The sequence below is a fragment of the Sinohyriopsis cumingii genome, chromosome 1 (assembly GCF_028554795.1).
Source record: "Sinohyriopsis cumingii isolate HCF-2022 chromosome 1, ASM2855479v2, whole genome shotgun sequence".
Classification (NCBI taxonomy): Eukaryota; Metazoa; Mollusca; class Bivalvia; order Unionida; family Unionidae; genus Sinohyriopsis; species Sinohyriopsis cumingii.
The window spans coordinates 62,030,752-62,174,930 of NC_142961.1; the positions used below are offsets into that span (position 1 = coordinate 62,030,752).

At 38.7% G+C, this 144,179-nt stretch overlaps 1 protein-coding gene across 10 annotated transcripts; it reads left to right on the plus strand.

Annotated features, from left to right (window-relative positions):
- The first annotated feature begins 9,967 nt into the window (after positions 1-9,967).
- On the plus strand, positions 9,968-106,597 carry LOC149806974 (uncharacterized). 10 transcript variants are annotated; one of them, XM_089960274.1, is made up of 9 exons: positions 12,042-12,381; positions 13,660-13,872; positions 64,735-64,826; positions 65,470-65,787; positions 66,141-66,277; positions 91,331-91,451; positions 92,838-92,969; positions 97,341-97,415; positions 99,514-106,597. In XM_089960274.1, exons 3-9 carry the CDS (start codon positions 64,739-64,741, stop codon positions 102,378-102,380), a joined length of 3,738 nt encoding a protein of 1,245 aa, XP_089816400.1. In that variant the 5' UTR covers positions 12,042-12,381; positions 13,660-13,872; positions 64,735-64,738; the 3' UTR covers positions 102,381-106,597. The 10 variants fall into 10 exon arrangements, with proteins under 10 accessions (XP_089816408.1, XP_089816400.1, XP_089816421.1 ...); XM_089960295.1 differs by having other exon boundaries at positions 65,485-65,787; XM_089960292.1 differs by having other exon boundaries at positions 12,043-12,381; positions 97,344-97,415.
- Positions 106,598-144,179: the final 37,582 nt, after the last annotated feature.

Here is a 144,179-nt window from a genome sequence, read left to right on the forward strand (position 1 = left end):
CTCAACTCCACAGGCAAAGCACGAATGTTCTCTTGTAAAGTATCCATAAACAGGTTATGGTAAGTTACTTCAATGTCTCGGTCCCACTAAGGGTAAGTACTGACAATTTGGTGACCATCGAACATTTTCTACGTAGGCCGAATCTTGAGGTTCCCAGTGGTGAAGTGACACACCGCAACTGAAGCACTTGACTTTATCCCCTTCTCCCAAGTAGAACAATCCGGCTCTGGCTAATTCTTCGGGGGTTGCTCCTCCCAGATACTTAGGCCATTTTCCTTTGAACGATTGAAGACGATTTTCAAAGTCGCAGTATTCCGACAAACGCACAGGAAACGAATATTTGTCTTTCACAGGTTCGTTTCGATGAGGGTTGGGTGACATGGACAGGAGTTTGCTCAGGGCTGGATGACATCCGTAGGGGAGTAGACGTGAAGGTGAACATCCACCTTTAAAATGAAATCCAGTAAAGTGTCCAAGAGGACGAGCGGCATCACTTTCGCATCCCTCAGGTTTGAAACGCACAGCATCACTTTCCATGATAGGGGTAGTGAGAACAAAGTTCCCATGATGCTTTACGGCATCGCTAAGGTCACAGCGTCCAGCATCGTTCCCATCGCAAGGTTCACAATCGCATTCCACTTCAGAAGTCCCACACTTGAAGTGTACCTGTCTGAACTTGTTTTGTGTTTCTCTGAAAGTATTCATCATGTTCGCTTGGTCTTGGTAGTCACAATGAACTATCGATCTTGACCATAGCCCCTTTTTATACTAGTCGCAATGCATTCTCAAGCTTGCACATCGTTCCTTTTTTCTGTCTTGTTTTGGAAGGTACCGTTTCTAAGGTACCGTCATCATTGTACCGTAATGTCATGGGTGGAAAGGCTATAGAATGGTAAGGGCAGTGCGGAGACCATCGAGTATGTTTCAGAATAGCTGAATCTTTATAGATACATAGATCCATTCGTAACTTCAGTCCGCAAGCGAAACACTGTACTTCGTATCCCAATCCTGACTCAGGTCCCAAGTAGACAAATCCTGTTCTAGCTAACACATGCGAAGAAGGTAATCCTTTCCTATCCGTATGCCATGCTTGAAACGTGTCCAATCGACGGGCACAATCACAATAGTCAGGCAAGAAAACTGGAAAATGGTAGGGTTTGAACTTGGAGTTCTCATCGGGTTTCTCACTCGATTCTTGCTGTGGCGAAGTCATCCTTCTGGTGGGTGGCTATCCTCTTACAACCAATGTTTTATACCAACATGTCCATACGGCAAAGTAAAGTGGTTGGGCAGTCGCACTCGCTTCTGGTACACCATTTGATAGGCTTTTTCCAAGGGTCAACTGCCGATGTGGTGAGTGGGTAAAAGTACAATCTTGTTGGGTTTATAGGTGGTCACTTTAAAGTGTTCATCTTCTCTAGACTGCAAAGCTTCTTTCAATACGCCTAAGTTCACCACACGACTGGTACGATAATTCAGAGTCAATCCTTTCACTTTACACTGTGTGTGCACTTCTCCTTGTTTGTCCCGGTATTCGTAACCGTAATTTTTAGGACCACCACTGGTGAAACATAGAATCTTGTCGTCGGGGTGCTCGTCTGTCCAGGCTCCTAAACTGTCTCCTTCGATGTCAGGGTGCTGTTGACTCGCGTGATCGATGTAAATGCAACTGTCCGTGTCAAAGTACAGGACACGTTCCCCTAACAGTTCTAAAGCTTCGTACAATTTTAAGCGAGCATGAGCTGTCACGTAAGCCGCAATGATGACATTTCAAAAGGGGTCGTCTTGTACAAAGTCCAGATCTTCTTCGTAATTGACTAAGATCAAATCATCGCGAACGACATCCACGTGTTTCATGAATTTGGTTTTGTCGTGAATCATGTGGAAGTAGAGGAAAGGTTCTGTCAAATATTCCGTCTTGGGTAAACACGGTCGTTGTGCCATTTTACCCAACAAGCAATTTAACATCACTTTGGCAAACGATCGCCTGCCTTCGTTTTTCTCGATGTGATCTAAAGTAATGCCTTCTTGTTCATAGTATTTCTCTTTGAATGTCTTTTGGTCTTCGGGAGTGTGACACCAGGACGGATGGCCGCTGGCTTCTTGCTTCAGTTTCAAAAAGGCATCCACGTAGTCTGCGAAAATACCTTTATGCGTGGGTCACCCTTGTGGTATTGTTGTGTCTTGGGAAAGTGGTAAATTTCGTACACTTCTAACAGTTGGTATCCCATGTCCAGAGCTTTGAACAACTCTACGCTGACCCAGGTTCCAGTCAAGGTGCGTTCTTCCTGGGTGTGCTGACAAGGCTGGTCTTGGTTGCACGTTTCGGCACAAGTACGGCACAAAGGAAACATCAGTTTGCCTTGACAATGGTGAGGTAACACGGGATGGTACAAGTCGGTGGAGGCAAAGCTTTGCACTTGATCAAGCCTTCGTATTGTCGAATGTTTTTCAGGTCGATGTGTTCCGTGAACAATTGTGGGTGCCCTGCAGGAAAGCGACAATATTTGCATACGTAGGGATACAGCAAACACACGTCCAAGTATTTGATTTCTTCTCCTTTCTCTTCGTCGGCTTGGTATAGCAAACAGGTGGCATTGGTCCTTCCTCCGTGCAAACTATCCCTCGGGATGAGGGGGTCCATGAACTGGTAACATTCCACGAGGCGTTTAAATTCGGGATCAGTTTTCAAACGGTGATCGTATTCGTGTTCCCACATTTCCACCACTTGGTATCCTTCCTGTTCTAACTTTAGGCGTCGCTGACAAGTGGCCTGGTACAAGTCTTCCATGGTTCGTTGTAAAAACTGATTTTTAGTGCCACGGTCAGGGTAACAGACGGGACATCCGTGAAATAAGGAGCCGTTAAACTCGTACACGATTTTGGGGTTTTCTAAGTCCCAGTCATCGACCGAATACGTTCCGATGGTCTTTTCGCCCCCTCCGTTGCGGGCATGTTGAATCCACTTGTCTTCCTTGTCGCACAAGTAATGTAACCAGCGTAGGGCTTTGACCGAGTATTGACGTTTGACGTAGTTGGTCGTTTGAGGACTGATGACAGCCACGGTGTTGTCAGGCATGAATCGTTGGCGGTACACTAAGGAACACGCTTTGGCAATGGTGCAAGCTTCTTTCAAAGGATCGACCCCTCCGTGTTCCATGAACAGTTCTCGAAATTTTCCACAGCATCGCCGTAAAATATTCACGTCGGAACGACAATACTTTAACATTTCTTCCTGAAAGTCGAAAGGGTCGGAGGCATGAGCCTGGTACCAAGCGTAGAAAGCGTCTCTTGTTCGGTACGCATGTTGTCGGGGTCGTAATAGTGAGCCTCAGGCAAATGGGGTAGAACGGCATGTTGATTGGCTTACGTATGGAAAAAGTGTGGAAAGTACCCTTTAGCCATTTCTGCCATTCCGAACGTTTTAGGCATTCGGCTGAAAGGCATGGCCAAGTAACTCATCGAATCTTTAAACTGTACTTGTCCCACTTGCATGAAAATGATTTTGGCTCCGTTCAAAGGCACTTTAGGACGCTCGGTACCATGTTCCGTATAGTATCTCAAAAGAAACTGTCCATCGTATCCGGAGAAATTGTGAGCCATCACCGTGGCATGACGATGACAATCTCCGTAACGTTCGATGTCCTCTTGGCTCCACGTCTTGTCGATGGGGTCTAAGACCCATCGGGCGAAAGGGGCTAGCGTGTTCGATCCCCGAAAGATTTTTTCACCTCCTCCAGGAATCTTGCTGCAGTGAGGGCAATGACTCACGATAGGTTCTTGAATGCATTTTTCGCACGCTAGATGAGCCACGCAGAAATTAGGAATGTGAATGCCGGTCTCTTGCATGTATTCGAAATCGAGAAAGATGAAATTGTCTTTCTTCTTGTGTCCATCTTTCTCTGGTGGGGTTGGTATTTTTGCACGTAGCATTGATGTTCCAAGTCCAAGATGTGGTGACAAATGTGACATTTTTTCTTTCCTGAACATACGTGTGCCTTGGTATTGTTGGTACGTATGCCTTGTCCACACGCGGGGCACAATCTCAGCAGTTGACAAACGCATTTCTTCTGTGAACCTTGCGCCTTCAAATGTTGTTGGTAACAGGCAGGGCTGACAAACGTGCGCTGAGAAGTTGAACAATGCACTGGTTCCTTCCCTTCACTCAGACAGGGTGGAGAGGCCAAAGATCCTGAGCTTTTCGAGCCACAATGCTTGTGTTGCTCTCGATTGTTATAGCCATAGTCATATTTCTCACAGTAATAACCGTATCCCAGGAATCCGGTAGTACTAGTAATGGTATCGAAATGGTCATCGTGATGAAAGACATGAATGTATTTTCCATCCTTAAAGTCTTTCCCTCGAAACAACAGAGGCCCATGCATTTCTTGAGGGTGCACTTTCAAGGTGTAGCGTGGAGCTAAAATATCTTGCAATGTTTGCATCTCAGGAATGCCACAGGGTGTGTCTGTGGACAGGCGGGCTTGTTGTAACAGGAGTTCTGCTTCACTTCGTTGTTTGGCTAGGTCGGATCGTTGAATAGTTTTCCAGGTTCTTTTCCATTGTACCGTGTCGTTCTTGTTGGCATAGGTTTCGTCCCACCACGATGGCACGGGGTAAACACATCTGGTCTTGAGGGTTGTGAATTCGGACGAGACTTGTTTTGGTGCTGCGAAGCTCGTCCACCAATAACATCTTTTTGTGTCCAGTCCCTTGAGGAGGAGAGACGTGGGTCATGTCCAGTGTGGCTTTTCCATCGGTGATGTCAAACTGGTCATTGGATTGTTGTACGTGTTGAATCTTGTCCATGACTTTGGAAGCAGTCAATTCTGCAGGGCTGCTAAACTCGATCCAAACAGGGGATTTCAAACCGTCGTGTTGTATGGAAAGTCTCAAGCGATCGTCTTCTTTGGGTTGACATTGTAGCTTGAGTGTGGTGAGCAAAGAATCCCACACCCCGGTGATGAACCCTTCTGCTTTCTCTAACGGTACTTCAACCTTGAAATCTTTAAACTTCACCGTGTATTTGTAAGCCGTGGTTCTAAATTTTCTAGAGGAGGGCTTTTCCGTCTCTCGAATGTCATAGTACTTTTCAGGGTTGACTAAGGGTGGTGAACTTTGTTTAGAGGAAGACTCTCTGGGCTTGAATTCTGGTTCAGTCATGTCCTCTTCAAAATCACTGGCATGAATTTGTGCCAAGATTTCAGCTCTGGTACGAGGCGATAGATCACGTTTCTGCTCTTACTTTCTTCTTCTTTCTTCTCAAATGAATTGGATTGTTTCATCTTGATAGCAAAACGTCAAATGACTAATGTTTAAACACCATGGACTAATTTATAGTTATGGCAGACCAGCGTATATAAAAGGGTGTGTGTCTTGTCCTTTCACTATTCATTTCACTCTCAAACCGAGCACAACGATGGAAGAGACTACACAGATCGAACTTTGCGAGAGGTCATTGGAAAATTCTCTTCAGACCAGCCGACGGATTACTCTCCTTCCTTGCGAGATAAAAGTCAAGATACTTGCTATATCTGTCAGAAGAAAGGGCATTGGTCTTCAGAGTGTCCAGACTGTCAAAAAAGAAAAAAGGGGCTAGAAAAGACAAAAGTCAAGATACCTGTTATTATTGTCAAGAAAAAAGACATTGGTCTCCAGATTACCCAAAAAAAGAAACAAGAGGAGTCAGAAGAAAAGAGGGATTCTTCAGAAGAAGAGAGGGATTCATCAGAGGAAGAAAGCAGGCAGGTAAAGAAAAAGAAACAGGAGACGAAAAGAAGAAGGGAAGAAAGTGAGGAGGAAGAGGAGGAAAAGAATGTGACGGTAAAGAAATTAAAAAACAGAGAATAAACAAAGAGACAGAAGAAGTCTATGAACTTTTTAAAGTGCTTTGTTGTGAATTGTGAGTTGGGTTGTAAATATTTATCAAAGAATAAATTAGGTATAAAAAGGTAAGTGTCTTTGGGTTTTGATTTTAAAATAAGAACGTACACTCACGCACTCATACAGAGACACGTACTATAGGGGTAAAATGTTTTTTTTTTGTGTTATTGGCAGTTGAAAGTCTATCTCTTTTCCAGAAATGTGGGTGGCCCTGAAAAGGGCATTTTTTTGGTGTAGGGGTGAGTTTAAGCAATCAACTTTAAGTGCCTTAAGCCTTTGCCACGGCCAAGGCCTACTTCTGGACTGCGTACTGTTGATGATGATGATGATGATTTGGTTGAAATCACTAAGGGTGGCACGATAGGCTTAGTCACAGGGTTGGAGTGTTTAGCTCGGGAAGATCGTATTCTCTTCGGTCGTAATAAAGAAGTCTGATACATTTGTTTCAGACTTCTTAACTCCGCTAAAATGTCTAACAGTACCGTGACCGTTTGAATTTCACACCCTTGTTTCTTTGCTGCTTCTTCTTCTTCTTGTTTTTTTCTTAGCTCTTCTTCTTGCTGCTGTTGCTGTAGGAGAAAAGCTTGTTCCGCTTCCTTTTGTTGTTGTATAAATTTCTCCAATTCTTCTTTCTGTCTCTGTCTAAAATTCTCCACGTGCGGTAATGAAGAAGGAGACGAAAGTTCCGGAACAAATTCTTGCGAGGTAAGAAAATCCACAAAATCCCAATTCACCTCGTCTGAAAGTAAGTCCGGGTTCCCTTGGGTGTTCTCCACTGCTAATGCACCCCAATTGATCGTTTTCTGAGTTTCCGTCATGTTGAATAACTGTCGCATAGATTGACTGCACACAGGCGCTAGCGAATCTATATAGACCACGTGACGTCACAGACTGCTCTCTTCAGATTGGATGCGGGCTGACTGAATTTTGTAACGCGTGTTTGGATTGGTCAACAAACTCAATCCGTTTCAATCCTACCTCTACCTATAAATAAGCGCAGTTCACTGCATTGATTCACCTGTTCTCGGCGCCTCAACATGTGGACCGACGTACACTCTTCCACCCTTGTGTCAACGATGATGTTCCGGGCGGACATACCCATGTATGTCCTATCCAACTGGACAGATGTCCATAGGACAGACACCAGTCTGTGGATACGTAGGATCTACGTAGAAAGACAAGGATGCCTCAATAGAGTACTGATTTACGGTCCTACAGTGAGACGCAGCCTAAGGACAAGAAGAAGACCAATGCGGTGCCCCTTATGTTAATGGATACATTAACATAAACCCAAAGGCCCTTTTCAGGGCCACTCCAATCTCCCGAAAAGAGATAGACTATCAACTGCCTACCCCATTTTTTATTTTCTTTTTATTTATTTATTTTTTTTTTATTTTTTTTGTTTTAAAAAAAATAGAGGCTCATCAGGTCGGAACCCTATTAAAATAGGGTCCTGACCCTGTTCCATTTTCCCTTGTCGCTCAACAGTCCCAAAATATATTCCCCATGTTAAATTCCCCTTGTCGCTCAACAGTCCCACGATTTATTCCCCATGTTAAATTCCCATTGTCGCCAGGGTACAAACTTTTTTCTCTAATGTTAAATTTTCCATTGTCGCCAGGGTACAACCCCCCTATTTTAACATTAAAGTCCCATTGTCGCTAGGGTATCCCCATTCAGGACTGAAGAGAAATTGAAGCTCAAAGTAAACAGTACTAGATGGGCCTTGCATCAAGGCTATCAGATCAGGAATGGAATACATATTCTTGAGATAGATAAAGACTAACAACCCAACATCAAAACAATCTCTTACATGTAAGGTTTCCTCACAAAAACGTAGTACAAAGACTGCATTTACCACCGAAAATGTAGATTATGTGGTACCACTGGACATACCCCGAGAAACTGTTAGAGATAGAAAAAGAAGACGAGATTACGCAACCCGGTGAAGTGCATAGAGTTGAGCTGAACATTTTCCAAAATCTAATCCCCAAGACGACCAAAACTGTTGAGTTGTAAAACAGAAAAGGATTACTAATGCACCAAGGGAGCGAAATAAACTGGTGACACAGGAAATAGAAGAAAGGACACAAAATAAAAATACAACATTACCGCTGCACCCAACCACTAAAGAAAATGAATATCCACAAGAAGGTGAAGAGTTCGAAAAAAAGAACGAAGAGGGAAACGAAGAAACAGAGGCATCAGAATCGTGAAGTATAAAACCGAAACCGACGCCGCATAAAACTAAACAGAAAATATTGAATAAGTAGAAGCAAGATCAACCAAAGAAACAGAAACTTTAACATCAACGATAACATTAATGTCAGAATTCAACAAAGAGATCTGTAAAACAACGGAGAAAAGAAAAAACTATAATCAAAGAACAACAAAAAGAGAAGATTAAAGATTACAAAACGGTATCTGTCGGCTCAAAATGTAAAAAAGTTTGACTGAAAGCACGATTGTCACAGAATAATGCAAGAAATAACTTGTTTTCGCCTTAGAACGATTTGATTATTTTCGCCGTACATGCGTACATCGTTACTTAGGGTGGATAATTGTTTTTCTAGGTAAGCGATTTAACTAGCATGTCTCTCGTCGTAGATCACTTGTGGAGAGAGACACAAAAAGCACGGTATGCACGGGTATTTTACCCTTACTAATACTCTCTCTCCTGTAGATTTAAGGCAAGTTTGATTTCTAACTGACACACTGGTCTTTTGGATCTTTTCAAGGTGTGAACGTTCTCCATTTTCGTTCTACAGCCATAGGGGTTAGTGTTACATATGTATTTTATTTGATATGTGAAGCATATTCATTTTTTAAAGTCGTATCGTGAAATGATGCCTTTACTACTACGCGGATTTTAAACGTTGTGAACTTTCGAATTGTTACAAATTGCTATTAGGGGTTTAATTTAATAGCATGTATCTATATGTTTTAATTCCTTACCTGTTATTATGACCAGTTTGGGTGGGCGTGGCCAATACAAGTTGGCCAGCCCAATTCAGGAGAACTATGTGCTGTCTGTGGTACGTCTTTGTGTATGTCTGTGCGCATGGTGGATCCACGAAGGGCAGGCGTGGCCAATACAAGTGGGCCAACCCAATTCAGGAGAACTGTGTGCGGTCTGTACGTATGTGTGTGCAGCTATATCTGGCTGGCCGTCTGTGTCTATATGGACATGAAAGATGATGTAACCATCAAGGCCATACACAGACGAAACCGCTGATTTATATATATTAATCATTTTTTGTTTTCGTATTTGTGAATGTTTGGATAGAGTAATTGTATGAGACGTGTGTTTAGAGCGTGAAAGAATCATTGCATTTGTAGAATGTATATATTTTTATTAATTAATTTAATACATTTCCATCTTTCATCACATTTTGTTGTGTTGTCTTTTGATCCAAGCATCCATTCAGGTCCATCCTGTTACAACGATATATAAAATAGAAATGAAAAGAGAACAAAAATCCACAACAGAATTATTAAACAGTGTGATATTTTTTGTCTTAGTGCATACGGACTGGATAGTGCTGTACGCTACAGAAACTCGGTGGAGACGAAAGTTATGGACTAGTTCGATTATAAATTATTGTTTTATACACTCACTTCAACTACTTATTTGAAGGAAAACGGACATTACTAATAACATAATTTGTAGCAATTTCTTCACAATCGGAGTACCATCCACTAGTCCTTAAATTTGAGTGAGACAAGGTAAGACGTTTAATGAGATCTCTTTCACAAATACCCCGTCTGTAGTTTTATGTATTAGATTACAAATATGAACCGCGCACCAGCTTTAGACCATTACATAAAGATTTTTGTGTATAGCCTCGTCCTCTTGTTGTTTTGTAACGTTACTCCACTTTTGTAGATATAGTTTTTTACGGTTGCTATATTGCACTGTAGCATCGAGTTCTTAACTAGGCCGCCCCCCTTTCAATTAAGAATTTTGTTTGTGTTAATTGTTGATTTTTAAAAAATCTAAGTAGGTCACCTCTTTCGTTTCGCCTGTTTGTTTGTAGATTCATGTTTGAGTATTACAAATTTAGCAACAGCCTCTTTACCTTCTAGTGGATCCCTGACACTATTGTTTTCACGCATTGAAGAGCTCCAAAGGTCACATGTCATTCAGAGTTAACAGTGGCCAATTAAAAGGAGCTTCTACAGTTACGTGTGTAATTAATACAGATACTCAGCATTATTTATAAAACGTAATGTTTGTAGATTAAACCGAATTTATGTGCATAAACAAGATTTTTTTTTAAAGACAGATATAAATAGACACCCTACTCTTCTTTTTCTTCTTCTTAGTATTCAATTATATAAAGTATAAGTTGGTCTGCTGTACCTGGTAAAGATTGCACTGTTGACGTGGCATATTTACATGCCTCGCACCATCAGTTACATTTCCAACTTGATATGTCATTTAGGTATATGTTCCTCAGTTGTGAATGGAATGTATTCATGACTTACCTCTTGAACATGATATACATCACACTGCAAAATATGTGTGCATTATTGACTGGGTTTGAAAAAGTACAGAACGTTGGAAAGCTCTGCCATCGTAGATATGTCATCCATAACTTTTAACAAAGATGTAAGTCATTTTACATCCTTTATTTGGAAGTTTGCGTTTAATTTAATATAATAAAGTATAATTTCAGAATCGTTGTATATATGCAAATGTTTTATCACTACCAGAGCCAACGGGGGCGGGGGGGGGGGGAGGGGGCCAACTGGGGATATATTCCCGCGGCCCTGGCCGGAATGGAGGCCCGGGCAGGACAACATTTTTTAATTTTATAAAAGAAAAATTTTCTTTGAACAAGAACTAGGATATGCCTGGCTGTTTCTTACCCCAGGGCCCGTGATATCTCGCTACGGCCTTGGTGACTCACGCCAATACGATTCGGTCTTTTTAACGTATCCATTGCACTTTACCAACAACGTGGTAAGTAATCAATTATTACCTTAAAATAAATGACCTACTGAACAGGTTTGCACAGGAAAATGTCTGATTTATAACCGATCTGATAAGTAACAGAAGAAAATCTAAATTATGACTTACTGCAATTCTACTTTGTTCGTCTTAGCTGCCATCAGCTACAATTAGTAACCAGTCACCTTACTGATACAACATAGATAACATTTCGTTCGTTGGAATTGCGTCTTCAGAATGACCGTGCCGGCAACAAATATTATTATTATGCTTCTTCTTCTTCTTCTTCTTGGGACCCCGAGTGGCCGAGTGGTCTAAAGCGCTCTCCGTTACGGATCACTGCCATCTCACCTCTGTCTCCGTGGGTTCGATCCAAGGTTCGGCTAACGTTGGTACATGGGAAAGCCGCAGGTAGCTTCTCGTGGGTCGGTGGTTCTTCCCTGGGTTTTCCAGGGTTCTTCCTCCACCAGTTATACTGGCCGCCATGTATAGCCTATCTTGTGCTGAAAAATGGCGTTAAACCCTAGAACAACAACAACAGCAGCATCTTCTTCTTCTTCTTCTTTTATTATTATTATTATTATTATTATTATTATTATTATTATTATTATTATTATTATGTTAAACGTAATATGCAATTTTATTTCAAAGAGTTTTCTTAAAATTGTGTACCGTTTGTCACTGAGTGTAACTGGAATGCGGTACTGTACGGTTGACACGGAGTATCGAATTTGAACAAGTCATTAAGTTTTCTGGCTTACAATTTGTAGGCTTCACGTGGAAAACTAATCATAAAAATATAATATATGAATTCTACTTTTCTTGTTTGGGTTTTGGCACGTTTTGGCATTCACGATGACGCCTGCTCACTGACTCCATAAATGTATACTAGAGGATCAACAGTCTTGACACATACGTGTTTTGAGTGATGGCGAGAGAAAAAGAGGGAGTGGGTAGGGAGAGAGGTGAATAGAAGAACAAGAAGAAGAAAAATGAAATAAGCCTAAAGATGCAGTTACAGGTTTGAGTATCATAAATAAAAGCAGATCTTCCTCCTGAATCGGAAAAGAAAGTAGTTCCTAAAAGGGATATCGCCATTTAAAGCATAACGAACACAATACATTACTTGTGTTATAAAATAACAAATCGTTCAGAGCTTCAGACCTGCATTCAGTGAATGTTACAGATACGTCAAAGAGAGATGTTTGTTTCAACGGTTTACTTTTCAGGCAGAGATTCCAAGATCCATTAGTGAGAGACCACCGACACAAGTTTCCATATAATAATGACAAAAAACAGGCTGATTTACACAAAGAAAAGAAACAATATACAAAGCATAGTATTTTTTAAGCGATAGATTTCAGAGCAAGAATATTACTCCAGCTGTAAACAGATTTGTGCCACGTGTTATGCATCATGTACTATTTTAACAAAACCCATTGTGTTGGCTACAATGACACAGTGCGCACGAGATCCAGTTCCGAGTAACAGCTTTAAACAAGATTGTATTATTTACATCATATTGCCTTCAGCTTTGTGACAAGGTACCTCTCCTCGTTTTTCTCTCTTCTACCTCTCTTTCAGACACACACATAGCTAAAGCACACATACACATGCCAGCCAGTTAATTTGAGATCATTGTTTTGACCGCAAGAGGAAATGTATTAAAAAGTAGACGCGAAATTTTGGAGTAAAGACATTTTAAATACATCCAAATCAGTGAATACACAGCCTTTATATGTACCACTGACGGTCAGTTAATATTAGTTTGATCGAACTTTCAGAGAATTATTAATCAATCTTGTCTCTGGCGACGTGTGTACCATGACTCAATATCACATGTTATACGTAATTTACCTGTCATGGCGGACGAATGTTGCTCTTATAGCTAGACTAGATGTGTTCACGTTATGTAATGAATGTAATAGCTGGTTATAAAATTTATATTATTTGTATCCAATATGCGTGAAAGCTTCGATATATACCGAAAATGCGTATCTGATAAAGATATAACATTATGTTGAAGATCACATGGGCTGGTATCGTTACTTACAATTTACATATCAGTCATGCATGTACTAAAAAAGATGCCAGGGAGGATAATTCTCTCACTTCTCACAAGTGCGACGCGCTGAATGGAGTACTGTCTTCTCTTTGGCTAACCGAAACGATGCATGATGGCAGTGCAGTAAGTTATCTTCGGTTGGCCAATTAAAGGGCAGAATTCCTTTCAGCGCGATACCCTTGCTTATATAGTGGGAGAGATCATATCCATGTCGGACGGTAGCGTGGTAAAATAGTTTTGCATTCCTTAAATGTATGAATATAAGCTAAACTTTGGATAGGCATACAAACTCAATGCCTTTTTAAAACATCAGTAGCAGAAGGGGTGAATAGACCTTTTGCTGAAACGTCATTTTTGGAAAATGAAACCTCATACGAAAAGAATAAAAAATATAAGGTCAATAACGTCAAACCGAAGCCTCTAAATTACCGAGAGTTTCTCTAATTGGGTTAGTTTTGTTTGTTACTTTATCGTTGTGGTTCGTATTTTTTTTTTCTAAATTTGTATGTGCATTCGTTTACACGCCGGACGTTTCAGTGAAGTCGCACCTCCTTTGTTGCTATCAATGTGTGAGTAATTAAATCATTATTATATCAAAAATGGAATCTTACACTAACTGATTAGCTAGAGAAAGATTAGAAGCAATCAGAAGATATCTTCCTGTTCGTTATGCTCTTAAACAAAACTGCAGGAACAGCAAGCAGCACAAGTTGAAAATGCAGAAGATAAAGAACATTTTTTAAAACTTATTACAAAGGTTACTGAAAGAGATGCAGCAGCTACTGAAAGGCTTCTTCCAACGTTAAAACAAACTGCTGAGCAAACTGAAAAGATAGCAAAAAGAACTAAACAGACAAAAAGATTTTAAGAGATCTTCCAGCTATAGATGCCGCTCAACCTCCACCTGCTCAACTTGAAGAACTTAAAGGCGCTCTTGGTCAAAAACCAAACCTAAGAACACAAGAAAAAGGTAAGTTGAAATGCTTGATAAATTTAGTGAAGTTACTATTAAGACAATAGATAAAAGGCAAACAACAGCAGATTTAGCTGCATTTGCTGCTGAGAGTTATAAGTACAGAGAAAGATATTTAAAACCTGAATATGCTAATAAGCCGGTTTTAAGAGACACTTGGTACAATTGGATATTTCAAATAAAAATAGGGGGTAAGAAGCAAGCTAGGACAGGTGATTTTGATTATATTGCATACAATAGTGAAATAAATAATCATTTAGTGATAGGGAAAGAACTAAGAAAACATCCTAAAAAATCTAAACCTGAAGTTGCTCTTCAAGATAAATTGACGAAAAAAGGTTTTAAGGCTATCGAGAAGGCAAAATCAGAAGAAGAAGTTTATGATATTGCTGCAAATTATAAAAATACGGGTAAATATGTAAGAACGAAATCTGCTGATTCTTGGACAATAAATGATTTGAGTTAGAGATGTATATCTGATATATACCAAACAAGATTCTATCAAAGCTGATGATCCTGATTTTCAAAAATTTAAAGAACAAGTAAGAAAAAGAGAACAAATTGTAACTGAAGCTCAACCACGATCACCTCGTCGACAACTTCCTCAATCACAAATTATAACTGAAGTTGAACCTCAGCCACAAATTACTTCTCAACAACCACAATCTGCTCCTCCTCAAGTTATAAAACAACAACTTGAGGATGCTTTTGTATCGTTTATTATAAATAGATTTAAACCTGCTGGTTTAAAAGGTATCAGGAATGATAATTATTTTGGGTTAGGACATGTTGCAGGTAATTATGATGCAAGAGATAAATATTTAAAACCTGAATATGTTGCATCTACACCAGAAATAAAATTGGGTTAAAGATGCGTTTTCATTGGATTTGGTCGTAAAGTTTATGAAGAGAAAGGTAAACTTCAGGATTTTATGAAACTTGTAAAAGGAATAAAAGAAATTGATGAAGAATTTAAGCCAAAACCAAAAGAACTTCCTGAACCGAAAACCATAAATGCTCTAGGAAATTGGCCTGAGAGTGTTCTTGCCGATGTTGATCACTTAGAAATTCTGATCGGAGGAAAAACGCGCAGGAAACAATTTTCCAGAAATTATTAATGAAATATCTGATATTTGTCGAAGATGTTTACAGACGGTGTTACGAACCGTAATGTTTATCACTCTCTCATTAATGAAGTTGCTAATGATTATTACAGGGACTGAAAACAATTAATTAATCACCATTTAATTTAAAAAATGATTATTTAAAAAATGATTATCCACAATGCTCAACGTGGACCTGTGCTAATTAGGGTAGTAAACTCACGATTGCGAACATACAAAGCGATTTAAGGAGATGGACTCGGTGGATTCGGTGATGTTGTTCAAGGTTTATTTAAGAGAATAGCTCCAAAAGCAATACCGATTGCAAAACAATTAGGAATGAAAGGTATTGTCGCTATTCGCGATAAAGGTATTGGTACTGTTGGTAATGTTGCCGGTAAAACATTTTTAGCAATCAAAGAAAGATTATCTCGATTAGTACGAAGGAAACCACAACTTGTAAAATTTCCCAGCACTGAAGTTATACCTGCAAATATCAGTAAAAAAATTGATCAAGTTGCAAATAAAAAAATAGCAGATCGGTAATATGCCCCAGTAAGGAAAAGAAAACAAAATATAACGGCAAGTTTAATAGCAGGAAGTGGTGTTCGTGTTAGACGATAATAATTATAATAAAATGTTCATACGTATATCCGATGTAGCGTATGATATCGACACACCAATTCTTAAAGATGAATCTATACGCGATTATCAGCATTATTCTTATGACGCACGACAACCAGATCAACGTAGTCGAATCGAATTACAAGTTCAAGATACAAACATATATTGTTTACCTGCTGTAGCGTGTATTGAAGTAGAAGGTAGAATTTTGCAACATGATGGTACAGTAGTTGCAATTGGTGATATAGCTTGTTTTATTAACAATGGTATTATGGCGTCGTTCGACAGCGCTGCGTACATGATTGACGGAAGAAATATTGAAAAAATTCAGAAAGACGTTGATGATGCGGCAACAATGCTTGGTCTTGCAAGATATTCAGATGATTATACAAGATCAGACGGCCCATCAATGATGTTTGCTAAAGATACATCTAATCAGCCTGAACACATAAACGTAAGAATGAATGCAGCTGGAAATGAAGTTGTATCGATGAACGAAAATTTCAACGTAGTCTTTGCCACACGTTGATCAATGCTAAATGATGAAAATGCTATTTCATGCGCAATTCCACTATCTCATATCTTCATATTTTGTAGAAATGTTAGAAAAGTTATTTTTGGAGCTAAACATACAGTTGTACTTGTAAGAAAAAACACTGACAATGATGCAACCTGGCGTCCTCCTGGTGTTGCTATTTGTATGGTAAAACTAACAAAACTTGCATTGTGGATGCCAGTAATGACTCCAACTATTGCTAAAGAAGAAAAGTTAATTAGTTTAATGAATTCAGGTGGAAAAGCATTGCTATCATGGTTAACAATGATCACAGATAGCACTCAAAGTAATGTTGCTGGGTTATTTAAATGGCATATTGCATCGCAACACGGAGTTTCTGCACCGAGCCATATATTTATCGTTTTACCAAAATGCTAATCAACTAGATTCACAATAACGTAGCCATATGATATTTGATACACTCGTAGTTAGTGAAGTTTCTTTACGGATAAATGGACATCAAGAACCATCTGAAGATACATTGTTAAATTTTGACCGAAATCGTGTAGCACGTACATATCCTCGTTTAATGGCATTTATGGGACGTGATCAAAATATAGATACTGGTTTGCAAATATCACAGCGGGATTTTACAACACTGTATCCAATCTATTATTTTTCATTGGATCATATAGATTTATTCAAACAATCTGTTGTTGATATTCACTTTCGAGGTCGTGTAAACCCCTTTTTAGAGCAATTTGAGTTATACTCAGCGATAAAGCAATACTACTTGAAGGTACTGGTGGACGAATGAGATTTAGTGACACACCAATAGAAAACATGTAATTAAATCGCTCACGATATTTATGTCCTATCATCAAGTTAGTGTCAGACTCCTGGCAGATTAAAAAGCTTTAATCAAGTTCAGCAAAGAACTGTGAAATAAAACTATCACTAAAAATGATCGTATCACAGATGGTAAAAATAAACTATCATTGTGAGAACGTCAACTCAGGCATTTCAAGAGCGCCAAACAATCAAAAACTGGCGTTAAACTCAATCTTTCTGCTGGTGCGGTTAAAGACTCAATTAAAACAGGCGGTATATTTCCACTTCTTGCAGCTATACTACCGTTAATAGCCGCTGCAGCCCCAGCTGTTGCAAAAGCAGCTGCACTTGGTGCAGTTGAACTGCTGTTGGGATGGCATTAAAGAAAGCCTATGAACCTCTCTGGAGTTGACCGAGAAGAAGTTATTTTCCAAGATAAATACGGTGTTTTAAAGACGAGTAATATTATGATTTTAAAAAAGGGAAGGAGCGTAAGATTACCAGGAACTTCTTATCAATACGGAAAAGGTCTTAGACTTCCAGGAGCACTTCTTTAATCTTTCCAATGTCCAATTTTGATTTACTTGATGCTGCTAAAAATTAAATATTAAAAATGTAAGAGGTGTTTTTATGCGTTATCAATTACCAAAACAATCAAACAATATTGAAACAGGCATTTTTAATCTTGATAATTGTTCTGGTTCTGGTACTCAGTGGGTGGCATACGCAATTGATCCATGTGGAATTATTTACTTTGATTCGTATGGACTGGCTCCACCAAAAAAACCATTTAAATTACGTAAACACAATAAAGACACCAGGCTGGTATTCAACATTACCAGCACAAACAATAACCGATCCGCCAATATGTGGGCGTGAAGTAATTGCTGTACTCGACGCTCTATCTTCATCAACATTACCAGCTCTTAAAGTCGTACACGAGTATACAAGTAGCCTCTAATCGTTTTAAACAGTTCTTAAAGTATAATGATATATATTTACGGAAAATCTTCTTCTATCAAAGACAAGAAGAAAAAAAAAGATGATATTGAGTTGTCGAATCACGCGACTAAAGATGAACTTGCCGATATTATGAACCTCTCTGAAGTTGACCGAGATGAAGTTATTATTTTTCAGGATAAATGCGGTGTTTTAAAGACGAGTAATATTAAATGGAATGATATAATTCGTAATGTTCTCGGTGCTACTACGGATAACATTCCAGTATTTACTGACGGCAGTAGAATCAGACTCGAATACATCAATCGCAACTATTAGAAATGAAATTACAAAAAGTGTTGGTAATCGTTTGCGATCTACAGTGATATTAATAATAATAATAATAATAATAATAATAATGAAGACTTTGTATAGTGCCTAATCTTTAGAAGCTGTAAGCACTTTACAACATTAGTCAACACCTATAAGATAAAATACATATATAATGATATGATTACAAAAACAAACATCATGAAATTAGAGAACATAAAAAACATGCTGAAAATATTTAAGGTAGGAAACATTATTAGGTCTTTAATTTTGCTCTTGCATATAATAACAGGTGAACTCAGCATGAATGTAATTATTAATACAAAACTTGACCAGTCAGGGAAAATAGGGTCAGTGGAACCTTAATTCATGTCAAATTAATAATTTCATATCTAGCCGTACCAGATGTAAGAGCTGAACGTTACATGAAACATATTCTGGGGACCTTTGAAAATTTATCAGTGGTATCATAATTTTAAACTTCCTATGATGAATTTACTAAATCCTTCCCCAGGGTTTATTTTTCATCAGATTGAATCAACTTATTATGTCTCTGAAAAAAAATCAGAAGACATATATTTAAAGCTGATAACATATGGGAGAAATATAGTACCAACCAGTGTTTATACTTTTTTGTAATAATACTAATACTAATTATAGCATTGATTTGTAACAGAGGCCACAGGCCCGTGATACATATCCACATTCCGTGCAGTACAAAAGGTGTTTTAGTTTGCAAAATAAGAACGTCATATCTGTTGGAAGTGTTTTTTATGCAAATAATCATTATTATTATTTTATAACTGGGTGAATTACAAAGATATATGTGTGTTTAGTCGTGATGGAATATGGGCTTGTGCGTGCAGGCAAGGCAATGGGTGTCGCTTACCCGCGTATCCGGGTTCGACTCTCCATAGATTATGAATTAAAATTTCTTTAAGCTATACTGCAGTATCATTTGAATTATACATTAATTCTGAGTAGTATTATTGAGCATTCTCTTGTAGAATCCAGGGATAACACTTTACGTTCTGTTTGGTGTATATTTGTAATTCTAAGGGATAGTACTTTCCGTTCTGATTGGTGTATGTTTATAATTATATAAAGCCACGACTCGCAAAAGTTTGACATTTACCAACTCGTTTCATAAGTTCAATATTAAATCATTGCCCATTTGCGATCCTATGTTACTACTACTACTATACTACTACTACTACTAATCATAATAATAATAACAGCTACCATTTTATTAAATTTAAGGTAACCTCTCTTTTTAGCATCATAAATACTTACTCGCGGAAAATCCGAATATTCGTAATCATACAAGATTTTTAATCTCAACTTTGCGTTTAATGTTGTCTTATTTTCCGAATTTTTCTAAACATATTGCGATATATGTTCAAAAGGTTAGTTACAAACTGATGAAATTAGGTGTTGTGGGTTTGTGTTGTTCTTGAAATTGATATGAGGCCAGTACACCTCCTATAGTTACCCAGCAGGATGGTGTCGCTCACCAGTTTCGTAGTTTGCAAAGAATTTCCCCGGGTTTCCTCACTGGTTATATTAGATTTTTAATAAAGAACCTTGTATATCTTAGAAACTGGTCAAAGGACTTTTAATTTCCTTTCTTTTGGTGTGTGATTGATGGGTGTAATATGGGTTATAGAGGATACATTTTGTCCTTACTTCAACTGTGCACCTCTCACAAAACTGCAAGATCCGCTTGGTCATTTTCACTTCCTGGACTTCAGAGGTAAATTGTAAAGAATAGAGACAATAACTTTTTTTTTCATTTTGTATTTGGTAATTCATTTATTAGACTTACAAAAGCTGATATTGTCTAGTCCGGTATGTTCAGATTCCCTTGACTTTACTGTATCACCTTTGGCACAAGTCAACATGAGTTAACCTTCATTGTTCATTACGTCAGATTCAGCTTTATTACATATACTTCTCAAACTTCCTGACCCTGACACAGGGGTTGTAATAAAAAAAATTCTCATGGACTGCAAAGGTATCTAAATATCTCCACCAAATAAATGTTATATATTACTTTGCCAGGGGTGTACAGGAAGACAGTCATGAAGCCAATATACCCTGTGTCAAGGACAATGGGTATACCCTAGGATATGTTTCGAGCCAGTCTTAATATTCTGTAAATCCTGACAAATTAACATGTAATGAATTTATGGTCTCATATACCTTTTCAAGCACAAAAATAACCCTTCTGGCCACAATATCATTAATGTGCATTTTAAATATCGTATGTGCCCTTGTTAGCTATGCAGACAATTCTGTAAAAAATATTTTTGAAAACAAAAATACCACCAGCTGTAGCGGTTACATCTATTTACTTTGCATTGACCAATCAGCACACTTTATTTAAACTGATGCTTACATATGGTTGCATACTGATCTACCATTAATGAATACTACAGTAACTCTTTTATCTATATATATAATACAATTATTTGTTTAATGTTCATAATAAATTAGATATCTGTATTTGTTACTTCTAAATAGAAGCTTGTTTCACTCTGCTGTCTATTGCAAATTGTCATATGGCAACTTACGTACACCCTACTTGTAAGTCTCATACTCAGAGAGATGCTACCAGGATTTTACTAAAGGGAGAAGCTCTTTCCGTGTCACAAACATGAGGTGAGAGTGAAAAAAAAAAAGGGGGGGGGGTAATTGCCAAATTGCCAATGTTCAGTATTTACCTAACACTTCAATATCCGTCTCTCTTTCTTCCTACTACACTCTGTTAAAGCTCTACTGAGATCAAACTCTTCAAAAGATGTTGCCTTTATTTGAACAAGCAAGTTGATTGTTTCTGAGCTTTATCTGTTCCTTATCTGTCCATAAAAAATGTTCTGTTCTTAGAACACACTTTTACAGTCTGTTGCCTGAAGGGACATATGCGTAGGAAACTTAGCCCCTTGGAACAAGTTTAGCAACTGTTCCTTATTGTTTTGTTCAATCATCCACACCACAATGGTAATTTGGAAACTCCTCAGTTTAACAAAGCCCCGTATCTTGGTCATGATACAATATCAGAGCTATGTAACATAGTGACACCCTAGACTGTCACGTTGTGTGATAAAATTTGATAAACATTCCTGCCACATGTTTAAACGTGTCTTCTGATAAAATTCGTAATTCAAAGCACTTTGCGTAATGTAAATACATGTTATATAATATTACGACTTGAGACCGATTCTGAAAAAAAAGAAAGTGCCTGTTCGTAACTTAGCCATTACGTCACAGTCAAGTTCGCGGTTAATTAAAAAAACAGCCTTGCCGCAGTGGCAAGAAACTCTGTTTTGCAATCATCCACAGACTTAGACTAAGAGACCGGAAAATCCGACATTATGACATGTCGGTGCTTCTCCCTAGGCAGTTTTCAAAGAGACCACCGGTATCCAAGGGGGTCCCGAGCGGCCGAGTGGTCTAAAGCGCTCTCCGTTACGGATCACTGCCATCTCACCTCTATATGCGTGGGTTCGATTCTAGGATTCGGCCAATGTGGGTATGTGAGAAAGCTTGCCAGTAGCTTCTCGTGGGTCGGTGGTTCTTCCCGGGGTTTTCCTGGGTTCTTCCTCCACCATTAATACTGACCGCCATGCATAGCCTATCATGTACTGAAAAATGGCGTTAAACCCCACAACAACAACAACAACCGGTATCCAATCAGACCTAAGATAGTGAAATTTTGGGCGGGTTTCTCAAGCAGCCAGACATTATCCTGTTTTCATTCGTTTAGGAAAAATCAGTACAGGTTTTGACCTGACTAAAGAAACATCACGGTACTCAGAAAACAATTTGTGCACTCGTTAAAAAGAAAAGGAAAAGGAGTTCTAGGAAATTTGGACAAGATTTGGAACAAAGGCTTCTGAGGTAAATTATCTTCGCTAGAATATGTCTCACTTTGCTAACTTGGTGTTGTAAGATTAATACGTTATTATGTGCATTTAATTTAGTAGAAATTTAATCGTCTGTGTATAGATGAATTATCACCATGTCGTAAAGTAGCGTGTAGCGAATTATTAATGTTCAAGATTAATGTATGTAGTTGTTAGGACAGATTCGAAGTGGATGGTGTAACTTGCTACGATGTTGCATCATGGTGAATAACTTAATTTAATAGTGAGTTGTGTTAGAACTTGTACCTGATTGTACTTGTATATATAGTTGTGAATTGTGCAGAGTTACGCGGTGTTGACCTTGTGCACGCATAATTAGTTTTTTTTTTATTATATATTTGTATGTGTCTGTCGTAATATTTATGGTAGGAAATGTGTAGGAATATTGTTGATATTGGTAGCTTACGATATCGAGAATTAGGAATGTGTGTGTATCCATCAAAAGTCGTGATATTATTGTTGTTGTTATATCCTTTAAGATAGAACAAGCCTGTGTGGAATATTTAGATGTGAGTTTATGAGTTGACTTAATGATTTAATTGCCATTATGCTGATGAAAGGTCTACGAGAGGGTGCTCATTCTCGTGTGACTGAGCAAGAAGACAAAATGAATCTATTGTTTCATATACCTTTTTAAGCATTACAAGAGCCCTTTGGGCAAATTTCATTTGCTTTCATTTTAAATCTCTTTGGCCAAAAAAAAAAAAACAACAACAAAATATGTAGTTCAGTTGGTTGACCATTCCAGTTTCTCCGTTGTTATCCTTACAGAGTTTATTCGGTTTTATCAGCTCTGACTCAAACGCGTTTCTGATGGCCACTACGAATTTATTCTTGAGAAGAACACTCCACGCTATCTTGATGTACACGTCTATGTTGTTTAGCAAATATTTATATCGTCATTGTCCTTTGGAAACTTACTAATGTCCAAATGATCAGCAGCGCCAATATCATCCACCCTGTTGGTGATGACTCTTCAAGGTGCAAATCTTTTCTTGCTGGCGCGTGTAATTCAGCTGCTAGATTGTTGTTATCATTTTTACCATGGTATTTAAGCGTTTAAGAATCATTCAGTTGACAACCAACGGATGTTGTCTTTTGGTCCTCTGTGTACATTTATATGGACTAAAAAACCATTCTAGAGTTTTCCTTTATGAACCTAACGGAGGGCTACAAAGTCATTCTGGAGTTTTCTCTTTTTTTTTTGAACCTGGCGGGGCGAGTACTAAGTTATTCTAGAATGGTGAAAATTAAGTGATAATAAATCGACATCGCCTGGTCATTAGTTGAACTTTAGACCAGTTTGGAATAATCAGTTTGGATCTAAATTATATTACTCCTAATGCACACACACACACACACACACACACACACACACACACTATAGGACTGGGATCTCGTTTGTTTCAAAAATTATAACCAGAGATAATTTCTTTGTGGCTTGCGGAAAGACCCAGGGGAAGTGTCAGATGTCGACGGACCCATGTGTTTTTCTCTGAGACATCGTGTGACTGGTTAGAATTATATATTAATGCATACGTCGAATGAAAGTTTTGAAACGCGTCGAATCATTTGCGAGCCTCGAAAAGAGTCTAATAAATGTGTCACATGAAAAATGTAGCATTGTTTGACAAAATGTGTCACTATACAAGAACATAAACACATATTTACATGAAAGTATTATTTAAATGTGATGGGTAACATAATTGGAGAAATAATATTAAAGAAGGTGACAATGGATGCTGCAATAAGCGTAATACTCTTCCTTGTATTTCATGCCGAAAATCTCACTTTGGTATCCCTCAATAGAGCTTATCAAATGTTTTGAGTGGTAACCATGCCAGCGGAATTGGTACTAACGCAGATTTGTGCTAATGAGGCGGGAATCGTCCAGTTAGTGAAACTTTTGTCTGTTAGGATTTGAATTAGCCATTTTCATACATGTGAATCACAACCAAATCTAGCTTGAAAACAAATCATATCTTCAAGGTATCATTCTGAGTTCGTATCATGTTTATATTGACATTAATAGCCTGCGTTGCCAATTTCTTCACCAAACTGACTGAAGTTATTGATACATCTTAAAATTCCATGCTAATAGCTTGGCTGGAAATTCATTTATTTGTCAGCATATGTTACTGAAAACTATCATAAGACTAATTCATGCATGTCAAATGGATTGTTCAGATTTTAGTACGAAATACAGACATTTGAGCTTTAACGTTAGTAGAAAATAAATGCTTTTAGGAAATTGTACAAAGATGTGATTTTAAACGTACTTTTTGCATCACACACATATACGCACATGCACAGAGTAATATAGATTTGGAAGTCATTAGGAATTCTCGGTCAGTAAGCCTTTTCCGTACATGACATAAAGCTATAATTTGTGACGTCATGAGTTTTTATTATAGCTGTTACAAATATCAAAGTATAATATGGGACATATCAACGTAATTATAACAGCTTCCGATTTCACTTGAGTTTTTCCATTTAATCAAATCAAGCCTCTGCTGTGGGCTAAAATCTCTTAACCCAAAGTAGCAAAGGCACAGACTGAAAATCTTTGACCAGTATCTGGCCTATAACTATTCAATAGCTTTACTGTATGTTGGAGGAGCTGGGCAGGTTTTAAATAAGCCAGAATATGGCTAAGGATTCATGTTGCCATGCAGTTGTCATGTGTTATGATATATTATTTTTTCAAAGGGTAAACTAGAATCATATGGAGTCAGCTACTTTAGAAAAATAAAGTATCGCTTAAATGTGCATCTTCTTAGCGTAAATAAATGTTCGTGTCGAACAAACGTTTAATCCTAGTAAGTCAGATTTCCGATTCTTGCAAAGCGACTTTCAGAATCAACAATGAGTAACACAAATCACAGATATGGCCAACCTTGATGTTTTTAAAATAAATGTAAAATAGAAATCCGAATGCATGGTTTGCGTCTATGGAGATATTAAGATACTCAGATGGTTAGAAAGGTTATTGCTTAACTCGAGAAAGTGTAACATATCCTCCGAATTTAGAATATAATTAACTCGAATAGTTAGTCGAAGAACGATGTATAGGATATCTGTTTTTGTGGTTCAGTAGATATAAAATAATATTTCACAAGTGAAGTAGAGACATTGCATTGACATGAGTGGTAAAGGCACACGTGAAAAAACAGAATGTTTCAACTTCATGAGTGAAATATTTCCGTACTCTACTCAATAAGCGTATATTGTCTTTTATTATTCATTTTATTTCAGTCAAAATGTTTTATTGCGTGGATATATTTCTCCACTGTGTAAAATGCGAATAACAGCTGCATTACTACTACATCGATACAAAAACTTCCATAACTTTACATTAATTATAAGACGGCGACAACTTCGATTATACATGTAATGCTTCAAAATGTGTATTTTGTCACAATAATCAATGCTTTCATACGACGATCACAAGATATTTGTATTTATTAACACATTTTTTGCGCGGATTGGTACGCTTAACATTGCTGCGTTCTGAAGAAACATGGCAGACATCAGAGCCTAAGGGGGCAGGGTCCAGTTTTTATGTACAAATTTAATGCCGCAATCAGCGACCTAGTATAAAAAATCATAAAAAATCAAATACACAAGTGAGGTCAAAAAGGTCCATATTTTTAGATACCTATATTAAAACAAAGCATAAGAATAGTATTCACTTGACCAGAGAAGTCAATGGCAGTTCATAGCAGAAGAGGTTTATGCACCCCAACCCCTATTTTATACCTGCATTTTTCACATCCAAATGCCATTTTTGACAGCATGTAGTGCTCACAGTGCAAACGCAAGCCCTTTCCCTGGATGAAAATTTTGAAAAACATTGTCTACTAAATAGTTTGATGCAATTCAGAATAGTTGTCATCCAAGTCGTTTTTGAGATACTCGGCTTGCCTTGAACCCACGTGTCTACTGCTATGGGAGGCTAGCTCTTCTTCCTAGCCAACTATTGGTATTTCACTATCAGCATACTGCAGAGCAACTATGGAAGGTGTACATGCCTGACATCAATTTCAAGAACAACACAAGCCCAAAACACCTAGTTCACAAATATATCCATATCTATAAAAAGTAAACAATAATAGCTGAAAAAGTCACACCATAGCCTTAAGTTAAGAAATTTGCCAGGGGCGAATTTACGAAACTGGACCCTGCCACCTAATGCCATTAAGCAACACATTTTATTGATTGTGAATTTACTTGTAAGAATTCAGACGCGAATCGTCGTGAGTTTGCATGCTTACATTCTATTTCTGCAACGAATGCACACAGATATTGATTGATATTTAATTTCAGTTTGCAATCTATAATGCTTAACATCGGACTTCTCCATCGGATTTCTCCATCGCTTTCAGACTTAGTTATTACTGTGATCACTGTTAAATTAGCTACTTGAAAGTTATATTCTATATACAATTAAAAGCTTTTCTTAAGAATGTATACCGTTTGTCTCTGAGCGTATTTGGCATGCAGTACTGTAAGGGTGACACGGAGTATAGAATAGCATCAAGTCATTAAATTGGCTGACAAACAATATCACATGCTTATATATATATATATATATATATATATATATATATATATATATATATATATATATATATATATATATATATATATATATATATCGCGTGATTAGTTTCGAGTAGCAATGGCCGGGCCAGGCGTTAAACAATGGTGAGTTGTTTACACTAAATTGCCCTCAGAACTTTGAATCATCTGTATATCAACAGCTTTGTGACAGGAAAACTCTCATCGCTCTTCTCTCTTTTTGTTTTCTCTCTCTTTCAAACACGCACATACAAAAGCACAAATGCACATACAAATCAGTTACCTGAAGTTTAAAATCATTGTTTTGACGGCAAGAGGAAATGTTTTAAAAGGTTGAGAGTAAGGACTTTTTATGTAAGTCCAAATCTCTTATAAATTCATTGACTCCCCAGACTATATGTACCACTGGCTTGTTAACCAATCATGTTCCTTGCGACGTGTATAACATGACCAAATATCACATCTTATGATTAGCATATTTGTCGTGGAGGACAATTGTCGCCCTAACATCCAGACAGCCAGATTTTACTACGTATAGCCTGTATGAAATAAACAGATTAGAAAACTTCTATTATTTTTTATCCAGTAAGCGTGAACGCTTTCAATATTTACTGTAATTGCGTCACTGTTAACGATGTGGCATGTTTTATATAAGGTTTTGCAGTACATTTACATTTGACCTTAGTAGTAATACGTGGGAAATGAGGGTCAAACGGGCAAATAACATTAGTCAACAATTTTATGTAGCATTTGGCACTTGGGGGTCAAACGGGAATTTCTTTGTTACAGTGGGTCATAGGTTTAACATAAGAATGATAATATGGGATCAAAAGTGTTTATATGGTAATAAATATAACTGGGGTTTGGGGAGTATAAGAGAAATTAACATGCAAATAACACATGGGAGTCCTATGAAAAATAAACATGCGAATAACAGTATGGGCTCAATTGTGTTTATGAAATAAAATAAAGAAAAATAAGGTGAATAGGATAAACAAAGACACACATAAAACAAAACGCGCGCACACACACACACACACAGACACACACACATTTTTGACAATAGTGAAACAATAGCTTTCTAGTCATGTGATTGGCCCGGAAAAGGGCAGTTGGTGTTTGTTAGTGAAAAGGAGTTAACATACGGTGCATCTCGTCGATCTTCGTCTTTTTCTCAAACTTCGTTTCACCAAGGGCACGCACAGAAAGATATCTTCAGACAGCCTTGCCTGTCCACTTCTCCTCCAAAGTAATGTGTCCGTCATCTTGGTGATATCAAGCGCTGATTTCACATACATCAGATAGTTCGGGTTGAACAGCATCCCCGATATGAGCGTGGATACCAGTAGTATATAGAAATGGGGGTTCTGACTCACTGGTCAATTGATCCCCCATGGGTCTATATACTACTGGTGTATGGGATTTCTGGCTCACTTTACCATGGTTAATTCATGCGCGGAAAAATGGGTGTGTTTTGGACATGTACGGTGACTCACTGCGTTGTTGTTGTTGTTGAGTTTAATTATAGTAGCGCTCGCACAATTGTGCATGTGCCACTTTTTTCTGACTGCACCGCAGCCTGCTAGTTGTTCCTGGGGAAGGGGATGGTGCCACCTCCCCCAGGCTTTTATGGATTCAAGGAACCCTGATAGTTTGGCCTCAATCTGTGGGTCCATAAAGGTCCCTACAGTTGAATGGTTGGCTGTCATTAGTGGGAAGGAGAGCTCGGGAACGGTCCTGCTTGCTTTACATCGCTGGTTTCTTGTTGCATTTGCCTTTTTTTTTTTTTTTTTTTTAATTTTTTTTCGAGATTTTGTTTTTCGAGATTTTCTTTTTTTTTTTTTTTGTTCCTCTTCAAAATGTTCTAAAAGGAGGGGGAATGTTCTATGCTGTTTATAGAGGTTCTTAGTAGATATCATGTATGAAGAGAGATTTTCAAGATTATTATGGTATTACTAGTCGAGGTGTTTAGGGTGTGTTTCCTACGTTATGTTATTTATAAGTTTTTAGATATTACCTCTTTAAGTTATTTATTAATTGATGTTTTTAGAGATTGAATGTTATTTATACTTTATTTAGCAAGAGACCGGAGTCCTAGCCGATTACACGGTTCGTTAAGGACATCTAGGACAGGAATCCTAGCTGATTACTCGGTTCGTTAAGGACATATAGGGCATCCGATTTTGCGGTTTCGTTAGTTTTTTATAGGTGCTTCGTAAGTGAATTATTTATTAATACTTTTATAAAACTGCGTGATGATTCCCATGTATGGGATTTACTTTTGCGTGTGATAATGTCCGTGTGCAAGTGTGAATACCATCGGTGGAATAACGCTTATCGTAAAAGGGACAGAGTTCATTTGTGTTGATGAACATGGTAGATATGTTATATCGTTGGGATCAGAAACTTCTCATGGAGTAGTAGCGTAAATGTCCTTGTAGTGACTGTCTGCAGTGATGTGACCGAAGAGAGGTGTTTTTGACACGTTTTCCTTTTTTCCTGATGGTATCATCATCGAATGTGTGGCAATACATTTTGGATCTATGTCCTATGAATTCTGCGATGAGTATCCCACAAGTTTCGTCTTTGAAATTTCCAAGTTCCTTGTTATTATTTTTGCAGTGGATTGGGCTTGTTTTAGGATAAAGAGGACTCGGTGCTGATACAGATCAGCGTAGACCTCGTCGGTGTGAATTTTATAGATGAGTGAATCGGTATCGGTCATGAGCAGTGTGGCGTTATCTCAGTATTGGCGTTTGATGAAGTCATAATGAAATCCGAGTATGCGCATCTTGGAGAGATCGATAACGGCTGCGTCAACGTGGATGGTTTGTCCAGCTTGAGATGTATTTTTTTTATTCGATCGCGCCGAGCTCTTCGTCAAAAATTTTCACGCTGATGAAGGCATCGTTGGCCAAGAGCTTATCTCGTCGTCGTAGGTTATTGACTAGTTGCTATCGCGTGACTAAGACACGTTTGCACGCTGCTCCCTGCGTTTAGGTCAGAGTCAGTTTCAGCGTCACAGGAACTATATTTCTAATCATCGTCTCGCGGGATTCATGGCGCGATTCATGATTGTGCACGATCTCGTTCGTGACGAAGACTTCGTCAGCCCCGGTAGTATAGCTGCTGTAGCCAGACATTTTCTACATATAAACCAGTACATATTTTTGTCTTAGTATTTTTAAATCGGCTCAGCAACGTCAACTCGTACTGGTTTCCCACCATGTCCACGATGAGGTTGTCCAAAATATAAACTTTGATAGTCGACTGCAAAATATTTTCCACAGCTCATCCAGTGATTGCCGTTAAAGCATCTCCGACTGTCCTCAAGGGGGCTGAGGTTGGAGCTACCGGAGCAATTTCTTCTGCTAGGACGGCAGTGGGACAAAACACAGCCATATAAATCATGCCGCCTCACTGGCCACTCCACCAGCGATGACTCTGTTGTCAGCATCATAGGAATTTCCAACGTAGCTTTCCGAACTTTCCAAACAAGCCAAGCATGCTCTTAAGAACACGACTGTTGTCACCAGCGCACGATCAGCAAGAATATTACAGGAAGAGGAGAAAAAGGTCGATGCACCAATCTCTCTTGATGCCATCACGTCCAGTTATGGATTGAAAAGAATTCAGCAAAAAATAGGATACCTTTTAATAATCACGGTGTAATTTTATAATGGTGATATCTTATAACAAACTCAGAACATAGCATGACGTAATCATGTATTCGAGGTTTACTCACAATTTCATTCATCAGAACGATGCCACTCCGATCGACGACTCGACGATCGGGTACGTAGAATAACGGGACACGAACATCACCAACCTCAATGCGACCACCCATCGAAAAATCGAGCCTCGCGACGAATATGTGTACTTGCTTCCCCATAAGGGATTTCTGGACGTCCTCGTGAAAATATAACCTGCGGGGGGAGGAGACATATTACGCTGAAAATAACGGGTGGTTGTTATTTAAGTAGGCACAAAAGTAGCAGAACAATCGAACCCTCAATGGGTGCTTCCTCAGGCTAGCACGATCCTGAGTCTGATCATGTTCAGCGATGACTTCATAAGATCGTGTGCCACCAACATGTGGTGGTTCAAGGATACCATGTCTGAAGCCGCTGTGAATACTAAATTTTCTACCGCTGAGGACTTGCTTAATGTGGTTTCTCTGGTCAATGCGGATTCTGTCACCCAAAGCAATTTCAGAGCAAATTTAAAGTTTGCACGTAATGCAGTCTACAATGTGGGATTTTCAGCTCCACGTGCTTCCACCGTCTACAGCCACGATGTCTGGACGATGCTTTCTCTCAGCAGTATCTTCGGTGTATGCAGGAATATCCAAATGGTGTTCAGAGGTGTGAAACACACTCTGGTGCTGGAACAAGATTCCGCCGAAATATACATGCGTAGATCCCTAGCTACAGGCAATGGACAATGGACAATTCACCATGACGTGGTTGTCGATGTGGATGCCCATGATCACTCACTCGACGGCGCACATGTTCGAACTGGAATTGGCGTTGAACAAATTCAGCAAAATAAATTTACTTTGAGCAACACCCCATTTAAATTCAGCAGTTTGCAGTTTAGCATCTGACTACGTCGCTGAGTGTCGTCAGCAACCAAGGCAGTGAATATTCTGGACATGTTTGTGTGGCGTTTCAGCTGGCAGATCAACTCAAAGATCAGAGAAGAGACAAGCACACGTGTTAAACAACTTAATCTTTCTCGTATTCACGTCAGAGTTAACTCAGGGCAATATTCAGAGCGAGAAGTCGAATGCAACTTCGCAGTATTCACCAAAAATTATTCTCGCGTGTACATGACGTTGATGGTAGCCATGAACAAGTACCATGCCGTTGACACGACCACGCACATCCCGATGGATGATTTTGCCAACTTGTATCCCATCTTCCACTTCGATGTTTCCAAAAATTCTGAGCGACTCAAAGATTCCCCTGCCGACATCGAATTGCGATGGACCATTACCAATCCAGGCGGTAATTACGTCTGTTATGATCTGGTGATATCAGACCGATTCGTGACGCTGAATGTACTCAATGGAAAAAAATTATGTGATTCTCTAACTAACACAAAGTTGTTGAAAGATGTATTATCCTTGTATAGATGCGATCGTCACATCGTGAAGACCATGGAGCCAAAGCTGTTTGCATCGGTTCTTGCTCGGTAGTGATTTTCTGCGGAAACAGGGGCCATCACTCGAGCCACATATAAAGCGGTGATGAAAAATGGTGTTGACCTTAGCAGAAACTTCCGCGGCGTGAATCTCCGCCAGAAACATGACATCGTGACATTGTCAATTGGTATCGAAATAAACCCGTCAAAAGGAAGCCAAACAAATAATAATATCTAAAAAAGCATAATATAGATTTAAAGCTGTCACCGCAGCAGATCAAAAATATTGATGTGGCGGCAATACACAGAAGAACCATATCGAACAGGATTAAAACGTAAGCGCTCACATGACCTGACACGCTCGTGTTGACTCATCACAAAGCCACATCAGTAGCTAAACTTGCCTCACCACGAAAAGGAATTGTTCTTTTCATGACAACGTCATATATGTCCAATCAAGAAGGATTTATCGCACCCTTATTTGCATGGATCACTGGAACGTTACTTCTAGGACTTCTCGGCATCGGAATAGGATTCCAATTTCCTGGAATCACACGCGTAAAAGATTTTCCAGGAAAAAGATTTCAACGCGAAAAAAAACAAAAGGAAAAAGACTCTTCTGCCGGCCAACATCGATCTTGAAAAGAATTAGTACCAAACGTTGAAAATTTCAGAGGTGTATGTTTTATGCATCAGCTTCCTGAACAAATCACGCCCCACTAGAACCGTATGATTAGCCTGCAAATTTATTACAATGGACATGGAACTCACTGGGCCCCTGTTGTCAAAGATCCACGGTGCAGCGACGTTGAGAATGGAGGGTATCGACCTCGTCGAGGTGGTCACGAAGAATCATTGCCTCATGATCAAATCAAGGTGTGCCGTGTCTGGTTACAAATCACATATCGTCACAAGCAAAGCTACCCAAATAGGAATGCCTCAGCAATAAGAGACTACTATGCTGCCGACTACATAGTTTCGGGAAACAGCGTTTCCTGCGACTTAGTGTTATGTATAAAAATGTATGATTGTAGGCACTGACATTGACACGAGCTAAGAAGACATTTGCGTGGAAAGAAATCTGTGCGTGGGAGACTGTACATGCTGCGGAGTGAATCAGATTCTCGGTGGCGCCGTGGATGTCCATGCGCTGATCGGAAACCTTCCACCACCTTGTGGAGGATGGACGTTGCAAGGACATTAAAACACTGGACCGTGGAATCATTTAGAACAACTAGATACAAACTATCAGCCGTTTCCCGGTCAAAAGCTCTACAACGGCGTGGATGCCATCGCGATGCAACATATGTTACATAGATCATCCCATGACAAAGCGATATGCTATTGATTCATGCTGTGGGACTTAAAAACATTCAAGCCTAAAAATCACAGACAGCGTGTAGACCGAGATCTTCTACGCAGCATCATCTGAGCAATGCGTAAGTTAGGTATAGGCGTGCCAGATAAAAATGTAATAGTCAGCAGAAGATATTTCGGAACTGGAAGTTTGCGCAGAACTGCATAAACCAGCACTCAAGGACTTCAACCACGCAGAGTCATCTCGGTAGCGGCAGACAATATATGGTCGGCAGATCTCTTCACATGAGAGATCACATAATAATAAATAATCATTTCAAATATCTCATGAAGGTCATCGATGTGCTTGGCAAATACGCATGGGTAGTTCCTCTGAAAAACAAAAATGGAAATTCTATAGTTGAAGAGTTTGATAGCATTGTAGGTATACGAATGCTCAGTAAATTATGAGCAGATCATGGTAGTGACTTTTGTAATAAAACCGTCTCAGATTGGCTTCAAAAATAATATTATCTTGTTCAGAACACTCAATTAAATCAAAGCGATACTTAGATTTGTTTGCAAACTTCATCGACCAGTACAATCATACATTGCATCGATGCATCACCTACGGAAGCCTCTTCGGCTGACAAAAGCAACAGGTCACAGACTTCTTATTGTTTTATCCAAATTCAAAGAAGGGGACCACGACAGAAGCATATCGAAATTCAAAGCAGGATACCAGAAAACAAAAACTACCTTCAAAAAGGGATACATTCCTAACTGGACCGAAGAAGCCTTCGTTGTCGATACCCTTACAAATCATTACGGTCACGAATACGGTTAAAGATTCCTTACGAGAGCCCATACAGGGTTCTTTTTACGAGCAAGAATTACAAAATAAAAACAAAATAAAACCTCTTTGAAAACGTCATCTCCACCAAAGGAAAACAAATCGATTGTCAGATGGTTTGGTTATCTTGAACAATTTAACTCGTCACTGAAACAAACATTTTCTACGACAGCGCATGAAAAATAATCTTATCGTACTCCTCACCCAATGTTTTCCGATAGACTGTCTTACATCATTTCACCGCATGGTCGTGAAGACCCATCTTCGCAAATATACGCTTGAACACATACTAAAATTTGATAACTTTCGCTCCTCCTACCAAATGAACCCGAGTCACCTACCTTATACAGCAAATAATGAAACTGATGTCGCCGTAGCTCTGACAAATGGAAACGCTTCAGGTTATTTTTAATATAATACTGCTGATTGAAACCGTTGCACCGGACACTGATGACTAAACTGCGTTTCACCCTCTTTCCAGTCTCACACTTGTCTTCGCTTTCCTCACAATAAATCATCACAGGCACATATCTCAGTTCCTTATTTTCGAACGCTATTAACTCTTTGGAAGGCCTTAATCACTCTCTGGACTCCTCCTCACTTAATTCCAGAAATGGATATTTGGTAACCTCACTCAATCCCAATCGATCTACACTCCATAGACAACACGGAAGAGATATCTTTGCTGTATTACAAGCACACCTCTAATGCAATATTAAAGTGAACCATAAACCCCTAATATATGGATACAGAACTCTCTTTATCACGCAGTGAGCCACCATACATGATATAAGAACACATTTGTTCTGCGCTGAATTCACTACACACCCCCTAAGAAAAAAGTATGCCAAAAAACCCTTTAGTATATAGAGCTATGGTGGTTCTCTCGATCACTCTTAATCACCCAGTGATAAAAGTGAGCCAGAACCCTATTTCTATATACTATTGATGCTTCATGCTTGCTAACATAGGTGAGAGCTTTCCACAAGTCGCTGATATTTATTTTCTAAGGTCGGATCGAAACGGATTGAAATGTTTCGGCAATCCAAACCTAAATAACTAAATTCACTCAGAATGCAGTCTCTGCTCCAATCGGTAGAAAGCGACGCGTGACGTCACGGGCAGTAAATAGGTTCGTCAGCGATCAAGGAAGACTATGCATTGTGGTGGGCCTGCGCTGGATACGAAGAGTGATTGTTTGACAGTTACTAAACTCCCGGTTATGCTTTCAAAAGAAGTTTTATAAAAATCAAGACAAAGACACACTTGCTTTTATATTCTCGGTTTGAAGTCACAACGAAAAATTTTCAACATACCACAAAAACCTAATTTCCTTCTTTCATTGTCTGTTTCTCGTTTTGTATATCTTAAGTAGTTAAGGCAATTCTGAGGCAAATATACCGATTCTACTCTTTGTCTTAATTTCTTGCATTTCTTTACTGACACGGGTTCTTCATCGTCTTTACTTTCTTCGTGTCTTCTTTTCTTGAATATCTGAACACGAAACGGTTCATCGTCATTTTCGGAAGACCTCCCCATTTCCTCTTCTTGTTTGTATTGTTTTGCTATCTTTTCGTTAGGGCACTCAGAAAACAAATGTCATTTCTCCGGACAATTATAACTGGTATCTTCATCCTTGTCTAGTGCTACTTCTGACCTTACATTGTCGATCTGGGCAATATGGAACTGAATGGCTTTTCTCCGGATAGATATGGCAAGTATCTTGAGTTTTATAATAATAGGAGGAGTAGTCCGAAGTGTTCTCTTTGTGTTGACTCAAAACTTTCGCAAGAACGGTAAGCTTTGTTGGATCAACTATCTTGACCGACTGAGAACTGAATGACTACCCTGAGCAGCAGGGAGGGCGAACAGACCAAGGACATTTTCCGAAATAAAGGCTTCTACGAAAACTTTGTTCGAAGAAGGGCTGAAATCCATAAATAAAGGCTTCTACGAGCTATTAATCTTTTGCTTCTACGATATGAAACCAACTATGGGTAGGGCCCTCCCTGCTGCTATAGTATTTTTATTTTTTTGTTAAAAGATTTTGTAATCAAACATAAACAGAAGAATTTTATTTTCTGCTAAAATATTCTATCAAGACCAACTCGATATCTTGTTCGAGGATCACATAAATTTACTGTCACGAATACATAAGGAACAGATTGAGCGCGGCTGAAAAAGTTTTTAAATTTATTTATATCCATGTCGCCGCTGCACCAAGTTTGATGGATATTTCTCAGCGTGTGTGTCAACGCCGCTAAAAACGACCAGAATATTACAATTGTCTCTAATTACTTTTGGTATCTGAGCATACCGTTGAGTTACATAAATAACGTCGGTATTTTTGTGTCGTCCTCGGGAAAATATTCTGGCTGGATTCGCTTGTTTGTCCAACATTATATCGTCATAGACAACTAAATTATTAATTGATCCGTCTAAGGAATCAACTGAAGGAGCTTCTTCGATGTCTTTTATAAAATCGATGACATCATTACCATTATTTATCAACGATGCGTTCACATTAAACTCTTTTAATATTTGATAACATCGCTGATTATCAACGGACGGTGCAACCAAATACAACTTATCCCATTTTAACCATCTCATTATCAAATTCAACAACAACTGAGTTTTACCTGACCCTGATGGGCCTATTATTATCATTCTAATTGAATTTGGTAACGCAGCGTGATGTTTAACCGGGATTGATTTTTTTGTGGATGAAAAATCAATTACATTCATGATATAACTTATAATATGGATTTATATTGTGTGAAATGTAAAACACGTACACCAACAAAAGATCTGACTACGGTTGTCACACGCAACAATAGATCAGCCGTTAAAGGTACATGTGTAAAATGTGGTACAAAAAAACTTAAATTTGTCTCATCAGGCCAAAAACCAGTAAAAGTAAAAACAACTAAAAAAAAAAAAAAGAAAAACCTACGGAGGTGACATTGCAGCAAAGTTAGCGTCGGTGCCAGGATGTTTTTGGTCTAAATATCGCGGAGAAAAACATCTACCAGGATATAATTATTGTGGACCAGGAACTCGACTCGATATCAGATTAAATAATCAAGATCAACCAAATCCTGGTGAGGATCCAATAAATGCAATTGATCGAGCTTGTCTCGCTCACGATATATCTTATCGAAGTAAAGATCTGCAACAGCGGCATCTCGCTGATGTAAAATTAATTCATACTCTAAATTCTATAAAAGATAAATCTATCAAAGAAAAATTAGCTAGTTGGATAATTAATACTGCGAAGAAAGGCAAATTAGTTTTAGGTGCTGGTAATTAATATTATGGAGGCTATTTATTACTCTCCGGTTGGATTTTGGCGAGGTAAACCTGCTATCAAAAAACTCGCTAAAGCCGTTCGAGTAAAACCGTCAACGGCTGCTGCGTGGTTATCCAAACAAGCTATTTGGCAAATTTATTTACCACCGCCTTAGCGAATTGAATACGCGCATTTTGATGTCAGTGTTCCTAATGAAGTTCATCAGGCTGATATAATATTTTTACCACATGATACCGTCGTCGGTATCACTTACAAATACGTGCTAACATTAGTTGACGTCGCTAGTAGATACAAAGAAGCAGAGCCGCTAATAACTAAAACAGCCACTGAGGTTGCAAACGCATTTGAAAAAATTATCAACGAGGACCATTAACGTGGCCGAGTTTACTTCAAGTTGATCCTGGCAGAGAATTTCTCGGTGCGGTGACTTTTTTAATGAAACAAAAGAATGTTAAAATAAGACGTGGAAAGGTTAATATTCATAATGATCAAGCAATTGTTGAGCGATTTAATCGAACACTCGCAGAGCGACTATTTGGTTGTCAATACGCGATGGAATTTATTCAAAACAAGCGATCTCATGATTGGGTTACCAGATTACCAAGCATTGTTGCAGCAATAAATAACGAGCCAACGCGAGCAATATCGATGAAACCATCAATTGCGATCACAAAAAAGTATACCAATAGCGAGAAGAGATTTTTCAACTCGGCCGGTTCTGGGTGATGGTATTGTACGATATTTATATAAACCAGGTGAAGCTGAGGGCGGCAGAAAAAGAGCAACAGATCCTATTTGGAGCACAACAACACATAAAATATTAACCGTAACAAGATCATCAGGCAGACCAGTGATTTATACACTTGATTCACTCGCCCCTCAACGTGGATTTACTCGTGAGCAATTACAATTAATTCGACCTGATACTCAACTACCACCTCAATCACTTAGATAATCAACTCCACGTCGATTACATTCTAAACAAGCTAGAGTAACATTTTCTCGTGTGTGACCATGTTGGTTATTTTTTCTGTCGACGGTAAATTGTCTTGAATCATTTTTCTGATATCTCTGATATCTCCATGCCATTATACAATTACAACCGGAACAGTGGTTATTTTGTTTCTCTTTCAGCGATAAAATAAAATCTACATCCAAATCGATTTTGTAATCATTTTTTTTATCAAATTGTTTGTAATTGAATAATTTTTTTTCTTATCACGTAATCGTCGGTTTTATCTTTAATAATTAATCTATCTAAAACTATGCGCGCTAGTTGAGATATTTTTCTTACTCTTGATACAGCTAAATAAACTAAATTAGACCACTCGATGTAATCATCAACAATCCAAACCCGAGTATCAGTTATAGTTAATCCTTGCGAAGAGTGAATTGTCATAGCGTATCCTAGCGTCCACGGAGATTTTTTGCGTTTAGTGCGTCTTCAACGAAATTAATGTCAACGGTGATAATATCATTTAATGCTAGATTTTGTTTTTCTTTTCCCGGCACATCGACGTCAATATTTTGCAGTCGAGTATCAGCTGGTCTATGACATAACGGCACAGGCGTCAATGGGAATTTTTTAAAATGTAATTTAAATAATTTTTGTTGAAGCGCATCGCGAACTATTTTTCTGCTAGGAACTATTAAATCACTTGGCGTCCACGTCGATAAAAAATCTGTCATTGATGTTTCCGGAATTATTTCACGCATCACACTACACTGAATTTAATTAGATTGTAATCGAATTAGTTTTTTAAATTCACTCAACCGTCCGTCAAGTGATCTGTAATCGGTATTAACTTCTTCATAATAATCAACGAAATTCTTCAACCACTTATGAGGACTTTCTCCGTCAATAGGATCTGGTTGGCCGTGATCACCACACATAATTATCGCAGTATTTTTCACTGATAACCAATCTAGGAACGTTTTCAACGTTTCAACAAAGACAGTACAAATCTCATCCCAGATAATAACTTTATTTATATATTTTTCTCCCATAAGCGAAGAATTCCATGCTCCACCGTTATATTTGAAAAACCTGTGATACGTACATGAATTAATTCCACGCTGCTTCATTTCTTGTGCTAATCTGTGTGTTGGCGTTAGTACAACGACGTCAGAGTTTTTAAATAATTCTATAATTCACGTCGTTTTTCCTGATCCACCTGGTCCGTTCACGTAAACTGTTTTATGTCTCGCGACGGGATCATACACAGACGGCGCAGTTGAGATTTCTAACACGCTATCGGAGTAGTATTTATCTTCAACTGGTACATCGGCGTTTTCACAGTAATCGAGAATACTCTCATCTTTTACTCTCCATTTACCCCATGAGCCTTCGCCGGTTAATTTTTCTAACGTCGATAAGTGTTTTCTATTAATATAAAACGAATCAGTTGCTATTCTAACTGCGTCGTTGGGAAATCTGTTTATCATCGATAATAAATTTATGCTCGCGTACGCTAACATTGATGATCTCAAGTGAGTACACTGCGGTGACTCTCCTTCGAGATAACTAACTATGGTACCTAATTTTGTTCCGTCTGATAAATAAATATTTTCTCGATTACAAAATATACCTTTCTCGGTTGTTTCAGCTATTATGAAATCTAATTCGGCTTCGTCCATGATTAATCTACAATGATGTCGTTGATGATCATATGCGCCACCTTGAGTAAATTTACCAATTATTTTTCTTCCTAAATCTTTTGCGTCATCATGTTCCGTTGGTAACCAAACCGCGGTTTGTTTTTTATATGATATAATTGCTTCGCTGACCGTCAACGACGTCAACATCGCTGAATCTAGCATATATCGTAATAACACTATTGGAGCCCATCGTTGTTCTGAAAAATGTCGTCCAAACCAAACATAACAGATTTTATGTAATCCATCAGCGAGTTTAAACGAAATAACACGAGCGAATCCAGTCAAAATAAACTCTGGCAACGGACCATTAATTGCTACGCGAGTCATCTCGTCGGTGGGGTGACCAAATTGTGTAAAATATTTAGCGCACTCGCCCATCCCTAAAAAGCTTCCTGGATAACATGCAATCATGTCAAATGATATCATATTAGCGCAATTATAATTTGTATTCCATAATCCTCCGTGGCCGTATTCGATACAACTTTGTTGTATATCTTTAAGAAATTCTCGTCGAGTTGGTTTCCATGAATTTTTTTCTCTAGCAGCGTGGGCAGCAACCGATGAAACAGTAAAACAGTTAACAAGTAAATCTTTATTTACCGAATATTTTTCTGCTATCTCTGTCATCGTATCATGTAATGATTCACTTCGGTACATGTCGCCGTTTTGTCTTACAAATTGATCGTATTCATCATCGCTAGAAAATAACCAAACCGACACAGGATCGGTTTTACTTATTTTATGAATAAAATCAAACATTTCTCTAGAACTTACTGCGGTAGAATTCTGTACTGGATAGAATTTAATATTGCGATCTCGTGGGAAAATGGTTACCGAGCTGGTCCACGCATGAGAATTATGATCAATTATTTCAATGGGTGCTCCTTTGGATTTGTACGCAGATGAATATAAAATTTCTGCCGATAGCGTTTTCACTGTTATGGGAAAATTTAATTTCGCTGATAACGTAGCGACATCACTTATTGAAGCACCATCAGCAACTGATTCAGCCTAGGTATTTATTTTTTCTCGTCGTAGATCGGTTAAACCGTTTACACGTTTTGCATTTGTAAAGTGCTCCATCACTCGCTCGGCTACACAATTTATTTTCACCGACATTTTCATTTTAGTTAGATTGTCAACGGTGGGTTTATTTAGTCGATAAATACCATAAACAACTGCTGTAACCGGATATGCTCGCGTGTAATATGGTTTATCTATAACAGTCAATAGGCCGGGTTTAGATTTTCCACTCACAGTGACAGATTTTTTCCCTCCAATTACTGGATCACGTTTATAACGAGTAATCCATATATCATTTTCATTATAAACAATAAATTTTATTCTGAATATAAATTTATTATCACAGGCGAGTTAATTATTTTTTTAGCTCGTGTATCATTCATGGTATTATCTATACCGATTGTTTTCCATGTCGACCATACATGAGCTGCTCCATCGTCGTAAAACTCTTTTTTAGCACGATTTACTTCAGGTAGATCATATCCTGCATCATCAAGATCAAATAAACTCATATTATATTTTAGACAAATATCTAAATAAATAATGAATCATTGCAAATGGCTGATGGTTGGCTCATTTATTTGTTGCAATAAATTATGTCGAGGTGAATTTTGTGGGATATATCTAGCTTATATCAGACGAGCTGGTGTTGGACCAACTAGATGTATCAGATGCAACGTAGGATTAGAGGAAAAACTAGAATATGTGCACGTTGCGGTGGAAGACGATATCGAGAACTAAAGCGACATTGCGATAAAAAATCTCCTGATAGTGATATCGCTATCAGACGCGAAGAGGATTATTTAAATAGATTTTCAGACAAACTTTGATTGAGACAAATAAATAATTGTATATGGATACAATCTTCAAGAAGCATCCAATCTTTGATTATGAATCATCTTGCGACGGTACAGTTAGAAATTGTAAATAAAAAAATAAAGGTGGTAGCGTTAGTAATGTTGGTTATCTTCATTTTAAAGCCGGAAATCATCCAAGAAAAGATTATCTTAATCATAGATTTGTGTACGAGTGTTTTCAAGGACTAATAAAAAACGGCCTTGTAATTGATCACTTTGATGGAAATAAATTAAATAATTCCATAGATAATCTAAGGATGGTTATTCAGAGCGAAAATTGTAAATCAGGAAAAAATACTGGTGGACGTAAAGTTTCTAAAGCAGTTACATCAATTAATACAGAAACCGGTGAAGAATTATATTTTCAGTCAATGTATTCTGCTAGTATATATTTTAATATTAATCAGGCTTCGGTACGACATGTTGCAGAGAGGATATACAAATCGGCGTTTTACTATAAATTTGGTAGTGGATCAAATTTAGTTATTATCCTTTGATATTAGATAAATAATCAACCGTGAGAAAAAAAATACTTTTATTAGAAATGAAATTTAATATATAGTATCTCATCTTCGGTGTTCTCAATAATAAAATTAGGGTTATTCTCGAGACATACAAAATCAATTAGATATTTGCCTAAATATATAGCTCCTCTGTCGTAATTTTTTCGCTCATTTATTCACGTAATTGTTTTTCACTCTTCAAAATAATCTTATGTAGAAATAAATTAATATATATAATGAACGAAGAAAACATCAACGACATAATTAAATCAATTAAAGTATTAAAAATCAAAGAGATACCAGTATCAGATGAATTAGACGCCGACAAAATTATTACTGATTTTGAAACACTAGCACAAAACAAACAAGAAGGCCGATATACTCTATCGTCCGAGTACAGATTTATAATGAAAATTCAGTCTGCGATGTATCGGTCACTAGCTGACATCGATGAAACTCAACTATCTGTTTTTACTCCGTTGGCGCGCTATTGAAAAGATTCGATCAGCGCTGTCTGACGAGTACGAGTCTAAAAAAATAATTAATACTCGTGCGAGACAACTGAGAAAACTGATAGATGGTGAAAATCAGTAAAAAAAATATCCAAAATTAAAAAATATTTTTTTTGGTCATTTTTGCCTGGTTTTTATTTATTTTTTTGTGTTATTTTTTTACGTGTACAGCTAAGATCATATCAATAAATTTATACTTAGGGTCTCGCTGCGTAGATCAAGCAAATTTCCAGATTGATCAGTCAGTGAAAAATTTACTCGCGATAATAAACTATTATGACACCGAAGATAAATCGGATTGATTGGTTCTTGCATGATTAAAAATCCTGGAGGCTCTTTTGGTGAAAACGAATAAAGAACAAATCCCTGCCTGGCTTGATCCGACACTGATGCGTCCGCGTTGTAACTGATTTCAACGATGTCACAATTGAGATTAACTGCGACGACGCTAGTTATATTTACTATTCCGGGTGAAATGTGTCTGTCTGTGCCATCTGTAGCGTTATTGCGCTTAAGAATAGATGCCGGTGGTAATTTTTTTTCTCCACGCTGCGTGTAATTCAGAAAATAACTCATCAACGGTGTCAGTGAGAGATTTTTTTAATTTATCTTCGTTATATCCGGGTAATTTAAAATTTGTTTAGTCAGCTTCTGTTATCGAATACGCGGTTAAAAATGTTGCTTATCATGTGATATACTTATTGCACGAATTAAAAAGAAATTAATATCTTCTACAGTCGATATAATATACTGCACTCTTTTTATTTGATCGATAATTTTATCACATGAACTTGATGTGTCAAAAATACACTCCTGAAAATAATTTCGCGGCAGTTGTAATTGTTCTTTATTTTTTTGTTCAAGTTCATTAAACCAATCGATAACAGTATTTAATCCAAAACCATACGTATTAGAAATCATCCATAACATATCATCTTTTTCTCTAATCATAAAAAATCCTGTTTTTCATGTTAATTTACTTATAAGTGAATCATAATTCTCCATACCAGGAAAACAAACCGCTTTGTCTGTAATAAAATCAGATTTTTTAGGTTCCGGTGGTGCTGGCAGCGCTACCGGTGCAATCTCAGGCCAACCTAATACGGTTCTTATTGAACTCGCATAAATATCTACGGCGTAATTAGAACTGACCTCGATGACCGAAGTTAATGTTGGCTCGTGTACAGATATCTTTATTCCAGGATCTTCTCCTGTTATATTTTTTATTCTATGTGTTAACTCGTTATTAATTTGTTCAATCTGTTATGTACCAGTTGGCAATCCGACTACGGTCCAATCAGGCATTCCATCAGCTTTATTTTTATTAGCAAAAACAAAAGAATCATTTGATAATAATCCTCCAAATGATTTAGATCTAATGTTGGGCCAGCTGTAGTAGACTCGTAATTGTGCCAGCGCGATTTCGCTGATAGAAATAGCGGTTGGAAATTTAATACTAAAATCTGGCTTAGTTGAGCTTGCCGAGATCATCGTTGTTTTTCTCGGTATCGTGTTCGCCGCGATCTGCTGCAGCAAGTCTGTCATTATTTATATGGTTGGCTCTAACCGTTTGACTATAAATATTTATCATCGTTGCAAACTCAGCACCAGATATAATACCATCATTAAGGCTCTCTGACAGCAATGAAGATAATTTCGAATACGCCGTCGTTGCTGTGTTTAATTTAGCCGTGTACTCGGTTAATTTTGCACTAGTACACGAAGATATTTTTTTTGGTGATAATATTGAATACACCAGCTAACGTGGTTGTTACAGAAACAACAATAGTAACAGTTACCGGTGCCGTCATTGTTATCGCGGATAATATTATTCCTGCACCAGCAACAGCCGCTGAAACCGAATAAACAACAACGTCGATGATAACCAATCGGCGCTGATATTTTTTTATTTTTATATTGTACGTGTCGATGATGGTCTTCAACGACGTCTGCCATGCGCGCGCTTGATTATATCTGTATTTGGATGCACTCATTATATTTTTTGTATCCGATTAAATAATTGAATATGTTTCGGTGATAAATTCCATGTACCACCATACTGCCATTGGATCGGTTGGTATTTTTTTCTCAGGTGGTTCTAGTTCAAATATTTCTTCGACGTTTTTGCTCATTAAAAGATTTAAAAAACCAAGATGCCATCTTGCATCGCTAGAGTGTCTCCAATCATATTGTTTTGGGTAATATTCTAAATCTCACCTGGGAAAAAATATATACTCGATACACGCCAGTAACCGTTGCTGTGTATTGAAAAGAATTAGTTGTTGGCGTCCACGCAAATGATCCTGATGATGTGATAAATGTTATATTATCTACGTCCATGTTTGCTGGAATTTTAATAATTTTTTCAAATCTATCAATGATGTTTTGAAATTTATCAATTTTTGCAATAATTTGTTTATTAGGTTCATTAATTTGTTTGACAGTAGTTTTCAAAATATTAAATTCATTTAAGTGAATAGTGATCTCATCATTGATTCTTCTAATATTATCCTGAAGAACGTCGTGCTCAGTCCGTTTGATTGTATCAACTATTTTAATATTACTCGTTTTTAATTTTCCATGTTGATCCTGAAAGACAGCAACCTCGTCAGGATCTACTCCTGCTATCGATAACAGATTATTAAGGTCATCTCGCGTCACGTACCTAGATAGATCGATAACAGCTGTAAATTTTTCCAGCATACGCGATAATAGAGATCTACCATAAATGTCAACCATTATAATAATGATTGATTTAATTTATCTGACGTGTACTCGTGGACGGTTTTATGATAGGGTTCAGATTTAGATATCGCTGCGAGAATATTAATTGCTTCACGGCCACATATCGGAGGATCATTTAATGTCTGCGTCGGTAACGTAGAATACCATGTTGGAGTATTTAACTGTGCAACATAATTTAAAAATTCACGTGGTGGCGCCGGCCCGTATGAGTCAGCGTAAATAATTTCTCGTGGATTTATAGCGTAAGCAACCCAGTGTGTACCTGATCCTGCACTGGCGTCGAGATTTATAATTCCGGTTTCGTATCGGTTTAGACGCGCCGGTAATCGATCTCGCATAAATACTCCTCTGAAAAATTTTATTTTTAATTTTTTAGCGGCGTCGATTAAATCAAAATTCGACATCGGTGAAATACTTTGTGTTTCTAAATTTTTCCGTACCATGGTGGTGTTCCTGGCAATCTTAGGCCGCGTCCTTTTTTTTGTTATATTTTCCACCCAACATTTTTTTCACAGCCATGCCAGATGTCGTCCCAATAGCACCTAACGCAGCCGCTTTTGCTATAGCGGGTGCGGATGCAGCTAATAACGCTGGTAACGCAGCTTGCAGCGGAAAGAATCCACCTATTTTAATCATATCCTTGACGGCGTTCGCAGAGAGATCAATTTGGACTCCAATGTTGGATGATTTAGCTTTATTAAAATGTTTTTGTTGTGTTTTAGTTATTGATAATTTATTTGGTCCACCTTGAATCTGATTATTTTTAGTATTAATTTTACTCCGCAGACTTTTGCGGTACTCGACTGAAGTTTTTTTGTCTGACTCAGAGTCAGAGTCACGCTAACATGTTCATATGGCATTTTATAAATAACACGATTGATTTAAATTATATTTTTTCTACGGGAGCGTCGACGATTCTCATGCGACCACTAACGCCCTCAAGAAGCATGGTTCTATCGCTTAATATAACAGAAACCGCTCTAAACTGATCAGCAGCATTTGTTTTAGCTATCCTGGTTTTAAAATGTATATCGACAACAGATTGTTTTATTAAATCAAGATGTTCCAGTGAAAAGTAATAAATCGGATAGAAATTTTTAAAATCTAATTGTGATATCTGTAATCCGGTATCAATATTTTGATCTCGTCCCATATAACTTAATAATCGATGATATCCACGTGCTTTTGAGTTATTAGTAAAATCCAGCAAGATCTTTTCGATTGGTTCTCGATGTCCATTTATTCGCAGCGATACTTCACTGGCATTAAAATTATCAAAGATCATATGACTTCGAGTTTGATCACTTAATCGAGCAGTCAGCTGAAGAGCTATAAAGATATGTCTGGGTGCAGAAACACCTTGCTGCGATGCTATATGCCAAGTAAAATTACCATTGATATTGCTGGGAATACTATCTGTGACCGTTGTTAACCAAGATATCACCGATTTACCACCTTGATCCATAAAAGAAAGTAGTTTTTGTTCGTCAGCAAGTGATGGAGTCTTCGATGACATCCATAAAGTAAGCTTAGTTAATACAACTTTGCCATTGTCTCCAACACTAGCACCAGCTTCTCTCCAGACGGCGTCGTTGCTATTTTCTTTTCGATAAAAGACAACAGTGTGTTTAGCTCCAAAAATAACTTTTCTAAAATCTCGGCAGAATCCAAATATATGTGATAATGGAATCGCGCATGAAAATCTTCTGTTACCTGATAACACATTTTTACGCGCAGTAAATCCAAAATTAAAATTAGGATTAGAACCCATGACCACTGGTCCCATATCAGCATTTTGAGTAGCATCACTAGTCTTTTTTGGTGTTCTCATATCATACTGCATATTATCAGCGCTATCAGAATTATCTTTGGCAAACATCATACTAGGTCCGGCTGATCTATTATAATCATCTGAATATCTTGCTAGGCCAATAATTGTTGTGGCTACATCGACGTTATCGTTAATTTCCTCAATTTCTTTTCCATCAATCATGTAAGAGGCGCTCCCTTTTCCTTTATCTAATTCTGGTTCAACAGAGCCTAGTTTTACTGTTCCCGGATCTAATTCTGGTTCTTTTTGGGTTTTATCATCTGTTTTTTCAATTTCTTCTAATAATATTTGCTGATCTGCTTTTGTTTTACCAATTTTTTTCTTCTTTTTCTGTTTTTTTTTTCTTTTTCTTTTTCCTTTATTTCTCTTTCTTTTTCTGCTTGTTGTCTCTCAAACTCTTCTGTCAATAATACTCCTTGATTAAATTCACGATAAATGGGATCATATTTATCTATACGTGTAATATTTCGTTTTGCTTTATATAATAATTTTTTCCATTCATCACGAGTTTTAATTTTTTGAATTTTTTGAAAATGCTCAGGTTTTAAAAATGTATTTCTTTCTTTAAACCTAGAACGAGCAAAGACACCAAATTCTCTTAAATCTTGAGTATCTTTAAGAGGAAATTTATTTATTACTTGTTCACCTTCATCAGTAAATTTTTCCCATAGAGAAATTGTTTTGGGTTGATCCTCAGGTTCAAGTTCATCATCATCAAGTATTTCTTCAAATTCAGTCTCAGCTGCGAGTTTAGGTTTATATTTAATTTTAGATTTAGGTTTAGGTCTAAATCTAGGTCTAGGTGCAGGAACAGGTGCAGGAACAGGTTGAGGTCGAGTTTGTTCTTCAATTGTTTTCAACACTGGAAGAATACCATGTTTTCTTTCTTCAGGATCTATAATATCTCCTAAAAGAACTTTTCAGTGGTCTCAGTTACTGGTTTAAATCGGCCAAATTAACAATTGAAAGACCAGATGTGTTTAGCTCTGAACCATCGTTGTAAGTCGAACGTATACCAACAAGAACTAAATCGCGGAATGGAACAAAGCCTCGCGCTGACCGAAGCAACGAAGAAATGCTGAACTCATTATAGCAGGCAGGCATATCTAAAGGAACCTCTTGTGGCTTTCCTAAAATGCACAAACTTCAAGACGCTTCTGTAACAAGCTACACGTTGAAATGTATACTCTCAAGTGATTCGCGGACCTCTGGTGTTTCAAAGGTCCAATTTCTCAGGCGGAAAGTACATTCACGTCAATCATCATATATTATATTTCTATGCCATTACCAGTATCACGGGATTTTGTGGATACTCTTATTATTGTAAGACATTTGAACAAAGGAGTTGCCGATCGGGAGCTACATGTTCATTACGGAGAGAGAAGCAGTGTTTGTTTAATTTCTAAATCGTGTATCTCCGAACAAAAAACGTTCATTGCTGCGCTTGCCATAGATACTTTGGAAGTCATGCGTGCTATGGAACAACTTAGAATTATGGAAGGTGTACATTAGAAAAGTGCTTGTCAATTATTCAGATTGTTGTCTACCTGTAGATATATCACGCGCACCCCACAATGAGAAGGATCGCCTATGTCACGGAAAGACATGCTTCTGTGTTTGAGACTAAATCGTACACTTTGAAAACATGAGAAGCAGGAGAAATACTTGAAGACCAATAAGAAAACGAAACAAATCAATTGTATCTTTTTCATTTAAATTTTGTGTGCAAGAGACCGGCATTCATATCCCGACAAGTTTGGAATTGTTATCATTAAAGTCTTCGTGACATCTGATGCTTGCTTCAAAGTTTACAAAGCCTTACACCTTTTATGAGATCGTGTACTTTGACACGGACAGTTGCATCTACATTCATCACCCGGATGAGTCTCAACCAAAACCATAAAGGGATCGTTTTGGGGCATGAATGCTCGAGCACCCCGAAGGAAATATTTTAAATTTTGGTTGCGGTGGTCCCAATAATTACGGCTACAGATACCAAGACCAACGAGGTAAAAGGCATACAATATTGCAAAATCAAAAACTTGACAGTGACTTATTGAGCAAATCACCTGGTATACTTTGTCGTGCTGAAATGAGCTCTACAGTCTGGAGAGGATGAACATTTTAACGTGACCACATTGGAGTCTCACAAAATGGTACGGTTACCAACTCAACAAATCGTCGTCTGTCGCTATTTCAAAAAAATAATCGATCAAATAATGTATCTACGAGTGCGGCTTCAAAACTACAGCACTCTACCATGAGGAGATGCTAAGCTGGAAGAGATGCACCACGACCATTAGCTGGTTTTCATGGTAAACATGACGATGTGCGTGTTCCACACTAATTATCTTATCCATGTCTGTGCAAACCACTCCAGGTATCACCACGACTTCATTATTTGAACCATTGAATGAAGAATACACATTGCCTGTGGCTTTGCCTGACTGATGTGACTTTGAAAGTCGATTCCAAACATTCGAAGGAAATCTGCCTAAATATTTGAATAGACATACAACCAAACAATTAGCCAGTGCTGGATTTGTCAACTTGAGTGAATGAGATAAAGTTAAGTATTTCAGTTACGGTGTGTCACATAGCAAATGGGACTATAAAGACTCCGTTTACCTGGAACATACAAGATGGTTTCTGCACTGACATTTCATTCGTTTGGTGGGACACAAGAAGTAAACTCATCGTCATGGATGGTCTACGAGTACATATTCGTGGAGCTGAGAAAACACATTTGCAGAGCGTTTGTCAAGATACAAATGAAACGCAAAGAATAGATGCATCAATTACAAAATATAATTTTAACCACTGGTATCCGAGTGATATAAATGCATTCATTATTTTGACAATGTTCAAACGGTCAGACACTGATCAAGCACGCACGCGAGGATAAGAAGACTTCGGAACACAAGGCTTCTATTTACAAGGCGAAAGTTGTAAACCGAATTCCAGAGGACACACCAAATTACGACGATTGCAAAAGAGTTTGAAAGAAATATTATCGCTTCAAGAAGAGATGTTTTCACGGCGTACAGCGTGTCTACTAGTAACTGACCTGGTTTACTACGATTCACATGATCTCGCCAAAATTTCACGTCTAGAACAAGAATTACAAGTGTTGATACATCACACCAATTTTTCAGGAACGGAAAAATCTCAGCGTTACGGCCAGATCTTGCAACATCTTCAACTCTTTCACCATAAATCTTTAGACGAAACAGCTAAACCAACTCTGAAGATTTCAAGGCGAATATTAACAGCCATCAACCACCCCAAGTGACCAAGATAGACGCCACGGCATGGATGCAAGAGGAGGAAGAGGACACACGAGATGTCTTTCAAGCTGGGTCCGCGTCCATACCTAGTAAGATTTCAACATTATTGTTAACTCCTTCTCCCACTCCCCGAAGAGAAGATATCAAATCCATAGAGAGCAAAGTGAAGTCAGAAGTAAAAACAAAATGCAATAGAAAAGTGGCCCTTGTATCACGACCACTACTATCGGTTCCTATTCCCGGTGCAAATCGGACACAACTATCAGTTTTCGAACTCCACGAATCCAAGATTTGCTACATTCCTGCCCATGTTGCGGGTTAAAGAGGAACTCCAAAAGTTGTATCGTGCTGCCAAAAGCAAACTTTAAAGTGTACGTTTATCTCAGTTGCACAAGCGCATTCGACGAACATTTTTCAGAAGTCAAACCAAAGTTAAAGGTATTGAAATAGTTCCTCTGAACACTTCGCCATTCATGTCGTCCAACCTATCGTTGTTATGACCCGTATAACATAAATTGTAAGCCAATTTAGAAGATATCTCTGGCTTCGCCATGTATCATGGTACTGGTAATATTTTGCTTTGTGTCATCGAAGTTTCTTGTCTAAATTCACCTGGTCGTGACTTTGATTACCAAGACAAGCAATGAGTTAGTACGAACGTTAAAACTGGTGTTGAAACAAAGCTGTTGTCACCATCTCCGTTGGGAAACAAAGGCACCAAATTTAAGAAGCAAGTTTTCCAACAAGATTTGAAGCAAGAGGGATCTATCTTTCTCACCAACGAGAAAACGGACAACCAAAGCCAGTGTCATATAACGTTTTAAACACACTTTAAAAGAACACATGTGGAAATATTTTGAAAATCAACAAACGCTCATGTACATCGACATGTTATCGCATTAGAACAAAGCTTACAATCAATCTCACCATCGGACCATTAGTTGCCCCCCCCCCCACGAAGATGTCACCCCAAAAACGATGTGACATGTTTGTCACGTTCTGCCCCCAATAAATTTGGATTGTTAACGACAGGAGATTGGGTTTGCATTGGAAAAACAAAATGTGCCTTCGACAATGGCTATTGACTTAACTGGACAACCGAAATGTTTTGTTTCACTGCACGAGTTCGTGGTCGGCATGCTCTTGTTTATAGGTTGGACGACATGAATGGCGATGTGTTCAGAGGAATACTTACCTGCCTAAGATGCACCGAGTGACCAAAACAAGACGACTTGTACGATATCTAAAGCTTCATTGATCAAAGAACACGTAAAGTGCGCAAACGCCGAGTTTATGAGGTGAAATTGCGATGGAAAGGATATCCCCCCATTTTGGATTCTTGGAATGCCGCGTCGTAAGTCATCAACTATCAAAAGAAGTGACTATTATGCCGTCCAACACATTAGGATCGTTTCTTCTCAGAATTCCTCTCCTCAATATCTACAAAAGCAACCCATGTGGATGTGGTCGAGAGAATGTGTTCCTTAAACGCAAATCGTCTTTTTCTGCCAAATCTTTGTGATGTATTGTGTCATCTAAGCCTTCATCGCCGATCTGAGTTTTCGACAAGGAGGCCAGCAAATATGGAACATTTTATTCAGCAGTTGCATCGGTTCCCTTCTTCCCAATTCTGCTCTGAAATATCCAACGGGCCGAAACAACCATAGCCTTGCGGCCAACTCCAGTCACCCCAAAATACAGCAGAAATAGCCCTCTTTTGGAAACTCATTTGACATCGAATGACTATTTGGAACGCAGAGCCATATACTAATAAATTACGGATTATATTTAACATTACCCAGTGAAAATTCTTTGGATGTGTTTCCCAACAACACCTTATGTTATTTCAGGGCAAACTTTCCCGGGTCATAACATTGGATCACGAAGTGCATTGGGAAGTCGCTTTGGACGAAATCATTCATCCCACGCCAAATATCAACGAAAATCAAAATATACTCGTGGCTGAGATCCTGAAAAATCATGTGCAAGGATCGGTTGACAAAATTATTCCTCTAGTGTTCGAGTTAAGAAACAAATATCGTAAACCGATCATCAACTGACGAGCTATACCTGCATAATTCCTGTGGAGTATCATTTTAATGCACAACATCTGGTGGAAGCGATCGCCTCTTTGTTCGACAAACAGTTTGATACAGCCCTGGAGAAAACGAACTAAACTGCCAAGATCGAGTACCATACAATCTCTCATTGTCAGACCATTACGTTTTGTCCTGAGGTATATTCTATTGTGGATGGAATCTCAACTTCGGCTCCAAAGAGAGACATCAGCAACATCGAGCGATTCTTCAAATATTTTAAATACCCTGTGCAGTTGAGCGAAGGAATGAATGTGATGTTGTGTACTCCGGTCTGATGGGGGAAAATGTTGTGGAAAACATAGCTGCGCAGTTGCCGTGAGTCATTCCTTTCAAAGTGGTTTAAACGCGTTTCACGTTCACTGTAAATCTGTACATTTTCACTATTGGCCAGTCACTAAGTCGTATTTCGACAGTGTCAACACTGGGATAAAAGGAGGTATGTGACAACCTATTCCATTCTCGAAGGAAAAGTAAAGGTGAAACTACATTTTTGAAAGCGATTCTCTAAAGACTTGTAAGTCATGCATCATGCATACCAAGTGGTCGCTTGACAACGAGGACATAGTTTAGAAATATGCTAAAATTCGTTTTTCTTACGATGGCCCCTATTTAAAAACCGATGGTGATTCGAGGATTGCACACTTTGAAAGATAACATTTTTATAAAAGTTGTTGTGTTGTTTTTAATTGACACTGAATGGATATACGTTCTTTCACCTTTTTCTATCACTCCAAAGAAGCCTTCCCGAGAGCAGACGAAAATTGCTTCAAACTGGAAAACAAACATTTGACTTGCTTCCAATGCATTCCTTCCTATTCCACGCTACCGCAATGACAAGGTAGAAAGAGACATCGAAACACCTTCAGAACGCATAAACACTTTGCGAGAAAGACTAAGTCAAGATAAACAACCAGAGAACTAGACGTCTTTGAATGCTAAAAAAAATTGATGCACCGAGATTATTGCGAGTGTTGGTAGAATTTTATGAGGTCGTGTATTCCTTGACTACCTCAGCCCCGATGGACGGACCGAAGTATATATCGATTTGAATAACAGTTACTAATACATAGAAGCGAAAGTTCTCAATACAAACAACTCCTTTCCATCCGGCGACGCCGAAGTAGCTTCTGTCAACAATTTCATGCATTCGTTGTCAACAATTTCATGCATTCTTTGTGAAGCGACGTGGATTTGCTTTTGAACAACAAGTATGTGAGCAACACAATGGATACGTACCCCTGCCAAGCGTATCTAGAAAATCTCTTGATGTACGGAAAATAAACAAAGGACACCCACCTAGATGCTTCCGTGGTATTTAAGCCTGACACTTTGAGCAAATACAACGACACAGACTTGATCAAAGCTGACAACGGAGACCATGCTACTCCAGTCTGTGATACATATTGTTGGCAGTTTTTTAAGCTTAAAATGAAATGTTGCTAGGGTAGAACAAATAATGAATAATTTTCGCTTAAGTATTTTCATTTGCCCACTATTGACTCGTTTCAAGCAAATATCACATTTAGTCACTTTAATATGGGGAAACCTACGTTAAAAATCCAAATCACACACACACTATGGGGAATGGGAGAGGGAAAAATCTATTGATGGGTCCTAAATAAACTATGATTACACGTCTTCTGGCGTTAAATGGTTCGTATCGCTTGAACATAGAGCAGCTCCTGCTTTCCATGGCTCCCTATGACAATTAAAAAAGTTTAAACATAAAACCTTTGCAAATTGATGTGCAGACGTTGAAATGCAGTTTAGAAAGGCATACACCTATAATTTTGATCATCTTGAAATATAATTTCGTTTTCTCTTTTGTTTGGTGTGGCAGTAAAGGCCTTATAAACGCTGTCACCTTAATGCTGGATTATACTAACTTTGTGTGAAGATTCAGTTGCTATAAATATGTTTTGACTGCCACAGTTGTGTGTCGATATTATGACTATGCCTTATTTTGGTGACTAATGTGTGTTCTCGTTTAACAATAAGCTTTGTTGTTTCAAACATGAATATGGGAGTTTGATAATAGGAATAATAATTTATTTTTATGAATTCATATACAAATATATGCTACAGTTACACAACACAATATGATGTCATTCTGTCACCCTAATGCTGCTCTGTGACATATGTCACCTAATGATGGTAACGTACTTCTGTGTGTGTGTGTGTGTGTGTGTGTGTGTGTCTGTATCCAAAGTTTACAAATATAAGACAAAGCAGCAAAAGACTGTCATACTGAAAAACGCTTTGCTTTGTATGCCAAAAGCGCGTATGTAAAGGACAAAATCCCTACAATTTCAATTTGAGTGAAAACATAACCCAGAGTGATAGAAAAAGGTGAAAGAACATATATCCATTCAGTATCAATTAAAAACAACACAAAAACTTTTAAAAAGTCACAAATACAGGATACAAATCAAACAATTCAACACGTTTAAACAGGAATATATTCACAAGGTTTATAACGATTTAGAATTAAGCTTGACTTTCATTGATCTATGTCATTGCACCATCGATGCTCACTAAGTTTCCAGACTAAAGACAAAAGATCATCATAATTTTCACAAATTCATCTTTCTACGTTATCTTCACTTCTAGCGTACTCACGATCAAAAGAAATCATTAAATGCCATAAGGGTTATCAAAGACTGCGTTGATGAAGAAAATAAACACAATATTGTCCACGGAATATGTACCATATACTCGCAAGTATTTGAATCGAGTCAATGCGTCGTTTCTTCTCATCAACGATGTCCTCTTCCGACGGTGGTGATCCATAGGAATTAAAATAGTGAACACTGTGATTGTTAGGAAAGTATGTGATCTAATGGGTTCCTGGTAGATTACTTTAGTCCTTGTTGATGACGTAGGCTTGAATGTCTTTTGTTTTGCGATCAGAATATTTATCTTTAGCACCCACCACACGGTTTCAAGAATCAGAGTACGAACTGTGCTTCAGAAATATCGTTCTCAAATAGCCAGTTTGTTGACGAGTAATGATAACTTTTTAATTTAAACATGTCTATCTACTAATTTGTACAAGTACTGCTTAGACAATAATTCACACTTGACCTTCTTCTTGAAAATGTCTGAAAAGTCCGCCGTTTTAAGTCTCGGCTCCTTACTCTGTTGCAGGAGAGCTTCACTGGGTTTGATCTCCAAAACAGGCAATGGAGGGGAGGAATAGTCAATGATGTCTTTATACCATCTCGCTCTCTTCTTTCAAAAGAAACTAAGCTTCACCCAGATGCATTTTCAACATTTCTTCTTCACTCATATACATCTCCTCAAGTATTCATTTGTTCGACATTCTACACACGAATAATCATTAAACATGAAATATGTAATCGTTTCTGCCAGAGTCTTAGCAAACCAGGAGACTAAATGTCGTTGATGTTCGGCCATCTCTGCAACATGTCTGTCTCTTTGTCTATTTATTATTATGGTTCAGAACATACTCCTCACCCAGATTTTCTGTATATCAAAGATGGTTCATAGCTTTTAAGAAATTAGAACCAGGTCTCTCACGTTGTCGACTTCCCGGATATTATCAAACTCTGCGTACAAGAGGGCATTCACTGTGTACTCGAGAACTGTATCAAACTGAAGTTCAACGCAAAGTTTGCGGGATTTTAAAGAGTAGAAATATCAGTCGCTGATACTTTGATCAGGACTGATATCACAAGCCCACAAAACATAACCTCCTGCACCCTCTTCTTACGAACTGACCTGGCTGGAGTTTGTCCCTAACTGTCCTGTGGCTTAATTCAGGGACAAGTAATATCTTAAGTAATTTTCCTGTACAAAGTTTGTTTTGAAGGGCGTGGTAGACAAGATCTGAACATCTAGATTGTCATTTTTGCTGGACACGTTCAAATGATTTCGATCGATGGCTCCGTTAAAAGTGGCATGGCTGACGATGCCGATGAATAACAGTTAGGGTAACTGTTCGTTGTAAAGATGATCTTTTATCTCGGATCGGAGTAAAGATGCAATGGTGAAGGATTTCACTTCCACTCGTCGGTTTGGATACTTGGTTGTCTTTCTTCTCAAAGTGTGATTTATATCGTGTATCTCTTTGGTAAAACGTCGACACGGCGCACGTTGAGTCGGGCTTCTTCGATGATGGGTAGGTATTGGTTAACGTCAGCCATCAAATGGAAAACGGTACTGTTTTGATTCAATCTCAGGCGGACATCCACCCGGTTTAACAGATAATTGTCCTGGAACCATATGTACAAATGCAAACGAGCTATCAGTTTGAACAGCACCCTTGCTTGAAGGTAAGAGGGCATCCGTGAAATACGCCTCGACAAAATTTCGTAGAAGACCTTGGGGTGTTCTAAATCCAAAAGATCCAGCGAAAGATTTCCAATTTTCTTTTCGCCTCTTTCGTTTCTGGCATGTAGGATCAGTTTGTCTTCATTTATGCACAAGTAATGTAACCAACGCAGGGTTTCGGCCGAGTATAGACGGCTGATGAATTGGGAATTTCGAGAGTATTATAGCCCTGTGTTCTCGGGCATGAATTTTGTGTGGTACACTAAGTAGCACCCTTTGGGAAGGTAGAGGCTGCCTTCAAAGGATCGATCTCACTTGCTCCAAAAGCAATTGTAGACATTTTCAAAGGCAATGGCGTAAAATGTCCATATCAGATAGCTAATGCTTTAACTTTCTTCCTGAAGTCAAAGGCGTTAGAATTGTAAGATTGGTACTAAGCGTAGAAGGCTTCTTGTTTCTCTGTGTGCATGCTATCAGATCGTAGTAATGAGCGTCGGGCAAATGTGGGAGGACCAAGTGTTGATTGTCTTCGGAACTGCACAAAGTATCGAAAATACCCTTTGATCATTTCTGTCATTCCAAACGTTTTATGCATTCGACTCAAAGTCTTGTCTAAATAACTAATGTAATCTTTAAACTGTACCTGTCTGACTTTCATGTAGGCGAGTTTGGCTCCGTTCACGGTGAAGTTGGGTCATTAAATGACTTATTCTGAATAGTATTTCAGAAGAAATAGTCTGTCGGTTCCGGAGAAACTGTGGACAATCATTGGGTCATATCGATGGCAGTCTGCGTAATGTTAGATGTCTTCGTCACTACAAGTGCTGTTGATATGTTGCAAAACTCATTGGGCAAGATTGGGAAGAGAGCTGTCCTCAAAATACCCTTTTCACGTCCTCCTGGAATTTCGCTACAATAAGACCAATGAAAATAGATAGGCTCTTGGATGCACTTCTAGCAAGACCGATTAGAGATGCAGAAATTAGGGATGTGAATGCTGGTCTCTTACATACATTTGAAATTTTAAAACAAAGAAATCCACTTTTATTTCTTGGCATCATTCAAAGCTTTTTCCTGCTCATGTTTATATACTTGGATGTAACAATGATGTTAGCGGTCTACGATTTAGTAAGAAAACATCATTATTCTTCCTTGGACTAGAGTACAAGAGCAATAATCGACAAGCACGTTTCTACTGTTGACCTTGTGTCATGTGTCTGTTGTTCGTAGCACGTAGGACTGTCAAAGGAGTGCTTGCAAGAAGAAGCAATGAATTCTTTCTTTTCGTTGGGAAATGCAGGGCTTGAATGCTACACGACCCTGTATTTCTCTCCATAATAAATGTGTTGCTCTCTAATTGGAAATCCTCGGTCGCATTTCTCATAATAATAAGTATATCATATATATCTGGTGATACTGGTAATGACATCGCAACGCTCTTGGATGGTTGGACGAGTTGAATTTTGTGGATGAATTTGTAGGGTTGCAGTTCTGTTGGGTGCATGACTCAATCCAGACGGAATAGTCGTGATGAATGAAGATGCTCAAAACATTGTCTTCTTTTGGTTGGTATTCTAGTTTCAGTGTCGCTAAAATAAATTCCCACAAAAAGGTGATAAAACTTTAACCTTTCTGGTGCAGATATAGATCAGTAGGTTGACGTACACGATATCGTTTATAAACAAGGTCGTGTTTGCAACATTCTGCATAGAAACGATTTATAGGTGCTTCAGCATGCCCTTTTTGGCTGTTCGTCACCAGAATATTTATTCCAAAGCGTTCCTGGTAGCTTTGTAAATGCAATAGAGGCATCATATATGGCGTCTTTAGATCTTGCGCCTCTGCGACCAATGAACCTGTAATATCCTATGAATGTGTACTTTATGTTATACTTCATAAACAAGTGTCCTTGAATGCGGTGCTGTTATTACGTGTTTGAACCAGCCTTAGATTTGCAGTACGTGCTTTCTTACGTCTTCACACACAATATGAATACAAAATTGTGTCATAAACAAGGATTATGTTGATATTTATCATGGCATCACCAAAAGGATCTTCTCTGATGTTTTTATAAAGAAACATGATTTTTCACCATCATCGCCTTTTTCGCGCACGCAGCGCCTAAATCACCAAATCACAGCTATATGTTTCCAAGCTCAATTCGCTCATTGACCATTGGTTCGATTGGATCACAAAAAACTGATCGTGAATATGTGTTTTAGAAGGTTAACATGTGATCATTTGTATTTGCTTGCATTGTCGGCTGATTATCAACCATGTTATGATGATTTTACAGCAGCGCTTTAATCATTAAAAGGAAGCAAATCTTGGACGGTTTATTTATTTTCAGCGATCAATGAAGCACCTACTATTGACGACCTTTATTCAGATGATACTAATTTTGTCGTTCACGACTAACAGATTGATCATCAAATCAATGCTGCGACAATATCTTCATAATGTCAACAAAAACACTGATGAGATATACGTTGACTCAATGATACACACACGTACCTAAAGTGATCCATGACAATTGGAGGCTTTGACATCATGCACACAATTCATATTAAATTTACATAACATATTTAGCTAAAATTACTTTAAATATAAAGTAGTTTTCTTTTGAGTGTAATACATTGAGTTCACAGAGAATATTATGGTAACTGATCAGGCATGGTTTGTTGAACACCTATATAATGTTAATATATTTTATATAATGCTTGTAACTCTTAGTCAAAAGATATGACGTCTAACAAAGCCGCTATAGCGGATAGCTGATTATTTATCCTGATGAAGAAATAGTCGTAGCAAAATGGAGCTTTAATTTAATAACATTATGATATCTAATTGGTATTAAATGACTAGGGCACTGATGTGACATTTGGCTTCTTCGCCATTGCTGCCATCCTATAAATGTTGTCTCTACCTCTCCAAGGATGCAGGATTATCGTGACATTATTATTTTAGTTTTGCCCTAAAAGACTTCGTACGATATGTAGATGATGATATAAAAAAATTGCACCCTTCTGTTTTCAAATACTGCTTCCGAGAGCGACAATCTTAAAACATTTTGTGTTTTTTTCTACTTTTCATCAACGGATTGTTGCGTTATCATTGGGGACTTTATTTAAAGCTTGACAATACTATTTAGTTGGTTCTGCATAAATATGGTACCAGGCTGACCTCCACTATTATTTCTGTGGTAACCATTTTTAATTTTTTTTCATGTCTGTCTTCACAAAGTGGTTGTCGTTTTACATAGAAGGTTCCATAAAACAAACAAAGAAAAAAACACAAAATAAAAGTTTCTGCTGATATGTCGATGGACATATATGAAAATACAGCCGATCTGAATCATCTGCGGCAGTCAACCTATAAATATTATACAATTGCCCCTCTTCGAGAAAGATTCTGTAGACATGGCGTTTTTGCTTGATGGGTGGTTAATTGGGTTTAGTTGACGTTATGTAGAGGAAAGAAGAATTGAATTTCAACAGAACTAAGAGAGAATACTGGGAAGAAATAAAGCAATACGAGACCCTTTTGACAAGAAAATAACAAATTTAATCAGAATAAATTAATAACGGCAATTCCGATTCAAGTTAGATTATCGCAATATAGTTTAACAGGTGTGTCTAATTTGGATTTATGTCATCATCATAACGAGAGGTGAAAAGAGCGCAATGTCCACGACCGATTTGTATCACTTTATTGTCTGACCGTATATCAACGTCTCCTAGTTCATCCTTCCCAAGCTCTATGCTTTGCCCCTTCATGGACTTCCTGGTCATTTTATTCTGACCTCGTCCTTCTTTCTTTCCCCGTACTTCTGACTTCCGACTCTTTCTCTCAGAAAACTTTTCCTTAGCTGTTCTTTTTTCAGAACTTGAGCATCCTAGCACTAAACGTGTCTTTCCTTTTACAAGACGACCACCTGGTCCTTTTCTTGTTTCACGAGGAAAGCACTAATCTCTTTATGCTTCCACGGAGTCGACTAAGCTTCCTTTTCCAGGAAATGTTCAGATTAAACAATTTCAACTAAGGACGTCACTTTAAAGTCAGATTGTTCTAAAGTGTACGCCGTAATTTATTCTGCCCATTCGTAGGCCGCGATCCCTAATGTTTCCCAAAGAAATAATTCCTTTCATTAGGTTTAGACAGCCCAGAATCTGTGATTGACAGTGCGTGACAATTTCCCTTAGAAAAAATGATAAGAGGACATAAGTTCCTACCAAGCGGTTAGGTTTGGTCGCTCAAATGTTTACTTTCTATGACCGTTTTATATGACCATTTTAAGATACCCCGGTCAATTTCACTAAGTTGGAACGCTATCCCTTTGAAGTTTACACTGACATGGGGGAGATGAACGAATAAAGATCGAAGTGACCCTTCACAAAGACTTTTCTCGCTTAAATGGGATAAAATTTTAATGCTCAGTTCATTCAACCTTAAAATGTTCTGCAATTCAAAATTCGACACTGCACAATATATATATATATATATATATATATATATATATATATATATATATATATATATATGAGATTTCAGAAATGTTTTTCCACCAGTAGATCGGAAAAGTGTGAAAGGTAGAACTAACATTTCGACGGTAATCTTTATACAGTCAGACACAATGACAAAGTAAAGTTCAAATACACCTTGCATTTTTTATATCACCGTACCAGATTCTGTTATGTTTAGCCAAGGACTACAGAGTAAGAATGTGTCAAATGAAGATAACGTCTGGTAGTACACCAGTCCTATGGGGAAAAAAAACCTTATATGTTGTCGGAAACAAAAGTGGTACGTCCCTAATTATTCTCCTAACAAAAGCGGAATCTTCATTACTTCAATCTGTTTGGGTCTTCTTTACATTAATTTACACAACCTTTAAAAGCCAATAATTATGTACATTCATCTATGGTTCTTGCATTCGTGTATAATTAGGTGGAGTTAAAGTATACCCAGATTATGCATTCATCATGCATTCATTAGTTTATATCAACTAGTTTTATTAATTAGAGATCCATAAATTATTAGTTTTTTTTTCTAAATGAAGGATCATTACAAATATTAAATATATTTGCTGTCCGTTAATTTTGAAAAGAGTCAATATTACCAGTGAGGGGCAGATCTAATTTGGAAATAAGGAGAGTGTTTTGATGGGCGCGATTTTGTGAAAGATGAGTATGATATGGCGTGCAACAGGGAAGGTTTGGTTCTGAATTAAGAGGTGCAAAAAGGTGCTTAAATGTGCGTAAACGGAAGCAAATATTAATGATTCAGAGTTAGAAAAATAAGGGAAAGATAAATTATTTTAAGGGAATTAGAATAACTTCTACGAAAACCTTCTGTCGCACCTGTCATGGAGAGATGTTACAAGTACAATGTGGAGAACATAATAAATATATAGGTAACACATTGTATTTTCTCGGCTTTCTTATCAATAAACCACCATCAAATGTATCTTTCCTGGTACAAATCCTCAGCAGAATTATTGAATAAATGTATTAATCGTTTTATGCTATTATGACAAACCTACGTACTCAAGCCAAAATTACGCTCTTTCGTTTAGACTTCCACATCGTCCGTAGATGACAAAATATCATCCAATTTTCAGCTTTTAAACGACATATATCCAGTTAGCAGTGGGTTGATATTGGATAAAATACGCTCAAATATCCAGCTAACCACAAGTTGTAAGTTCTATGCTTACGTCATTGTCATTATTTTGATACATATTTACTTGGAGCTGTAGTGTCTCAGTGGAAAGGGCGTTCGATTCTTTACCAGATGAGTAAGCGTTCGATTCCGCAAACAGATCAGTCTCGATTGGCTATCGGAGTGTGTCATTGGATGATAGATTTTATCACGCTTACCTCAGCTAGATTTGCTGGGGCCAAATCAAACCAAACATGTTCATTTAGAGGAAAACGAACTCTTATCTGTCTTCAGTGAATATACTTACTGAATGGAACATATACCAACCTTACTATTCAAAATGCGATGAACAGTTTTAAATATGTACCTGAATAATTTCATGCATTCTGGTCTGTGCAAGTTGTTGTGATGGTCATAGCTGTGACGTCACTAAGTTCCATCCCATCTATCTCTGATACATTGTTCTTCGAATTATAAACAAAACACAACAAGCATAATTCAGAAAAGCGATGTTGAACTATATAGTAAATAATGAAGATTAATTCAAATAATGGAGATGCATGAAAAACCAGTTAAATAGGCTGTTTGGATTTTGCAAACGTTTCTGAGAACTCACTTGTATTCACTACAGCAAGAAACCTATGCATGATTCGATAGTTAAACTCAACATTTGAACAGGAGACTCTGAGACGCTACTTAGACGTATATGTCTTCACTGAAATCAAAGTATATCCAAATTAAATCCTTCTTACAACAATTAAAAGAGTCGTCTAATTTGGAAAAGTGTCGAAATAATAACCATAACAACGGTTCTAACCCGTTTCGTCATTAATGACATTTCATTAGTTTAAAACCTCCATCCCAATACCTTCAAAAATATTTTGCTCCGCTTTGTTGATAAAAATAACTATGTTCATTATGCTAGTTGAGAAGCAAGCAAAAGCAAAAACAACTTAACGGTCTTGAGGTAGAAGACAAAATATCCGTTTTAAAAAAGAAAATACAATCCTCCTCCCACACCCCAGAAAACTATATGGTTGGTCAGTAGGAGGTAAGCTATTGAAATCTAACAGTCACCAATGTCGATACTTCACTCAGGTCTTGGATTTTACCCCACCTGATGCTAGTAAATACATCTAATTACAAAAGAGACAAGTTGCAGTTAAGTGAACGTGACTTGCACCTCTCTGGTAGACGCAATCAAGCTTAATTTGGAACATTGTAAAATGGGACAGCTGAACAATGTATTGTTTGTGAAAACAACATTGAAATGGACCCATCAGGATACTTATCTTCACCATTCAAATACAGTAGTGCTTGTACTAACTGTAGTGTACGAACATTGTTTCCCTGTATTATTATGCCTTAAAGGCTTTACACCAGATACCGAACACATAACCATATACAGATGTAATTCTCAATGTGAAACTATGTTGAAACGTCTTAAGCCTGCTTATAAATTGTACATTTTAAGACACGGCAAATTCTAACAGTAATTCAATGTAAACATAAATAATTCTGATATTTATATCTAATTTAAAACATTATGTACCCACTGTAAGGTATTTTATAATTATACCAGATGTCACTTTTGATTAAGTTGTTCGCGATATGTGAAAATCACAAGGTGTCTTATCAAAGATATATAAACGTATGTTACGTCCTTTTTAAAGTAACACAGTCCTTACATCAGGTATTTACCATCTAAAATCATAATTCACAAGCTGAGCTGTTTAATTTATGATCATGTCTGCATCCCTTGTTTATTATATATCTAGTACTTGTACCTTGACGTGCTCTTTTGCTTACATTTGACATGTCACTCGCTTTTACAGTAGATAAAATTAATTGGTTTAATAAATCATGCTACTCTGAAACTATATTTCACAAAAGTAAAAACGCAATCATAATGAGGTAATCTCCTATGCATATTATCAACATGTTTTTACTTTGCAGGAAAATGAGAAAGTTGTTCTCAGTGAAATATCATGTTGTACATTTTATGTTGACACATCTTTATCTCCTGGCGCTGATATGGACGCTCATAAGTAAGCAAATTCATTACAGTAATAGTATTAGTTGCATATAATAACAGTATGAAATTCCCCTTTTGTCAGATGAATGTCATAATAACTATCATTGTTACTAAATTGCTTAAGATTCGTGGATGAGGTATAAATTAAAGCTAAAAGAAAAACTTTATATAAAAGATTAAGACTTTTACTTACTCTTAAATCTTCATCGGGACAACGAAAAGCATGATTGGTATAGAAAACAGTTTTATGCTAAGGAATCATAATGTAAATATAGACCATACAAGCGGTTGTACGATTGCTTTGAGGAGATAGAAAGCATCTCAGTTATACTTTGCATTTCAGCGTTAACTCCGACTGAACTGACATGTGTGATATCCTTTACATTTTGTCACCTATTCGTTTTCGTTGACATTATTAGTATATGCGGAGAATGTAGAATTATGAGGAACAAAATTTCAATTTAATTTGTAACACCATAAAAAGGTAATTTACCTCGCCCTTTGAAATTTCAATTTAATTTGTAACACCATTAAAATGTACTTTACCTCGCCCTTTGAAATTTCAAGACTGCAAGTACTGGAGATTTTCCATTAATGTTGGTGCCTAGTATTTATCTTTGTCAATATTATTAAAGAGGTTTACACGTTTTATCAAGGTTCATTTGATACAGACTCCGAAGTTAAGTGTGAACACGAGGATGCTAACCTGATATGGCGGAACACACGGGCATATTCACTCAACGATGTCAAGGCCATTGCATGGTATAAGGGGAAAGGTAGTCTTATAGCCACCTGGTTAGATGGGAAAGGATTCGTGGAATACCCTCCGTATATTGGCCGACTGATGCAGATAGGAGAAACTGGAATCAAAATAAGGACAGTAAACAGATCCGACAGTGGGACCTACTGGTTGTCTCTGACGCTTGCATCCGTAGACCATAAGCTTGAAGTAGCAACACATCTTGTAGTTAAAGGTACTTCTATTTTGGGGGACTTTTTCAAAAGGAATGCTATCACAGAAAAGAGAAATATATTGCTGTGCGAATAAATAGCTACAACAATAAACAAGTAATTACTATTGTTGAGCAACGGGAATAACATGAATTTAAATCAAGATAATATTTAAACTCTTTGAAGAAAAATAAAGTTTAAGTTGTCATTTAAATGTTTGTTTTAGTTCAGCTATTGTTTTAATCTTAATTTACGTTGGTAGTTACAGGCATTGTTAATAACCGAACCGATTACTTTATTATCCTTTCTTGGACTCGCACTGTGTATGAGCTGCAAATGGGTCAAAAGATAATAACTATTGATATCATTTGAACAGTTGCGCCATCGTATGAATGCAAGCCTAGGATCACACGCGCAGGATCAATTCTTAATGCTGAATTACCTTCTGAGGAGTGTGGCACTCCTCATCTAACACTAAGGTGGAAGCATACAGCCATGAATGTCAACCAAGAGGTGCGTTTATCTATTTTTGTTTTGGCGATCACGAGTGTATACGCTTTGTACATATTCGAATCATACTGTAAGTATTCTATATCATTTAAGCTTTGAAACATAATATCTGCCAGTAGTGAAGTGGGCCACCCTAGCCTCAAGGGAAATTAGCATTAAAAAAACCCTCGGCCACTCTAGCCTCAATGGGAAATTTAACATTACGGAAACCCCCGGGCCACTCTAGCCTCAAGGGGAATTTAACATAGGAAAAAGTCTTGGGCCACTCTAGCCTCAAGGGGAAATTAACATGGGGAAAAAGTCTTGCGCCACTCTAGCCTCAAGGGGAATTTAACATGGGGAAAAGTCTTGGGCCACTCTAGCCTCAAGGGGAATTTAACATGGAAAAAAAATAATCTTGGGACTGTTGAGCGACAAGGGAAAATGGAACAGGGTCGGGACCCTATTTTAATACGGTCCCGACCTGATGGGTCTATCGAAATGGAACAGGGGAGAGGGATAGAACACACACACACACACAGATATATATATATATATATATATATATATATATATATATATATATATATATATATATATATATATATATATATATATATATATATATATATATATATATATATATATATATATATATATAATAAAAAATGGGACTAGGCAATTGAAAGTCTATCTCTTTTCGAGAGATGTGGGTGGCCCTGAAAAGGGCCTTTGATTTTATGTTAATACAACTTTAACATAAAGGGCATCTGTGACATCTTCTTCTTGCATCTGTGACATCTTCTTCTTCTTCTTAAGCTTCGCCTAACTTTAGGACCATACATTAACACTCTTTTGAGGTATCCTTGCCTCTCCACATAGACTCTTCGTATCCATAGGCTGGTGTCGGTCCTATGGATAACTGTCCATTTGGATCGGACATACATCGGTATGTCCGTCCTGAACATCATCGAAGATACAAGGGTGGAAGATTCAACGTCGGTCCACATCTTGAGGCGCCGAGAACAGGTGAATGAATGCAGTGAACTGCGCTTATTTATAGGTAGAAGAAGGATTGAAACAGATTGAGTTCGTTGACCAATCTAAACACGCGTTACAAAATTCAGTCAGCCCGCATCCAATCCGAAGAGAGCAGTCTGTGACGTCACGTGGTATATATAGATTCGCTAGCGCCTGTGCGCAGTCAATTCATGCGACAGTTATTCAACATGACGGAAACTCAGAAAACGATCAATTGGGGTGCACCAGCAGTGGAGACCACCCAAGGGAACCCGGATTTACTTTCAGAAGAGGTGAATTGGGATTTTGAGGATTTTCTTACTCGCAAGAATTTGTTCCGGAACTTTCGTCACCTTCTCCTTCATTACCGCACGTGGAGAATTTTAGGCAGAGACAGAAAGAAGAATTGGGAGAAATTTATACAACAGCAAAAGGAAGCGGAAGAAGCTTTTCTCCTACAGCAACGACAGCAAGAAGAAGAGGTAAGAAAAAAACAAGAAGAAGAAGAAGAAGCAGCAGCAAAGAAACAAGGGTGTGAAAATCAAACGGTCACGGTACTGTTAGACATTTTAGCGGAGTTAAGAAGTCTGAAACAAATGTATCAGACTTCTTTATTACGACCGAAGAGAATACGACCTTCCCGAGCTAAACACTCCAACCCTGTGACAAAGCCTACCGTGCCACCCTTAGTGATTTCAACCAAATCATCATCATCATCATCAACAGTACGCAGTCCAGAAGTAGGCCTTGGCCGTGGCAAAGGCTTAAGACAGTTAAAGTTGATTGCTTAAACTCACCCCTACGCCAAAAACCAAAGGCCCTTTTCAGGGCCACCCACGTCTCTCGAAAAGAGATAGATTTTCAATTGCCAATAACTTAAAAATTTTTTTTACTCCTATAGTACGTGTGTATGAATGTGTGAGTGTACGTTCTTATTTTAAAATCAAAACTCAAAGACACTTACCTTTTAATACCTAATTTATTCTTTTATAAATATTTATAATCCAATTCACAATTCACAATTCTCAACATAACACTTTAAAAAGTTCATACTTTTCTTCTGTCTCATTGTTTAGTGTCTTTGTTTTTTTAAATTTCTTCACCGTCACATTCTTTTCCTCCTCTTCCTCCTCACTTTTTTCCCTTCTTCTTTTCTTCTCCTGTTTCTTTTTCTTTACCTGGCTGCTTTCTTCCTCTTCTTCTTCCTCTTCTTCTTTCCCTGAAGAATACCTCTCTTCTTCTGACCCCTCTTGTTTCTTTTTTGGGCAATCTGGAGACCAATGTCCTTTTTCTTGACAATAATAACAGGTATCTTGACTTTTGTCTTTTCTAACCCCTTTTTTTCTTTTTTGACGGTCTGGATACTCTGAAGACCAATGCCCTTTCTTCTGACAGATGTAGCAAGTATCTTCACTTTTATCTCGCAAGGAAGAAGAGTAGTCCGTCGGCTGGTCTGGAGAGAATTTTCTAATGACCCCTCGCAAAGCTCTGATGAAACGTTCGATTTGTGTAGTCTCTTCCATCGTTGTGCTCGGTTTGAGAGTGAAATGAATAGTGAAAGGACAAGACACACACCCTTTTATATACGCTGGTCTGCTATGACTATAAATTAGTCCATGGTGTTTAAACTTTACTCATTTGACGTTTTGCTATCAAGACGAAACGATCCAATTCATTTGAGAAGAAAGAAGAAGAAAGTAAGAGGCAGAAACGTGATCTATCGCCTCGTACCAGGGCTGAAGTCTTGGCACAAATTCATGCCAGTGATTTTGAAGAGGACATGAGTGAACCAGAATCCAAACCCTCTAAACAAAGTTCATCACCCTTAGTCAACCCTGAAAAATACTATTCCATTCGAGAGACGGAAAAGCTTCCCTCTAGAAAATTTTGAACCACGGCTTATAAATACACGGTGAAGTTTAAAGATTTCAAGTCCGAAGTACCGTTGGAGAAAGCAGAAGGGTTCATCACCGAAATGTGGGATTCTTTGCTCACCACACTCAAGCGACAATGTCAACCCAAAGAAGACGATCGCTTGAGACTTTCCATACAACACGACGGCTTGAAATCCCCGGTTTGGATCGAGTTTAGCAGCCCTGCAGAATTGACCGCTTCCAAAGTCATGGACAAGATTCAACACGTACAACAATCCAATGACAAGTTTGACATCACCGATGGAAAAGCCACACTGGACATGACCCACGTCTCTCCTCCTCAAGGGACTGGACGCAATAAGGTGCTATTGGTAGACAACCTTCGCAACACCAAAACAAGTCTCGTCCGAATTCACAACCCTCAAGACCAGATTGTTTAGCCAGGGCTATCGTGGTGGGACGAACCTATGCCAACAAGAACGACACGGTAGAATGGAAAAGAGCCTGGAAAACTATTCGACAATCGGACCGAGCCAAACAACGAAGTGAAGCAGAACTCCTGTTACAACAAGCCGGCTTGCCCAAAGACACACCCTGTGGCATTCCTGAGATGCAAACATTGCAAGATATTTTAGCTCCACGCTACACCTTGAAAGTGCACCCTCAAGAAATGCGTGGGCCTCTGTTGTTTCGAGGAAAAGACTTTAAGGATGGAAAATACATTCATGTCTATCATCACGATGACCATTTCGATACCATTACCACTATCACCAGCTTCCTGGGATACAGATATTACTGTGAGAAATGTGACTATGGGTATAACAATGGAGAGCAACACAAGCATTGTGGATCGAAATGCTCAGGATGTTTGGCCTCTCCACCCTGTCTGAACGAAGGGCAAGAACCAGTGTATTGTTCAACTTGTCAGCGCACGTTTGTCAGCCTTACCTGTTACCAACAACATTTGAAGACGCAAGGTTCACAGCAGAAATGTGCTTGTCAACTCCTGAGATTGTGCCCTACGTGTGGGCAAGGCATACGTACCAATACTGCCAAGGCACACGTATGTTCAGGAAAGAAAAAATGTCACATTTGTCACCACATCGTGGACTTGGAACATCAATGGTCAGTGCAAAAATACCAATCGCAACCAGAGAAAGAGGATGGACACAAGAAGAAAGGCAATTTCATCTTTTTCGATTTCGAATGCATGCAAGAGACCGGTATTCACATTCCTAATTTCTGCGTGGCTCATCGAGCGTGCGAGAAGTGCATTCAAGAACCTATCTTGAGTTATTGCCCTCACTGCAGTAAGATTCCTGGAGGACGTGAAAAAATCTTTCGAGGGCCGAACACGCTAGCCGATTTCGCCCGATGGGTCTTAGACCCCATCGACAAGACGTGGAGCGAAGAGAACATCGAACGTTACGGAGACTGTCATCGTCATGCCACGGTGATGGCTCACAATTTCTCCGGATACGATGGACAGTTTCTTCTCAGATACTATACTGAACATGGCACCGAACGTCCTAAAGTCACTTTGAACGGAGCCAAAATCATTTTCATGCAAGTGGGACAAGTGCAGTTTAAAGATTCGATGAGTTACTTGGCCATGCCTTTGAGCCGAATGCCTAAAACGTTTGGAATGACAGAAATGGCTAAAGGGTACTTTCCTCACTTTTTCAATACCGAAGCCAATCAACACGCCGTTCTACCCCATTTGCCTGAGGCTCACTATTACGACCCTGACAACATGCGTACCGAACAAGGAGAAGCTTTCTATGCTTGGTACCAGGCTCACGCCTCCGACCCTTTTGACTTTCAGGAAGAAATGCTAAAGTATTGTCGTTCCGACGTGGACATTTTACGGCGATGCTGTGGAAAATTTCGAGAACTGTTCATGGAACACGGAGGGGTCGATCCTTTGAAAGAAGCTTGCACCATTGCCAAAGCGTGTTCCTTAGTGTACCGCCAACGATTCATGCCTGAAAACACCGTGGCTGTCATTAGTCCTCAAACGACCAACTATGTCAAACGTCAATACTCGGTCAAAGCCCTACGCTGGTTACATTACTTGTGCGACAAGGAAGACAAATGGATTCAGCATGCCTGCAACGGAGGAGGCAAAAAGACCATCGGAACGCATTCGGTCGATGGCTGGGACTTAGAAAACCCCAAGATCGTGTACGAGTTTAACGGCTGCTTATTCCACGGATGTCCCGTTTGTTACCCTGACCGTGGCACTAAAAATCAATTTTTACAACGAACCATGGAAGACTTGTACCTGGCCACTTGTCAGCGACGCCTAAAGTTAGAACAGGAAGGATACCAAGTGGTGGAAATCTGGGAACACGAATACGATCACTGTTTGAAAACCGATCCCGAGTTTAAACGTCTCGTGGAAAGTTACCAGTTCATGGACCCGTTGAACCCGAGGGATAGTTTGTACGGAGGAAGGACCAATGGCACCTGTTTGCTGTACCAAGCCGACGAAGAGAAAGGAGAAGAAATCAGATACTTGGACGTGTGTTCGCTGTATCCCTACGTGTGCAAATATTGTCGCTTTCCTGCGGGGCACCCACAATTGTTCACCGAACACATCTACCTGAAAAACATTCGACAATACGAAGGCTTGATTAAGTGCAAAGTTTTGCCTCCCACGGACTTGTAGCATCCCGTCTTACCTCACCATTGTCAAGGCAAACTGATGTTTCCTTTGTGCCGTACTTGTGCCGAAACGTACAACCAAGATCAACCTTGTCATCACACCCAGTAAGAACGGGCCTTGACGGGGACGTGGGTCAGCGTAGAATTGTTCAAAGCTCTGGACATGGGATACCAACTGTTAGAAGTGTACGAAATTTGCCACTTTCCCAAGACACAACAATACCACAAGGGTGACCCCACGCAGAAAGGCATTTTCGCAGACTACGTGGATGCCTTTTTGAAACTGAAACAAGAAGCCAACGGCTATCCGTCCTGGTGTCACACTGCCGAAGACCAAATACATTTCAAAGAGAAATACCGGGAACAAGAAGGCATCACTTTAGACCACATTGAGAAAAACGAAGGCAGGCGATCGTTTGCCAAAGTGATGTTAAATTGCTTGTGGGGCAAAATGGCACAACGACCGTGTTTACCCAAGATCGAATATTTGTCCGAACCTTCCCGCTACTTCCAGATGATTCACGACAGAACCAAATTCATGAAACACGTGGACGTCGTCCGCGAGAATTTGATCTTGGTCAATTACGAAGAAGATCTGGACTTTGTACAAGACGACCCCTTTGGAAATGTCATCATTGCGGCTTACGTGACAGCTTATGCTCGCTTAAAATTGTACGAAGCTTTAGAACTGTTAGGGGAACGTGTCCTGTACTTTGACACGGACAGTTGCATTTACATCCATCACCCGAGTCAACAGCACCCTGACATCGAAGGAGACCGTTTAGGAGCCTGGACAGACGAGCACCCCGACGACAAGATTCTAAGTTTCGTCAGTGGTGGTCCTAAAAATTACGGTTACGAATACCGGGACAAACAAGGAGAAGTGCACACGCAGTACAAAGTGAAAGGATTGACTCTGAATTATCGTACCAGTCGAGTGGTGAACTTTGGGTTATTGAAAGAAGCCTTGCAGTCTAGAGAAGATGAACACTTTAAAGTGACCACCTATCAGCCCAACAAGATTGTACGTTTACCCACTCACCACATCGTCAGTCAGCCCTTGGAAAAAGTCTATCAAATCGTGTACCAGAAGCGAGTGCGACTGCCCAACCACTTTACTTTGCCGTATGGACATGTTGGTATAAAACATTGGTTGTAAGAGGATAGCCACCCACCAGAAGGATGACTTCGCCACAGCAAGAATCGAGTGAGAAACCCGATGAGAACTCCAAGTTCAAACCCTACCAATTTCCGGTTTTCTTGCCTGACTATTGTGATTGTGCCCGTCGATTGGACACGTTTCAAGCATGGCATCCGGATAGGAAAGGATTACCTACTTCGCATGTTTTAGCTAGAACAGGATTTGTCTACTTGGGACCTGAGTCAGGATTGGGATACGAAGTACAGTGTTTCGTTTGCGGACTGACGTTACGAATGGATCTATGTATCTATAAAGATTCAGCTATTCTGGAACATACTCGATGGTCTCCGCACTGCCCTTACCTTTCTATGGTCTTTCCACCCATGAAATTACGGTACAATGATGACGGCACCTTAGAAACGGTACCTTCCAAAACTAAACATAAAAAAGGAACGATGTACAAGCTTGAGACTGCATTGCGACTAGTATAAAAAGGGGCTATCGTCAAGATCGATAGTTCATTGTGACTACCAAGACCAAACGAACAAGATGAATACTTTTAGAGAAACACAAAACAAGTTCAGACAGGTATACTTCAAGTGTGGGACTTCTGAAGTGGAATGCGATTGTGAGCCTTGCGATGGGAACGATGCTGTACGCTGTGACCTTAGCGATGCCGTAAAGCATCATGGGAACTTTGTTCTCACTACCCCTATCATGGAAAGTGATGGTGTTCGTGTCAAACCTGAGGGACACGAAAGCGATGCCGCTCGTTCTCTTGGACACTTTACTGGGTTTCAATTTAAAGGTGGATGTTCACCTTTACGTCTAGCCCCCTACGGATGTCATCCAGCCCTGAGCAAACTCCTGTCCATGTCACCCAACCCTCATCGAAACGAACCTGTGAAAGACGAATATTCGTTCCCTGTACGTTTGTCGGAATACTGGAACTTTGAAAATCGTTTTCAATCGTTCAATGGAAAATTGCCTAAGTATCTGGGAGGACCGACCCCCGAAGAATTAGCCAGAGCCGGATTTTTCTACTTGGGCGAAGGGGATAAAGTGAAATGCTTCAGTTGCGGTGTGTCACTTCACCACTGGGAACCTCAAGATTCAGCCTACGTAGAACATGTTCGATGGTCACCGAATTGTCATTACTTACCCTTAGTGGGACCGAGACATTGAAGTAACTTACCATGTCATTGACGAAGAAGAAACAAGACTGGCTAGGAATCAAATGTTGGACATCACGAGACCAGTATTTAAACTTCATTTCAAAAACGATATTGAATCATTACCTAAAGAACTGCAAGAGAAGATTTACAAGGAAGTTTGGCAGGGGTTTGCCAGAGTGAAATATCAATTGGTCACTGTAGAACTTTTGTTCCGAGAAATTCATAAGAGGAAAGTGAAAAAAGTCAACCAGTGTGTTAGATTTCTCTGGGTCAAGTGTGCATTCGTCCTATTATATTACTCTAGACCGTTTACATCAAAAGAGTTCAGTGACATTCTTGGACGTTACCCTGAATGGCAGTGGTCAGAAATTACTCACTATGTGGATTACTTTTGCTCTAGGAGAAGATTGTGAATTGTACGGACTGACCTATTCATGGATACTTTACAAGAGAACATTCGTGCTTTGCCTGTGAAGTTGAGAGAACGCATTTACCGAGAGCTGGTCAAAATACAAGTCAAACGTAAAGAACAGTTGCATCCGTTACGTCACCAGATCTTTAACCACTGGTACCTGAATGGTATAAGAGGACTGATTCGTCAGAAATTGTTTCAGTGGTCGGACCTTATTCAACACTTTCAGTTAGTGAATGAATTAAATGTTCGTAATTTTGGTTACTTCGAGATTCACCTAGAGCAACGTATTGAGGAAGACGAGTTAAAGGATTACCAACATATTTTACGTGGAATCTGCTTAGCGGAAGACGAAACATCTAGACAAACTCTGAAGTTTAGGTTAGAGTTTGGAGCATTTAGATTCCCTACTGGAGAACGAAGATGTCTAGTTAGAAAGTACCTTTATTGCTTCCGAAACAAAGAGACTATAAAATCAGGAATCCATGCCACGGCTTATGTCACAAGTGATTGAACAGATTCCGTGGAAGGAACTCAATGACCATATTCAAACCGTGGATCATTACCATCAATTATTAAAAGAACTGTATCCATTCAATTTGGGACGACGCATAGTGTGTGTCTTAGTGACTTGTTTTCTGGGATTTCGTTTACCAGCCGATTCTTTGTGGGCTCTTTACGATCAGTACTTACCACCCCAATGGCCTTAAATGGTCATGAAATACTCCTTTTGCTTAAAGCCTTGCGTTTTCATCTGGATACTTCTCGACCTCAACAGAAAAAAAGATTCGTCAACTTTTAGCTACCGAAGACGGGTATGACGATGTGCGTGTAGCTTGTGACTTACACCCCCACTGGACAGATGTTCGTGACTGGAAAAAGGGGGTTTTTGAGGCTTGGACCCAAGAAGTGGCCCAGTATGCAAAAGAGTTGTTCAAGGAAAAAAGTTACTTTTCAACCTGTGTTAGTGACAGTGCCAGAAGAGCCCGTCACCGAGAACAACCACTCGCTTCAGGACAGGACTGTCATGGACGTTCCTGAAAGGTCATTCCGGGAGGACACTTGTCTGACAATACCCCATGTAGAGACTGTAAGAACAATACACACTGTCCCTAGGACATCTCGGTTACCCAAAACATGTTGTACAAAGAGTTGTTTATATTCCACTTTGATCGTTTTGATGTGTTTTTTATTCCTGTACATAACTATTTGGCTTTTATGTATTTTTGTCTTTCCTGTTGTTCATATTTGAAACATTCAATAAACGTGTCCTGAAAAAAAGTATATTAACTCTTGTCTTGTCTGTTTTCTTGTCACAAGTGACATTCCTTACACTATGGCTACCTCTGCTGTCTCTGCTCCCTCTTCCTTCACTGTCAAAGTCATCGACGAACACTTAGATCGTGCCAGTTGGGAGGCTTTGTATCTTCGCCATCCCTTTAACATGCTCATTGCTGGACCTAGCGGTTCAGGCAAAACCGAATTCGTCAAACGTTTGATCGAACATAAACATCATTTGATCGATCGTCCACCTCAACGCATCGTGTGGTGTTACAAAGAGTGGCAATCGGCGTACAGCCTCTTGCGAGAAAGTCAAGGCAATTCCATCGTGTTTGTGGAAGGCATTCCTAAAGTAGACGACGGCATCGTCTCTGACTCCCGTCAAACCCATTTGGTCATTTTCGACGACATGTTAGGAGAAGACGAAGAAGAAATTAAACTGTGGTTCACGCGCAAAGGGCATCATCGTAATGCCAGTGTCGTTTACATCACTCAAAATTTGTTTCAACAAAGTAAAGCCCATCGCACCATCAGTCCCAATGCACATTACGTGGTCTTGTTTAAAAGCCCTTGAGATAAATCGCAAGTGCAAGTCTTAGCCAAACAGTTAGGAACGCCTTGGCTGACTCAGGCGTACGACGATGCCACTCACATTCCACACGCCTATTTACTCGTCGATTTGAAAACTACGACCCCCGATGATTTGCGATTTCGTACCCACTTGTTTCACCACTGGGGCCAAGACGGAGGGCCTGTCCTGTACACGTCTCCGTCCTCGACTTAACTTCACTCCACAAAAAAAATCTATAAAATCCTCAGACACTTTTCGTCTGTCTCACACACAGTTTGAACATGACGTCCCTTCAGTCGCATCTTCCCGTAAAATTGATTCGTGCCTTGTATGGCATCAGTCGAGAAAAAAATCCACAAATATGGGATCGTGTCTTAGAAGCTAGTCTCAAAGAAGTCTTACGATGGTTCACGGTGACCACGTCAATTACTACAAGGGATCATTCAGATTCCTCATCAAACCAAACGCTTTTTTGATCGAAACAAAGTCACTTTGACCCAACTGGCCGATCCTCGCATCGACACTCAAACCAAAAACAAATCATTTTGAAACCTGGAGGGAGCGGTACTCTAGGAGGGGTCATCATTCGCTCTCTCTTAAGATGGGATCCTAATGTCCCCAATGTTCTCCCCAAGGAAAAAGTCAAACGAAGCTCCAAGAAGAAGAAAAAGACCAGGTCCCCAAGGAGACCCGTGTCTCCAAGAACTTCTCCAGTGGCGGGACCCTTCTCTTACCAGTCACCACCCCGGAAAAAAAGAAGCCCCCAGAAAAAGAAACAGAGAAAAAGTCCCCAGGAAAAGAAAAGTCCACAGAAGAAAACTAGTCGTAAGAGTGGCACTTCGGCCAGGACGCAACCTTACACTCGCAAACCACGACCAGCAACGGCGGTAACCGCGTCTCCGGTAGCCTCAGGTTCATTCACTTCTCAGTTGATGTCACCAAGAACTGAAGAGTACTTGGAGACGTTGATCACACCAAGGACATCTCCGTTGATGACCCCAAGAACTTCCCCAGTGGCAGGTCCCTCAAATTTAGCGGCAGTGGCCGCTGCTCACAAAGTACCTGCTCCCAAAATCAAAGTCCAAGAAAGATCGGGTATGTTACAAAATTTACTGGATTTGTCCAAGCAAGAACTGGCTCGATTTAGTCCGTTGCGTACCCCTTGCACAACGTGTCATGCCTGTCCTGAAGTTGATACGACGTAAAGACAATCAGTGGCGACGAGTTCCAGTATAAAAAGGTGTGTGTGACCAAGTCGGGGTATCAGTGTTTTTTGGTGCTCCTGAAGACTCAAAGATGTCACCCTCCAGAAAACATCCCTCTTCTAAAACCCAAGGAAAGAAAAGAAAAGGACTGCCACCACGTTTAGTCAAACATGGGGACAAGTTATCTGTCCTGTCCAAAGCTTCTCCACCCCTACAAAAAAAACTCATTCAATCAGCCTCCAAAGAGGTCATCGATACCGTGTGCGAATGTTGTTTGAACGTCTTGAGAGGTACGATCCCTTTGTCCAAACACCAGAAACAATGCTTAGGCAAACATCGTCACGTTCTTCGCCAAATGGTTGAAAAGAAATTCCCATTCGTCAAAAGAAGAAGATGTTGGTCCAACGTGGAGGAATTTTACCCCTCTTGCTAGGCCCATTGCTGAAAGGAGTCATGGGAACTATGTTGGGAGGACTGGTGGGAGCAAGATAAAAAGGCCCTCTGAAGTCCCAAGATCTCAGAATCGACCCCTGACATCCCATGGAAGGACGAAAACTAGCTTTAGTGCCTTACAAACGATGGATGGAATACCATCGTTCGCAAGAACAAAGCAACCCGCATTTACCTCCCATCCCGATTTGAGCGAAATGTCCCAGTTACAACACGAATTGCAGTCCTTAATGGAGCGCCAAGATTTGTCCGAAACAGAAAAATCGCAAAAGTACGGTCAACTCTTGCAACGACTGCAACTCTTTCACCAGAAAGCCTCAGACGAAACAGCTCTTCCCACTCTGAAAGATTTTAAGACCTTGCTGTAAAGTCCAGCACCATCACCAGTACCACTACCACCACTATCAGTGACCAAGACAGAAAAAGGAGAAGAAGAAGAAGAAGGGTTTCAAACTCCTCCAGAAAAAGTACGCAAGTTAACAACACCACCTACCTCCAGAATTCAATGGATTAAAAAGATGATGACCACTCCTTCTTCATCACAAGAGAAAAAGAAAGTGAAGACAGAAGTGAAGACAGAAGTGAAACAAGAACCGATATCCCCTGTTCAGACATCCTCCTCTGCGACACCTATTGCCGGTCGCAGACGCAAAGCATTACAATCCAAGAAAGTACCCCAAGAGAAAAAGAGTAGCATCTTCCAAGAGTGGGTGCCTTATTAACACACAAACACAAAAAAATGGAAAAAGTGTTAGCCAGCATTTACTACGATTCCTCGCATCCTGCAGGCTACGCAGGAGTTCAAAAATTGTATCGTGCTGCCAGAACGCGACTGAAAAGTCTCCGTTTACCTCAAGTGCAACGATGTTTACAAGAACAAGCTACTTACACTTTACACAAACCCATTCGACGCAAGTTTTCCAGAAGTCGCACCCGAGTGGAAGGCATCGATCATCAATGGCAAGCCGATTTAGCCGATGTCTCTCATTTGGCCAGCTACAATCGCGGCTACAAATATTTGTTTTGTGTCATCGACGTCTTCTCCAAATTTGCCTGGGTCGTGCCCTTGACTTCTAAATCGAGCAGTGAGTTAGTGCGAGCCCTGCAACGAGTGTTGAAACAAAGCGGTCGTCACCATCTTCGATGGCAAATGGACAAAGGCACCGAATTTCTGAACCAAGCTTTCCAAAAAGAATTAAAGAAACGTGACATTCATTTTTTTACCACCGAGAATCCTGAAACCAAAGCCAGCACCGTGGAACGTTTTCAACGCACTTTGAAAGACCACATGTGGAAATATTTTACGCATCCCCACAGTCTGAAGTACATCGACATCTTACCACACTTGGTGCAAGCGTACAACCAATCTTACCATCGAAGCATCGGACGTGCCCCGCAAGAAGTGACTCCCGGGAACGAAGTGTTGGTGTTTGAGCGCCTGTTTGGTACGTCCCCGACGAGAGCTGTCCCCAAGAAAAGTGGAGTGTTGACCGTAGGAGATTGGGTGCTCATTGGCAAAACCAAACGCACTTTCGACAAAGGTTACTTACCTAACTGGACGACCGAATTGTTTCGTGTCACTGGACGAGTGCATGGCCGTCATCCTGCCGTCTATAAATTGGAAGACATGAACAGAGAAGTGCTCAAAGGAACGTTTTACTTACCCGAGTTACAACGTGTCACCAAAAAAGAAGACGACGTGTACGACATCGAAAGCATTCTCGAACGCAGAACCCGTAAAGTGGGCAAACGACGTGTCAAAGAAGTCAAAGTACGTTGGAAAGGATATCCACCCAGTTTTGATTCTTGGATCGACGCTTCGCAAGTCATCGACTATAAAAAGAAGTGACCATCATGCCCTTTCATACAGACGCAGCTACGTCGACCACTCCTTCACATAGTTCTTCTCTGCAAGATTTAGAAAAACAACCTTTGTGGGTGTGGTGTGGAGAACGTGTGCCTTAAACGCAAATCGTCTTTTTCTGCCAAATCTTCGTGGTGTATTGTGTCATCGGGGCAGCCATTGCTAATTTGAGTTTGCAACAAGGAGACAAACAATTGTGGACCATTTTATTGAGCAGCTGCATCGGTTACCTGCTTCCCAATCCCTCCCTGAAATTCTCTTCCAACGGGAACAACGGGAACCTTGTGTCCAGTGCCAGTGTCAGTCCCCACTCCAATAACAACAACAACCCTATTGTAAGCGGAGACACGCCTCTCACGTCCAGTCACCCCTCGGGCAGCCACAGAACTCTGGAATTATGAGTCACCAAAACGAATTTTACTTAACCTTACCCAGTGATAGTTCCATGGAGGTGTTTCCCAAGAACACGTTGTGCTGTTACACGGCCAAATTACCTCAGACCATCCCATTAGATCACGAAGCCCATTGGGAAGTGGATTTAGTAGAAATCATTCACCCGACCCAAGTCCTCAATGTCCTTCCCAATCAAAATTCTTTTGATGTGGAAGTTTATGACGAGCAAATGCAGCTGTACTTGGATACCCATGGCAAATATAACATCAAAACCCCTGGCACACAAAATCAAAAGTACACCACCTATCACTTGTTCGTTCCCCCAGGCTATTATTTTAGTGGTCAACATTTGGTGAGCACCATAGCCTCCAGGTTTAATGTCGTGTTTCTGAAAGCTTTGGAAAGTGTCAAAAAAGTGTCACCATGGAATACCACAAAGCAGCTCGTCGCTTCTTGATGAAATTTGATGGGAGTAAAATCATGTCCATTTTATTTTGTCCTGAATTGTTTGACATGTTGGGTGGAGACGTGGACGTGAGAATGGTCATGCTCAAGAAAAACGAATTACGAATCATTTACGACAACGAGTCTTTTAGCAAGTTATTTCGTGCCCCGGTAGAACTGAACCAAGGACTGAATTTGATGTTTGTGTACTCCGATGTGGTGGAGTTCAACGTGGTGGGACACACCTCCGTGCCGTTACTGCGTGTCATTCCTTTCAATGTGGATTCTGCCACGGTCACTGACGAGGAAGGTGGAAACACTTACCACGTTCACCGCGAATTTGTACATCCTCACTATTTGCCTGTCAGCAAGTCGTATTTGGACACGGTCAACATTGCTATAAAAGGAGATCTGGGACAAAATATTTCATTCACCAAAGGAAAAGTCACGGTGAAACTCCATTTTCGAAAACGGTTCTCTCACGACTCGTAAATCATGTATCCAGTGTACCGAGGGGTTGCTCGACAGCGAGGACACGGTTTAGGAGATATGCTGAAATCGGCTTTTCGTTCGGTGGCCCCGGTGTTGAAAAAGAAGAGCCGTCCGAGACTTAGACGTTTTCGATTATTGAGACATAGATAAAAATGATGCACCGAGAGTCTTGCGCTTGTTCCAAGTCGGAACTGGATCTGTTTGCCATGCACCCCACCATGATGACCATGCAAGAATCCCAGTGGGTGGAATTTCACCCCGTCTCCTCTTTGACGGATTCCGCTCCCATCGAGTTTGAAATCGAAGGTCAGCCCGAAGATTACATCGATCTGAATAGCAGTTACCTGTATTTGAAAGTCAAAGTGATCAAAACGGAAAACACCAATCCAGGAGGCGATGCTAGAGTAGCTCCTGTCAACAATTTCATGCATTCCTTGTTCAGCGAAGTGGACTTGTACTTGAATAACAAACTGGTCAGCAGCAGCATGGATACTTACCCATATCGTGCCTACCTGGAAAATCTCTTGACGTACGGAAAAGAAGCCAAGAATACTCATCTGGATGCTTGCGTGGTATGGACCCTGACACGGCAGGTGTAGCCACGTTTAGCGACACAGTCCTGACAGAAGATGACAATCCTCACGATGTGGGGTTTAACGACCGTCGAAAGAAAATTATGCAAGGGCGAAGTTTAGAACTGATGGATCGTTTGCATTTGGACATGTGGTTACAAGAAAAGTATTTGCTCAACGGGGTGGATATCCGTCTGAGACTGAATCGTAGCAGTGCCGCTTTCCATTTGATGGCGCATGCCAATGAATACAAAACTATCATTCAAGAAGCTCGACTTTACGTGCGTCGTGTGGAAGTGTTACCTAAAGTGGGAAACGACGTCAGTCAGACGTTGAGCAGAACGACCGCCAAGTATCCGATACGACGCGTAGAAGTGAAAACGTTCACCATTCCCGCTGGACAGCGATCTATGATCGAACATCATCTGTTCCAAGGACAGTTACCCAAGCGTTTGATTGTTGGTATCGTCAGGAATTCAGCCTTCAACGGAACCCACGATCAAAATCCTTTTGAGTTTCAACATTACAATGTGTCCAAGATCGAAGTCAGTCGCGACGGCAAGACCTTGTGTACCCGACCCTTTAAGCCCAACTTTGGTGTCGCGAAGAATTTTTTGAGATCGTACTTGTCCCTGTACGAAGCCACCGGTCAGTTAGGAACCAACACCAGTCACGGTATTTCGTACGACGATTATGCAGGAGGCTATGCTTTGTGGGGTTTTGATTTCACTCCAGACCAAGGCAGCGACGAGGGACATTTCCACCCTATAAAATCGGGTCAGATTCGTGTGGAACTTCACTTTGCAAATCCACCTCCAGATCACACAGTGAACGTCCTCCTGTATGCAGAATTTGACAATACCATAGAAATCAACAGTTTGAGAGAAGTCATTCTAGACTATTGGAAGCCATGGAAGACTGTTATCCCTCTTTACCTAGTGGAGAAACTTTGGAGATGGAATGTGAGGAGACCGTTGAAGAAGAAGAAGAATCCCAAGACGAAGAAGTTATCATGATGAAGTCAAGATGGCCAGAACAAGAAGCCCATTTATTTTCCTGTTTTGCCACATTCCTGGCAGATATAATGAAAGAATTGATCAAGGAAGAGTGCTATGGATGTCACAACGATCATCCCAGTCAAATTCAACACGACAAATGTCTGATGTTGAGTCAAGAAGAAAAATTGGACGAATATCTGGACAAAGCTTGGGATCACATCGAGATAGAATTCGTGTTGAACGAGTGGTATAAAGGCTTGGATAAACATTCTTCTCCTCCATTAACGTCTCTGGAGTCCCGTCGCATCGAATCTCTCTTGGACCAGAGTAAGAAGTCGGATCTAAACGCCTTTTACTTGTCAGACATTTTCAAGCAAAAAGTCAGGATAGAATTGATCACTTATCATTACCTGTGAAGAAGAAGAAAGAGAACCACACAAAACATCGATACCTGGGAACTTTATTACCTTTTGAACCACACTTCGTACACGGCTTATTGGAATCCTGTCGTCTGTGCTAAAGATGAATTCCCTCATCGCAAACCTCAAGACCATCAAGCTTATGTGATCAACACGGACGACAGTCATCTCCCAGGAACCCACTGGGTAGCCGTCTACTTTCCTCAAGAAGGATGTGTGGAATATTTCGATTCGTATGGATTGCCTCCTTTGGAAGACGATATCATTGACTTTATGAGAAGAAATGCTTAGACCACCCGATTCAATAATGTGAAATTACAAGGCACAGATTCCTTGGTGTGTGGACAATATTGTGTGTATTTTCTGCATCATCGCAGCCTGGGTTATTCCTTAGAACATTTAGTGACTCATTTTGATCCTCGTTCTTCTAGAAACGATGTGAAAGTAGATCGATGGTTTTGTGACCATTATGCTTATCTTTTGTCTCAAGCTAGAAAACGTAGTGTCCATCAATGGCCTAATGACTTCCAACAGTGGAAATCACAATTTCATTCACAACGTTGTCAACCCTGTCCAAATTAATGTGTGAGTTGCAAAAAAAAATGTTTGTCATTTGAAAAAAAATGTTTGATGTTATATTGTTAAATTATTATCAAAAATGTTATAGTTGTTTGTTAGTGTTAAGTGATTTTGAATAAAAAATGTTGTGTTTTGAAAAAAAATGCCTTTGTCTTTTGTTTGGCTATAGGAATTTTGATTCATGCTCTTTGACTTCTTTCTTCATGACACTCATTGAACGTTGCGGCTCGAAAACCGTGTGTGGATGTTTTCCTTCACGTCCGCGCTTTGACTATAAAGCCGGGGGTAGCCTTCAGTCTAACCATCCATTGTCGACTCATCCTCCTACGAAGATGTGCTCCAAACTAGCTAAGCTAAACGAAGCCTACGTGAATTTGCATAGGGTCAGACACAGTCTGATACCGAAGCCAGAAGAGATAGAGAATGTGAGAGTCTTAAAAGTCACTGAAGACCTGATAGAAGAGCTCTTCAGAGAAGAAGTGAACAGGGAGAAAGAAGAATGGACAGAGAAGTACAGACTTCAGAAACAGCAGAGAGAGCAACAACAGCAACAACATCAGCAGCAGCAACCTGAACCTGACAGAGGCTTTGTCGATTGTCGTATCGACACCAAAGAGTTCTTCTTCTCTTTCCGAAGAAGCAGACCTATCGTCAGAAAGTCTATCGTCAGAGGACATCGCATTCTTAGAAACTTAAAGATCGCCCTAGCTTCAACTTCGCACACAAAAACAGCCCTTTTCAGGGCTACCCCAATCTCTAGAAAAGAAATAACAATCAATTTGCCAATGTGTGTATGTAGAGTAGTGTGAATATAAACACTGACTCTTTTGTGGTGTGAGCGTATGTGTTGGTATGGATAGTAGATAATGATCGTGTTTTTTTGCTGTTTGAGGTGCGTGGAGAGTAGATTTGGTGTTTGATTGGATTGCTTTGCGTATGTGGATAGTATATTGAAGTGATTAATGAAAATTTTTAAATTAGTAATGGATAGTAAAAAAGTGAGTCAGTGTTTCTTTTAGGTCCGCGCGTTATTTGGTCATAATCTAGGTAATATAATTTTTGTTTTAAGGGATGTTTTCCTTCACGTCCGCGAATTCACTATAAATTGGAAATCGCTAGGCAGTCTAGCTACCCTTGTTGATTGATCAACACCAGAATGAACACCAGACTAGCTAAACTTCTAGAACTCCAGATGCACGTGGAATATGCCAGGCGCATACTAAATGAACTGGCCGCGGAGGCCATCGTCGAAGAGGGAAGGATGAAAGAGGAGGAAAGAAGAAAAAAAGAAGAGGAGGAAAAGGAGAGAGGAAATTTCAGAATCCCAGAGACCGAAGATTGGGATTCTGAAGCCACTTATCCCGCCTCTGCACTCCCAACAAAAAAAGTAAAAGGAGACTGGGGAAGAAGATGTGTGTGTGGTGCCAGGCCTGGAAGGTGCCATCATTAACCAGGTGTGACTTGAGTTAAAAACAAACAGCCCTTTTCAGGGCTACCCAAACCTTTAGAAAAGAAATAGTAATCAATTTGCCAATGTGCGTATGTAGAGTAGTGTGAATATAAACACTGACTCTTTTTTTCCGTGTGTGTGTGTGTGTGTGTGTGTGTTTGTGTGTTCTATCCCTTTCCCCTGTTCCATTTCCATAGACCCATCAGGTCGAGACCGTATTAAAATAGGGTCCCGACCCTGTTCCATTTTCCCTTGTCGCTCAACAGTCCCAAGATTATTTTTTTTCCATGTTAAATTCCCCTTGAGGCTAGAGTGGCCCAGGGGTTTCCGTAATTTTAAATTTCCCATTGAGGCTAGAGTGGCCCAGGGTTTTTTTTAATGCTAATTTCCCTTGAGGCTAGGGTGGCCCACTTCACTACTTCTGCCGTTGTCTGAAGACTCGATTTAGACTGTCCATATCTCCTTTATGCGAGAGTCTAACATTTTCTTTGGATATAGACTGGATTTGATTTATCCAGTCCTCGAATACAATACTGTCATAAAATGTATTTTACACCATGAAATACGTATCCTATATCAATCTAAGATTAAACATCCTGTCGATAATAACTTAAAAGTTGTATTACGGGCTGAATATTCAATTTAGACTGTCCATATCTCAGTCTCGAACTAGAATGATCCATTGTCTGGATATAAACTATCTGATTCTAACACATTGTCTGGATAGAAACTATCTGATTCTAACACATTGTCTGGATAGAAACTATCTGATTCTAACACATTGTCTGGATAGAAACTATCTGATTCTAACACATTGTCTGGATAGAAACTATCTGATTCTAACACATTGTCTGGATAGAAACTATCTGATTCTAACACATTGTCTGGATAGAAACTATCTGATTCTAACACATTGTCTGGATAGAAACTATCTGATTCTAACACATTGTCTGGATAGAAACTATCTGATTCTAACACATTGTCTGGATAGAAACTATCTGATTCTAACACATTGTCTGGATAGAAACTATCTGATTCTAACACATTGTCTGGATAGAAACTATCTGATTCTAACACATTGTCTGGATAGAAACTATCTGATTCTAACACATTGTCTGGATAGAAACTATCTGATTCTAACACATTGTCTGGATAGAAACTATCTGATTCTAACACATTGTCTGGATAGAAACTATCTGATTCTAACACATTGTCTGGATAGAAACTATCTGATTCTAACACATTGTCTGGATAGAAACTATCTGATTCTAACACATTGTCTGGATAGAAACTATCTGATTCTAACACATTGTCTGGATAGAAACTATCTGATTCTAACACATTGTCTGGATAGAAACTATCTGATTCTAACACATTGTCTGGATAGAAACTATCTGATTCTAACACATTGTCTGGATAGAAACTATCTGATTCTAACACATTGTCTGGATAGAAACTATCTGATTCTAACACATTGTCTGGATAGAAACTATCTGATTCTAACACATTGTCTGGATAGAAACTATCTGATTCTAACACATTGTCTGGATAGAAACTATCTGATTCTAACACATTGTCTGGATAGAAACTATCTGATTCTAACACATTGTCTGGATAGAAACTATCTGATTCTAACACATTGTCTGGATAGAAACTATCTGATTCTAACACATTGTCTGGATAGAAACTATCTGATTCTAACACATTGTCTGGATAGAAACTATCTGATTCTAACACATTGTCTGGATAGAAACTATCTGATTCTAACACATTGTCTGGATAGAAACTATCTGATTCTAACACATTGTCTGGATAGAAACTATCTGATTCTAACACATTGTCTGGATAGAAACTATCTGATTCTAACACATTGTCTGGATAGAAACTATCTGATTCTAACACATTGTCTGGATAGAAACTATCTGATTCTAACACATTGTCTGGATAGAAACTATCTGATTCTAACACATTGTCTGGATAGAAACTATCTGATTCTAACACATTGTCTGGATAGAAACTATCTGATTCTAACACATTGTCTGGATAGAAACTATCTGATTCTAACACATTGTCTGGATAGAAACTATCTGATTCTAACACATTGTCTGGATAGAAACTATCTGATTCTAACACATTGTCTGGATAGAAACTATCTGATTCTAACACATTGTCTGGATAGAAACTATCTGATTCTAACACATTGTCTGGATAGAAACTATCTGATTCTAACACATTGTCTGGATAGAAACTATCTGATTCTAACACATTGTCTGGATAGAAACTATCTGATTCTAACACATTGTCTGGATAGAAACTATCTGATTCTAACACATTGTCTGGATAGAAACTATCTGATTCTAACACATTGTCTGGATAGAAACTATCTGATTCTAACACATTGTCTGGATAGAAACTATCTGATTCTAACACATTGTCTGGATAGAAACTATTTGATTCTAACACATTGTTGAATGTTGAGAGCCATGTAAGTTGTCATAAGTTAATATTATGGCAAAGTACAATGCACAATAAAACATTCCCTCTGACTGAGGTAGGTTCGAGTATCTATAATATTTTCTCATTGTCTCAATTTAGTATTGTGTTGCTTCGTAGAATATTGATGAAACGTCCGTGTTTGTGTGACTGTATAGCAACTGATTTTATACATTTGTCTGTCACTTTATTACAGCTCCATTGTAAGATTAAACTGGCCTTTAGATTTGATATATTTGATCTTGTCCACATTTAATTCAGTCGGTCATAACATGACCACTCAATCGTGTCTCTACCCATGTACTTTGTGAACAGCTGAATAAACTTCCTTATCATGTGACGTCACAACTGCTTCAACTGTGTTGTTGCTACAAAGGACAATACGGAACAAATGCGTCAGTTAATGAGTCAAGAAATTATTTGTTGAAAAAACGAAACCTTATGAAATGTATTCCATTAGTTATCAAATATTGTTCAACTTGCGATTAAAACTATTGAGATTAAAGCTCCATTTGAAACTCAGTGAATCAAATAGTCATTTTGCAAAGTTATTTATTTCTTTTATTTTCGGACGCTTTAACTATATGTTGCAAGGGGCACACGTGAGTACATCATGAATGTTTCAATCTAAAACGTTCTATTCAACCATACACTATGATGATATTCTGCCGTTGGATTGGTTTAAATCACGGATAAAACAGAAGTATATAGCTACAAACTGACAATCGCTCTGTTTTCACTGAAGATTTCTAAAGAATATGGGACTATTAAATTTTCTTAAAGTGTTGTAAATATCAGCGATAGACAAAAGCTTGATACTTATTGTTAGTTAGCAAATCCAGCCAGCAGATTTATCGATGTGAAAACTTGTCTTTGGCGAAGGTTAATTTACCTCGATATACGTTATTCAAAACAGTCTGTGATTTTAATGATCTTATGTATATAAAAAATCAAAATATGTAACTTTGGATAAATTTGTTCTTTGCTTGTCTCGTGTTTTTATACCAAGTTTAACTGAGAAAGAAATGTGTGTATTTACTTTCATTTGCAATAACACATCCTCTCTTGATCTCTTTCTCACACCCACATGCAAACACAAGCATCAGCAACTACACGACTTCAGCTTTAAAAGTAAAAGAAGCATAGTCATCTTGACTTAATTATACGTCTGTTATTCCGGGATATAATAATATCATGGAAATGTGAGTTTTTAAATTTGTTTCAGTTTGGTTTTTGTCGCTGAATGATCTACAGCACATGTCTGTTGGTGTAACAGGATAGACCTGAATGGATGTTTGGATCGAATGACAATTCAACACAATGTTTTGAATGACGGAAGTTTATGATATGAATTATATATATATATATATATACACACACACACTACAAATACAGTGACTCTCTCACGCTCTAAACATACGCCTCATTCAATTACTTATCCAAACATTCACAAATAGAAAAACAATGTATGACAGTAAGATTCGTATAATCTCATGTAACACGTAATGGAAATGAGATTCACATAATCTAATGTAATTTTATGTAATGAAAGTGACATTCAAAAAATCTAATGGAATAAAAATAAGATTCAAATAATATCATGGAATGAAAATAAGATTCAAATAATCTCATGTAAATCAAAATGACATCAATTGTACTAAATTGAAACAACAATCAATTGAAACAAACACGACTCGGTCGTTTGTACAGCCGTATGATACATAAATATTTGTAAAAATTTGCAAATGTGACCACTGACAAACCACGCAGTTCTCCCTAATTATTTTGTTGGCCCACACTTGTATGGGCTGCACACACCCTTCGTTGATCCACCATGCGCACAAGTTTACAAATTAGCGGTTTCGTCTTCGTATGGCCTTGATGGTTACATCATTTCCATATCCATATAGACACATTGGCTGTCAGACAGACAGGCTGATATACCCGCAGACACATACGCACAGATAGCACACAGTCCTCAAGAATCAGGTTGACACACTTGTATTGACCAGACCCAACATTCATGGATCCACCATAGGCACACATATACGTATAGACATACGTACAGACTGGTACAGACAGCTACAATAAAACCAAACTGGTCATAATAACAACAGGTACGGAATTAAAATCTATAGATATGTGCTACTAAATTAAACCCCTAATAGCAATGTATAACAATTCAAACGTTCACAACATTTCAAATCCGCGTATTAGTAAAGACATTATTTTACGATACGACAATAAAAACTGAATATGCTTCACATATCAAATAAAATACAAATGTAACTCTTACCCCTATGGCTGGAGAACAAAAATGGAGAACGTTCACTCTTTGACAAGGTCCAAAGACAAGTGTGTGAGTTAGAAAACAAACTTGCCTTAAATCTACGTGAGAGTGAGTATTGGTAAGGGTAAAATACCCGTGCATGCATACCTTGCTTTTAGTGTCTCTCGCCGCAAGCGTTATACGACGAGATAAATGCATTTCAGTTGCTTGCCTAGAAAAACAATCAAAACCTAGGTAATGTTGTACACAGGTACGACAAAAGTGATCAAATCGTTCTAAGGCGAAACAAGTTATTTCTTGTTTTATTCTGTGACAATTGGTTACTTAGTAAAAACAATTTTTTTTTATGGACTACATGTTGATACTTACAAAGAAAAATCACGTCTTATTAAAATCATTTTGAACGGATTTCGCTTAAACCATGTTCAATAAGTTGGTGTTAGGTTGTGATAATGAAGAATATAGTTTCAGTAAAGCAGTTTCCAAGTAAGGCCGGTCTATTCGTGGCATTTTCGCATATTTGTTCATATCAGAAAGCTCAACTCGTCAATAGATTACGAATGTTTTCCAATGATTCAAAGAGAAATAAAAATTATTGCTGATATAAAAACTACAAATTCTGTAATGTATAACATCCATACCAGACACAGAGCAATGCTTACCTCGTTCCCAAAGATTTTGTTTCTTGACATCTGTGGGTCATTTTTCTTTTTCAAAGACTGAATATGTCTATTTATCAGAAAACTTCAAAATGCGTCCATTTTCCTCAAATTGAAAAATATTTTTTATGAATTTGGAAAATTTTCCTGAGAACGGGTGAAAAACAGTGACAGTTGGGCCCGAATTGTATTTGACTGGTAGACCAACAGTCTTAAACTTTTGCCGTTTAAATAAATCAAGAGTTTGTCGTTGAGTACTTATTGTACCATAAAACGAATATTCAATTTCCATTTTACGACTACCTTGATGAAGAAACGGACCATTTATTTTTCTGAGACGGAGCGCCCAGCATTGCTCAGATTTATAGAAGAAGATAATTTAGTATATCCGTTATATTATTTTAACTAAAGTAATCTCTCACGAAAAGGTGTTTAGAAAATAAAATAGTTTTCTATTACAGACAATTCTGACAGGTGAATTAGTTGAAAAATGTTTGCATTCTGTTTAATATTTTTGACCATACGTATTTGATTAAGGCGTTAAGTTTTAAACTGTGTTGACGTTTATGCCGACATGCCCTCATTTGATACATCCGATCACATCAATATGGCCGATTTCCATCCACAGATTAGTTCAAGCCTAGATATTGGATCAAATCCGGAGCCAGGAGAATACATGGTGTGTGCCGATGGAGAGTCGGCTAAGTGCTACCAGGGAAACATTTCTGACTTGTGCACGAAATATATCAGTGAGTATCAATATATATGGGTTGTGTTTGTGAGGAAGATGCTGTTGTTAAAATTCTAATTTTAAATGTATGTTAGCTTTAACCTTTACCATTATTATTGCATTATTGTTGTTTACCCCAATTTTATGTCTATCAAAACTGATGTCTAGCACTTGCATATGCTGTTATAAAGCCCGTGTCATAGAACTACCTGTCTGTACACAAAAGATGCGTTTCATAGACGTTGATGTGCGTTTCATAGACGTTGATGTGAGTTGCAAAAACAATGATTTGAAATCTGAAAATACATTATTTCAAGGCAGTAATGATAGTATCGGTATTGCCGACACTGCGTTTAATATGCAGATTGTTAATAACCGAGTAAACAATATCACTTCGTCATCGCTGGCAACAAAATCTAATCGCAGAAACTGATCAAATGCGGCTTGAAGTTGAAGCGGATGTTTTGGCGATGAAACCTTAAACTTCTGGATCATCAGTCTGTTCACATCAAAGGATCTACTACTTCTGCCCATAAAAGCAATCAGAAAATCGTAATACACGATTTCTTATGTAAATGTAGATAACGTTATTAGCTTATTTTCGGGAAATATTATTTTTCAAGCTCCCCAACCTGATTACATCAGCTTTGTAGGATAATCCCACCGCCGCAACACTGTAGATATTGTCGTGAAATATCATCCTGAGAAAACTGCACTCTTGAGTGTATTCTAATAATCTTTATATATCCCATTTCTGTAAAGATCTTGCAGAAAATATAGAAATTCCCAGGATGCTTGATTTGATTAAATGGAAAATTAGACTCAATACATTATATAGTAGCATGTTAATATCTGTCACGATATCAGTGAAAGAAAGTAGGATCCAGTCAAAGTCGTAACCTTATTAGAAGAGGCCGGGGAGTATGGACCTTGCTACCCCAGGAATATAAAGTGAAGTATCATACCAATTAATTAGTGCAAAATTATTTTCGGAAATATGTCATTACAACTCAATTTGCATAATTTGCTAGAATATTACATGAAAAGCAAGCACCCACTAATTTACCTTGCTCATTTAGAATTTACGATGACTGGGATCGTTTATATTATTCGTTTTGATCGAATACATTCCGATAACAATTTTGAATGGATTTTGTATTAACCGTATGTATGTTTCTTAGTTTGTAGTATATATAACTAAGCAATATATTGTGCCAGGTTAAAAATCGTATCACATCTGACAACAAACATCAGTTTAAGACAAAGTGACGAGCAGGTTGTTTAAGTCGTACGATAAGCGATACTCATGTAGAATCATAGTTTTAAAGGATCAGCTATGGAAGAAACACATATAAATAAAATAAACTTCACATATATATCTTGGCTCACAATCATCGTTTTGCAGTATGGCCGCCTGGACAGAGTGACGATGGACAGGCATCTGGTATTCTTCCTAGTGTACTGGTCCCCGTTCTGATTCTTATATTAGTTGCCGTGGTGATCTGGTTTAAACGTGAAGTAATCAGAAAACGCTGCCGTGAGTAATAATTACAAACTTCATTCAATTTTAAGACAAGATAATTTGTAGTTTGCATGTCTTCACTGAAAACACAAACTCGTTTTAAGCGTATATTGTTTCCCGTAAGGATATCATCATAATAAACAAATGAAACGTGTGTAAGGTGTATGTGTGTATGTTTATTTAACGGAAATTATATTTGTCCATGAATAAACGCATAGCATTTTCATCCCATTCAGACTGGTGGGATGCCCGCGACTGCCATTCATATTTAACGTTTTGCTTCTGAAGCTGTTTGGAGAAATGATGTATTTGATGCAAAGTAAAAATATACTAACGATGAATTAAATGTAGACGTTTCCTAATAGTGCGACCATTTATAAAATTTCCAGTTATGCCGTCCTGTTAGAACAACATTATTATAGGACAGTATTGAAAGAAAAGCTGAGATTTCAAACTAGTACAATACTATCCGAAAAGTTGATTAAGCTTTAGTTACAATAGTAAATTAAAAGCAATGTTTATGTAAATTAAGAAAGTTACAAAATATGTATATAACCTCAGGCATTTGCTATTTTTCTACTAAAATACATTTTCGTTTGTAATGACTTTTTTTGAACGTAAAAGAACGAAAGAAGAATTAAAGAATTTGGCTATCATTTTTGTTTTCTAAAACACTCTTCGCTTTTGCATCTGCTTCATATCCAGCTCATATTTAGTTTATGATTCTTTATTCTCTATCGCAAGTCATTTATAATTACAAGCAAATAATTAGCAAATAAGAAATAGGATAGTACGAATGTTATGTTTAATAAAAATGTTGCTGCAAGAATTTTGTACGCTTTTATACTCTTCTTTCGCGCACATATAGTTTCTGACGATCTTTCTTTCTATGCATGGACATTACCTTGAAATAAAAGCTCAGTATACTCCTTAAATATTTTTAGGGTAGAAATTAAGAGTGAATGTGGAAAAGAAAAGAAAGTTTGTATTTCGCACGAGTGGCTATCTCAGAAATTATGAAACTTTGTATTATGGCCCTACAGAGGTACAGACTGAAGCATATTACAAGTGTTTAGGATGTATAGTTTCTCAAAAACGTCCGGAATATGTGTCAGACAACTATTTGTCAAGCATTCAAAGCAATGCATACGTTGAATGGAAGTGTTTCAAAATTGCTGGATTACTTCATCTGCGTGACTCTAAGACAGGTATCACTCGTAAATATGTGGCTGAAGTTTGGTTTTTTTTTTATTATATCAATGATATTGAACACGTTCTTTTGTCAATTTGCAAATATAATTTTGCATATATCGAAGTCTGTTCCAAATGCATTGGTAGATAAGGAATGAGGAATAATTAGAATATATGTATACTAAACAATATTACAATTTACGAGGAAGTTGCGGAGAACATTGTGATTTGGACTAGCAATGTTACAAGCTTCTGTGTAGATATGGATTTGGCAGAGTGTGATTTAGCTAATGGGTACGTGATCAAATTACATTTCTGAGAATCTTTTGTGAGATATGTGATTATAGGTTTAGACAAAATCTGCAAGATGAGATTATATCAATAGAAAGATTGCGTTTATATCGGTCGCTTAGAATGGAATTCACTTGTCAAAGGTATCCATACCTGTTAGGAGATAGATATGTTTGTTGCAGAATCACTCTGCTTAAAGTGGGTAAACTTGCAAATCAGAGGTAGTAGCGGAAGACATTAAACTATTTGTAATGTTAATATCGAAATGAATTTCACTTTTTTACTGCTTGACTGCTACATATCAAACAGCGAAGAAAAGATGTACCCCCTTTGTATATAAAAATCCAGGGTTAGAATTATTTAGGACTTATAATAAAATAATACAAGAGAAAGTCTGCTGACTAATTTAGCAATGTTTACTATAAAAGCCTTAACATTACAGAAACTGTTTTTCCATCAAATCCTGCTTCATAGATTTTAGATCACTATATTAATAGTTCTGTTTCCTCCTTGAAGGCTTTAGGGTTCTCTTTAACTTATATTTTGTAATTACTGCGAGATATATATTTTCATGTTATACTGGCCGTGAATTACTGAATGAAGTAAATTAAAAAGCATAGTTCACTTGAGTGAATTACAAGAACAAATTTCAATGCCATCGATAACAACATAAGCATGAAATTAAAAGTTATGCTTAGATGCATGCGTGACCGTGTGGTAACATGGAAGCCTCGCATTAAACATGATTGCAATTCAAGTCCAACAAGGCGCGAATAATTGTTTTCTTAATGTACTATTTGACTTTACTTTGAATAGGAAGGATAATTATGAAACTGTTTACAATTACTGTGTGTAATCACAAACCACAGCAGAACATAAACATTGAATCACGGGATTCAATAATAAATATGTTACTTTAGTCTGTTATACAGACTACACACCAGTACACCTCGCTCGCCGATGCGTCAAAGCATAAAATAAAAAGAAAGCATGTTCGCTATCGAGTGAATAATGCCATATATTTCATCTCGTGTGTGCGAAACTTAAATATTTTCACTCGGGGCTTCGCCCACTCGATAGAATATGTACGTTATTCATAGCAAGCAAATATCATCTTTGTATTTCACCCAATTAGAAAAAATACAACAATGATTAGTTGCATGTTTAATACTTCCAAAATATACCATATTCTTCAGTTACTTACTAAAATGTTATTTCCTCTACAGAGTATTTCTTTTCATATCAAACTTTAGTATTGACAACCGAGTCTAATCGTCCCATTTTTCCAATCAATTATGGCCTGAAAAGTGCCGATAAAGTAAATAATTGTAGTGAAATGTATCATATTACAAGTGATATGTATATAATGAATATGTCAGTGAATGTGGCATTAGTAATGACTATGAGGACGAAGACAACTATAAAGATAGGCAATTTCATTTCAATTTGAAGACAGATCTTTTTTGACATGTCTAAGATATAACTGATTTATGATATTTAATTGTCAAAGATTGTGTACTCTAAGTTTGGGTCTTTATGTAAGGAAACTTAAGCTGAAATGCAGATACAGAAGTTCTCAATTTTACCGCTGAGGTTACAACCACCTTGGTGGAATCAAGTCTGTTATAATGCTTAAAAGATAAAATTTAACTTTATTAAAAATATTGATTCAAAAACCAAATTATTCATCTTGAAGCATACGTACAAAATATCAACTCGTTTATGTCAATTGAAAAAGTTATTATGTTCATTGTAACATCAAGAAATGACCTTACAAAGTTTTGGCAAGCGTTATAGGGAAAATATTAAAACAGGGTAAGTGTAAGTAAATCGTAGTAAGAAAAAACTGACTAGTTAGATTATATCAGCTTCTCAATTTTGTCACAGGAGGTGAAAATATGAAAGTCTATGAGGTTTTTGCAAGAAATTAGAATGAAAATTAGGAATTGAAGATACCAAATAGAAATCAAGAAATAATTGATAGGGTTCGCTCTTTGAAAAATAAAACATCGGGTCCGGACAAGATTCCGGTTACCAGTTCATTTTACCATACATTGTGTCATTTATTAATGTACCCTTTAATGGGATCTTTGAAACCGGAGAATCTCCAAAGCAGCTGTCAAAATGTGTAATATTCCTGATATTTAAGAATTGGAATATGAATGACTGGAGCAATTACAGGGAAATTTCTCTAACAAATGTACACTGCAAAATATTCACATCTATTTCGAACAAACGGTTGATAAGATGAGCAGAAATCAATAATCTAAAGAGATGTTTATGAAAGCTCCTTGATTCTACACAATGTAACACGAAAAACAGAATGTAGAATTTATGTTTTATCCATTCAAACCCATTCATTGTTATTATATCTATGTAACTAATAAAGCTCTTACCATATACAAATAAAGATGAAGGAAATAATTATTCGAGAGTGCTATTCAGTTATACCTTTTTACTACTTATTACTGATTATAATTATTGTAATCGCAGATGGACCTGTTTTAATTAACTTAGATGCCAATCTACTTGAAAAAAGATAGGGTCCGGGACTTATTGAATACTTACAAATTTCACTTCCTTTATAGTTTCATTGTCCGTCATAAAAATAATTAACAAATTTAATATACAATCTGTGCTAATCTTCCTCTTTATCGCTGAATTTCTAAACCATGGATTATGAATTTTTCCATGAGTTATTAATGAAAAATGTCTCTGAGTGATTCTAATTCGTTTGTTTTGAAGATCAAATTCTTGCTGTTTTCTTTTCGATACCATTCATTACAATCAGTTTAACATTGTGTAATCTGTAGTGCACATTGAACAGTGTTTATTTGGACGTCAACTTAAATCCTGAAATTTTGAAGGTACATAACGATCATAATAGTCTATAATTCCCTCTAGCAGGAAGAAAAGAAGAAACGGTTACAGAAAATGAAGAAATTTCTTCCAAGGAAGAACTCACATTAAAGGATTTTGGTAAGACATTTTCTGTATTTATTTGTTCCATTGTAAGGCCTTAATTCCTGTTTATTGACAACTCTTCCTTATATTATATTGCAATATGCTGATTTCATGCATTAATTGTAATACTTTAGAAGCCATTAAAACTTACGCCTGATATGTCAGATCAGTTAAAAAGTTGACTTGCGTCTTTTTTGTACTTCAAAACAATACTTTACCGTAAAAATATTACATGTTGCTGATTTTGCTAGCTAGTCATCTCAGAATTTGTTATCACACGAGCATCAGAAGAGACAGACTTCGTTTTTTTTTAAGTTGAAAAGACGGAACGACAAAATATAAAGAATAGGACTCAAATGAGCTCAAAATCTTGTCCAGTCTACGTCATTCTCCTTCTTTTAGCCAGAAACAAGTTCTTGGCCTTCATATGGACCATAATGAACTGCATGACAAAAGACATTTATCATTAATGCGATAATATGAAATCACCCACGTAGAGAAAGGTAGAATGGAATCAGCTTCAAGCAATGGTACTTAATATATCGTTTAATATTTATATTCCCGAAGTGTCCACCATTGAAGTTGCATGGATGAAATCGTTCAAAGAGGTTCAACTCAAAACAAAAATTGGTATCTAATAATTTAAACGTATGAATGAAAGAAGTTTAGATGTTAATAACTATTCACCAGCCACGGACAAAACTGAAAGCCAACACTGCTATTGAGAAAACGCTTTCTTGCCGCGAAAAAATGGATTTATGGCATATATAAGGAAACAAATTTCCTAACAAATGTAAATCGATTATTTCGCAAACTATCAAACATTGTTCCTTTTCGGCAAAATCATAGCCAGTCCACCTATGATTTGGTTCAAAAGGTAGCATTTCGATGGTTTCCGTTTGAGTTGAAAATGTCGGTGAGTTTTGTTTCGACCTTGTTTCTGATATGGCTTTGTGGTTGTTCATTCTTTTCCCACGTCAGGTCGCTTCGCAAACCTGATGAGTGGCATATATTATGCATATCAGGACGTATAAGGAATGTTTACTGACATACCTTAATGTTTTAAGAAGCTCCTATTTATCAACCTTTGAAATTTATAGTATCGGGTATTGATGTACAGATTATACAGTATGTTGTTACATTTGTATTTTTCCGTATTCTTATACTGTTGTCATACAATGTTGCACGCACAATGTCGTCTTTTATAATTGTATGTCGTGGTAAGAGACCATAGGTAGACTTCGTTTATGCCTGCACAAGAGTAAGTATTATGCCAGTATTTCGTACCAATTTTTTCTATATTTGGGGCCTCTTGGCAGTACGTTGTTGCTAAATGGATGCAGGTGTTGGCAGCTTTAGTTCAGTATCTGGGGAGACTGATTCGGTCAATAGTCTTGACCGTGTTGCAAGTGTCCTTTGAGATATCGATGTCTGTTGCTGAGCATTTCCTTGCTTTATGCCAAAATATTCTTCGGAACGGACGGCTTTTGATTATATCTTTAGGATCAGCTGGTAATATATATATATATATATATATATATATATATATATATATATATATATATATATATATATATATATATATATATTTATATATTTATATATATATATATATATATATATATATATATATATATATATATATATATATATATATATATATATATGCTGGTAATTATACCGGTAAAACCAATGGAGTGAATAATTTCATCTAAATCGAGAAGACAATTAGCGGAAGTTACTAAGTCCATTGCATACAAGTATACTTAATAACTCCGCTTCGATGTTTTGATGTCGAAGATATTATCAACAGCATAAAAATTAACACAAGTCTTCCCCTTGTATTTAAACAATACTGGCGTATTTTATACATCTTCTGTGCCACATTTTATCAGTGCGTCATATAATTATACATCAGTCTCAGTTGTTTTCTCCTCATTCTTTCATGAATATTTCCAAAATAGTGTTCATGTAAGTTGACGAAATTTTTTCACAAAACATTTGTACATGTACAATTTTTTGCTTGTTTAACTAAAAACATTTGCCCGACAAAATCCCATTCTGTTTCTGTGATACCTGCTTACAAAGTCGATTTCCAATTTTTTTTTATCAGGGACGGTTCTGCTTGAGATTCAGAATCATTTGAAGAATATGTACGAGAGTCTGACGAATATTCCCATGTCTCCATTCGATAAAGAAAAAGCTGTCAATGTATCAGAATTGTACATTAACATTCACTTCGAAAAAGTAGAATTTGCAGATGTTGACAATTGGGAAAGCAGCGCTTCTTCAAATATACCACGTGATCGGCAACCACTGATTAGCAAGGATAAAGCTAAGCAAAGTAATCAGTTTCATCCAATATTCATCTTCGGCGAGTGTGGCAGTGGTAAGACAACATGGTGCAAGCATCTTGTTAAGTGCTGGTTACAGAAGTCTGACAATAAAGATGTTAATATACAAGGTCTAACTTTGCCCAATATAAGAAATATTAAAATCCTTTTGTACTTGTCACTGCAGTTTTCTGATTATGATCTTTCCTTTCAAGAATTATTGGAAAAATACTTATTCAAAGAAAAATCAACATATCTAGAGTTCTTAATGAACTTTGTCGAAAACGATCCTCAGAATGTTCTTACTATTATGGATGGTTTGGATATAAAAAGGGAACATTCAAAACTAATTTCAGGACTATTGGGTCATAAACTTGTATCTTCGTGTGCTCTTATTGCCACATCCCGACCATCGAGTTTCAAGTTGTTGTATGATACCTGTCATCACAAGATTGAACAGCTGATATATTTTAAAATACGTGAAATGGACATAGACGACTCCAAAATATATGCTAGGAGGCTTTTGGGGAGTATGAATCGTCTGCATGGCAAGAACTTAAAATTTGAGAATTTTTGGGTCTTTGCGGAACATCTCCAGGTGCAATCACTACTCAAAGTACCCTATATGTGTCTACTGATAATGTATGTGTGGATGAAAAACAAAAACAATTTCATTGAAGTAACGGATATACTGCTCGAAGTCATATATCATTATCTTCTTCGCGCACTGACAGATCACAAGCGCAAAGAATTTATCGAGAAACAATTCGGTCGAAAATACACGGAAGTCGACAAATGCATCACCAAATTAAACAAATGGCCCTTACTGATCCAATACAGTTATCTACTGTATGTGTTAAGCACAGTTGCTGCTGCAAAGTTTATTTCAGAAATAGAAAAAAATAACAGAGAACTGAAATTACCCAAAGTATTTTCGATTATGGATGGGGATAGACTTGGTGTTGAAACTGTGTGCGAAACCGGTCTTTTAACAGAGTCCCTTTCACTGTCAGCAAACAAAAATTTATCCAGCTTGTTATTCTCCGATAGAATTATATGCGAGTTTTTTGTCTCAATTTTCATTGTATTGCAAGAGGGAAAAGAGTGTGATTTTATTGTGTTTAGTGGGAGTTCTTGCTTGCAAAACAGTATGATAATTCATATGCTTTTCCAATTGTCAAACACAGTGACTAAATACATTATGGTCAAAGCAAGCAAGAACATGAAACCAGAGATTACAGATGCAAGGAGTTTTGATGAAAGTAGCGATTCGAAGAAGAGATTTACGTACTCCATAACAGAAAAGAGCAACAAACCAGTTTTATGGCTTCAGTGGCTTATGTATAAGGAGGAACCTCACGAAAGTAAACTCTTGTTCCTGACAACCGCGTTGCATTTCGTCGATTCATTGATTTCATTGGTGTTGGAAGACCAAGGAAACAACGCCAAACTTGTCTTTTGGCTGCCTTTTATAACAAAATTAGAAACTCTAAGACTAAACATAAATAGTTGTACGCTGCTGCTGTGTAAAGAATGGTATGATAGGATACAGTCCTCATTAAAAGAAGTTGTGATTCAATCTGTACATATAAACACGGGCACTCTGGATCTACTTATTAGGTCTTTAGGTTTTTGCGCAAAGCTTGAGAGATTGGAAATATCGCCTGCAGTACCTGGGACTGACAATAACGACATTCTTCCGGATACGTCAGACCCTGATCATTTCTCCTGGATACAATTATCGGAAAGAATAAAGAAAAATAAGAAACTGAAATCCCTCAAATTAAGCAATCTCAGTTTGGTCGGTGAAATAGACATAGTAGTCTCTCGCTTGAGTCATTACACAAATCTTGAAACTTTAGAACTAAATAATTTGAACAACATTGTTCAACAGAATTCATCTTTTTTGCATTCACCTGGCTTTTCAAGAATTAATGATAACGATTATGAACTACCGGACAAAATCAACTTAAAAGAGTTAGCCCTGGAGAACCTTACGTTACTGCATAGTCCGATTAATTGTATATTCCGTAAGACAAAGAAAAATGAAACGAAGATCTTACGAAACAATTTAAAAGTCCTTCGAATGTCAGCAGTAGACATGCCTCCGGAGTCATGGGAAAGTCTAGGAAAGCAGATCGGTCTTCTTAAATTGTCTGACGTTCATTTGCACAATGTCAGTCCAAGAGACTCAGCACAGTTATTTCTGGATAGCATCGGTAAATGCAAAGAACTAGAACACCTTTCTTTCATCAACGTGGATACGGGGGAAATTGCTCCACATTTTACGTTTCTTAAAACCTTGAAAGGGCTTTCGACACTTCACGTGGAATTGATGAATTTTTCTGGAATTTCCTCTTGGCCGCTATTTGAAGGACTCCGTGAGTGCAAGAAACTCAAAAAACTTTCCTTCTGCAAAACAACAATAGGAGTTATACCCGAGAAGGTGTCTTTTGACTTGCAAAATCTTTCTGAGCTTACTGTGGATAAAGTAAGAATAAGTGAGGAACCAGATTCTTTGTATTGGCTTCTTGATGCTTTCATATCATGTAAGAATCTAAAGACACTTTCTCTCAAAAACGTGAAGACAACGGATATTCCCCCAGAGTTATCTAATCGTGAAACATTGAAAATTGATATAGAGTAATGTCAGATTAAGGTATAAAGCAATTTTTACCATGATACTTCAAGAAACTGGAACGCTCAAAACATATGATAGAAAACATTATGTTTGATTTATTGCATTAGAATATGTATAGCTTCTGCGACATGCTCGTTCAGGTTCATGACTAAGTTAGCGCCAGTCATTTTTATGCCAATAACCATTGTAATGGAGTCTGTTCCTAGGTAAGCTGAATGTAATTGAATGTTTCCTTAATATTATTCTATGTTGCATTACACGTGAAACAGTGGCATATTATCGAATATGCAGTAAGAGGAAGGTTCATATACTTAATCACTTTTGTAACATTCTTAGCTCAGTTTTTTCCTTCTTATTGAAATATTCATTTTTATTTTAATCGAAGTCTGCTTGTTCTCTCCTTCTTTGTCTTTGTATCAGCTCATCTTAATTCATACCTCTGAGAACCAGGTGTAGACTAAACACTGTCTTAAGTTGGGATGGGGCAGCATCAAAATCATTTAGTATATGTTAACAGGGGAGGTGTGGAGTACGATGTAGTCTTATAATTCTAGCGAGAGAAGACTAACAAAGAGAAATTTTCTTTACCAAAAGTATATACATTCCATTTATCACACTTAATATTATCACTCGATGTCATGAAACGGAACATTCTTCTAAGATGTTCAATGGCCAAACACTGTCATCTGGACGATGGTGTTGTAAGATCGTTTTGTTTTACATGCTATGACGTGCTTTTTGTTAAACGTTTTCCTTCCATCCTTTACTTGAATCCAGATAATGTAAGTAAATACTCGATGGCAACAATTGATTTCCTCTCATTCTCATATTTCTCAGAAATGCTTTAAGCTCATTCTGTTAAAGACTCTGTTGCCTTGAGTCTTGACCTGCGGGAATAAAGCTGTTAAAAAGACTCTAGTAATGGAAATAAATTCCATGCAAGGGTTTTTATACTTATAATTTTGTTACCGATGGAAACATTACTGCTGTTAAAAAATAAGCTTTGTGAAAAAGTCACATTGTTAAACTGTATCATTTGTTTACTGTATAAGATATACGAGGTAACGCTTTAAAGATAATTTAATATGTTTGCTGTATTTATGTATCATTGTAAAGCAAATTAAATATTTCCCCTATTCTCCCCATTTATAAGTTGCTTAAAGTTGCTTTTAGAAAGATATTTAATTTACCAGTCTGTGCATTGATTTATAATAGTTCCAACATTAACCGAGATATGTGAAAGTTGAAATGAAACCCTGGTGGCATAACAAGAGACTAAAGTGAGTATAATATTGATAACCTGACTTATATTGCCATTTCCGAATAAACTACATTGGGCGCAGATTGTTTCTCATGCAATGAATGCCACTTAACAATCAAATTCCAAAGGTGGTTTAAGAGCCATACAGTGGTGTTACGTTCTTTTCTGAAAGGTACATTACACAAATTATATAATTAATATGGAAAGTACCGGGCAAATGTGATGTATTAGTGTCCTGGCCAGATTTAATTTTTTGTTTATTGTTTCCTAAGACATGTTTATCAAAAGCATCATACAAACTCTGAATAGGCATAATAACAGACTGGATAGTTACATCGCCAGTTCAAAGTTACTGACCTGGCACATTAACTGATAAGAACTGGTTTGTGGGATAACTATCAGGTACGAGATGGGGACAAAACTGCTGAATTGCACATGTATCTGGTTGGGTGAGTGGCTCGATTTAAACAGGCTCGCACTGGCAACCGTACTAGTGTAATGTCTTAATTCCTACGATGTTCCTAAGTTCCTTGATCTGAATCGGTAGAATATTTATTATCACCCCTTCTTAGTCACGGCATTCACGGGGACTTATATCAGACCTCATTTTCTTTCTCATCATTTGGTACTTAAATAAAAAAGAAGATTTTAACTTTTAATGGCAAGAGAAAACGATAAGTGATACTGCACCATCACAAAGTCTACCTATAAATACTAGGATAAGATGTATTTAGTTTTTAATTCTATAATGTGATTTCTCTCATTTATTCATTATTGTTCGTATCATCGTTGTGACTATTATTATTATTATTATTATTATTATTATTGTAATTATTATTTACCCTATGCTGGAGATGTAGCTATCATTCCTCTTCTGATAAAGTGGTGACCATTGCAAAGGAACACTACTTCTGAAGTCCACGCAATATAACGTGTAATATGAAAATTAAGATAAAATACACAATAGGGCAAAATCTTATAACAAATGTACGTTAAATTGTCCCTAGAATTTAAATAATGATCATCCTCGATAATTGCTAAGATTCTAGCTGGCCGGCACGGTACTGAATGTGGCATGTTGATATTCAGTCTAATATCGCTTATATTGTAATGAAAATGTGAATAATAATTTGAGAAAGTTTTTTAAAAGAATTCTTCATTTTTGAAAATCAGAACAAATCGTAATGAGCAAGTTTCCTTTATTTGCTTTGAGACTTTCCACAAAAAGAAACTTATGATGCAATTATACTGTATTTATACCAAGGGAGGTAACTATTTCATGCGCTATGCTGATTTCGTTCACATGATAGGGATTAAGGTCAGGTTTTTTTATCTTCATATACTTAGTTTACTGCCTCAATATATACTTATCAGTGTATCTAAATACGCATGCACGTGCATCTACCTGTTGGTAAATATATATGAATCTACATATTCGTATATGTATTAGCTTCTATTCTTTTATTCTTAAATTTATTGGTGTAAAAATAAATTCTTGTAAATTAAAATTTAAGCATTCATTTTTACCATTGGTCAACAAAGATCGCTTTACTCTGAGTGTGTGTTTTCGTGCCACCCAATAGTAAAGAAATATTCTATAGAGTTTCTGTTATTTGTGTTATGCATATTTAATTCATATTATGTATCTGACATTTGTCATTAGTAGAAGTTAGTAACAAGGTGTTAATCAGAAATTAAGTTCAAGGATTAGTTGAAGTTGTCATCGAAAAGTTTGGTTTTCCAGAATAACAATTTAACGTGTAGTAGGCCAAGTGGCTATTTTTATATAAAGGGGATCTGGTAAACAATTGCTCATTATATTTACAAGTTTAATCCATGGTGTCACAGAATTAGGCAAAGAAATAACATGGTTTTGCCTTAGAACTATTCGACTATTTCTCGTTGTACATGCGTACAACGTTATCTAGGGTGAATAAGTAATTTTTCCAGGTAAGCGACTGTATTAAGATGTACCTCTCCAGAAATTACTTGTGACGAAGTAACATTACTAACATGATATGCACGGGTATTTTACCCTGACTTCTGCTCAGTCTCCTATGGATTTAAGCAAGATCAATTTCTAGAACCGACACTGGTCGTTTTGGATCACGTCAAGGAGTGTACGCTCTCCATAGTTCTCCAGCCAGAAGGGTAAGTGTTAAATTTACATTTTCATTTGATATGCGAAGCTTATTCAGTTTATAATGTCTTATCGCGTAATAATGCATTTATTACAACGCATATTTGAACTTTGAATTACAAGTCACTATTAGAGGTTAAAGTATTATCATATATCTAGAGATTATACAGAAACTATTATTATGACCAATTTGGTTTTATTGTAGCTGATTGTGTCTGTCGCTGTGAAGTGTGATTGTCAATGTGACTGAATATGACTAGAGGTGTCTGAAGCTGTCTAAAGTTGTTTAGAGCTGTCTGGAGTTTCCAGAGTATTTAAGCCTGCGTGCTGTCGATACGTATGTATGTATGTATGTACGTATGTCTGTGCCACGGACGTAGACGTAGCAAATTAAAAAGGGTGCTGTATGCTGTCTGTACGTGTATACGTATGACTGTACATATGGTGGATCCATAAGGGGGTCGAGCGGCCGATAAGAGTGTGGGCCAACCCAAGGAATCGTGCGCTGTACAAGGGGTCTAGAAGCATACGTTTGGATGAATTGTTGTTCCAAATGCATTTTTATATTCATAAGATTATTTTGAATCTTAGTTGTGTTCATATTCGAGCTTATGTGAATCTCTGTTGAAGCGTATCTGCAGTCCATGAGGTTTCTTGGATCTGTACTTCATATTGATTTAATATTTTGGTTTATTTTCAATGTGTGAATGTTGTGTAGAGTGATTTGAGTCAATCGTATGTTGAGAGCGTGAGAGAATCATTGTATTTTTACATCATATGTTTTTCTTTATTAATTCATTTCATAAATTTCGATCTTTCTCACATTGTGTTTGTCTTATTCATTTAGTCCAAAAACCCACTCGGTTTCTATTCTGCGACACATGGACTCAATTTCAGTTGTGTTCATATATAATTAATGAAAAGTATCTTTTTAATATCATTTATTGGAATTACTATGTTTACATTCATTTGCATAACACTTTATTTGAAATTAGTTTGATTTAACTGAAAGGCGTTCTGGGTTGCAACATTAGTATGTCAGGATAATCGATAAAATTGCAATTCATTCCGAACATTCGATACTATTGAACATGTAACATGACATGTATGATCGCTTGGTATGTTATTCACAATACTGCACGGGTCTCTTAAGTTTTGATTTTGTTACTGGTTAATTTGTTTCTTTTACTTAAAGTTGTTGGTTTCATTTCTTTTAGTTACATAGTTTAAGGCCTAGAATAGGAAAATAAATTGTGGTCCGTAACGGGATCTGAATTCGTTAGAAACTTTATTTAAAAAATGTCGTTTAAAATTTAAATTCACTTTTTATCGGAATTTTCATTTTCCCTGGTAAAGATTTTAATTTCATACATTTGATAAATCTTTAATGAAACTAACAAGGACTCACAATTTCATCTACAGCGGAGAATATTAAATCCCACGAGAGTTCGGAATCTATAAACAAATACGAGTTTTGTGAGCCTCTAAGACATTATGATCTTTCTGAATCGAATGCATCTGTACTCAAGCAAGAGATATAAAATAGCATTCAACTCAATGAGAAAAACCGACAATAAACCTCATAGCGGTTTTTCTTGATCCAGAGAAAGCCTTTGACCTGGTATGGACTAAAGGATTGATTGCCAAACTAAACCACATCGGAATAACAGGGCGAATATTTAACTGGATTAACAACTTTCTAACAGGTCGCAAGATTATAACAATAGTAGGCAACACCTACTCCGAAGAATTTGCACTGGAAAATGGCACTACCCAAGGGACTGTATTCAGTCACACCCTCTTCAATCTCACGATCAATGACCTGGACCAAAACATAGCCTCCACTAAAGTTAACCTATCGCAATTTGCCGACGATAGCGGCATCTGGAGGGCAGGTAATTACGTCAGCAAACCAGTTATTAAAGAAATCCAACAAAGTCTAGATAACATAGGGAAATGGGCAAATAAATAGGGATTAAAAATCTCGCACGAAAAAACAGTAGCCCTCAATTTCTCCCCAAAACGCAACTGTAAACTAGAGTACCCAAATCATTTTATTCAGGACCATTTAATTAAATATGTTAAGGTGGCAAGGTTCCTAGGAATGTATTTCGACAACCACCTAACATGGAACCACCACATAGACCAACTAATTAAAAGCTGCAGCAACGACTTAAACTTACAAAGAAATCTTAAAGCAACTACATGGGGATTTAATCAGGAAACCTTACTCACGATCTATAAATCCCTAATAAGAACCAAACTGGACTATGGTTTTCAAGTCTACAACTCGGCAAAGCAACTACTCATCCAGAAACTTAACATCATCCAATGAAAAACACTAATCGTGTGCACTGGAGCACTACCATCCACCTCACTAGACGAGCTCAAAGTTCTCACTGGGGAAATTCCATTACACCTGAGAAGGCAAGAAATGATACTCAGGTGCTCAATTCGACTAAACAACCATCCAGAAGTCACACCCCACTAAAATAGCCATAAACAAATGTAATATCACTTTTAGACACAAACTAGTACCGAATATACCAGGTGGCAAACTAGTCCTAGAGCTAAGGGAAAAACTCCCAGTCCTTGAGCAACAGGAAAAATACACTAAGCCACATGACCAAACCCCTTGGATGCAAACTATTCCAAGGACAAACACCAAAGCCACCGACTAAGTTAACAAACTAGATCGAGAACCCCCCCCCCACTTAAATCAATAATAATAAACGACATTCGAATGAAATACCTGGGATTCATTCACTAAAGTCTATACGAACGGATCCAAAACAGCTGAACCACAAAGAACAGCAGCAGCAACAGTTATCCCAGAATACAACATCCAAATGGGAACCAGATTACCAGATCACTGCTCAATCCTCACCTCATAATTATGGGCAATCAATGAATCACTCAAATGGATTGCAGACAATAACATCCCATTATACGCGACTCCCTTAGCGTAATCAACATCAATTAAAAATCGCCACACTAGATCAAAAGAACTGTTCCTTGACAGGGCTTACTATATGCTCAACGAATTATCCTCTATGAACCAAACAGTTGAGTTTATGTGGATACCGTCTCATATGGGAATCGATGGAAATGAACAAGCCGACAAAGTCGCAGAAATTAAATTAGGGGACCACAATCCAGCCGCACTAAGATATAGTAACATAGAAGCACAATGCTTCGTAAAAACCTATATAAACCAAAAGTGGCAGGAAAACTGGAATTCCATCTACAAAGGTAGTAAATTGCACTCAATCCTAAAAACAGTAGACGGATCCATTAAACCACCAAAGGGCTACAGTGTTGAACAAAAAATCATTAACCGAATAATGACAGGAAAAACCAGACAAGCAGGAAGTTTTGGTAAATATAAGTCCAAGACCAGCAAACATAAACTGTCACAATAGCCACACTGTAGAAGACCTCAACCATATATTCAATGATTGCACTAAATTCAGGAGAGCAAGAAACAACTTTCAAAATGCTCAAAAAGAAATTAGATCACCGTATAAATATCCACTGATAAAAGTTCAGGATGTTTTGCCCATACCTCTAAATCTATTTCGGGTTAACTTGTAAGGTCGTTATACAACTGAAAAGAAAGTAAGTGACTTCAATTATTACATTAACACATCGTGCAGGCAGAAACAGGAATAACTTTGTCATATAAAGGAATGTCAGATGAGCATTTCGATAAAGATTACCTAGTCAATTATTCAGTCACTTTAGTTGTGCCTGTCCCATCCATTGAGGAAGTAAACGATTAAATGCAATCTGACTGCAGTGACTTTAACTTAATCAATATTTGAAACTCAGAAATATTAATCAGTCTGGACCGGAAACATTCACATCTACAACCATCAGCAAAAAGTGAACTGAAGCAGATATACTGTAAGTATGAAAACATGTTTCCGGACATTCCAACACGAACAAATAGAATCCATCTTGATATTGACGTCATAGATTCTACACCCGTGAAACATGATCCATATAGGATAAATCCTCTAAATATTTGCTGAAGAATGATTTTAAAAGCCAAGTAAACTTAACCAGAGTTCACCGTTATTCTTGGATCAAAACCAGATCATGCATTCCGTATACGTAGTGACTATATTGAAGTCAACATTGTCACCAAAACGGGTTCATTTCCAATGCAAGGAATAGGTGAAGTTGGAAACGCAAAATATGTCACCAAGTTTGACCTTTCAGATTTCTGTCTGGTCAGTTCTATTATCAGAAAGAGAAAACGAAATTTCAATACTTGCAACTATAGATATACTTTATCTGCATGAATTTGATTTTTGGACATGAAATGTTATCCGTCAACATTCCTGCATTCAAGAAACATGTTAAAATATTCTCTAGATAATTGTGACGCATATATCGATGACGTTATCGATTACAGTGATAATTAATAAGATCACTTGGTAACCATTCGAAACTTCTTTGATCGACTTAAGTAGTTAGGCAAAAGTGAATGGTTCCATTCTTGTGTCACATTTTTAGGACATATTGTGAGACAAATTCAATTTAAAAGTTCATGTCAAGGTTATCTCTGAATTCCCACTGGAAGTTTTGGGTATGGCTGGATATTATCGCAAACGTGGTTCAAATATGTCCATACTTGCAGAGCTTCTGACAAATATGAATGCGATGCATCAGTTTATCAACACCGATCATGGTGGAAGTTCCGTATTTGCTGCAACAACTTAAATTCTTCTCGCACAAATGCTCGATTTGGTGACTTTGCCTCTTATGGTTGAACCAGTGAGCGGTCTGTCATGGACAATACCAGTTCAGTCACACGACTTTGTCCACGTTCTAACTCTCCATGTGCACTTAGAAGCGAAAACTATTTCCATAGTGGTTCCAACGGTGCTGGTTGTGACAATATTTTTGTTTTAGCAAATGAGAGAGACTTTTGTTGAGTAGCATTAACTGGTTTTAATCGAATCGTGCCAGTAATTTCATTATTTGGTGCTGCTTTGACTAAAGGAAGACGTGTTACCCATTCGTGTAATCTTTGAGCCTTTATTAACAGTTTCTCTGACTTAATGATGTCCTAATAACCATTCCATAAGTGTGCGACTAAATCGATCCACAATAGCTTGGTCACGACGTATAGTACATGTCGAACACGATCTCGAATTTTGATGTGTCACAAGAAGCACAACGAAAGATCCAATAAATTCTTCACTAGGATGCACTTGTACTATTCATGACAATATTAATGGTGAATGTGCATAAATGCATTCGAGTGCCTCTGCAACACTTGTAAAAAGTTTTTGAAGTCAACGGATCTGCTTCTTTTTATATGCTGGCAACACCGACAATGGTTAACGCGTATTTGTATTGTATGTTGTACTATCAACCTTGTCGATCACACACAATCATGTGGAATAAAAAAGAGATAAGCCTGCTGAACCTCATTGGATGTTTGGACATCCCCCCATTTGGATTTTTTTTGTTGCACTGCACTGGTAGGTAAATTTGCCACAACGACTGTTTGGCCAATAATGCTCGATCAATGCCATGTGTGACATTCGCCGTGCTTGCTAATTTTTCCACTGCGGATTCACCTTTCCAATACCTACGCGGCTTGTAGTTTATATCTGATAATGTCCGGCTTTTTAACTTCATTGTTTTTATGTCGGTATAATTTACTTTTAGCAAGAGGCTCTGTTCTTGGCCTTGATACATCTTTTAATCCATCTTGCGATTCTCATTTCAAGTCATGTCTGGATACAAGCGCGTTGACGTGCACGAATATCTTTTGATTCTCTGTAAGAAAGGCAATGTTTGTAACATTCATCATCACGACAATTTATAGGAGCTTCACCTGACCCATAGTACTTGTATCCAGGAATATGCTTTTCACCAATGTATTCACTACATAATATCCCGGGTAACTTTTTTTTTAAAACGCAGAGAGTGGGCCTCGTGTGCGGCAGAAGGAACTGGGAGTTCCTATGAATTTAAACGTGCTTGCTCGACATCGAACACAAGTTCCAGTGAGGGTTAACTGGTCCAAATTCGAGCTGGATTTGCGTTATGTGTTTTATGCGTGACATCGCGCACAATGTAAAAACATGCTTGTGTTTTATACTGTATTATTCAATGGCATCACTAAAAAGGAAAAAAATGCATATGTAATGCTGTCACAGAATTAGGCAAAGAAATAACTTGGTTTTATCTTAAAACAATTAGACTATTTCTCGTTGTACATGCATACAACGTTATATAGGGTGAATGTGTTTTTCCAGGTAAGCGACTGTATTACATGTACCTAGCCACAGATTACTTGTGTCAGGTATCATGACTAACATGAGGTGCACGGGTATTCTACCCCGACTTGTACTCACTCTCCTATGGATTTAAGTAAGACGAATCACGAAAAACCACACTGGTCGTTTTTGGATCACGTCAAGGAGTATACACTCTCCTTTATTCTCCAGCCATAGGGGTAAGTGTTAAATTTACATTCTATTTATTTGATAGGCGAAGCTTATTCGGTTTGTACTGTGTTATCGCGTAATAATGTGTTTATTACAACGCAGATTTTTAAGGTATTATCATATATCTAGAAATTATACACAAACTATTATGTCCCATTTGGTTTATTATTATAGCTGCGTCTGTGCGTCGGTGTGTCTGTGTTGGCAGCTGTTTCTGTGTTGGAAGCTGTTCCTGACTGTCTTTAAAGATGATTCTGACTGTGTTCGTAGCTGACTGTTTGTAGCTGACTGTTATAGTAGCTGACTATTATGGTAGCTGACCGTGTTTGTAGCCGTGAATGTCGATGTAATGTTATTGTGAATATAACTAGAGCGGTCCGAAGCTGTACGAAGCAGTCTAAAGTTTCTTGGAGTCATCTGGAGCTTCCAGAACAACGCTGTCTGTTGTGATAAGATTATCGTGAATCTTAGTTGTGATAAGATTATCGTGAATCTTAGTTGTGATAAGATTATCGTGAATCTTAGTTGTGATAAGATTATCGTGAATCTTAGTTGTGATAAGATTATTGTGAATCTTAGTTGTGATAAGATTATTGTGAATCTTAGTTGTGATAAGATTATTGTGAAACTTAGTCGTGATAAGATTATTGTGAATCTTAAGTTGTTTCAAAGATTATTTTGAATCTTAAGTTGTTTCAAAGATTATTTTGAATCTTAAGTTGTTTCAAAGATTATTTTGAATCTTAAGTTGTTTCAAAGATTATTTTGAATCTTAAGTTGTTTCAAAGATTATTTTGAATCTTAAGTTGTTTCAAAGATTATTTTGAATCTTAAGTTGTTTCAAAGATTATTTTGAATCTTTAGGTGTGTCAAAGATTATTTTGAATCTTTAGGTGTGTCAAAGATTATTTTGAATCTTTAGGTGTGTCAAAGATTATTTTGAATCTTTAGGTGTGTCAAAGATTATTTTGAATCTTTAGGTGTGTCAAAGATTATTTTGAATCTTAAGGTGTGTCAAAGATTATTTTGAATCTTAAGGTGTGTCAAAGATTATTTTGAATCTTTAGGTGTGTCAAAGATTATTTTGAATCTTTAGGTGTGTCAAAGATTATTTTGAATCTTTTGTAAGATTATTTTTGAATCTTTATAATTTTGTTCGAGATTTTGTGAATACTGTTTAAGGGCTATGTGCAGTCCATGAGGGTTCTTGGATCTGCACTTCATTTTATTTAATATTTGTTTTGTTTATTTTCAATTGTATTTTTACATCATATATTTTTCATTATTAATTCATTCATAAATTTCCATCTTTCCCACATTGTGTTTGACTTGTTCATTTAGTCCAAAAACCCACTCGGTTACAATTCTGCGACAAATGCTAAATATTTTAAAAGCTCCGTTTTTACTGTCATTGACTGTTCCACGTAAGCAATACATGTAACATGCAGGAATGGCGATATATTTCCTAAGTTCATGCACTGATCATTAGTGCTCAGTTAAGTCATACATGATAATTAGGATGTATTAAATTTAGATTCCCATTTTACAGCTATATTCATCTCCTTTTTTAAGTCAATAATATCTTTAATTGCTTTCATGTGTGTCCACACAATCAAAACACATATAGAAAAGAATTATATACTTATTTCACACCACGCGAATTTATTTATAACAGGCACTATGACATTCGGCTGAGTTGCAGAAGTTACTGGTTCTACTCATTGCTGATCAGCACTAGTTTATCAGTTACAAAGTATCATAATATGTGAACTATTAAGACATATTGTTTCATGTGAAAGAAAAGAAAATCACAGAATTAAACTTAATATTACTAGTTACTTATATATGTTTTGCTATAGTTTAACTAGAGATATAGGCAAAACCGCACTTTTCGGACTTTGTCGTTTTTTCGACCCCCTTGCTTCCCGTGACTAAGACTCGTATACTAAATCATCATTCTTGGATGATAACGGTACTGCTGTTGAAAATAGTTCAATCCGCTAATTAATAGTTTCGTGAGATGCCACAATTGGTGAGTTGTCACTCCAAACTAGTGACATTTAATCTGTTTGTGGTTTTACATGTGAGTTTGTGTGCGAGTATTTGTGTGTAAACATAGAGATGGAGCCACAAATAAAGAAAAAGGGAGAGAAAGATAAATAATTGAGTCTCGTCGCCTTGTGTGAAGAGTGAAAAAGACAAATATAATAACGTATTGGGTGACATTAAGATAAAAGCCAGTGAATATTTTATCTTTGTGCACGAGCGTGTATGTGAATATATCGAAATAGTCAGAGGTCACTTGCACCGGACACCCAAAATCAGTGTTGTGCAATCAGATGGACGGCATGACAACACGATTTTCAGATGTCAGAGTAGGCATTTGTAGCAGCATGCGAAACTATTAAATTGAGTTCTCTTTGTAGAATAAAAATTGAAAATAGACTCATTAGTTCTTTGCAGTTTCGTAATTGGCAAGAAATAGTATGCTAAATTATGAACGATGTATGTATGTGCGTGCGTGTATGTATCTATGTATGTATGTATGCATGTATGTATGTATGTGTGAATGTATGTAGGTATGCCTGATCGCTTGCATGTATGTTGTTTTTGTTGTTGTTGTTGTAGGGTTTAACGCAGTTTTTCAGCACACAATAGGCTATGCATGGCGGCCAGTATTAATGGTAGAGGATGAACCCGGGAAATCCCCGGAAAGAACCACCGACCCACGAGAAGCTACTGGCAAGCTTTCTTACATACCCACATTAGCCGAATCCGAGACTCGAACCCCCGCAGACAAAGGTGAGATGGCAGTGATCCGTAACGGAGAGCACTTTAGACCACTCGGGGCCCCCTATTACATGTATGTATATATGTATATGTGTCATCATGTGCATTAATTAATCGAATCATATGCTTTCTTTTAATTTTCTTCTATTTTCCTTTCTCTAAATGTATGTGAAATCAATTAAGTCTTCGCAAACTTATGCATTGCATGATTTTTTTTATTAATGTGAAATCAAACACTGGGTGGGAATATGTCCGTTGAGGTGACGTTGTCTGTTTATTCCCAAGCTATTTCTAATTTAGAATCAATAAATTTTTTGAAAGCAATCACTGACAACGGCCAATTTTTAAAGACAATTATGTTTCGCTATCATTTGGCCTATTTCAGGCGATCAGTACACACCGTATCAGTTGGCCTATTTTAGGCAATCAGTACACACCGTATCATTTGGTCTATTTCAGGCAATCAGTACACAAAGTATCATTTGGCCTATTTCAGGCGATCAGTACACAAATAACAAGACATCGGTTCTACTGAATCTCACATTAAATTATAGACGATAGCACACTTAAATGCTTGGTTTTTGGTTCAAAATGAGACAGGGGGTATGAGAAGACAATATTACCTGCATTAAAGAATATTGTAAAATAAACAAAAGGGTTGATCTTACGATTCATATATGTCGGTCTTTCATTCTGGTTATGCTATTCCTTAAGGCATTGCAGATCAGTGTGTGCTAAAGTCGGTAAACACTATTTTAAAAAAAAATATCACAATAATAAATTAAAGTTTAATATTAAAAACAAATGAACTCTATTAATTTACTTTATTTAAAATACCGTACACGTTTATCTAGTGTGGTGATCTCTTCAATGATGCAAGACAGATGGGCGGAGTAATATTTTTACTTATCTCATCGTTACCCTCGATGCTTGTCCAAAAGCTGAATGTGTATGTGTGATATCAGTGATATGTTTGCATGACGTTTACTGTTCGAGAAGGAGCTATCTTAATAGGGTGTCAAATAAGAGATTCGTGTCGGAGATTACCGAATTCAGGACCTAAATGTAAAAGTAATCTTGACCTATTTCATTCAGTAAACATACACACGCACACAAACAACCATGCATTATTATATATGATCTGGTTTCGCGCTTCCATCTAACAGACACTATTGTAATTATTATTATTATTAAATATTATTACTATTGTTATTATTATTATTAATTAATTATTTAATTAATTAATTATTAATTAATTCATTCATTCATTAATAACGCTTTAATTAATATTCTATTCTGGCGGAAGACTATATGATTTGATGTGAAAATCCCAACCCCTACCTCCTTTACTCTATCCGCTACGGTAAGCACGTGGAAAGACAGAGAAATATAAATATAAACTTTTTCATCTTAAAGATCATAAAAAAGATATCTTTCATGACCTATCGAAATGAAACACCTATCGATTTCATAACGTTTACCTTTTGCATGTTATATACAGGCTCACAATCGAAGTAATACAATTTAGAGATTCAAATGAAAAACGTGTTGCCATCTCCATGAAAAGTCTTCTATAGGCATCAGACTTAAAGAAAACGCACGCCACTTTATCAGACTTTCATTCTTCATTCACAATTTAAAAAAAACTGCAATAATGTTAAGCCTCGATGATTATAGACATTAATTACAGTACGCTTCTGTCGGCTTATCACAATCAATGAATCATAGTATATCAAAAGCACAACATAAAGCAGTAATTTTAGTGGCAGATGTAGTGTCGTTGTAACAAAGTACTTGTTTGTCGTATTTGGTACTCAGGGATTCATTCCCTTTGCAGGTATTTGGAAGACTCAGTGATCTGCCATCTTGTATAGATGATCTCCATTTACGAAACTTTCATGTCCTTTAACACACCTTACTACATCAGTAATATAATTCAGAATCACTGACATGCAACAATAAATGGGGACAAAAGATTTATAATAAATATATTTTTATACAATTGCTATTGTCAGTGAAATACGTGACATAATTTTTCACTGTTGTTTTTGCGTTAATAATACTGTGATTTCAATTTCTTTCTTGGAAACATATTTCGGTCCTTATATGGTTGCAAATAAACTATAACCAAACCGGAAAGATATGATATATAGGAAAATAAGGACACTTTCTCCCACAGTGGCATATTCACGAGAAAACGTGGTAAATGTCATATACAGGTATAGAGAAGACCTGTTTATGACACTCAAATCAATGAATATGCAATAAGTACTGTTAACAAATCATCATCATCAAGAACACATATTTACTGACCAAAAAGAGAAAAATGAAAAGGAATGATCTAAAACGAAGACAGAGTAATTATCCCCACAATGGCGCATTCAAGAATAAAGTTCTGACAGAAGTCACTTTCTGGCGAACCGAAGAACTGAAATTCTATTATTTTTCTCTGTATGGTACAAGTCAAGATGTAACGACCACAATAAAAAAAAAATGCTAGAAAAAGAAACACGTACTCCAACAGAAATAAATTTCGGAGGAAGTCATTTTAGTTGTCTACCATTAAGAGGAGTTATTGTCCAGCCGAAATGAATGAATTTACAGTATTCATTACCATGCGTACACAAATAGACTATAACAATTTAGTTAAATTAAATTGGTTAGTGCTTATCATACACTACCCCATTACAACTAATTATGTATCAATCATATTTGAGTTTTATCACCATCTTAGGATGCATAATCTTATGGCTGGCAATTTTAACACCACCAGTCAATGACATCCAAGTTTGGTCACAGTTCTGTCCCATTCTCCATAACTAACTACAACGTACAGTTTATCACAAATTAACAGGCAGCTGTTACTTTGACAAAAAGATGATTCTAGCATGCCTAGGGTAAATGCAGTATTTTCAATTGATAGGTAGTAAGAAGGAATAAGTGACTATGTATGTATGTATGTATGTATGTATGTATGTATGTATGTATGTATGTATGTATGTATGTATGTCACAATCCATATCTGAATCTTTTTATCAATACAAATTTCTTTTCGGTTTTTTCTTATTTATTTCGTCATCCTAACATAGTAATTATGAGTTCCGGCGCACTTGAAAATAATGAATGAACTCTACGGGGTAGGCTAAGCCTGACTTTTTGCGAAGATCGCAGCGACCCTCGGGTCGAACCTGCACCAATAAAGCTGTTTGTTCTACATACCTGCTGGTCACCGCTGATGGTCGTTCTAGCAGATGCCCGTATATCATTCTTGAAGGTCGCACAGCCTTGACTCGAAAGCGTCGGACAATAAACTGTCCCGCCAGCAAGAAGAGCTAGCACAAATAGTAAGCCTACCAAAGATATATCGATAGAGGCAGCGACCACTGTGGCAAGCACACTCACAGCCGTGATCCACACGCATACCTCTTCATTGCTTGAACCACCACCATGCTGTTAATAGTGTTGACCGCTCATCCATACTTTTTAAAGATGGAGCATGGCTTCTCAGTCTCTGCCTTGATCAGGGTCTCAGTATCGTTAATCTTTTGTTTGATTTTCGTTTCACCAGTTTAGCAATCAAACAGAACAATAATATAAAGAATGTATGGCAGTGATACCATACAGGAGTATGAGAAGTGACGGCGTGAAGCTGCTCAGCAATTTCTATAATTGCTGGAAAATGTAAGGCCTTAATAAAGTCAAAGATATGTTACAGCCTCGACAAACAGACTGCACGAGAAGACTGCACAACAGGGTTTGAACAAACATTTGCGCCGCTGATGAAGCAAACCAAAGAAATAGCCTAGGCCACCAAAACAAACGTACAACAAGTGGCAGCGTTTACTGGAACAGACGAAGCATCTGGCCCAGTTTGTAAATAGAGAAAAGCACCAAGGATATCAAGAAATCCACAAGAGCAACTGCAATTGGTGATTACATGTTTGCCAAACATGACTGAGGAAGCCAAAGGAGACGTTGAAGAATTTGATGGAGACGTTAGAGAGGCACTTATTACAATACCAGACGTGCCACCTAAATATCAGAGTTGAAAATATCGCTCCATCTCGTTATCGAAGAAGCTCGCAAGAAAATTCTTACAAATCCTACACATTTTGCTCTGGAAGACTTCACTGCTGGCAAAGGTACATATTAAAAATGCCATCCAAAATAAATCCTAAACGTATGGATAGGGAATGGCTTAAACTATGATTCAGGGAGTTTGCTGGAAAGAAACATGCCACTGGTACCGAGTAGGCTAATTTTAATCAAATATTGAATGCATATAGAAGTGGGGAGATTGAGGAAGATAACTCTCTTTTATGAACAGGTAGCTTCAACCAGCGATTCAGCCGGGCTTGAATTACTAAGTCCTTGGTCGCAAATACCTCAGCCAATCAATACAATACATGCAAAAGAAATACCATGTAGATTTCAGGAATTTTTCAGCTGGCTAGCACAACAACTTAAACCCGAATTTAGCACAAAGGAAGAAGAGACACGGTGCAACAGACAACAAATACAAACGTTTTATCAAGCAGAACAATAAAGTGCTACACCTGTCCATCCACCGAAAATATAAATTGTCTAACCAAACTGCATCGAAGCAACAACGCAAACGCGGATGCATAACGCACGAACAACGCCAATTTAAGAAATTTGTAAATAACCTAAACCCAAGTTAGCTCAGAGCAAGACGGCTTAGAGTGGCCTAGACAAGAACATAGAAGATGGCAAGAAGTTGAAAAATAAACTCAAAGACAATAAGAAGAAAAAGAAGAAGACTTTGTAAGGGCTCGCAAAAATGAAGCAGAAGCAAAGAAGAGTGGTTTGATCAAAATGCCAGTTCATGTTGCTTCCCTATTCATGTCGTCAGAAGAAAACGTAAAAACGCACAACAAATATACAGAAGAACAAAGAAAAAGATGGCTAATGCAACATCCAAAACAAGAAGAAGGCTTTGGTGGACTGTGTGACTCTAACGGCCCTACTGAATAATTTTAAATACTTGTGGGATCTGTTCGTGCGGAAAATATGCACATGAAGTCATTAATGAAGCCACATTGATTTGCTAGCGGATGTTCACAAATGAGTTTATGGACAGAGAAAAACATATCGCGAACGAAGTTCCTGAAGATATTTATGACATATACAACACCGATGATGAGTTCCGAAACAATTGAAACGGTTCGCGTGCTACAAGAAATATGTGCATCGATGCAGCAGGTGGTTGTAAAAACGGCCAAAGCGTTAAGTTAATGATCACATCTCATCAATGAAACCAGAATTCAGTGTGATTTTCTCTGCACATGTGACCTCTGGGGGAATCACGCACACTCGAGATCGCTTTTTCATCGCTGAGAGTGTATTACAGATGGTATCCCCTACATTGACTAGAGAATCACTTTTATTGTCATTGGGAACAACGTCGCGTTGTCGGTTATCGCACATACGACAGACGCACACACATTTACTGCTTTTACAGGGCAAATTACTTGGCAAATAAGTACTCAACATGGTCTTACTGCACCAAAACGTGTGTGTATTTGGTGTTTTAACCTACAGTGCGAGATAATGATCAGGCACAGGGTAAAATTATATTTGACAACACATAAGTGACTGAGATATCTTTGGGATTAAACGGTCGTCAGGAACGTTATGAAGACATTCGGCTTAGCTATGCAGAAGCAACTCCTCATATTGCACGTGCATATCACAGTCTGTGGTCGTACATGTGCCGGCATAAAAATGTTGACATGGGTCTGCAAATTTAGTGAAAAATTAACTGGAAATGTTCTCATGCTGTTAATTCAAACACAGTTCACTAAGGCAAATATTGCCGAACACAATAAAACCTCAGTGACATTAAATTATCCAAGTCAGAGGTGACACTAATGCAAAAGACCGATGGAATGTTTCCATTCCTTGCAGCAATTCCAGTGTTGTTGGCAGCAGCGACTTCAGCGGTTGCAAAAGCTGCAACGTTGGGTGATGTGGGAACTGCATCAGGAATGACTTTGAAAAAAGCAGTCGGTGGCCGAATAGAGAAAGGAAGAGGCATTTGATTACCATGCACGAGTCGTCCAATACCCTCGTGCCGAGATCTTCGATTACCGGGTCGCAGAAGATATCGCTGTTGACCAACCTTGATTTACTCGCGATGGCAAAATCAAACAGAGAATCTGGTCGAGCTCGCTGAAAACGGTGGAATCAGAGACAGCGGTGTGTCGATCCATTTACCAAATACTACGTTTATAAAGCCAATATTGCAGCTAGATAATACATGTAAGAAATTGCTCACGTAACTGTACCACCGCGTGTAGTAAATTCATGTACCATAATTGTATAAAAATTAATAAAAGAAGGATAGAAAAAACTGACACATCTGTCTTAGCAAATGGTCGACTTATTTTAGATATTTCAGATGTTGGCTTTGATAAATTAAAAGTCAGACCTTAAAGGTGAGTCTGGGTCATACTTATTTATCATAACTGGAACAATCGGTTCTTGGGGTCGAATGGCAACGTTGATAATGATAAGAGGCATCTCGGTTTTAGTTTTTTACCAATAATATCGCGTATCGCCAAGCAAAACGATGGCCAACTTTACACAGTTTGTCGGAGATGAAATTCATTTCGAAGCAATAAACATTTATCCGGACGGAAACTTAACCGTCTTCGGAGTTAGTATTTAAGATTCGATTTTAATCTTCGTATATTTATATGTGATGGAATCTGAGCGCGGTGATAAGATTGCTGAATTTACTGAGGGGTGTTTGACCAACTGGCAGCAGATGCTAACATTGATAACAATTTCGTTCCATATGTTAACGAATATCTGCTTCAAAGTGGTGTTACCATGCCCTCGTATGAACCCTCATATAATTTAGTTAAAGGCAAGTAGAAATTGTTATTTGGAATTACTAAAATACTATACCACCAACTCGAGGTCAGTTCGGAATCATCGCCCAGGCAAATGCCCAAAAGGTGACTACGTCAGCAAAAGCTCCCCGGGATTGTTTCTACAACGGTGAAGACGCATTCACCTCTGTATCCACCCTGGTTACCTTCACCAATGAATATTTTACACCAACACTGACTCAATTGAAACAAAAAAATCTCGACTGTTATTCAACAACGACGCACTTGTTGGGATAACAGTTATTGGACAAAGACGATCATTAGATGTAAAAGGTTCTGGCGAAATCTGTGTTTTGTATAAATGTGGGGCCAAACCAGAATAGTAACCATTCGCCGGAGATTTCATTATTCTCAGGGTGAGGTCTTTTATGACTGAATGGTAATTGTGCCAGTAAAAAATGGTAATTTATTAGAAGTGCGTTGGCATATTGTGCCTGTGAGTGATGGTGAGACCGAACAAGGTCTGCCTGTCGTGCAATTGAAATATGCGACTGTACTATTGTAAGTATAGCTATGACAGACCCCGAGTCTTTTCGTAGTGAAATTGTTGTTGCTGTTGTTCTAGGGTTTAACGCCATTTTTCAGCACAAGATAGGATATACATGGCGGCCAGTATAACTGGTGGAGGAAGAACCCTGAAAAACCCAGCGAAGAACCACCTACCCACGAAAAGCTACTGGCAGGCTTTCCCACGTACCCACGCTAGTCGTCGTGAAATAATAATCGAAGCAAAACAATAGCTGCGGAATGAAACTGCCAAGGGAACTGCGCTGATAGTGAAATACTAACGCGTGTGTTTGATCGTAGATACTATTGGAGTCATGCTGCGGAAGCACCTATTGGTCTTGATTTGACTGGAATAATTAGTGCGTCTGAGTTTGAAACTATATTACTAGCAAAAATGGAAAATCCCAGACAGATACAAGCACAAGAAACAAATCGAATTTACAGATAGAGAAAACCGAAACATATTAACATATAGGACCGCTTATCGATCTAAGACACGTTACCTCGCAGTGTTGTATTGATCGCTAGCACAGGCTTGCCTGAATAAGTACACTGCGGAATTGCGTTTCTATAATCACAACAGAGTAGTATCAAAGATCAAGTTTTGTCTTTTTTAAAAACATTTTGGGCATTTCCATTCGGTAAAGACTCTAACCCTATGACTGGAGCACGTGTGTGTGTGTGGTGCTTGCGACCCCCTGCACATAATTAAAAGGCACGGTTCGAGTGGAGGCTAAAGTATCATGGGGTAGATGCGAGGACAGATGGAATGGCCCCAAAGGGTAACAAAAATGCCAAACAGACGGTTTCATACTGCTGGTAAATGTGCTTACCTAAAAGTAATAATTATCTCATAATATAAATCTACAATCATAGGCAAAATAAATCATGTCAAATGCTGTTTTAAAAGAAATACGACTACCTCTGCGCGGAAATGAGTGCTTTGTTGTGCATGATCTCAAGCCGCTCTGATATGAAAAATAGTTATTTTAATAGTTTTAAATATACACAAGTATGGTCCAATAACTCGCTACGTCGATGGCCGTCCTTACCAAGCGTACTGACAGCGACAACCTGGAATGACCATCTTACTTCTTGCATGAGAATGTAATTGATGTTTAACATATTGAAGTTTTGCTCTATCGTTTTATAGTGTTGCCCTTCCGCACACTTCAAGAGAATCTCCAAAATTGAATCCTGTATGACACTTCCATAATTCTTTATTAACATAATGGACAGCTAAATGACGAATTTCTGGTGGGTGCAACATTATTGGAAATGAAGACTAATACACGGTGTTTTAATTGAGATATACAAAATATCCGATAGTAAGTCAAATAATATTTATGTCAAATATTTCTAATGTAAATTTCTTGAATGTTTATATTTTATTTTTAAAAGTATTCCACAATTTTGCGGCAACCCTGATAATGTAATGGCTACAATATAGCAGCTGAAAAAAATCCAGAATAATTGCAAGCACTTTAAAGATATGTATATACGGTTTCTTTAGTATTACTTCTATACCAGCTCTTTACAGTTGCATGAGCGCTTAACAGCAATTGTTCGTTGGGGTTTTATTTTGTACGATACTCCATCGTGATCTACGCCTAGCAAGAATCTGATAAATGTCTGTAAAGTATGTTAGATTTCGCTATGAGTAGTGCATAGGGACGATTCGGCGTCAAGGGGAATTAGCATTAAAAACCACCCTGGGACTGTTTAGCGTCTATGTAAATTTAACATTAACCACCCTGGGACTGTTTAGCGTCTATGTAAATTTAACATGGACAAAACCCCCTGGGACTGTTTAGCGTCAAGGGAATTTAACATGGGGAAAAAAAATCTTGGGACTGTTGAGCGTCAAGGGGAAATGGAACAGGGTCGGGACCCTATTTTAATATGGTCCCGACCTGATGGGTCTATTGAAATGGAACAGGGGGAAAACTGAAACAGGGAGGTCTCTATTTTTTTTTTAAATAAAAGATGGATAGGCAATGAAAGTCAAGATCTTTTCGAGACCTATGAAGGGGCCCTGAAAAGGGCCTTTGGGTTTATGTTAATATTAAGGGCATATTAACATAAAGGGCACCGCATTGGTCTTCTTCTTGTCCTTAGGCTGCGCCTGACTGCAGGGCCGTAAATGAGTACTCTTCTGAGGCATCCTTGACGCTCCACATATATTCTTCGTATCCACCGGCTGGTGTCTGTCCTGTGGATATCTGTCCAGTTGGACCGGACATACATCGGTATGTCCGTCCGGAACATCATAGAAGACACAAGTGTTGAAGATTGCACGTCGGTCCACATGTTGGGGTGCCGAGAACAGGTGAAGTAATGCAGTGAACTGCGCTTATTTATAGGGAGAGGAAGGATTGAAACGGATTGAGTTGGTTGACCAATCCAAACACGCCGTGGAGACTACCCAAGGGAACTCGGACTTACTTCCAGAAGAGGTGAATTGGGATTTTGTGGATTTTCTTACCTCGCAAGAATTTGTTCCGGAACCTTCGCCACCTTCTCCTTGATTACCGCACGTGGAAAATTTTAGACAGAGACAGAAAGAAGAATTGGAGAAATTTATACAACAGCAAAAGGAAGCGGAACAAGCTTTTCTCCTACAGCAACAGCAGCAAGAAGAAGAGGTAAGAAAAAAAACAACAAGAAGAAGAAGCAGCAGCAAAGAAACAAGGGTGTCAAAATTAAACGGTCACGGTACTGTTAGACATTTTAGCGGAGTTAAGAAGTCTGAAACAAATGTATCAGACTTCTTTATTACGACCGAAGAGAATACGACCTTCCCGAGCTAAACACTCCAACTCTGTGACTAAGCCTACCGTACCACCCTTAGTGATTTCAACCAAATCATCATCATCATCATCATCAACAGTACGCAGTCCAGAAGTAGGCCTCGGCCGTGGCAAAGGCTTAAGGCAGTTAAAGTTGATTGCTTAAACTCACCCCTACACCAAAAAGGCCCTTTTCAGAGCCACCCATGTCTCTCGAAAAGAGATAGACTTTCAATTGCCAATAATTAAAAATAAACCCATTTTACCCCTATAGTTCGTTTCTGTGTATGAGTGTGCGTGAGTATAGGTTCTTACTTTAAAATCAAAACCCAAAGACACTTACCTTGTATACCTAATTTATTCTTTTATAAATATTAACAATCCAATTCACAATTCACAACAGAGCACTTTAAAAAAAGTTCATACACTTCTTCTGTCTCATTGTTCACTCTCTCTGTTTTTTAAATTTCTTTACCGTCACAGTCTTTTCCTCCTCTTCATCTTCATTTTCTTCCCTTCTTCTTTTCTTCTCCTGTTTCTTTTTCTTCACCTGTCTACTTTCTTCCTCATTTTCCTCTTCTTCCTCTCCAGAATCCCTCTCTTCTTCTGACTCCTCTTGTTTCTTAGGGCAATCAGGAGACCAATGTCCTTTTTCTTGACAATAATAACAGGTATCTTGACTTTTGTCTCTGTTGTTTCGAGGCCAAGACTTTAAGGACGGAAAATACATTCATGTCTATTATCACGATGAACATTTCGATACCATTACCAGTATCACCGCATTCCTGGGATACGGTTATTACTGTGAGAAATGTAACTATGGCTATAACAATCGAGAGCAACACAAGCATTGCGGATCGAAATGCTCAGGATGTTTGGCCTCTCAACCCTGTCTGAACGAAGGGCAAGAACGAGTGCATTGTCCAGCTTGTCTGCGCACGTTTGTCAGCCCTGCCTGTTACCAACAACATCTGAAGACGCAAGGTTCACAGAAGAAATGTGCTTGTCAACTGCTGAGATTGTACCCTACCTGTGGACAAGGCCTATGTACCAACAGTGCCAAGGCACACGTATGTCGAGGAAAGAAAAAATGTCACATTTGTCACCACATCGTGGACTTGGAACACGAATGCTACGTGCAAAAATACCAACCCCAACCAGAGAAAGAGGACGGTCACAAGAAGAAAAAAGGCAATTTCATCATTTTCGATTTTGAATGCATGCATGAGACCGGTATTCACATTCCTAATTTCTTCGTGGCTCATCGAGCATGCGAGAAGTGCATTCAAGAACCTATTTTCAGTCATTGCCCTCACTGCAGCAACATTCCTGGAGGGCGTGAAAAAATCTTTCGAGGACCGAACACGCTAGCCGATTTTGCACAATGGGTCTTACACCCCATCGACAAGACGTGGAGTCAAGAGGACATCGAGAATTACGGAGATTGTCATCGTCATGCCACGGTGATGGCTCACAATTTCTCCGGATACGATGGACAGTTTCTTCTCAGATACTATACAGAACATGGCACCGAACGTCCTAAAGTCACTTTGAACAGAGCCAAAATCATTTTCATGCAAGTGGGACAAGTACAGTTTAAAGATTCGATGAGCTATTTGGCCATGCCTTTGAGTCGAATGCCTAAAACGTTTGGAATGACAGAAATGGTTAAAGGGTACATTCCACACTTTTTCAATACGGAAGCCAATCAAGACGCCGTTCTACCCCATTTGCCTGAGGCTCACTATTACGACCCTGACAACATGCGTACCGAACAACGAGAAGCTTTCTACGCTTGGTACCAGGTTCACGCCTCGGACCCTTTCGACTTTCAGGAAGAAATGTTAAAGTATTGTCATTCCGACGTGGACATTTTACGGCGATGCTGTGGAAAATTTCGAGAACTGTTCATGGAACACGGAGGGGTCGATCCTTTGAAAGAAGCTTGCACCATTGCCAAAGCGTGTTCCTTAGTGTACCGGCAACGATTCATGACTGAAAACACCGTGGCTGTCATCAGTCCTCAAACGACCAACTATGTCAAACGTCAATACTCGGTCAAAGCCCTACGCTGGTTACATTACTTGTGCGACAAGGAAGACAAATGGATTCAACGTGCCCGCAACGGAGGGGGCGAAAAGACCATCGGAACGCATTCGGTCGATGGCTGAGACTTAGAAAACCCAAAGATCGTGTACGAGTTTAACGGTTGCTTATTTCACGGATGTCCCGTCTGTTACCCTGACCGTGGCACTAAAAATCAGTTTTTGCAACGAACCATGGAAGACTTGTACCAGGACACTTGTCAGCGACGCCTAAAGTTAGAACAGGAAGGATACCAAGTGGTGGAAATGTGCGAACACGAATACGATCGCCGTTTGAAAACCGATCCCGAGTTTAAACGCGTCGTGGAAAGTTACCAGTTCATGGACCCCCTGAACCCGAGGGATAGTTTGTACGGAGGAAGGACCAATGCCACCTGTTTGCTATACCAAGCCGACGAAGAGAAAGGAGAAGAAATCAAATACTTGGACGTGTGTTCGCTGTATCCCTACGTGTGCAAATAGTGTCGCTTTCCTGCAGGGCACCCACAATTGTTCACCGAAAACATCGACCTGAAAAACATTCGACAATACGAAGGCTTGATCAAGTGCAAAGTTTTGCCTCCCACGGACTTGTACCATCCCGTCTTGCCTCACCATTGTCAAGGCAAACTGATGTTTCCCTTGTGCCGTACTTGTGCCGAAACGTTCAACCATGATCAACCTTGTCATCACAGCCAGGAAGAACGGGCCTTGACGGGAACGTGGGTCAGCGTAGAATTGTTCAAAGCTTTGGACATGGGATACCAACTGTTAGAAGTGTACGAAATTTGCCACTTTCCCAAGACAGAAAAATACCACAAGAGTGACCCCACGCAGAAAGGCATTTTCGCAGACTACGTGGATGCCTTTTTGAAACTAAAGCAAGAAGCCAGTGGCTATCCTTCCTGGTGTCACACTTCCGAAGACCAAAAGACGTTCAAAGAGAAATTCTGGGCACAAGAAGGCATCACTTTAGATCACATCGAGAAAAACTAAGGCAGGCGATCGTTTGCCAAAGTGATGTTAAATTGCTTGTGGGGTAAAATGGCACAACGACCGTGTTTACCCAAGACGGAATATTTGACAGAACCTTCCCCTACTTTCAGATGATTCAAGACAAAACCAAATTCATAAAACACGTGGACGTCGTTCGCGAAGATTTGATCTTGGTCAATTACGAAGAAGATCTGGACTTTGTACAAGACGACCTCTTTGGAAACGTCATCATTGCGGCTTACGTGACAGCTCATGCTCGCTTAAAATTGTACGAAGCTTTCGAACTGTTAGGGGAACGCGTCCTGTACTTTGACACGGACAGTTGCATTTACATCGATCACCCGAGTCAACAGCACCCTGACATCGAATGAGACCGTTTAGGAGCCTGGACAGACGAGCACCCCAACGACAAGATTCTAAGTTTCGCCAGTGGTGGTCCTAAAAATTACGGTTACGAATACCGGGACAAACAAGGAGACGTGCACACGAAGTGCAAAGTGAAATGACTGACCTTGAATTATTGTACCAGTCGAGTGGTCAACTTTGGGGTATTGAAAGAAGCCTTGCAGTCTAGAGAAGATGAACACTTTAAAGTGACCACCTATCAGCCCAACAAGGTTGTACGTTTACCCACTCACCACATCGTCAGTTGACCCTTGGAAAAAGTCTATCAAATCGTGTACCAGAAGCGATTGAGACTTCCCAATCATTTCACCTTACCGTATGGGCACGTTGGTATTGGTCTGTATATAAAAAGGAACCCTAGGCAAGATCGATAGTTCATTGTGACTACCAAGACCAAGCAAACAAGATGAATACTTTCAGAGAAACACAAAACAAGTTCAGACAGGCACAATTCAAGTTTGGGGACTCTGAAGTAGAATGCGATTGTGAGCCTTGCGATGGGAACGATGCTGTACATTGTGACCTTAGCGATGCCGTAAAGCATCATGGGAACTTTGTTCTCACTACCCCTATCATGGAAAGTGATGCTATGCGTGTCAAACCTGAGGGATGCGAAAGCAATGCAGCTCGTCCTCTTGGACACTTTAATGGGTTTCGTTTCAAAGGTGGATGTCCACCTTCACGTCTACCTCCCTACGGATGTCATCCAGCCCTGAGTAAACTCCTGTCCATGTCACCCAACCCTCATCGAAACGAACCTGTGAAAGACGAATATTCGTTTCCTGTGCGTTTGTCGGAATACTGCGACTTTGAAAATCGTCTTCAATCGTTCAAAGGAAAATGGCCTAAGTATCTGGGAGGACCGACCCCCCGAAGAATTAGCCAGAGCCAGATTTTTCTACTTGGGCGAAGGGGATAAAGTCAAGTGCTTCAGTTGCGGTGTGTCGCTTCACCACTGGGAACCACAAGATTCGGCCTACGTAGAACATGCTCGATGGTCACCGAATTGTCATTACTTACCCTTAGTGGGACCGAGACACTGAAGTAACTTACCATGTCGTTGAAGAAGAGGAAACCAGATTGGTTAGGAGTCAAATGTTGGACATCACCGAGACCAGTATTTAAACTTCATTTTAAAAACGATATTGAATCATTACCTAAAGAACTGCAAGAGAAGATTTACAAGGAAGTTTGGCAGGGACTTGCGAGAGTGAAATCTCAAGGGGTAACTGTAGAACTTTTGTGCCGAGAAATTCACAAGAGGAAAGTGAAAAAAGTCAACCAGTGTGTTAGATTTCTATGGGTCAAGTGTGCATTCGTCCTATTATATCACTCTAGACCGTTTACATCAAAAGAGTTCAGTGAGATTCTTGGACGTTACCCTGAATGGCAGTGGTCAGAAATTACTTACTATGTGGATTACTTTTGCTCTAGGAGAAGATTGTAAATTCTGACTGACCTATTCATAGATATTTTGCTAGAGAACATTCGTGGTTTGCCTGTGGAGTTGAGAGAAAGGTTTTACCGAGAATTGATCAAAATACAAGTGAAACGCAAACGCAAAGTCATTCAACCGTTTTTAAATTATGCTCTTTTCCAAAGTATAAGAAGACTGATTATGAGTGGATATTACATCAGTCACAAAGGTAAACGAGGCTATTGGCCACAACCCAGTGATTCCAAAAATAGTATATATACTTATGGATACTTTACAAGAGAACATTTTGGGCTTGCCTGAGGAGTTGAGAGAACGCATTTACCGAGAGCTGGTCAAACTACAAGTGAAACGCAAAGAACAGTTGCATCCGTTACGTCGCCGGTGTTTGAACCACTGGTACCTGAATGCTATACAAGGACTGATTAAGTTGAAAGTGTTCCATTTGACAGACATTGATCAACGACCCTTTGGTATTAAAAAGGATTGGTTTGCTATTGATGATTCTATCTACTACATTGTAAACTTACTGCATCGAATTCCAGAGGAAGAGTTAACGAATTACTAACATCTTTCACACAATGTCAACTTAGTGAAAGAGGAAACTTCTGAACGAATTGTAATGTGTAAATTAGTGATTAAACGATTTAGATTCGACAATGAATTAAAACCATGTCTGTGCAAACGGTACATTTCTTGTGTCAGAAAGAGAATTTAGTATGACCTTTTTCATGGATACTTTACAAGAGAACATTCGTGCTTTGCCTGTGAAGTTGAGAGAACGCATTTACCGAGAGCTGGTCAAAATACAAGTCAAACGTAAAGAACAATTGCATCCGTTACGTCACCAGATGTTTAACCACTGGTACCTGAATGGTATAAGAGAACTGATTAGTCAGAAATTGTTTCAGTGGTCAGACATTGTTAGTGAACTAGTGAATGAACGAAATGTTCATCACTTTGGTTACTTCGAGATTCACCTAGAGCAACGCATTGAGGAAGACAAGTTAAAGGATTACCAACATATTTTACGTGGAATCTGCTTAGCGGAAGAGAAAACTTCTAATATATGTTTGAACTGTAGGTTACAGTATTCTAGATTTCCTACTGGAGAACAAAGATGTCTGGGTAGAATGTACGTGTATTGCGTCCGAAAAAAAGAGAGTATAAAAACAGGAATCCAAGTGATTGAACAGATTCCGTGGAAGGAACTCAATGAACATATTCAAACCGTGGATCATTACCATCAATTATTACAAGAACTGTATCCGTTCAATTTGGGACGACGCATACTGTGTGTCTTAGTGACTTGTTTTCTGGTATTTCTTTTACCAGCCGATTCCTTGTGGACTCTTTACGAACAGTACTTACCACCCAAATGTCCTTAAATGGTCACGAAAGACTCCTTTTGCTCAAAGCCTTGCGTTTTCATCTGGATACTTCTCGACCTCTACAGGAAAAAAAAGATTCGTCAACTTTTAGCTACCGAAGACGCGTATGACGATGTGTGTGTAGCTTGTGACTTACACCCCCATTGGACTGATGTCCGTGCCTGGAAAAAAGGGGGTTTTGAGGCTTGGACCCAAGAAGTGACCCAGCATGCACGAGAGTTGTTCAAGGAAAAAAGTCACTTTTCAAACAGTGTTAGTGACAGTGCCAGAAGAAGAAGAACCCGTCACCCAGGACAGGACTGTCGTGGACATGCCTGAAAGACCCTTTCGGGAGGACACTTGTGTGACCTTACCCCCTATAGAACTGGTCAGAACATTACCCAAAACATGTTGTACAGAAACTTGTTTTTATTCCACGTTAATGGTTTTCATGTGCCTTTTATCCTTGTACTTAAGCCTTTGGCTTTTATGTATTTTTGTCTTTCGTATTCATGTTTAAAACATTCAATAAACGTGTTCTGAAAAAAGTATACAAACTCTTGTCTTGTTTGTTTTCGTGTCACAAGTGACATTCCTGACACTATGGCTACCTCTGCTGTCTCTGCTCCCTCTTCCTCCACTGTCAAAGTCATCGACGAGCACTTAGATCGTGCCAGTTGGGAGGCTTTGCATCTTCGCCATCCCTTTAACATGCTCATTGCTGGACCTAGCGGTTCAGGCAAAACCGAATTCGTCAAACGTTTGATCGAACATAAACATCATTTGGTCGATCGACCACCTCAGCGCATTGTGTGGTGTTACAAAGAGTGGCAATCGGCGTACAGCCTCTTGCGAGAAAGTCAAGGCGATTCCAACGTGTTTGTGGAAGGCATTCATAAAGAAGACGACGGAATCGTCTCTGACTCCCGTCAAATCCATTTGGTCATTTTCGATGACATGTTAGGAGAAGACGAAGAAGAAATTAAACTGTGGTTCACGCGCAAAGGGCATCATCGTAATGCCAGTGTCGTTTACATCACCCAAAATTTGTTTCAACAAAGTAAAGCCCATCGCACCATCAGTCTCAATGCGCATTACGTGGTCTTGTTTAAAAGCCCTCGAGATAAATCGCAAGTGCAAGACTTAGCTAAACAATTAGGAACGCCTTGGCTGACTCAGGCGTACAACGATGCCACTCAAACTCCACACGCCTATTTACTCGTTGATTTGAAACCTACGACCCCCGATGATTTGCGATTTCGTACCCAATTGTTTCACCACTGGGGCCAAGACAGAGGGCCTGTCCTGTACACGTCTCCGTCCTCGACTTAACCTCACCAAAATAAATCTATACAAACCTCAGACACTTTTCGTCTGTCTCACACAGTTTGAACATGACGTCACTTCAGTCGCATCTTCCCGTCAAATTGATTCGTGCCTTGTATGGCATCAGTCGAGAAAAAAATCCACAAATACGTGCTCGTGTCTTAGAAGCTAGTCTCAAAGAAGTCTTACGATTGTTCACGGTAGCAGCACGTCAATTACTACAAGGGATAATTCAGATTCCTCATCAAACCAAACGCTTTTTTGATCGAAACAAACTCGCTCTGACCCAACTGGCCGATCCCCGCATCGACACTCAAACCAAAAAAACAAATCATTTTGAAACCTGGAGGGAGCGGTACTCTAGGAGGGGTCATCATTCGCTGTCTCTTAAGATGGGATCCTAATGCTGCCGAAGTTCTCCCCAAGAAAAAAGCCAAACGAAGCTCCAAGAAGAAGAAAAAGAGCCACGGTGTCAAGGTCAGGTCTCCAAGGAGACCCGCGTCTCCAAGAACTTTTCCAGTGGCTGGACCCTCCTCTTACCACTCACCACCTCGGAAAAAGAAAAGCCCCCAGAAAAAGAAGCAGAGAAAAAGTCCACAGAAAAAGAAAAGTCCACAGAAATCTAGTCGCAAGAGAGGCACTTCGGCCAGGATGCAACCTTACACTCGCAAACCACGACCTGCAACGACGGTGACCGCGTCTCCGGTCGCCTCAGGTTCATTCACTTCTCCGTTGATGACACCAAGAACTGAAAAGTACTTGGAGATGTTGACCACACCAAGAACTTCTCCGTTGATAACCCCAAGAACTTCTCCAGTGGAAGGACCCTCCAATTTAGTGGCAGTGGCTGCTACTCACAAAGTACCTGCTCCCAAAATCAAAGTTCAAGAGAGATCGGGCATGTTACAAAGTTTACTGGATTTGTCCAAGCAAGAACTGGCTCGATTTAGTCCGTTATGTACCCCTGCACGACGTGTCATGCCTGTCCTGAAGTTGATACGACGTAAAGACAATCAATGGCGACGCGTTCCAGTATAAAATAGGCCTGCGACAAAGCAGGGGTATCAGTGAACTTCCAAAAGATATCACCTCATGGAAGTCAAAAAAGAAAGAGACAAAGGCAGACTCGTCATCCGACAAAGCGCTTAGCCAAGCATCGACGTTACCCTAAGAAAAGATACAGTCGTTCAAAGAAAAAGAGGCGTCAACAAAGGGGAGGATTCCTTGGCGATTTTGGAAAAAACATTGTCACCTTTATGACAAAGCAATAGTCCCCCAAAAAAGATAAAAGGGCGTGTGTTAAGTCATCGACGTTAGTGTATGTTTGGTGAATGTACCGGAACCCACAAGCAAATATGTCACCCTCCAGAAAACATTCCTCTTCTAAACCCCAAGGAAAGAAAAGGAAAGGACTGCTTCCACGTTTAGTCAAACATGGGGACATGTTATCTGTCCTGTCCAAAGCCTCTCCACCCCTGCGAAAAAAACTATTTCAATCAGCCTCCAAAGAGGTCATCGATACCGTGTGCGAATGTTGTTTGAACGTCTTGAAAGGTACGATCCCTTTGTCTAAACACCAGAAACAATGCTTAGGCAAACATCGTCACGTTCTTCGCCAAATGGTTCAAAAGAAAATTCCCCTTCGTCAAAAGAAGAAGATGTTGGTCCAACGTGGAGGAATTTTACCCCTCTTGCTAGGCCCCTTGCTGAAAGGAGTCTTGGGAACCGTGTTGGGAGGACTGGTGGGAGCAAGATAAAAAGGCCCTCTGGAGTCCCAAGATCTCAGAATCGACCCCTGACATCCCATGGAAGGACGAAAGCTAGCTTTAGTGCCTTACAAACGATGGATGGAATACCATCGTTGGCAAGAAGAACGCACCCTGCATTTACCTCCCAATCCCAATTTGACTGAGATGTCCCAGTTACAACATGAATTGCAGTCCTTGATGGATCGCCAAGATTTGTCCGAAACAGAAAAATCGCAAAAGTACGGTCAACTCTTGCAACGACTGCAACTCTTTCACCAGAAAGCCTCAGACGAAACAGCTCTTCCCACTCTGAAAGATTTTAAGACCTTGATGAAAAGTCCAGCACCATCATCACTACCACCACTACTACCATCCCCAGGGGTCACCAGAGATGCTACCCCACGAAGACCTGAGGAAGAGGAGATACGAGAAGTGTTTCAAACACCGTCAGCAGCTCCCATGTCTAGTAAGATTGCAGCATCCTTGTTGACCCCGTCCCCCACACCCCAACGAGAAGAAATGAAAGCTTGGGTTAAAAAGATGATGTCCACTCCTCCTTCGACAGAAGTGAAAAAGAAAGAAGGGAAACCAGAAGTGAAAAAAGAAAAGAAGACCAAAGCCATTGCATTGCCAGCTCCACCACCACTACCTTCGACTTCTAATCCTGTAGCCCATCGGACACGTAAATCCGTTTCCAAATCACCCTTTCGACCCACCCAAAGTAGCATCCTCGAAGAATGGGTGCCTTATTAAGAAACAAAAATAATGGAGAAGGTGTTAGCCAGCATTTACTACGATCCGTCCCATCCTGCAGGTTACGCAGGAGTTCAAAAATTGTATCGTGCTGCCAAAACGCAACTGAAAAGTCTCCGTTTACCTCAAGTGCAACGATGGTTACAAGAACAAGCTACTTACACTTTACACAATCACATTCGACGCAAGTTTTCCAGAAGTCTCACCCGAGTGGAAGGCATCGATCATCAATGGCAAGCCGATTTAGCCGATGTCTCTCATTTAGCCAGCTACAATCGAGGTTATAAATATTTGTTTTGTGTCATCGACGTCTTTTCCAAATTTGCTTGGGTCGTACCCTTGACTTCCAAATCGAGCAGTGAGTTAGTGCGAGCCCTGCAACGAGTGTTGAAACAAAGCTGTCGTCACCCTCTTCGATGGCAAACGGACAAAGGTACCGAATTTCTGAACCAAGCTTTCCAAAAAGAATTAAAGAAACGTGACATTCATTTTTTTACCACCGAGAATCCTGAAACCAAAGCCAGCATCGTGGAACGTTTTCAACATACCTTGAAAGAACGCATGTGGAAATATTTTACGCATCCCTACACTCTGAAGTACATTGACATCTTACCGCACCTGGTGCAAGCGTACAACCAATCTTACCATCGAAGCATTGGACGTGCCCCGCAAGAGGTGACTCCCGAAAACGAAGTGCTGGTGTCTGATCGCCTGTTTGGTACGTCCCCGACAAGGGTTGTCCCCAAGAAAACTGGAGTGTTGGACGTAGGAGATTGGGTGCGCATTGGCAAAACCAAACGCACTTTCGACAAAGGTTACTTACCTAACTGGACTGCCGAATTGTTTCGTGTCACTGGACGAGTGCATGGCCGTCATCCTGCCGTCTATACATTAGAAGACATGAACGGAGAAGTGCTCAAAGGAACGTTTTATTTGCCCGAGTTACAACGTGTCACCAAAAAAGAAGACGACGTGTACGACATCGAAAGCATTCTCGAACGCAGAACCCGTAAAGTGGGCAAACGACGTGTCAAAGAAGTCAAAGTACGTTGGAAAGGATATCCACCCAGTTTCGATTCTTGGATCGACGCTTCGCAAGTCATCGACTATAAAAAGAAGTGACCATCATGCCCTTTCACACAGACGCAGCTACGTCGACCACTCCTTCACCCAGTTCTTCTCTGCAAGATATACAGAAACAACCCTTGTGGGTGCGGTGTGGAGAATGTGTGCCTAAAACGCAAATCGTCTTTTTCTGCCAAATCTTCGTGGTGTATTGTGTCATCGGTGCAGCCATTGCCAATTTGAGTTTGCAACAAGGAGACAAACAATTGTGGACCATTTTATTATGCAGTTGCATTGGTTACCTGCTTCCCAATCCCTCCCTGAAATTCTCTTACAACGGGAACAACGGGAACCTAGTGTCCAGTGCCAGTGTCAGTCACCACTCCATCAACAACAACAACCCCATTTTGAGTGGAGACACTCCTCTGACTTCCAGTAACCCCTCGGACAGCCACAGAACTCTGGAATTATGAGTCACCAAAATCAATTTTACTTAACCTTACCCAGTGAGAGTTCCATGGAGGTGTTTCCCAAGAATACGTTGTGCTGTTACACGGTCAAATTACCTCAGACCATCCAATTAGATCACGAAGCCCATTGGGAAGTGGCTTTGGTAGAAATCATTCACCCGACCCAAGTCCTCAATGTCCTTCCCAATCAAAATTATTTTTCAGTGGAAGTTCATGACGAACCATTGCAAAAGTACTTGAATACCCATGTCAAATATGACAATAAAACCTATGATGACAAAACTCAAAAGTGGTCCTACCACTTGTTCATTCCCCCAGGCTATTATTTTATTGGTCAACATTTGGTCAGCACCATTACCTCCAGATTTAATGTCGTGTTTCTTAAAGCTTTGGAAAGTGTCAAAAAAGTGTCACCTTTGAATAACACAAAGCAGCTCGTCGCTTCTTGATGAAATTTGACGGGGGTAAAATCATGTTTATTTTATTTTGTCCTGAATTGTTTGACATGTTGGGTGGGGACGTGGACATGAGAATGACCATGATCAAGAAAAACGAATTACCAGTTATTTCCGACAACGATTCTTTTGCCAAGTTTTTTCGTTCCCCGGTAGAACTGATCCAGGGACTGAATTTGATTTTTGTGTACTCCGATGTGGTGGAGTATATCGTGGTGGGACACACCTCTGTGCCATTACTGCGTGTCATTCCTTTCAAAGTGGATTCTGCCACGGCCGCTGACGTGGAAGGTGGAAACACTTATCACGTTCACCGCGAATTTGTACATCCTCATTATTTGCCTGTCAGCAAGTCTTTTTTGGACACGGTCAACATTGCTATAAAAGGAGATCTGGGACAAAATATTCCATTCACCAAAGGAAAAGTCACGGTGAAACTTCATTTTCGAAAACGGTTCTCTCACGAGTTGTAAGTCATGTATCCAGTGTACCGAGGGGTTGCTCGACACAAGGACACGGTTTAGGAGATATGTTAAAATCGGCCTTTCGTTCGGTGGCTCAGGTGTTGAAACCGATGATGACACGCGGATTGCACGCCTTGAAAGATGCGGCATTGACACACGGCAAAGAATTTCTCCAAAATGTCATCATCGACAAACAAAACCGTAAAGAAGCGTTCTTGAGGGCAGGCAAAAATGTCTTGTTGCAAACGGGTAAAGACCTTTTGGGTCGACGAGAAACTCTTATAAATGCCCTGAACGCTACCGAGTCAGGCATTCCCGCTTCCCTGAAGCCACAGCAACGACAAGGCAGAAAGAGACGACGAAGAAAACACCCTTTCACCAGACTTCACACGTCTAAAGCTAGAAAGACAAAGAAAAGAAGAACCATTCGAGACTTAGACGTTTTCGATTATTAAAGTATTGAGAAAGAGAAAAAAAATGATGCACCGAGAGTCTTGTGCCTGTTTCAAGTCGGAACTGGATCTGTTTGCCATGCCACCCACCATGATGACGATGCAATACTCCCAATGGGTGGAATTTCATCCCGTCCCCTCTTTGACGGATTCAGCTCCCATCGAGTTTGACATCAAAGGTCAGCCCGAAGATTACATCGATCTGAATAGCAGTTACCTGTATTTGAAAGTCAAAGTGATCAAAACGGACAACTCCAATCCAGCAGACACTGCTAGAGTAGCTCCTATCAATAATTTCATGCATTCATTGTTCAGCGAAGTGGACTTGTACTTGAATAACAAACTGGTCAGCAGCAGCATGGATACTTACCCTTATCGTGCCTCCCTGGAAAATCTCTTGACGTACGGAAAAGAAGCCAAGAATACTCATCTGGATGCTTGCGTGGTATGGAAACCTGACACGGCAGGTGTAGCCACGTTTAACGACACAGCCCTGACAGCAGCTGACGATCCTCGCAATGTGGGATTCAATGACCGTCGTAAGAATATTCTGCAAGGGCGAAGTTTAGAACTGATGGATCGTTTGCGTTTGGACATGTGGCTGCAAGAAAAGTATTTGCTGAACGGCGTGGATATCCGCCTGAGACTGAATCGAGCACTGCTGCTTTCCATTTGATGGCTAATGCTAACGAATACAAAACTATCATCCAAGAAGCCAGGCTCTACGTGCGTCGTGTGGAAGTGTTACCTAAAGTGGGAAACAACATCAGTCACACGTTGAGCAGAACGACTGCCAAGTATCCGATACGACGCGTAGAAGTGAAAACCTTCAGCATTCCTGCTGGATAGCGATCCATGATCGAAGATCATCTGTTCCAAGGCCAGTTACCCAAGCGTTTGATTATTGGTATCGTCAAGAATTCAGCCTTCAATGGACTTTACAACGAAAACCCTTTTCAGTTTCAACATTACGACGTAGCCAAAATCGAAGTCAGTCGCGATGGCAAGACACTGTGTACCCGACCCTTTGAGACTAAGTTTGGTGACAGGAATTACTTGAGATCGTACCTGTCCCTGTACGAAGCCAGCGGTCAGTTAGGAACCAACACCAGTCACGGGATTTCGTACGAGGATTATGCAGGAGGCTATGCTTTGTGGGCTTTTGATTTCACTCCAGACCAAGGCAGCGACGAGGGCATTTCCACCCTATAAAATCCGGCCAGATTCGTGTGGAACTTCAGTTTGCGAATCCAATACCTGCAGATAACACACTGAACGTCCTCCTGTATGCAGAATTTGACAATACCATAGAAATCAACAGTTTAAGAGAAGTCATTCTAGATTATTAGATGCTATGGAAGACTGTTATCCCTCTTTACCTAGTGGATAAACGTTGGACATGGAATGTGAGGAGACCGTGGAAGAAGAAGAATCCCAAGACAAAGATGAAGAAGTTATGATGATGAAGTCAAGATGGCCAGAAAAAAAAGCCCATTTAGTCTCCTGTTTTGCTACAGTCCTGGCAGAAAAAAATGAAAGAATTGATCAAGGAAGAGTGCTCTGGATGTCACAACAATCATCCCAGTCAAATTCAACACGACAAATGCCTGATGCTGAGTCAAGAAGAAAAATTGGACGAATATCTGGACAAAGCTTGGGGTCTCATCGAGATAGAATTCGTGTTGAATGAGTGGTATAAAGGCTTGGATAAACATTCTTCTCCTCCATTAACGAATCTCTCTTGGACCAGAGTAAGACGTCGGAGCTAAACGCCTCTTTCTTGTCAGACATTTTCAAGCAAAAAGTCAGGATCGAATTGATCACTTATCATTACCTGTGAAGAAGAAAAAAACAAGAAAACAAAAAAACATGGATACCTGGGAACTTTATTACCTTTTGAACCACAGCTCGTATACTGCTTCTTGGAATCCTGTCGTCTGTGCTAAAGATGAACTCCCTCATCGCAAACCTCAAGACCATCTAGCTTATGTGATCAACACGGACGACAGTCATCTTCCAGGAACCCACTGGGTAGCCGTCTACTTTCCTCAAGAAGGATGTGTGGAATATTTCGATTCGTATGGATTGCCTCCTTTGGAAGACGATATCATTGACTTTATGAGAAGAAATGCTCAGACCACCCGATTCAATAATGTGAAATTACAAGGCACAGATTCCTTGGTGTGTGGACAATATTGTGTGTATTTTCTGCATCATCGCAGTCTGGGCTATTCTTTAGAACATTTAGTAACTCATGAAAGTAGATCGATGGTTTTGTGACCATTATACTGGTCTTTTGTCTCAAGCTAGGAAACGTAGTGTCCATCAATGGCCTAATGACTTCCAGCAGTGGAAATCACAATTTCATTCACAACGTTGTCAACCCTGTCCAAAATAATGTGTTAGTTGAAAAAATGTTTGTGATTTGAAAAAAATGTTTGATGTTATATTGTTTGATTATTGTTAAAAATGTTAGAGTTGTTTGTTAGTGTTAAGTGATTTTGAATAAAAAAATGTGTTTTGAAAAAAAATGCCTTTGTGGTTTGTTTGGCTATAGGAATCTTGATTCATGCTCTTTGACTTCTCTCTATCCCTCTCATGACACTCATTGAACGGTCCGACTCGAAAACCGTGTAGGGATGTTTTCCTTCACGTCCGCGCTTTGACTTTAAAAACCGGGGTAAGTCTCCAGTCTAACCATCCATTGTCGACTCATCCTCCTACGAAGATGTGCTCCAGACTAGCTAAGCTAAACGAAGCCTACGTGAATTTACATAGGGTCAGACACAGTCTGATACCGAAGCCTGAAGAGATAGAGAATGTGAGAATGTTAAAAAGTCACTGAAGACATGATAGAAGAGCTCTTCAGAGAAGAAATTAACAGGGAGAAAGAAGAATGGACAGAGAAGTACAGACTTCAGAAACAACAGAGAGAGCAGCAACAGCAACAACAGCAGCATCAGCAACCTGAACCTGACAGAGGCTTTGTCGACTGTTGTATCGACACCAAAGAGTTCTTCTTCTCTTTCCGAAGAAGCCGACCTATCGTCAGAAAGCCTATCGTCAGAGGACGTCGCATTCTTAGAATATAAAAGGTCGCCCTAGCTTCAACTTCGCACACAAAAAAACAGCCCTTTTCAGGGCTACCCCAATCTCTAGAAAAGAAATAACAACCGATTGCCTATAATAAGTTAAAAAAATAGAAGTGCGTGTATAAGCACATTGTTTTTCTTGCTTAGAAAGTGTGTGTGTGTGTGTGTGTGTGTATAAGTATTTTCTTTAAGTGGCTTGTCAAAATGTTTTAGAATAGTGATGGGTAATATAAAAAAGTAAGTGTTTCTTTTAGGTCCGCGCGTTGCTTGGTCATGATCTAGGTAATATAAGTTTTGTCTTACGGGGATGTTTTCCTTCACGTCCGCGCTTTAACTATAAATTGAAAATCGCTCGGCAGTCTAGCTACCTTTGTTGATTGATCAACACTAGAGAATGAGCAGAAGGCTAGCGAAACTGTTAGAACTTCATGTGCACCTGGAATATGCCAGTCTCATACTGGATGAGCTGGCCGCAGAGACTATAGTGGAAGAAGGAAGGATGAAAGAGGAGGAGAGAAGAAAAAAAGAAGAGGAGGAGAGAAGAAAAGAAGAAGAGGAGGAAAAGGAGAGAGGGATGGCTGTACCACAGACACATCAAGGAAATTTCAGAATCCCAGAGACAGAAGATTGGGATTCTGAAGCCACTCATTCCGCCTCTGCACTCCCAGCAAAAAGAGTGAAAGGAGACTGGAGTAGGAGATGCGTTTGCGGTGCCAGGCCGGGGAGGTGCAACCATTAACCAGGTGCTCTGGAGTTCAAAACAAACAGCCCTTTTCAGGGCTACCCAATACTCTAGAAAAGATATAGTAATCCATTTGCCAATGTGTGTATGTAGAGTCGTGTGAATATAAACACTGACTCTTTTTTACTAGTGTGAGTGTATGTGTTTATGATTGTGTGTTTATAAGCGCTAGCATAGGTTAGTGTGGATAGTAGATTATTGGGATTTGATTTTAATGCTTTGCGTGTCTTGATGGTAGATTTTGGGTTTGTTTATTGCTCCTTCGCGTATGTGAATAGCAGATAATATGAGAAGAGAAAAGTAGGGGATGTTTTCCTTCACGTCCGCGCGTTGTTTGGTCATGATCTAGGTATTATAAGTTTTGTCTTGGGGGATGTTTTCCTTCACGTCCGCGTGTTTTAAGTGATGATCTAGGTAATATAAGATTCGGGTCTTAGGGGATGTTTTCCTTCACGTCCGCGCGTTGTTTGGTCATGATCTAGGTATTATAAGTTTTGTCTTGGGGATGTTTTCCTTCACGTCCGCGTGTTTTAAGTGATGATCTAGGTAATATAAGATTCGGGTCTTGGGGATGTTTTCCTTCACGTCCGCACTTTTCGTATAAGAACCCACAACGTTCGTCGTTCGCACCATTCTACAAAGAATAAAAAAGAAGATGGCTTCAAACCACCTTGATAAAATGAAAAAATTGCAAGACGTCCTGGACAATTTGGGCATGATGGAGCAAATGTTGGTTAACCTAAACGAGGATCACTATTCTTATAGTCCCCATCGAGTGAAGATAGAGATCAACAATTTAAGAAAATTTAAGGAAATCATCAGTGATCTGTTGAAAGAAATAAAGGAGGAGAAGGAGGATGAAGAGGAAAGGATAAGGATGAGAGCATGGAACGAAAAAATTGAAATGGAAGAAGAAAATGAGAAGAGGAAGAAAGAAGAGGAGGAGAAGCAGAAAGAAGAGAAAGGAGGAAGAAAGAAAAGAATAGAAAAAGTGTAGGACAGAAAATAAGAAGCTGGTGGAGAAATAGAAGAAATTAGAAGATGAAGAAAACCAAAGGCCCTTTTCAGGGCCACTCCAATATCTCGAAAAGACCTTGACTTTCATTGCTTACCCTTTTTTACTTTTTTAAAAAAAAAAAAAAACAGAGACCTCCCTCTTTCAATTTTCCCCCTGTTCCATTTCCATAGACCCATCTGGTCGGGACCATATAAAAATAGGGTCCCGACCCTGTTCCATTTCCCCTTGACGCTCAACAGTCCCAGGATTTTTTTTCCCCATGTTAAATTCCCTTGACGCTAAACAGTCCCAGGGGTTTTTGTCCATGTTAAATTTACATAGACGCTAAACAGTCCCAGGGTGGTTAATGTTAAATTTACATAGACGCTAAACAGTCCCAGGGTGGTTTTTAATGCTAATTCCCCTTGACGCTGAATCGTCCCTATACACTACTGCTATGAGTTTGTATTTTTTACTACACGTGGTGTGAGTGTATGCGTGACAGAACCAGCATCATTTTGCAGAGATGAATAAGCGTACTGTTGTTTACCAACATGCAATTAAAACTGACCCGCATAAAGAATTCTTATCATGAACTAGTATTACAGTAGAAGCGGTACACAGTTAAAAAAGCAACTAAAAGCACAAATGTTTAAATAGTCAAAATGTCGCTATCTCTTTAATTTTTATTTATTGCATTCGCATAAATCTATTTATACATGCAAATCTAAGATGTGTATTTCGTTACATAATTTTTAATTTAAACCAGTCTTTAACTATTGACTGTTTCAAATATGCATTCTGATTTTAAATAACAGTTCCTCTATACACAGAATCCCAGATGCAACATATCTCCTTCCTCCTCTAATTGCAACAACACAACGCTATGTGGCTGATAACATTATGTACTAATTGGTTACAGAGTGAAGAGTATCTGTCATTGCACTTTGTACCACACGTTCCACCTATACATCCAGAGACGGTATAGACGGTGGAGGCGAAGCTGCATCTTCCTACATTCCCCCAGATGTAACAGCGGTCCCCATCAGACTCATTATAAGCTGAATATTCTAGCAT

Bases quoted from the DNA above. Each gene is read 5' to 3' on its own strand.
- LOC149806974 (XM_089960282.1), top strand. From the start codon at position 64,739: ATGAGAAAGTTGTTCTCAGTGAAATATCATGTTGTACATTTTATGTTG. The intron at 92,970-97,340 runs GTGAGTAATAAT...AATTCCCTCTAG, and splicing joins AGTAATCAGAAAACGCTGCC to CAGGAAGAAAAGAAGAAACG. The intron at 97,416-99,513 runs GTAAGACATTTT...TTTTTTTATCAG, and splicing joins ACTCACATTAAAGGATTTTG to GGACGGTTCTGCTTGAGATT.